The 126,614-nt window shown below is 41.3% G+C and overlaps 7 protein-coding genes across 11 annotated transcripts; 4 read left to right on the top strand and 3 right to left on the bottom strand.

Annotated features, from left to right (window-relative positions):
• The first annotated feature begins 33,651 nt into the window (after positions 1-33,651).
• On the top strand, positions 33,652-48,102 carry efna1a (ephrin-A1a). Of its 2 annotated transcripts, none has more exons than XM_041054175.1 (5): positions 33,652-33,985; positions 44,664-44,959; positions 46,013-46,078; positions 46,195-46,290; positions 46,420-48,102. In XM_041054175.1, the coding sequence occupies exons 1-5, from the start codon at positions 33,888-33,890 to the stop codon at positions 46,542-46,544; spliced, it is 681 nt and encodes a 226-aa protein (XP_040910109.1). In that variant the 5' UTR covers positions 33,652-33,887; the 3' UTR covers positions 46,545-48,102. The 2 variants fall into 2 exon arrangements, with proteins under 2 accessions (XP_040910109.1, XP_040910108.1); XM_041054174.1 differs by having other exon boundaries at positions 46,417-48,102.
• Positions 48,103-53,525: 5,423 nt separating this feature from the next.
• Positions 53,526-54,989, bottom strand: dpm3 (dolichyl-phosphate mannosyltransferase subunit 3, regulatory). Its single transcript, XM_041052591.1, has 2 exons — positions 54,947-54,989; positions 53,526-54,720 (listed from the first exon to the last, which is right to left on the bottom strand). Exon 2 carries the CDS (start codon positions 54,672-54,674, stop codon positions 54,396-54,398), a length of 279 nt encoding a protein of 92 aa, XP_040908525.1. The 5' UTR covers positions 54,675-54,720; positions 54,947-54,989; the 3' UTR covers positions 53,526-54,395.
• Positions 54,990-66,370: 11,381 nt separating this feature from the next.
• Positions 66,371-77,767, bottom strand: trim46b (tripartite motif containing 46b). Of its 4 annotated transcripts, none has more exons than XM_041053413.1 (12): positions 77,675-77,767; positions 74,907-75,168; positions 74,512-74,701; positions 73,861-74,059; positions 72,940-73,086; positions 72,583-72,678; positions 72,022-72,275; positions 70,968-71,089; positions 70,426-70,764; positions 68,632-68,861; positions 67,891-67,958; positions 66,371-67,291 (listed from the first exon to the last, which is right to left on the bottom strand). In XM_041053413.1, exons 1-12 carry the CDS (start codon positions 77,765-77,767, stop codon positions 66,844-66,846), a joined length of 2,448 nt encoding a protein of 815 aa, XP_040909347.1. In that variant the 3' UTR covers positions 66,371-66,843. The 4 variants fall into 4 exon arrangements, with proteins under 4 accessions (XP_040909347.1, XP_040909348.1, XP_040909350.1 ...); XM_041053414.1 differs by having other exon boundaries at positions 74,512-74,665; positions 74,910-75,168; positions 77,675-77,752; XM_041053416.1 differs by lacking the exon at positions 77,675-77,767 and adding an exon at positions 76,809-76,832 and having other exon boundaries at positions 74,512-74,659; positions 74,904-75,168.
• A 2,070-nt stretch (positions 77,768-79,837) lies between these two features.
• s100a10a (S100 calcium binding protein A10a) lies at positions 79,838-81,774 on the top strand. The gene is made up of 3 exons (XM_041054275.1): positions 79,838-79,992; positions 81,231-81,392; positions 81,520-81,774. Exons 1-3 carry the CDS (start codon positions 79,945-79,947, stop codon positions 81,679-81,681), a joined length of 372 nt encoding a protein of 123 aa, XP_040910209.1. The 5' UTR covers positions 79,838-79,944; the 3' UTR covers positions 81,682-81,774.
• A 4,197-nt stretch (positions 81,775-85,971) lies between these two features.
• Positions 85,972-88,338, top strand: LOC121192493 (ictacalcin-like). Its single transcript, XM_041054250.1, has 3 exons — positions 85,972-86,080; positions 87,610-87,755; positions 88,036-88,338. Exons 2-3 carry the CDS (start codon positions 87,618-87,620, stop codon positions 88,177-88,179), a joined length of 282 nt encoding a protein of 93 aa, XP_040910184.1. The 5' UTR covers positions 85,972-86,080; positions 87,610-87,617; the 3' UTR covers positions 88,180-88,338.
• Positions 88,339-89,674: 1,336 nt separating this feature from the next.
• On the top strand, positions 89,675-103,527 carry snx27a (sorting nexin 27a). Its single transcript, XM_041054139.1, has 13 exons — positions 89,675-90,070; positions 92,732-92,957; positions 93,162-93,354; positions 93,774-93,838; positions 94,558-94,662; positions 94,954-95,032; positions 95,340-95,503; positions 96,773-96,862; positions 98,032-98,181; positions 98,414-98,542; positions 98,855-98,914; positions 99,083-99,131; positions 100,222-103,527. Exons 1-13 carry the CDS (start codon positions 89,760-89,762, stop codon positions 100,290-100,292), a joined length of 1,692 nt encoding a protein of 563 aa, XP_040910073.1. The 5' UTR covers positions 89,675-89,759; the 3' UTR covers positions 100,293-103,527.
• Positions 103,528-112,962: 9,435 nt separating this feature from the next.
• chrna11 (cholinergic receptor, nicotinic, alpha 11) lies at positions 112,963-126,077 on the bottom strand. The gene is made up of 10 exons (XM_041054140.1): positions 126,018-126,077; positions 123,820-123,959; positions 123,392-123,436; positions 122,929-123,038; positions 122,758-122,837; positions 120,256-120,423; positions 119,970-120,164; positions 117,260-117,346; positions 115,368-115,477; positions 112,963-113,737 (listed from the first exon to the last, which is right to left on the bottom strand). Exons 1-10 carry the CDS (start codon positions 126,067-126,069, stop codon positions 113,003-113,005), a joined length of 1,722 nt encoding a protein of 573 aa, XP_040910074.1. The 5' UTR covers positions 126,070-126,077; the 3' UTR covers positions 112,963-113,002.
• Positions 126,078-126,614: the final 537 nt, after the last annotated feature.

Genomic DNA, 126,614 nt, shown 5'->3' with positions numbered 1-126,614 from the left:
TGAGTCTCAAAGTAACGCTGCCGCCATTTTGTTAAAAAAAACAACAACAACAAAACAAAACAAAAAATACAAAAAAAAAAAAAAAAAAAAAACCACGTGTGAATGTGCAAATAAAGAGAAGTTCACTTTTTTATATTGTAATACAGGACAACGTAGGCTGGCATTAATCAGATTACAATGTTGTGCTTTTTTTAAATTTACTTTCAAATGTATTTATTTTAACATTAAAATATATTATTTATCTACCTAATTTATTAGTGTGCATTTGTAGGCCTTTGCTCAATAAGCTATTGTGCCATTTTTTAATTCTTTTTTTTAAAACAGTGGAATTTTTACTGCAGCATTTTGCTTGTGTAGATAAATAGTCAGATGTAATTCAGCCTGACGAAATGAGAGGGTTATTGGTTATGACTAGTCAGTAGGGACATACACTCCATAACCCTACTCTCATGTAACAGATACTGCTAACCAGATTATGTTGCTGAAGAGCATGTCATAGCCCAACTGTGAATGCACAGACAGAGCTGATGTTGATGGAAGGGTAGCATTCCTCAAGTGCTGCACTTGCGAAAACAAAGGAGTCTGCATTGTAATGTATATTTATAATACATGCCGGTTATGGAATGTGCGTGCGAGTGCACAAGTGTGTTTGAGTCTGTGTGCGCGCGAGCGCGTGCGCGCGCGTGTGTGTGTGTGTGGCTTTATCTGCTTGCTTTCTTGTGCGCCTGTGCGTGTGTCTGTGCGCGTGTGGGGGTGAGCAAGAGAAAAAAAACATGTGTGCACATTTGTGTGCGTATGTATGTAGAATGTGTTTGTCCGCGCTTTTCAAGTATGTGGCATCTAGAAATTTCGTACCCGTTGAGGAGTCGTTTGTAGGATCTGAATATGCAAGTTCGTATGAGAGAATGTGCTCATCTGTAATGTTAGTTTACGTTACGGGGTTTGGGAGGCGGACAGAAAAGCATTTAATGATGTTGAAGACAACCACAAGAAATGTGTTTACCTTTGACAAGAATGAATTTAAAAAAAAAATGTAAATTGAACCAAGAATGATTAAAAACAATGCCAATTAAAATCTTTTTGCAAATTTACTTTTGTGTGTTTATTTATAAGTGCATAAGTAACTGACGGTACTGTTCCTTTGCAGTTTCTTTCTTCCTCTGCCCTTTCTTTATCTTAACAATGACTCCTTCACCTTCACTCACCCTGCGCTCACTTCTGTTTGTTTTTCTTCAATACTACTTGAAAGGCATGCTCTCCCTCTTTCTCTCACACTCCACTTTTAGACATGTTGGTTGTGAGCAGACATGCAAACAGACAGAAATCGTGCTGCACATACTCTTGGTGTAAAACTATCACCCTTTCTTACATAGCCCATCCTTACAGCACCTCGCTTTGGTGTCACAAACGCTTCTTCTGCCATAAAACATAATGACAACGTGGGGGGGAAAGTCACGGCTCTACATCTCCCACTCTATCCATCTCCCTTCCCCAAAAAAAGAAAAAAAAAAAACACCTGCAAGCCATTCATGTCTCCACAAATCTGTCTCCCTCAGTCTCTCCACGTCGCTCTCCTTTCCCTTTGCCCCTGTCAGCTTCTTTCTAATCTTCGAACGCAGAACAGAAAGAAACTGACAATGGGGAGGGACATGTGTCTCAGATGCACTAATGTCCATGTCAAAAGGGACAGAGGGGGCAGATAAGATTTTGTCTTTGATGTTACACATCAGGCCAGAAATCACATGAGAGAGAAAGAGAAAGAAGTAGAGCAGAGTCTGCTGTCGGTTTGTGGTTTTCACTTTTAGACCTGGTTCAAAATATATTTGGAAGTGTTTGTGTGTGTGTGTGTGTGTGTGTGTGTGTGTGTGTAGAGGACTTGTGCCAAGAAATGTTCAAAGCTGATTTAATGTAATTTATGTGACTGACAATTTACTTGACATAATGTGAGTCGCACTTAACCAAGCAGGTTACAATAACGTGATTGCTTCTATTAATGTCTGTTTCACAGCTGTTTGACTCTGCTGTGAGAGTGCAGCTCCTGATTCTGTCTGACGTTTGTGAATTTAGCTGACAGACTGATAATTGCTGAATATTACAGTATTACAGGTCTTGGCTTACACTCCCTTGCCTACTTATAAGTTTGGACTTGCACATAAACGTTTCAGTGTTTTGACACCGGGGAACAGTGGAAGGGTTTTAGCTTCTGCTCCCAGGCCTGAGCTGACAACTTAAACCATCATTTTGCAGGAAATCGGCCTGCTTCGTTTTTGGCAGCGAGGATGTCTCTGGTTAGTTATGTAAGGGAATTAACACTGTCATATTTACACCTTAAATTCCTGTCTGGAAAAGCTTATGTTTTGCTTGTGACTAAATGAAACATTAATTGATCTGCTTACTATTCAAATGAGAGGATCAGGAGTATTGCCAGTGGATTAGAATTGCCTACCTTTCCCTGAGCTGCTCGTAGAGAGCCTCATGTTTCTACTGTGAAACAGATATCTAACAAGGGCTCTGTCCAGGCTCTAACTAAGGAAGACATTCCATTAGCAAAAGGAGATGACCTCTTCTCTGTTTGGAAGCATATTATCGTTTTCTGAATCATTTACTGTGAGATAAGCCATCTGTAGCATGGGCAGGCCTGTGCCGTCGAGAAGAATTCCCCTGACAAGCTGCACCGTCTGGCCCAAACAATGAAACAGATGCCTCCTCCTCAGAGAACTTGTTATAGCTCAGGACATCAATGAGACAATCACTGAGACGAGTGCTGCCTTCAAGTGTTCCTTGGAAACTCCTATTTCAAGGTTGGGAGTCATAAAAATGAGCTGTGGCTCATTCAAATGCCTCTGGCCAGAAAATGATCTACTAGTCAAAATCTATTTATTTATTTTGCTTTGGTATTTTACTTTTGGAATAATGCACCCCAAGAGAGAAATTTGGCAGATGTTTTTGTCCAGAGCAACTTACCATGCACACGAAATCAGGGGTTGCTCAATTGTGAATAGGAGGCAGGAGTTGAACCACCAACTGCATTACTATTAACCTGAGTAACCTTTTATGCCAGAAGTCATACATGTGTGACAACTTCATATTTAACAGTCAAGATGAATATATCGGTCTCAGCTGTTTACACAAACTGCTTCTCTCTTCACAATCCATTTTCATTGGCGCTCAGCTTGTATTTGTGATATTTATTTGTCTTGAAAAGCTTGCAATCCAGAGTAGCCTGCAGATCCAAGCCTTTTTCCTGCTTGTGTTTGTGCTCATTTTCAGTATATTTTCTCATTTCTCTGCATTGAATAGCTCCCTGTTTTTCTTTGCGTTATCTCTGACCTGTTTGGGAAGCCTTTTTCCACACTCTTTAATGGATTCCGAGAATGTTTTTAACAGCACTTCGAGGTGCCTAAATTAAATGTGCAACCATGCATTTGTTATGTGTATGTGTAATGAGTAAGGTTTCAATTTCATGTTATCTCTTGAGTCAGATGTACTCAGATTTTCTATCCACACTTTAAAGATAAAAACATGGTGGCATGGGAAACATATCTTCCAGGTAACATGCTGGCAGACTGTAGATACAGTATGAGTGTGTCAAATCAAATAGTCTACTTTCCACCCATAGGTGTCGCCAAAGCTTTCTTTCATTCTGGGATTCTGCAGGTGAAGCAAAAGCAGTGATACAGGACATACAGGACATCTGAAAAACATTGTGTATCAAATTTACTAAGTACATTTGCCTATAAGATGAAGATTGAATTCAGAAAAAACAATGATGACAACTCTGAGTTTATTTCTGTGTTACGTGTTCTGTGCAGCCCTGATAGATTGAACTATCTTTGTTCATCTAAGCAGGTCTGAATTATGGGTTAAGCTGCTGAAGTTCAGCAGGACTAAAATTTAATATCTCCCCAAACTCACTCAGTTTAGTGTGACACCATTGTAACCCCTGTTTGATTCATGTTTAATGGTGCCAGTGAGGCAGCTCAGGGATGTTCAGTATTAACAATGACATGATGAATCAGTGAAGAAAGTTAAAGACAAAATAAATCAGGCTTTGTTAAGTCCACCGAAGGTCACTAAGTTCAAAATAAAAATAGCTTAATAGAATATTGTGTCTTATGTAACAGCTGAACGAATCAGCTGACCTACTGTACCAACAATTTCCCTCAACTCTTCAGGATTATATCAGTGCAGGGGAGATGACTGTATTATAATGTCAGCTATTTCTGTTTTACATGGAAATCTCAGTTTATTCTTGTCTTCATCTGTAAATACTGGGAGCAGGTTTGTTTTTTTTGTTTTTTTTGCTCTTTTAATACAGGGCACAGACAGAATGTTCTTTTTACAGTTCACATGTAATTCCGTTAGTCCAAAACAGTTCTGGTTCATCACTCAGGGCTGTACCCAGTACTGAAGGCAATCAGGTCACGTCCTCTGCATTTCCTGTGAGAATTGGGGGTTTTAACAGCCTGCGGTAGTTGTCATTTGACACTTCAAAGTAACATTTGGATATTTTATAAGCTGATTTAAATATATTTTAGACTTTATTTGTTTATTTTTAGAAAAAATAAAAAATAAAAATATGAATAAAGGGTTCATTGTTTGCCCATAGAAAGATCTGCCCACAAACATCTACAAAGCTCATCAATTAACATGTTATTTTTTGTTTAATCCATACAAAAACCAAGCTAAGCTAACTGGCTGCTGGCAGTAGTTTCATATTGATCAGACAGATATGAGATTTGTACCATTTTTAGAGATTCAAACCAGCAACAGTCAAACTCTGTTGACTGTTGGACTCAGCTGGCCTGAAAGAAGCTCTTGTATAAAGTGACTGTGACAGCACTAAGTGAACCCTGATGATCTCAGTTTTGTAGCTGCTGCGCAGTGACCTGTTCACCTGGTCGCAGGTGGTATCTCAGATGCATGTCTCCTGGTCTCAAAGTATCCTAATGGGACCTCTTTAAGTCCTCCCGGGATTTTGGATTTGACTCGACACTCCTCCAGCTTGAGATCACAGTGAGTCAGCTCTCATCCTCTGCAGACAGAAACTGACCCAGGTGGGATTTTGCACTGAGATGAGGTGAGGAGACTTTTTGGGATCCAAAATGACATCATGTAATCCCCTGGGAAATATGATGCCAGCCCCAGCAACAGAGACAATGGGATGGTAGGAGAACATAACGTGATGGTCCACTGGTGACGTAAGCAAGCCATCAAGGCAGGTAGCAAGTGTGACATGTCAGTGTTCACTTTGTAATGTTTCACAGCTGCTGATATGATACATGCAGCACTCAGGGTGAGAAGGATCTGTGGGGTCGGCATCCTGTCTCATTAATAGTCGCTTTTGAGCCGATAATTGGCCCTCACAGCAGTAACCAGCATTAAAATCTAAATGTAAAATCAAAAAGCAAACAATGTAGCTTCTTTGAAACAGGCAGAAACTTGCATTTATTAAATAGTCATAATGGTCCTAAATTAAATGAAAACTTCTAATTTCACAAAGACAGACCACTAATTTAAGGTTTTATGAGGCAGACTTTCTTGGACATGTTGTTAAGAGAGGCAGGAAAATGTGAATGTGCATTTTAATTAGAACAGCGTTAAGCTTCCTAGAGGGCTTTGCTTTTGCGCACATTAATTTGGGCTCTTGCCAATCCTCTCCAGATCAGTTGACTAATGTGTTGACAAGTGGAGGAAAGTTATCGCAGAATATCAAACAGACCACATTTGCCATCTGCAGCAGCCTCTAGTACTAGCAGCAACAGCGTGTGTGTGAAAATGTTTTGAATATTAAAGAGGGCAGGATTTGACTGTAACCCTGGGCTAAAAGAAAAGGAGATAGATGTGAGGTTACAAAAGGACAGAGATTTCATTCCCCTACTTCAGGTCTTCAATATGTATTTACATTTCAAAACATATTAGTGAATTCAAACTCATGTAACCTTTGTATTTTAAATGTAAACCATTCTGCTTTTCCATTTAAAGAGGCTAACACTTCTTATGAATTATAGAAAACACATTTGAACTCTTCTGAAAGCTGCACTGTTCCTTTGCAGAAACTCTGTTAGCCTGTCCTCTCCCATATGAGTATATTAATGGATGTGAGTTTTAAGATGATTCAGCTGCAGCTTCTTCTTGCCTGCATTAGCACAGCCTTCTGTACAGATTCTGTGTGGAGAAAGTCGAAGAAATCATTGAATTTATAATTAAATGGAGAAAAAAAAGGCCTGTGAAAAAGCCTCACCAATTCCCACCATGGGATAGTTTTTCTTTTTAACAACAGCCTTTTTTCTTCCCTCCAGCCTTCACTTGTGAAAAAAAATCTGCCTGTCGGTTCCTTCCTTTCCTTCCTGTGTTTTTTTACTTTGTCACATTTTCTCTAATTTTCTCTTAACATCTCGCCCCGCTCAGCCTCTCATCATTGGTGTCTAATCCTTCTATCATCAGGTTGTATTCCCTCTAACCCCTGTTAACCCTTGTCTTCATTTTAGGCAGTCATACCTTCCCTCCAGTGTCCACACTATTCACCCCCACCCTCCTCCTTTTCCTCTTTCCCTCCAGATTTAGCTGTAATCTCTCATTTCTGGTTGCTACATCTGCACAGCACTCAACAGCTGGGGACCCACTCACACAAACAGGCATGGACCTTGTGTGTGTGTGTGTGTGTGTGTGTGTGTGTGTGTGTGTGTGTGTGTGTGTGTGTGTGTGTGTGTGTGTGTGTGCAGATATGAACATGTGCCCACACTTTGGGCATCTGATCAAGACTTAAGCCCAGGAATAGATGCTTGTCTCGTTGTGACAGTATTTGTGTCAGGATGAATGATTTGGGATGTTGCAGACTGACACAAATAAGTATCAAAGGAAATAGATGTTTAAAATTTACAAGAAAGCTGCAAAGACAGGACACCTTGTCTAGCTTGTAAACAAATTTTTAAAAAGGAACTTCAGTACAAAGAGAACAGGTTTTATTTCGAGGAACTTGGATTTCTCACTTTTGATCTGTGACTATCAATTGTTCTCGTTTAAAGTTCAAAATAGAGGAACTGAAATTGCTTCATAACGCTATCAAAAGACAGATTCTGGAGCTTCTTCTCTCATAGACAACAAAATACCTATACTTTAGATTAAATGCATGTAGTCAAAGAGTTTGATGTTGACATACATACATACATTTTTAAAATAAACTAAGGCCAGCAGTAAAGAAATAATACTGAGTCAACTCATTTGGACTGAAGGATAAACAAGACTACGAGTCTACAGCTACGCTAACAGCTCTGTGTGGGTGTAATTTGGCACAGCAGTGCTTTGAGCTAAATGCTAACACGAGCGTGCTAAAGTACTTACTATGGGTGGGTTAGCATAGTAACATTTGCTAATTAGTACTAAATACGAAGTACAGCTGAGGCTGATGGGAGTGTCATTCGTTTTGAAGATACTTGATCATTAATTAATTATGGACAAATCAAGTTTGACTTGTTGATGGGTCTAGATAGAAGTCAAGTCACCAAAGTTATTACAATTGATCCTCAGGGGACCTTGAATGTCTGTACCAAATTTCATGCCAATAGTTGTTGAGACATTTCACTCAAAACAAACAAATGCCAGCCTTGTGGTGGCACTAGAGGGAAAGTCAAGCACTCACCAAAGTCAGTAGGATTCATCCTCTAGGCATCATGGATGGATCAGTGCCAGATTTTATGGCAATCCATTCCATAGCTGATGAGATATTTCAGTCTAGATCAAAGTGGTGTGCCATCCCTAGAGCCATGCCGCTAGTGTTAAGAAAAAAAAGTACCACTCTGATGTCCAATACAAACATGAGGTTTTACAAGTTCACAAATATGAATTAAACTGCATAAGATCATGTAGCATGGAAATTTCATGGGAGATTTTTGGTTGTATGACACATTAGTTTTGTCATATGCAATTCTGGACATTTCCCCTGCTAAGCTCTACAGACTGATGACGCATCACTGATACGAAGGGGCATTTCATTAAAAGGTAGTGTGTTTCACTTCATCACTACATATATTTTGTACCTTGTGTGAGCATGTGTCAAATCTACTTACTTCAGATGGCTGCTTTGGATGTCACAAGGTATCTTGACTCACTTCCCTCAGGGAATGTTTTCCCAAATGTCATATCGACAAACTAATTTTGCAAATGCCTTTCAGTTTCATGTTTTAGTTTTTTCAGCCTTTGATGCAAAGTCAGACGGACATGTTGTGTGACTAAAAAATATACATTCAAAGTGAAGCACAGAAAGAAGGGAACTGATTTCATAAAAACCTTCACGATTTCTGTGTTTATAAGTAGTCCCTTTTCATCGTGGTTCGCTGACAGCAATGCATTGATTTCAACAGAAAACTATTTCTTATTCTGGAGCACAAATAATGTTCTTATTCTGAAGCCAAATAGCCATTCACAGCACAGAAGACTCATGTGATAGCTACATTACACCAGCAGCCTGCAAAGTGTTAATGGCCACAATGATAGATGAGATGTTAACACAGACTGGTGAAGCATTCAAATGAAGTGAAAGTACAGAGTGACATCTCACTGCAATTACTACGTTCTGACTGATTTTTTTTCTTTATTAATCAGCCATAAAAGTAACAGCCTTTTCATCAGTAAAGTTTTTTTTTTTTACATCAGGTATAAAGTTGGACTGGCAACATCTGTAGATATAGTATTTGCAGAGTTTGCAGCATGTTGCACGTCCTACTTCTAAATGAATTTTTTTTCCCCCAGTCGGCAGCTCGCATTTATGGAAAAACCCTACATGACATGAAACGCAGCATGACTGCTGGTAGGAAGCCAGCAGAGGTCCAGCCATTAACAAGCCGCACCTGTGTCTAATCAAACCCCTGCCTTAACATATCTGTGACTTTCAGTAAACATTGAGGAAGGCAGGGATCGAAATAAAGAACGACTTTTATTTTACACAGTACACATGTAATTCTGTGGCACATGTAGTATGGATAAGCAGAAAATAACCAATAAAATCAACGCTGATATTTAAACAGTCACTCCCCTTGAGCTGACTCCTTAACTGATATCCCACTGATTTACACTTTATGATGTTGGAGCTACTCCAACGTCTTCTTTCAGCAGAAAATGTAACACATTTATGACAATAGAAAGGCTTGGTGTACGGCACATTGATAAAGATGTTGAAGGTCACACTTTTAGTCTTCAGACCCAGCAAACACTGGCCCAAGTAATCAGTTGCGGCAATTAACCCCTAACCCTTCATATAGCTCCATCTGGGCTCACACAACTTATCTCCTAAAATACAACTACTCCCAAAAACTTGTAAATAGATTTTGATGTGCAAAATTACTGGGATTCCCCTTAAATTTGGTGTTTTTAGCTTTGCTTTTGGTCTCCACCAACTCTTGTGGGAAACATCTAGTTCTTTAGCTGCTAAATACTCCACCATATGTTTGCCAGCTTTTTGCAAACTTTGCCCACTATTTAGTGCTGGGCACATGGCATACAGTGGGTTCCTAGAGCTTTTTTTTTTTTTGCTTCTGCAAACAGCTACATGCTGCAGCCAAAAAGTTTTGAGAGCAACAAGACATCCAAATTAGTGACGTTGCGGGCCAGAAAACCAAAACAATGAGCTCAAAGCCGTTACAAAGCGCCACAGGCCTGAGGGAAACTGCATAGTTTGTTAGGATTAGGCAGGGACCTTCTCCTTCCCACCTTATGTTTCTGTTTTGTTTCTCCTTCCTAGTGTGTGTTGTTTGTCAGTGTTTGTATGTTCTGCCTGTTCGTGTGTGTGGGTTACTTGTCTTGGTCTGAACAGAGAGTGGGGGACGTTACATTTTCCCACCAACTCACTTCCACACCTGCTGTGGATCCCGCCATCACTTCACCCTCTTCCTGCAACTATTTAAGACCGGTGCTCCGGTCGGTTGAGTGATAATTTTCCGTGGGTTTATCAATGTGAGCAACCCCTTTTTTTCAAGTCTCTGTTAAATTTGCAATTAACTTGATGGCATTTTCTTTTGTTGTTGTGTAGATTAATGCCACAGACCAGACTTTATGTGTGCTATTCTGTGATCGCATAGTACTTTGAATGCTCTACACACTGATCAACCAGCTTATCAGTAAAACCTGACTGTGGCTTTCTTGGCCTGGTTCCTCTGCTTGGCTGGAGGTCACAGCATGTTTTAGTGTCCATATCCATTTTTATAGCGATTAAAATGGTTTGTAATCCAAATCCTTTCATGGAGCATTGATACAGTTATCAGATTTTTTTTCTCCTTTGCTGTCACTGCTTTTTTTCCCCCTTCTTTTCTCACTTCAGCGATGCTGCTGTGTGACTCTCATATCAAACGAATGTGTAAATGCAAGTCTTTGGATATAAAAAAAAGAGATGGGATTGTAAAAAAAAAAAGTCATGTCTCATGGAATCCTGAAAGGTTGGTTTAAAACTTGATTGATTAATTTCAATAGCATCAACAAGTCAAAGCAATAATTAAACAAATTAGGTAATGGAGGAGACAATACCAGCCTGTGTCTTATGTAACTAGTCTAAATCAAGGCAACACAACCCCTCAACACCTTTGTTTCCTGTCACTTGTGTATGTGTGTTTTTTCCCTTTCACTCACTGAAGACAATTAAGAAGTCTTAAAGCATTAGCAACTTTTTATGCTGAGAAACTGTGATCTCGGAAAGTAATTTTAAAGATTAATTGATGTTAAAATGCTACTTTGCACTTTTAATTAAAGCCCTGGCAGCCTCTAATGGAGTCAACTTTTTTAGTCCCAACATATTTTATTTCATTTTTGTGAAGGATGATAATGATTTTCAAGTATTTCTCATCCATTACGTCTGTGCAATTTAAATAAAAGACCCTTCACAGAAAACATGGGGCTTCCTAGTTCATTTCCCTTTAAATGACCCAGAACAAACCCTGCTCCCGCTGTGGCATCGAGGTCCCAGAATGGGCACGAGAGTCAGTACTGACAGACACTGATGACTTCCAGGCACAACCTCAGTTTATCCCCATACCACTAATGCCGCTATCCCCAGCTACTCCCTATTAACAAGAGTTTGAGAGCAGTTCTTTTTTTTTTTTTAATGGAAACCTAGATGGAGAGAGAGAGAGTGACTGAAAGACCCTAGTTGGCCTTTATCCATAATCAGCAAGCCTATATGAGGGAAGTCCGCAACTGTGACCTCTGCCCAGACATGCTCAGGGCTAAGCCCTCTTAGGCCATCATGATGTGTTATGAAATAGCGCTGATTTCACTGAGTGGTATCAAATGGAGGTAAAACTTTCACACACATCTACAGCATTGTGTGATGCTTTAAATCTATAAATGGAAATTGAAAGAGGAAATGAAGTAGACTCAGGATGGGTAAAAAAGATTGACGTGTGTGTTGTGTCCGTGCCAGTGAGGACTCGTCTCAGTGAGCTGAGTGCAAATGTTTGTGTGCGTGTGTGTGTGTGTGTGTGTGTGTGTGTGTGTGTGGATACATGCTCAAGGCAGTACTTATTCAACAGAATGAAAACAAGTCAGAACATGGTTACATGGTTCACCTGTCCTGGCAGAGCTGTTACACAATCCATGTTCAGTTAAAGGCACATCTCAGTGAAACAGAATAAAAATAACCCTGACTTTCAGCTGATATTCCCTTCTAGTTATTTGCTCTGTTCATTAGTATTGGTAAACTAAAACTGTGTTTACGCTTTGCATAACAATTATGCCTTTTTGACTGGCATTCTGTCATAGATTGTTTTTGGTTCATTTGTTGTTGTTGTTGTTTTTTCATGAAGTGAACTTGTCATTCTTCTTGCCTCCACCCACAGAGGGAGCAGACAATGCCTCCAAGTGGGGTTGTGCTTATTGTGTTTATGAGCGGACTCATTCACATTTAAACGACTCACTGTCGTGGAATTCATGATTTCAGAAATGGAAATTTTCCAATAGCCTCGAGTTAATGACAGATATGGGTGTTTTTAAAAGTGTCAGAGCTCATGGAATATGGCGTTTGTTTAATTTTTTTTAAAACTTTTTTTGTTGTCATTTATATGTTTATTGTTCCCAAACATGGTGTTCCTTAGGTTGGTATTCACAACAACACCAAATTATTTACAATTTTTTAAACAAATTCCCCCATAGATACAGTTTTGTCATAACTGAAACCACGCAGTCACCCAGCAAAATATGAGCTTGGCTTGCTATGTTAAAAATACAGCCTATCAACTATCATTTTGAAGGTAGTAAAACTGTGGGTTCAACTACAAAACAATGTTCTAGACAGCCGGTGGAAGGTCAAAGTCTTGTGAAAAGACATTTCAACAGGATGGAGACTTGCTGTCTGCTTGAATCCAGGTGCTCTGGTTCAGTTGCTTTAGAGATTGGTCATACCAGCTTTTATATAAGGATAACTGTACTACCATTACTGATTATCTAGGGAACAGAGTGAATGTGAGATGCTACCATATTAGCTGTGTCCCAATATCTGCAAGTAGTCACTTCATCACAAAGCTTCTAGCACCACCTATTTCATAATCACGTGTGAATTAATTTTGCTGTGCCACTTTCAAATGTTACTTGGCCTTTACTCTACTCTCTACACGCCTTTGACCTGCTGCTCCAGACAACAGCTTCTGATGCACTGAGATCCCCAATCCATTAATAGCAGATCACCAGCAACAGCAGTACCCACTACCCCACTGGCCACCATGGACACCGATTAATCCTTCACTAATGCGATTTTTCACTGGAACAGTGAAATTTGCCAATAGCAACGAGATGATTTAAATCACCAGACTGGGCTGAGCCCCCCATATCTCCTAAGATGAGCACAGCATTACTGTATGTGCTCTAATGCCTCCTTGAAGCCCATTGGTGGAAATCCAAATGGGGGCACATCATCCGAGATAGTATCCATATGTATCAGCCCACTGAGAGGTCCTGGAGAGGCTACAAAGCGACCATCCAGCTGTTGTGCCAGTTGTGTGGTAAACACAGCAAGGATTAGCCCCTGCTCTTAAGCTAAGAGATAATGATTCAAAATGGCCCAGGGTCAAAGGTCGATTGCATGTGTCCTGTTCTGTGGGCGGCATAATATGCTCACCATATCCTGTTTGTTTTCAGAAATAGACAGACCTCTGGTCGGGGTCGGTACCCGAGCATCCGCCTTCACACCACAAATGCCAGGCTCAGATGGACATTTTGGAAGCACAGAAATGACAAACTAATTTGTACGGTGCAGCTCATATGCACAATCAAGCAGGCACACACACAAAACTCACCTATATATACAATATACTGCACACAATTTGCATCTTTCACCTTGTTATGATGAGAGAGAAAGGCCCTGAGCAACCCCTTGAGCACTCTAAACCTCTGGATAAAGTGTATAATTCACACCAGGTCAGAAGAGGTCTTTACTGGCATAATGGACATTAACGAGTTCTCCAAAGTATATGAGCACAGCTCAGCCCATTAAGGTCAACTAATGAATGTGACCTTAACTCCCCTGAAATATTAAATACTATTGCACAATATGAACAGACCGGAAAGAATAATCACTCGCCGCAGTAGCAGCAGGAGATGTATTTATTGGATGTTTCATGGTAAAATTCCTCTGATCCTGAGCTCAAAGAAATCCTTACAGAGCTGCAATGTGTCTTTAGAGTTCAAAGCAGAGAAGGGCTACAGCCCTCTCTGATGGTGGAAAGCAATGGCAGAGCAAGACATGTCTGCCTGAATGACACACCTTATTTCATAATATTATTTTTGCACAGGACTGAATCATGTTAGAGGATTAAAAGGATAAGGTTCACAAAATGGCAGCGCCATTAACTGACCACATCTTGATAGTATAAAAACAGTACCTGGAGTTAGTACCAGTGCCCTTATCACATTAACACTGAAAACAATTCATTGCAGCCTATTCAGGCTTCCTGTCAAGAACAACGTCATCTCTGCATTGTGAGTTTTAGCAGGAAAACCATTTTGTCAGGTAAACCTCAATCCTTTTTGTCCCAGGTTAAATGCACAAGAAACATTTCATATATATATCACTTTTTTATACTACTCTTATACTCACCATTCAAATGCTCATAGGTCCATACATCAGTAAACAATTACATAACTATTCATGATTTTAACTTTACAGTGCTGCTTCAGTTCAGCCTCGGATTGAACTGTGTTGAATCTCTGTTGCTAGTTCAAACTGTTCATCATTTCATTACATAACTGGGCCCACATAAGCCGAAGCAACCACCTATGATTGTTTCTGTGAGTTTTTCATCTTGTCATTTTCATCAGTGGTGAGGTGCTTCAGTGAGGAAAGCTACTTGTTCAGTGTACTCGAATCAGCTTGAGGATTTGGTGATTTGTTTGTTTACTGAGCGCCTCTAGAATGCTAAGAAGGGTCAAATATCTCTTCCCAAAACTTAAACAACCCCAGCTCAAGGTCCACTTGCTAATTTGTCATCTTCATCAGTGGGCCGAGTTGCCCCACTTGTAATGGTGATTTGTTGACAACATTTGTTGTTTGCTCAGTGGCTATTATGATTTCACTTTGATTTCAGCACTTTGTCCATGTTGCCTTAAAAGTTAAATATCAAAGTTGATTTATGACCATTGGAATTGTAGTTTGACCAAAAAAAAAAAAACACCTATCACTTAGATCCATGTATGTTACAGAAGGATCAAGTGCTATGGTTGAAAGCTCTAGTTCTAATACTTTGGTTTATGACCTAAACCTGCAAAACTAATGACACTCCCTCACTTTTTCAGATGTTTGTTTCCAGACGGTTTACAACACATGGGAATTTACCTCTTCGACAGCAATAACAAATGGAGGCATGGATGAGCTCTTTGTCAACTCTGTCATTTCCAATCACCTTTAACTGAAAAACCTGCTCAACAGACAGGACTTGTCTCACACTCCACTCACACAAACATGTTTCCCTGTACAAACATGTTTCTTTTTAAAGAGTCTCCTACACCCCCGAGGAGACAGTAAGTGAGCATGCATATTCATGATGAGCGCCTGTATTGTCATGTTACAGCGAAAGACAGGAAAGCATGCACCCTCTAACCCTTTCTCGGTTGAATCGCTAAGGGCTTCTACATGCTAGCAAACACAAGTGCATGGCAAAGTGGCGAGAATGCACAGGAGGCCATGCAGAAAGATAGATTTGGACAATAATGGATGCATAGTGCCAGCAGGAGAATGCAGCCTGTTTAAGAATGATAGCTGAAAGCCAAGCCATTTTAGGGGGGCCGATCCATAATACAGAAATCCCAAGGGGCAGCACCTGCCTTCTTATACAGGCAAAAACACACACATTTTTTCCCAAGCGCACACACACAGACAAACACAGTATGCAGGGCCAGTGGAGGCGGTTGCTGTGGTGGTGTGAGGTGCAGAGTGGGGCCCCTCATGGGCTGAGGGTCTTTGTTCCTCTTTCATGGGCTCTGCTTCCCTCTGATGATGGGCCCATTGTCCATGCTTCCAGTGGACCTGCACCATTCAGGCCTGCTGATAAAGCCCCCTTTCACAAAACCAAAGCAGGGGAAGAAGGAGGGAAAGAGGGAGAAAGGGGAGAGAAAGGCAGTGATGGAAGTGTGGAAAGGCAAAGGAGATGGGATGGACAAATTCAGAGAGAAGCAGAGAGGGTTAAAGGTAGGAAAGAAAGGCTTGAGATGGAAAGGAGAGTTCTGGAAGGGTGAGCAAGACTGGTGAGACTTTTAGAAGCTGGACTAAAAAAAACATCAGAGTTAGAAAAAGAAAAGAACAAAAGAATAACTGGATTGAAGTTGAGTATTTCAAGGTGGATGAAAAAAAATGAAAGGTTTCACTCGCTTCCCTCACTGGCTCCTCATCTGCTGATCTGAGATTAGCCATCAGGTGAACAGAAGCTCTTGTCTCTCCAGTTGTTTCCAGGGTTACTAGATCACACACTGTGCAGTCAAAACCAGCACACATCCAGTGTGCATTGCATGACCCTAAATGTTTTTTCCATCACTGCAGGAAAATGAAAACCTCTTGAAAAAAAAAATAGTATTTGATGAGCAAGAGTCTTTTTTTTCTTAACTTTGAGGAAAGCTTTGTGCCATCCTTAATGAGAGCTAACATCACCGCTTGACTCGCAATACTCTTGGCAGCAGTTCAGCAAAACACTGCTTACGTAATTATGCAGATTTATTTATTTATTGTGTGTAACCATGCAACTAAACCAAATATGTCCTTTTTTGCCCAGAAAGGCAGGAAAAGAGGAGGAAGAGAGGGCAAAAAAAAAAAAGTGACCGCTGTCGTTGTCATGCAGAGCCGGAGGGGCTGATGCTGAGAATGTCATACAGAGCTCGGTCATACCAGCAGGGCTTGGCCTTGAGGCAGCCTCTCCCCATTCTCCTCCACAGGATTAGAGGGGTGAGTGGTGAGCACTCATCATGGTCATGCGTTTTCCACCAGCCTGCTACACAAGCGCACACAGGGAAAACGCACACGCAGAAAGCAGTCAAAAGTGGTAAACAGTAGCCAAGTACCACAGGAGGACAGGACATGGATTAGAGCCACAAGTCATGGAAGGACAAGGAAAGAGTGAGGCAGCTGGTCACTTCAGATGGTTAATGATCCAGCCGCCTTTCACTCTGACTAAAAAGCAAGAGACCAGAAATAACAGACTTGAGCTGAGAGAAATATTAAAGCAGATTTGTCCCTAAGATTTAATGAGAACTTTCACCCATCGAGATCGTTCTACCACGAAGTTCATTAATCTGCCCTGAAAACTTATGATCTAAAAATAGTTGCCCTAACGATGAGAACTTGTCAAACTGATTCTGTGTACCATTTTTCTTGACGTGATGCAGCAACTCTTGACGTGATGCACTGCAGCAGAGGTGGTCTCCATAACATAATCTGTACTTAGTCCATCCAGAATGTTCCATGTCAAAGTGCAATAGTGTGAACTGGGGCGTCACGCATTAATGCATATGTCTGGGTATATAAATACACTCTTTATGTAGAATGCAAAATAGGAATGTGGTGGAAGAGTCTTCTGAGAGCAAGCTGGCCTGTGTTGACACATAGGATGAAGATGCCCCTGTAGATACTGTGAAAAATAAATCAAAGTGGTGGTGACTCAGTTTGACAACTCGAGCACTCTCATTTGGACGTTTTAAAGCTTAAATGTAAACCACATCTGTGAGAGAAAACTAACAAATTGCTTTGCAGATCCTCATCAGAGGGAACTCAAAGCAGCCTGGTGCATGATGGCATTTAAGGTCAGAATAAAAAGTGAACTTTCTGAAATGTTAAAAATATTCAGTGATGATTACAAAGCACTGTCAAAAGCCTCTCTGAGGGCACATTAGTAAGCCAAAGCAATGAGCCATTTTAGAGGTGCTGTGTCCATAGAGTTTGAATTTTCATTCTGTCATTTTAATCCAGTGACTGTACCCATTACATGTCTGATATCTCACAGACTCGTGTGTGTGTGTGTGTGTGTGTGTGTGTGTGCAGGGTCATTCAGAGGGCCAGAATAGATTTAACAGGTATCAGGAATAGAGCTGAGTAATTATGTAAGCAAAGAGACCTGCTAAATGAGCATTTGCATAAATCCTTACACAAATAGACATCATCAGAAAAAAAAAAATCCCTGTCGCACACACTCAGATAAAAATACCCTTTTTGTGAATGGAGAGGGGGTTGCAGATCCATAGGTTACGATGGTAATTACAGACGGGCAAGAGGGGGTGACAGGAAGCGTGGAAACTGAGCAGCGAGTAAAGCCACAGGGAGGATATGTTTTTAGAGGAGACATGGATGTGTTCAGGGCCTCCATCTGCACAGCAACAGGCACCGAGACAAAACAACAAGAAGAGAAAACAAGAAATGTGGAGGGAGGAAAGGAAAAAAAAAAGAATATAGAGTGTGAGGGGGAAAAGAGAGAAGCATGGAATAACTCGTGTCTTATGACTTAAATATGTCATCCTGACAGTTGTGGTACTGTGTGGCACTTGGATTTAAATTAAATCATATTCAGCAAATAAGACTAATTCAAAGTATATTTAAATTCCATTAACAAAAGCAGATTCAAGAACGCTAAGCAGAGAGGCAGAAAGATTAGTGTCATTTGAGTAAGGGAGGTATAGGGAGATGGGGGAAGTTAAGGAAGGCGGAGGGAGAGGGACGGAGCAGGAGGGGTAGGTTAAGTACAAATTTGGAGCCACACAAGCCAACCACACGCTGAAAGACTGTAATTTGGATTTTCCCAGAATAGCCAGTAAACGAGGGAGAGAGGAGGGACAGAATAACATAAACTCTTTAGCAGCACGCAACACAACAACACACTCCCCAGGACAGTCATCATATCTCACTCACATATGAGGCGCACACACTGGCAACACACACACTATTATACTTATATGTAGACATACACCCATATGGATAAGCATTGCAAAGTCCATGTACATGTGCTGAAACAAAACAGTGTATTTGTAGATGGTGAAACTCTACGTTCTCTGTTGAAAACTTGTAAGGAATAGTTTTCCTTTTTGCTTTCTTGTCAAGCGTTAGATTAGAAGATCAACACCACTCTCATGTCTGAAATGTCTAAATATGAAGTGACAGCCAGCAGTCACTTAGCTCAGCTTTGCGTAAAAGACTGGAAAAACGTGGAAACACCTGCCCGACTCTGTCACAGGGTAACAAAATCCACCTACCTACCTAATATTAACACATTTGTTCAATCTGTACAAAAACAGCAGTATAAACGTGATAAAACTGATTTGACTCTGAGATCACAAATTAACATTTTTACACTTTAGTTTTTGTACAGATAAAACAAACAACAGACAAGGTGTTACTTAGTGAGCATTAAATATGCTGGTAGGAGATTTTTCTCACCTTTTGGGAGAGTGTAGCTATCTGGTTCCCTGTTTTCAATGTTTATGCTAGCTAAACTATAAAATGTGTAAAACGAAATACATTTTGAACTATTCCTTTAATTTATCTTTATGTTTCTCATCTGCTACTTGGAGTTATCCATGTCACACTTCTCTACTGACCTTCTCTACAGACCTGCCTCAATGGTTCTACACAGTAGAACCTCTGAGAAATTCACGTTTCTGATACATTCTTCAGTTCTTGAATGCTTTTTCTTTACAGACACAAATCTGTCCCAGCAAGCATTCATTTCAATAAGTAACTAATTCTTTTAGTACACCCTAAAACATCTGAAACCAATAATCTCATCAGCAGCAGTAGTGTCACTTCTGATTTATGACTTTTCGTTAAACACTTCTACACAAGCCTGCAAAGTACCTCACAGTGAGTTTTAGATATCCATCTCTGTGGAGCTTGTGTCCTCGTCAAGACACTTTCTGCTGCACGTCAGTTGTGCAGACAATGCACAGACACGCGTGGCTTCCAGCAGCTGCCTATCAAACTTGCAGATAGTTTTAAATATACATGCATTCAGCGTAACTGGACACAGATGTTGTGAAAAAGTCAGCAGGATCTGACATGCTGTCTAAAACACTAACAGCATGGATTGCAGAGAAGTATAAACAAAGTGTCATTCAACACAGAGCACTGAAAAAAAAAAGTTTAAAAATCAGTTCTAATATGTCAGGCCTTTCCATATCTGTTTTACGTGCAGCTTTACTTCATTATCATGTAAGGAGTGGAGTTGATGATAGCACGATTCTGACTGGAAGATAGCTGGTTTCAATTCTGGCCCTGCTCGGAAAATTTTAATGGGGAAGAATATAAACCGATAAAAACTGCTCACTTTAATTTCGGTAACTGCTGCTAAAGTGCCCTTGAGCAAAGTATGATTCCTTAACAGTGGCGTGTTGTGGTCGAAAGAGGCAGTGATCTACTTGAAGCAAGGCAGAAAAACAGCAGCAAGCTTTGCTCACACTGATAAATGGGTAAAACAAAAGCATTATTTTGTATGACTGATTTGGCGTTAGAGTCTGCAGTGTGAATACTTTTAGACTTTTAGATGTTCTTGATTTCACAATGACCCCTCATGGAGGTATATGGACATGCTGTAGTGAGAGGCAAGTGGGAATCGAGTTTATTGAAAAGTACAATAAATAAAAGACAAAAATGAAAGGTAAATAAATAAGCAAACAAACATAAAATGGGGAAAAACATACTTGTGATACTCGTGACATTGATCTACTGTCAAATATAAAGTACATTTCCTGAAACATAGTCACATTAATATCACTTCAGACAGATTAGTTCTCTAAAAATGGCTGAGCAGAAAGATATTTTCTAAAAACAGCCAGTTTTAATTTGTCACTGTAAATGAGGGTCACTTTGCACCTCATCATGCAAATCGTGATCCATTTCCTTGAGTATGAGGTTAACCTAAAATGTAATGTATTCTTGATTGATATCCCCACATTCGTACCATAAATATGATAACCCACATTCATTAAGACAAATACGGGGCTTTCTTATCAGTGTTCACTGTATGTGTTGGCTTCACATACTGGCAAAAATATTTACACAGTCACTGCTGTGCTCTTCCAGGAGTACAACCTTTTATTTATTTTCACCTTGTCTGACTTATTGTGCCTTAACATGTAATCACTAGTTTGGACGGAGAATGAAAACACTGAACAAAAGCTCATGGCAACTGTGGCAATGCCATCAGCCCTCTGCGCAACGTTCTGTTTCAGCAGGTCAAGCGGAAGAAGTAGGTCAGCTGTTGATTTAAACTGGGTCACATTGGCCTATTGCTGATGGCCCTCAGGCCAGCCAATGTGAGTATTAAGTGTACGCTGCCCTCATTAACAAACAATAATTTTCACTCCAGGATTATCACCCTCTGATCCTGCTTGATGACTTAACCTAAGTGTCATTTTGACTGGTAAAACTAAAGACTTGCTCGAGGATGAAAGGAGATTAAGGTTCATTTACATTTTTAGATTTTCGGCATTCGGCATAAGCTCTAGAATCTATCACTAGAATACGTATCAATTCCTAGAATTTGTTTTCATTTCTTTCTTTCTTTCTTTTTTTTAAATCATGGATCATATAGCTTGCGTCAAGAAACACTTTCAATGCACCCCGATATGTGTGTCATTTTTTTTTTTCACCAATTTACATTCAGTGAAATTAGAACTTGCTTGACACTATCTGGATTGTCCTGATATCCTAAATATTTTTTAGAAATGCTAAGACTGTGCGCGAGGATTAGCTGGATATTGCCCCTGCTAACAGTTAAATTTTTTCTCTATAGTGCAGGTTGTTGTTCAGATGTCTTACTTCATTAATTCAACCACTGAGGAAAACCTTCCTTCCTGTGGGATAGTATTCACTTGCTTAAACACATTTGTGATTTTATTGGCTCGGAGTGTGTGTTATTACCACAGTGTTCTTCTTCTCTATGGTTTCTGTAAAAGCAGCCTCGGGAGCTAGTCATTGCCGAGATGAGTCAGCCCATCAGAGAAAACCAGTATCACCACCAGCCATGTGTCATTATATATTCCCTGAACTTCCCTGTCATAGCTCTGTGGCTGCCCTTGATGGTGTTTCCATATTTTGAAAGACATTCAACACATCTGTGATTTTCATCCTTCATTAGGTAAAGCAAATAAAACAAAGGTAAAGCACCAGGGCTAAACCTCAAAGATGAGCCAGAAATGGCTTCACTTGTTTGGTTTGATTTGAGATTGAATTTCTTACCCTCAGTAAACAAGCTGGAGGGCACACTTGACATCAGGGAGGAAAAAAACCTTGGTTGTCATGACAAGTCATGGAGATGGGTTTGATGGCATTGTTTTGCACAACGCGTGGGGCATCATCAGCCAAAACGCTGGCAAGAAAAAACAATATGTGGTTATTTTCTTTCTTCCATTTGGTTCCGAATTTCAATGACGATTGCTCTTTTGCTGTTATGCCACAATCTCCAAGGGGATGAAATGCAGTGGGTAAGTTAGATCATGTGTTGGCTTTCTGTTAGTCATTTAGACAGCATTGTACATTTAATAGGGGTGACATCTACCCAGATTGTTTCTGGGGACACTTTGTTTCCATGAGGGACGCTATTCTCTTCATGCAGATTCGACCACATCATTTTGCTGTCTGTGAATGCAGTGACATTTCCTACTTTAGCTAATACACAAAGTCCCCCATACACAACCAATTATTTCAGTTCCCAAGGTCATTTCATTCTTCAATCCAGAAATAAAGACATTTTTTGGCTAGCCCTGAACCACGCTTGGATGTGAATAAATCATTCTGATAGTGCACACTGACAGTAAGGATCTTTTAGTGGCTTTCATGCAGCTTTGAGCCAAATGCCCAGGCTAATTATACTTGATACAGGGATCTCCTCATCACACATTTCTTTGCTCTTTTAAAAGACGGTGAATAGGGCTTGATGAAAGATTGTTATCGCCAAGCTGAATGTGCTCAGGTGTGTTTGTTCTGCCTGTAAAGGTGCTGCAGGCCATTAACACGCCTATCAAATGTGCTCACATGCAGGCAAAGTAAAATTTAGTCACACGAAATGTGCACACATGTTCATACACATGCCTGTACACACATACACACACTTTGTCCTCATTACTTGAGAACATATGATTTATTATGAACTCTTTTTTCAAAAAAAAAAAAAGGTCATGATTATATCAATAAATATGTTTTTCAGTTTCAAATATCACTTTGGCTGCAAAGGTTGAAAATCTAACCATCATGAAAAACAGAGTTATTCTTGGCAAAAGAGCAAAACACCCCTTTTTTGCTCAAAACAGATTCCAATACTACACTTCCAAACTGTCCTTAAAGGCCATGTGAGTTACTCATGTCCTGGTCCAGTCCCACTGCAATTGATTGTTGGCAGCACTCATACCTCCCAACACTCACACCAAATCAAAATTGACAAATTGACAGATGAATTGAACCAGTTTTTGGAACACTCATTTCCATCGATTTTACTTTGGCTCCCCGCCGCAGGCACTGCTGAGCAATTGGATTAGTGTATTCTGTCATGTCAAGTTTTTAAAGGGTTTAAAGCATAAATCACATCCCGGCATCCAGCGGCGGGGGGATCCTCTGTGGAAAAGCGACAAGGAATTCTAGGAAGAAAAAAGGCTTTTAACTGATTTGATTTCTAAGAAGTCTGGACATGGACCCATTTTGTCCTGACCTATGACTGTATTTAGATAAGTTGGTTTTCAGTCTTTTGTGGTCTTTTGTGTTTAGTATTACACAGTGAATGTTTTGTTTGAACATTTTTAATGTGGTCAGCACTCACACGAGAGACATGTCCAGTGGTGGGTGGATGGGCGTTGTGTGTGAGCATGTGAACTTAGCTGGCCACTACTGTACAATTTGCAAATAGTGAATGAAAATGTCTGCAGTTTTGTGTTTAGGTTTGTCAAAAACGTACAATATGTGTCTCTTCATTTCTAAATGCATGTGTCTCTGCAGTTTAAGAAGTCTTACACATTCTCTCTTTTTTTTTCACTTAAATTTCCATCTGCATGTGTTTGTATATTTGCATTGGGAGAAACCTAGGAAGGGCCAGCGTCTGGACAAACCGGGCTGGCAGACGGATGAACATGCCAAAATGTGACCAAAAGAGAGGAAGGCAACGTTAAAAACAAGGGAGGACAAGAGGAAGAAAAGGCAGAGAGAACTTGGATGGTGGAGAAAGTGGAGAGAGATGGGGCCCCTGACCTGACCACACTGACACACTCGGGTCTCTCTCTCCTTGCCAGCTGTGCATTGTGGTCAACTCGGAGAGGACACACTCGCACACACATATACTTATCTACGCATGCTGGTGATGAGGACATACTTGGCCTCCATGCATGTGTGTGTGTGTTTGAGTGTGTATTTGGATGTGACAGCCTATCCATGCGTGCTAAAGAGAGTGCGAACGCTACCAAAAATCCTACCGTCTGTGTTTGTTTTCCTGCCAGCCTTTGTGTTCACATCCCTGAACCTGTATGCACATCTGTGTGTGTATATGTATATTTACACGTCTGCTGGAGTGTGCTGGTGCTCATTTCCATCTGTTTTTCTTGCTCAGCAGCTCGAGCGGGCAGGATATTGGCATATAGTGTGTCGCCATGTAGCACTCCATCATCCCAGCCTCTTCTCCATGTCTCCACATGTGTGTCACGTCTGCGAACCATTAGCAACGTTGAACACAAACGAAGTAATTAGGAATAAGTGCTCAAAGGTGCAACAGTCAGACCCCGCAGCCCCCCAAAGATCCCTTCCCACAATCCTTTGCCGCATTGCGAGGCCGCCTTTCCCACTGCTGGAGCCCGACTGCTGCCCAACATGCACGTCTCCACAAATAGAAGTGGTGCTGCTAACAGGCAATGTGGGCACCCTGTGTTTTCAGAGCAGGCCCCAGCGAGTGCTGACTGGCCCTCGAAGGGATTATTTTTACCATGTGTGTAGTTCCGCTGGACTGGCAGAGGAGAGAGGAAATGCAACATGGTCAAAGAGTCAAGGAGGGGAAAGTTCCCTCTTAACACAGCAGTTTGTCATGTCTGTGTGTAGCGCACAAGCTCATGTTTATGTGTATCTGTGGGTGTCTATGTGTATATTACACTGTAACCAAATGCGGGTGGGCTTTTACAGTATGGGTGCGCTGTGTTTAGATGAAGAGAACTGTCCATGTGTTTGTTTGTAAGAGTATTGTGTGTGTGTGTTTGTCTTCCCATTTCTAGGAAGCAGGCTTTCCTTGGCAAAGCAGGCAGCCAGCAAATCTGATATAACCTCTGTAACCCCCACCCACCATCACCACCACCTCCACCCTTCCTCACCCTCCAGGAGAGAAACTGGGAATCGATACTCCGCAATCTGAGGGAGTGAGCATGCCAGCATCCGTAAGCTGAGGTTTGGGCAAGGAACATCAGTCAGATACGCACGCACGTGAGCATACAAACAGTTACGCGTAAACACACACACATGCACGCGCACATACTGCACACACATGTTAATGTTTGTATGGACGTGGGGACTTCCCACACGAGCTCATGACATCTTAATTCAGCAGCACCAAGTGCAAAGTGGTATACAGCGGAGGGAAAAACGGAATGGAAAAACTGTATTGCTCCAGCTGAGGTCAGATTTGGAGACAAAACCCTTGTTGAGTGAGCAAAGTAAAAACCTGAAAAATGTGCCTTAATCGCTGTCCTCACTCTGCCCTCCAGCGATACGTGCTCCTGTCCGAGTCAAACAAAGGACGAAGAGGGAAATCAGCACAAACATATTTGCATATGCTCACAGTTTACTCTAGATGGAGTGCAAATGATGTGCGGAAAATTGATCCAAATAATTGTGGTTGCAGTCTAATTAAGATAATGCTATTTTTTCATAGGTTTTAATCAGTTACACATATAAATACATCTTCTTGCTATGCATAGATTTTATGGATAAACACATGTACTCATACACATGTGCACATACACACAAACATAAACACACTGAGGCCACTATAAATTACAGTCATCCCATCTGGGAGCATTAAGAAGCTGTTAATGAATAGGGTGCTGGAGCAGCAGCCACAAGTGGAGCAAGGAGGAGGGAGGAGTGGTGGAGGCAGGGAGGATGGGGGGTGGGTAGCATCTGGGCAGCAGATATGTGTGTAGTCATGTAAAAGAGGTTGCGGTAACAGTGCACATCTTGGGGGAGGAGAGGAATCAAAAGAACTGTTTTGAAGCCAGTGCTCTCTGTGACCTGCCTTGTAGAAAATGCACTGTATGAGTGTATCAAATGAAAATAATACCCATAACTATGATAATTTTTCTCTGTAAAAAATAAAATTCTGTTGAAGGTCGAACAAGAGTGCTCACATTTTAAGCTCAAGCATTTAACATTGTATTACCAAAATCAGAAAAAAACAGCTAACCTCAGTTACCCTAAACATTCCCCATACAACTGCATGGACTCACACAGAAATGGGGTTGCAGGCAAAGGGCAGCTCAACCCCAGACTAATGACTTCACCTTATCTAAGGGAGGTGTCAGAGGAGGTGTGGCAACAGAAGGGCCAGTTATCTTAAGTGACCTTTTAATACCCTCAGCCCTTTCACAATACCTCCACTGGTGGGCGTTCAAAGTGAACACATGGGCAATATACAGAGCAGAAGTGTGCCTCAGAAGGAGACAAAAGACACCACCTGTATGCTAATACATTGTGAGGCTTACAGAGAGGGCAGCGCTGCAGAAGCAGAAGGATGAAGTGTGCCGCTCCTTTGGAGAATGCCCGGGGCTGTAAAATGGAAGTAGAGGCCAAAAATTGATTTTAGCCCCTCTTTTTTCTTATCAAGAAGAAAGGGAAGAAACAAGAAAAATCTGAAGTGTGCCACTTTATGGGGAGAGGGTGCTGTAAAATTGATTTTCTTCTTCTTTAAGGCTGCAAAGGAGAGAGACAATAAGAGCAGTGTGGATGAGTAACTATAGGATGGTGCTGTGGAGAGAAGAAAGGGCATGGGCAGTAAAATTCATTTCCAATCTTTGTGTTAAGTAATGAGAAAGAGGGAGGGTGGCAGAGTGTGCCACTTCAGATGGAAGGCAAGGGGGTGTTTGAGGAGACAGATAGGACCAAAGGCTGTAAAATTCATTTTCCCTTCCTCTCTTTAAGTAATGGGAGAGCAGAAGTCGCTGAAGGTGAGCATGGTGCCTTTGTCAATAAGCAGAGGGAGTGAAAATGGGGCAATAAAATTCATTTCCTCAGTCCTGTTTCCGTATTTTCTTAAGAAAGAGAGGTTTCACTAGCGGAGTGTGCCGTGGCAGAGGGACGCCTGTTCATATGGAAAAAAGGACACCAGGTCAGAGGCTGTAAAAGTCTTTCTTATTGCCTCAAGTAATAAGGTAGTGTGGTAGCATGTGCCTGTTTGAATAGAGGGTGGAGTAATTGCTATTAAGCAGATTTTGAGCATGGCGCACTTGCACAGAGAAAGAGACGACTCCTCCTTTTGCAGCCCAAGACCACACATGCATACTCTTTGCTCATTCATAAACAGACTTATGTAAACAGATCTTCAGTATGCACACAGGCACACCATTCGTGTCAGTTGGATTTACCACTATCTCTTTGCTCCTCCAGACTTTGGAGCAGCAGCTTTTTTTTTTTTCCCACACTATCTTGTTTCAGCTGAAAAGCCCCGAGCCATCTATTTACCACACTGTCTCTCACTGTGTATACATCCAGACCTCTGCACTGCATGTTTTTCACACCATCTATTGCAATGTTTCAGCTGCAAAGCCCTGAACCATCGTCAATTATATAACATTCTATCAATGCGTATTTTTTGTTTTTTTTCATTTTCATAGCAGAGATTTTCAGTAAAACGAGTTGCAAAAAGCAACTTCAGAGTTGGAAAGTTGCATCAATATAACTTCCCATCTGTCAGCAGGAGTCAGCAGCAATGCCAATGTGTCTGTTGAGTGAACGTGCATGTAAAGTATAACCTCTTGTTAGCAATGGTGTCACTTGCTGTTGCTGTCAGTGTGACAGTCAGAATGGCACTATTCTGGGCATGCCAACTGCCAATGTCTCTTCTCTCCCTCAAGGCTCCCCTGGGCCTATCAGTGCTGGGGAAGGACTGGGCACTTCGGACAGATCGCTGCTCTTCAGGGGAAGGCAGAGCATGTCACTACTCATTTCAACATATTTCAGGGGGTAATGAGCAAACGTGGCCCGATTCAGCATCCTTGGGGTTGACAGCATGAGTACATGCTGTTCTCTCTCAAATCTGGTTATGTTGACTATTCTCTGGGATCAGGTGCATCCTGCCTACAGCCACTTCCCCCCAAAAAAACCCTTGTCATTACTATTCCGCTTTCCTTCCACCTATTTCCTCAGGAGAAAGGTGCTCAGCTGGGCCCTGTGAGATTGTTAGAGCTTTCTGTTTAAAATCCCATTGTATATGTGTAATGTGGAGCTGGCTTGTTTACCAAGCGATATGGTTTTGGTTTCCATTTCACTCCAGGCTTGTATATGTAGTAATGATGTAATTGTGCTTCGGTGTAGCGTTGTAATTTAGTGGGCAGTTTATTCACGCTGAGCCCCTGATACTCTCACAGGCTGTTGTGTTGTTGTGTCAAGGAAATGCAGGGGATGGTAAACAGAGCCTCTGGGTGGTCCCCTTTTCTCTGGACTCAGACTCTCTGGACACACTGTAAAGTCTGCTGACAGGAGAAGAGCTCTTTCTTTTCAACACAACCTGCGCTGCTGCTCTCCTCTCCTTTCTGTTCTGTCACTTGTTTGTGACTGCCGGAGTCTATGGAACTGCCCTCATACATATTGAAGGGGCTTTTGAGGAATCCACCAGTGTGCAGCTTTTTCATCCTCCTGTCCCTATTTAAATTTGAGTGTCAGTCTCTCCCTCTTATTCTCTCTGCATCTGTCTGTATCTCTCTAAAAAGTACTTTTGCATTTCACTATTCAATTTCTGTTTTTCTCACTCTCTTCCACCTGCCCACTTCGGCGCAGCCCCCCCCTTTCTCACACCACTTAGCTCCAAATTTTTCTCTGCATACATTTTTTGGCTTTTGTATTGTAGATAAAAAACTCTCAAAGCCTGCCTACCTTAACTCAAACTCCTCTCCATCGTTTTCCTCTCCCCACTCCAAATGTTTATTTCAGTATATTTCTGTCTTTCTCACTCTTTCCTTGCTCAAAAATCTTACCTTTCATGCATCTTTCAAACCTTTTATTTCTGATCGCTCTGCCATTGTTCTTAGACTATCTCTCCTCAGCTCCAAAGTTCTTCTAGTAAATACAGTAACAATAGAACATTTCTGCTTTCCTAATCATATTTTTCCTCACTTCCACTTTATTATTTTGTTCCATCTTTCCAGCCTTACCCTCGTATCCTGCTTCCGTCTTTGTGTTTGCATGTTATGCCTTATCTGAACATCTTATTACATCTTGTGCTTCTCCACTCTCCCTCTGTCCTTGTTTGTTTCCTCTCTATTTCTATCTTTCTCACTCTCTCGCCTGCCCCCTCTTATTCATTTGGCATCCATCCCTCCTTCCGCTTCTCCTCTGCACTCACTTGCGCCTCAAATATATTTATGTTTACACACTAAATTTCTTTTCACCTTTATTTTAAAACTTCCTCCTTCATATCTCCTCCTCGTTATTAAACTTCCTGTAGATTTCTGTCTCACATGTAGATTTTACTCTGCTTCAGACTGAGAGGGATGGAAGAGATGGACTCCCTCTGTTTGTTGCTGTTACCCAGCCTTTCCAAAATGACTGCATTTCCCCAGAGAGGGCACTGTATTGTTCATTTGTTTGTCTGTGAGTCACCTGCAATATCTCAGACACCACTTACCAGATTTTGACAGTCTAAAAGGAAATGATGCATTGCAGCTCTAAAATTTCAATTTACCAAAGGTAGGGAGCCATAACTACAGGTTAGTTAAGGTATCATGTTTGCTAATTACTGGCCGAAAGGTTTCCATGCATCTTTTATCAGTGGAAACAGGTTTTTTTTGTTGTTGTTGCTTTGTGGTATATCCCTCCTTCCCTCTATTTCTCCTGCATCTTTTTACTTTGCATATTGTCCCTCTTAAGTACATCTTTTTTAAGCTCTTCACTCTCATCTCTCACGCCTCCTCACTTTTGCTTTCATTCTTGGTCTTACACTCTTGTTATCTAACATTGTGTTTGCATTTCTCCTCAATCCTCCTCCTCCTCATCCGCCTCCTTCTCAGCTGCTCTTTGTCTCTCAGTTTGGCTTGGATGGTGGATATGCAGGCGTACATATTTGTGTGTCTGTGTGTGTGGGTGCGTCTGAGCGTGTGTGCTTTCCCGAATGTCTAAGCACAGCGACTGCCCGGCTATCAGCAGGGCCCCTCACTGAGATGTCACCTAAATGGTCTTACCTAAACACCAGTCTCTCAGATGACACACTGATCATTGGATACGGCTACGCACAATCAGCCACCTCTTTGTTTACCTCTGATGATTAACCACAGCTAATTAAGAACTGGCACTTACCACTTCATCTCTTTTCTGCAGTGCTAGGGTCTCTCACTGATTACCTTTGCTTTGCTTAAAAATTGCTCCACCTAATCATTAAGTGTGCTTTATATTGCCTCAGGAAAGTCAAAGAAAAATAAACATTTGTACCAGCACAGGCAAAAACAAGACCATGTATGGGCTTGTTCTTCACAAGCCAACTCTTGAGGGAAGGATGGTTATGCAGTCTTTACAGAGTCTCTATTTCATAAGAGGAGGTAGACCTGTGCAATGCTAATTACAGGAAACACCTCACTTCCATTGTTTGCAAAGAAAGAGCTCATAGGTTCAGGAACAACTCCTGCAGAGGAGCCACATTGACTAACAATAGAAGACACAAACCAAGGAGGCCAATGTAGTGAGACACACACTGGACAAGAGCACCGCTGGGCTGCGGGATGCTGTTTGGGGGTGGGAATATGTTGACAGTCTGTCATTAAACCTCTCATTTGTATTCACAGCAATGGCCCCAAACACTTATTTCCTAATGGGCATGTTGGAGGGCAAGAAGGAAGAAAGTGGCAACAAGCTTCAGCAGAAGATAAGAAGGCAACTCAGTGCAGATCTGTTAAAACCTTCTCAGGTTGAGGTGAATTGGAAGCACAAATTAGACATAATCTGAGAGAATGTTAAACAAAATTTAAAATCAGGCAGCAGGTTGTAGGTTGTAGGAACCTCCCTAAACATAAAGTGCGGGTTGCTCCTTAACAGAGGTGATGTTTTTTAATATAAATATATAGTTTTCAAAGATTTTACTGGGAAAAATCCTGTGTTTTGATTTCTCTTTTCGGGATCACAGAAAGTGCAACTCCATGACATCATCTAATTACTCTGGTTGAAATGGTAGAAAAAAACTAATTATGGACAGTCAAGTTCCCATGCCTACATGAAATGGTTTTCCCTATCATTTTCCTATATCTTATTATCATGCCGCAGAACAGGCTCAGTGCAAATTCCGTCAGGATTTGAGGTAAATAGGGTTGTGTTTATGTGTGTTTGTGCGCCTGTATTTGTGTCTATGCAGACGTGCAAGCCAGCAGAGATCTATGCATGTGTGTTTGTGAGTCTGTCTGTCTTTCTGTTGTAAAAAAAAAAAGAGAGAAAAGAAAAGAAAAGAAAAATACATGTATCAGGGCTGGGCTGCAGTTTTGTTCCACTTCATCTTTCTATTTACTCAGTATTCAGTATTTCAGGTTGCTATGAAATTAAAGGTCTACTCATTTGGTTCCTGATAGGGTTTTGACACAAATGTCTGCTGTGTGGTGAAAGCTTCTCCGCAACAATTTTCGATTGCAATGCAAATGACAATTATGTTTGCAGTCCCTCTCACCCTCTTATCTTCCACCGAGCCAGAAAAAAACAATTGGACTCTAAAAAATTGATCCACTGGGATGAGCACTTCATGAATACAAAGCACATTATTTGGGATGACCTGCTTGACTCTGAATAGCACACAATTACCATGTATATGTGCCTTTCTGTATTTGCATTGTTAGATCTGAAATAGTTTGTCAGTTCGGACAGAAATTTTAAATGCAGATTGTACAAACTGTGAATACTCAGAACCACTGAATATAGAATACGTCCTCAGTAATATACAGATGACTCCCATTGAGTTTGGCTCTTTTGCTGCAGAAAGAAAATAACAAAAATAAAAGAGTTTATATAAACTGCTTGGTGAAATGATCATGTGGGTGTCTCATAGAAGTGATTATTCAAAGATGAGGACAAGAGAGCGCCGAGTCAGACCTGGCTTAAGACAAACAGATATTAGTAGATACTTTAATCTCCTTGGAGCACCAGATGAGTGGGAGGAACAACACTGACAGTTAAACTGTCAAATGAACTGTTAATGCGCAATCAACAGTCTACCTGAGAGTTCAATCATCTTCTGAAGTTCTCAAGTCTACCGTGGAAGACTTAACCTTCCAAAGTTTCATGTTACTCTCATGGTTAATTCAGTCTAAATGAAATCTATCTGAGCAAAATAAAAAAAAAAATCAAAAGGTTCATCTAAGAGCTACATAGAGGCTCATATACTGTAAGAATACTCAATTTATTTCACTCTCCTTTTACTGTGGAATAGGATACCTTTCCGATTAAGTGTTACATTGTGGTTACATCAGGAGTGTATCCTGCACTCTCCTTTGCATTCCTTTACTGCTTTCTTAAACATGGACCCAATCCCTGCAGAGTTTATCTGATCACATCCCTGAATCCTATCCATGTCCTGAGGTGCAGTCAACCTTCTGTTCAGTTAGCGGTTTGAATTCACTCTTCACAGTGGTTTCCTTTCTTCTTACTTTACTTTTTGTTTTTGTTGTTTGCTGTGATACCTTTGAAAGCTGTTATGCTGCTAAGCAGGCATAGCAAATAAAGTGGCATGTCAAGCAGAAGCAGGCTTGAAAACCGCCTCTGGCAATATGGCTCACTAGGCTGAACAAGCAGTTCTCTGTCCAGATTATCCATGTCAATGGAACAGAAAATGAGAATCGGGATTTGCAATTCATTTGACAGCATGGAGGCTATCTGCCCCCAGTTGAAGCTACAATCTTTGTATTTGACAATCTTGGTTCTTTACATTTCAGACATGATTCAGCATTAACTTTGAAAATTTCCATGTTAATGTTACAAATGAATACCCTTGGAATAAATGTGAAATTCACATATTCTGATAGTGGCCACTAATGTCTGTGCTCGCACAAAAGAGCCACAGTAAACCTGTAAGAAAAAAAACACCAACTTAAGTGCTAGAAATCACTGTGCAAACACGCCAGATGTTGCCCAACCAGTACTCAGGCAAGGGTGGTGCACTCAAATGATAGATAAGGACTGTGGAGAAAAGCTTTACAGTTTGAACACTCTCAAGGGTGCTAAACTACAGTAAAGTTAAAGTAAAATAAAGTTTTCCAGCTGGAAATGTTTGGATCTCATTTACATTGTATCAGTGAGCTGTTTAATTAAGTCTGTGGGTATTTTTAGGATGTATTTTGTGATGTTTTTGTATGGAACAGGATGTTGTTAGGTGTTTTTGTTAGATCTTTTTGTTCCAACAACAAATAATATTAAAATATGTTACCTGTATAAATGATGAGGGATTTCCTGTTCCACAACACTTGTTTATAACCCACCTGCAAGATAATAACGGCAATTACATATTTGTGGTCGCAGCTATTCTAAAATTATGACCTGCTTCTCTTTCCAGAGGTGTTAATCTGATAGCAAATGTTTTATGAAGCACGGGCTATCATAGGATAACAAGTATATTATAGAATCTGCCAAATGTGTCATTTTTGCTTTGTTAACATAAACCTACCATACAGTATGATGATAGGACTGTAAACACACATGATGTTACCGTAAACAAACACATGTTCAACAAGTGCCTGTGGATATGAAGTAAGCAGAAATCACAGTAAGTATTTTTAAAATGTGCTGTAGACTCGTCTAGACACTGTAGACGCCGGAGATGTAATAATGTGTACAACACGTACACATACATGTACAGTACATACGGAGAAACCTACGGAGCTCGCGTCTCTCGGACAGCCTTCTGATTGGTCTCCTCTGGTACAGGGGCGGGGCTCGCGGGTGTGGGCGTTTCACAAAACCATCCTCCACGCAGCACAAGGTTTCATTGACTACGGATTTGTCGAGTTAACCTGATCTCATTCTGCAGTTTTCATTCCTCTACGAATCTACTCGTTTCTTTTCTTTTCTTTTAGAACCGCTGCGTGCGTTAAGAGTTTATTTGATCGTGCAGTCTCCACGTGCGCGGACGATATCATTTCGGTAAACTTTTTGTTTTGTTTTGTTTTTCTTTTTTTTTTTCGCACAACCTACCTGAGTTGTGTTTCCCCTCTGCACGCCTCCACTCCTCTCCACCATGGATTTGGTTTGGATTGTGGGCTTCGTTGTGAGCGTCTGCGCCTGGTTTGCTTCAGCTGAGCGACACAGTGTCTACTGGAACAGCACGAACCCAAAGTAAGTATCGGTTTTAATTTGAGTTCTCCTATTTTAATTCAGTTCTAATGAACCCACCTTTGCACGCACTTCTTTATTTATCAATGCAAAACCAAGATTGTTTGGCGTCTTAAATATGTATAAACTTTTAACGTAATTCTCAGCGCAGATTAGATATTTATGATCCATATTCTGATGCATTTGAATAGTTGCAACTCATGCATATTCAGCGAGCTTGTTGTGATGAATTTGTGATGGAAGCAACTGGCTGCTGTTGAGATGATAATGCAAGATAGTTGGGAGTCTCTCTCCCTCCCCCTTCCTCCCTTTCTGGACTCGAACCTGTTATTATGGCGCTGTTTGCCTGTAATACTTTGTCTAACCTGTTCAGATTTAATCCGTTTCGCAATCTGTCTACCTGTGCCGCAGGATTAGTTACATCAGGTTATGTCATTTATTTACATTTGCGAATTGACAGTGAGCTAGCGAAACAGCTCATTCTCTGGATTGAAGAGAGTTTCTTCATATGGGTGGGTGGAGGGGTTTCATGGGCAGAGAAACGCGGAGACTTATATTTTTCTGTAGAGCTCAGTTTATCATTTGAAGGAGGCGAGATCAGTGACTACTACTGCATCTCCTTCTGTGGTCTCTGTATGTTATATACAATGTTTTTTCTACATTTTTTCACCAAGTTAATTTATATGTTAAAAGCCCTTGAATTTGTGTTCTTTTAATTTGTCATTTTGGTGCCTTTCTGTCTTCATTCATGAGATTAAATTCTGTGGGGGGTGACTCCAGTTTTTCTCTGGCAAGGGTTATATTTTTTTTGTGTTGATCTTACAGGCCTGAATCACAGTGCAAAGTGTTGAAATATCTGTTGCAATATCCTCCCCATCTGACAGAGAGTCCTAACCTCTGTGTGGAGTGGGAGGTTGCTGTGTCTCCTAAATCAAGAGATATCAGATGGGGTTTACGTGGCTGTCAGGGAGACATAGGGGTGTTCATATTTCAGGTGGTAAGACGAGTAATAATGGTGTATGACAGAGACAGAGGAGGTAACTTGAGATCTGTTCAGTGGGTCACGCTGTGGGAGAGAGATGGATTGCTCAGGGAGGAGAAATTGGAGCTCAAATTGTTAGGGTTAGGGGCCATTCGGCATAAGTGGGGGTCAATTAGAATTATGGTTGATGATGGCTGGGGTGAAATGGCTCGGGGTACGAAAAGGGTTAGGTTTACACACCACAAATGAACTTCTACATGCACCCACACATAAACACACCCGCCGACACACACAAACACACGGACGGGCAAGCACAAACAGAGACTCCTGGCAGACAATCAGTCAATCACAAACCAGGACGCTCAATCACACCAGCTGACGCCATCTAAATCAATCAGTGTTGGGCTCATACTCTCTCTGGTGTGCAAACACATGTCTTGTGTTGGTTTGAAACACCCAGATATCCAAATATTCTCTTGCAACCTACAAACACTACACCGCCCGCCCCCCCCCCCCCCCCCCATCTCCCCTGCGGTTAAAACAACAGCATTTACTGTTCTCAGAAAGGCCATAATTACAGCGGCAAAGCCTTTCACTGAAAATCAGAATGAAGTCAAAGTCCCAGATGGAAAGGCGTTTTGTTGTGTCCCCGCTGTGGAACGACAGTAATCATTCCTGTATATATACTGGTAATCCGTCCTTTTGCACTTGCTATTTTTTCCAGATGACTGTGCTAAATCTCTCCCTTTGGCTACTCTTAATCCTGTATTCGCAGAAAAAGCACAGAGTTTGAGATGTTTTCATTTGGTACTTTTCATCATTCCCAGCAATCTCCTCTCCCCTTTGACCTGTTACTTGATACAGCGTGTTGACGTCCATCTTTTCCTCTCATGAGATGTGTCTTTCCCCCTTTTTTTCCCCTCAGTTTGTTGTTCCACCCCGTTGGTCAGTAAGATGTCGTTAATCAAATTGATTTCAGATTGATCACTTTGGCCTATGTGGTACAGACTCTTTCCTTTTGTCAGTGTGTTTGTTGAGGGATTTAGCAACACACACACACACACACTAGCACATTTACATGCACAGATGCCCTGCTCACCACTAATTTCAGCATGTGTGTCAGCACGCCTTGGGGCCTGCTGACTTCCAAGGTCGTATCTGCCTGTACTTTAACGACTGCTTTGTTTCAGCATGAGCGAAATCTATTCCTGACAGTGTGTGTTTCAGCACTTTCTGACCTTTTACACATTGATGTATTTGTAACCTTTTTGTCTGATTAGCAGCAGCTTAATCACCAGCACAGGTTGATTCCCAGAAAGTGTCTCACCAGTGTGCCCAGTCAGCTTGGGTCCGAGCATGCCTGTGTGTGTACGTGTCTTTTATGAAGGGAGTGTCTATGCTGAAGCTCACTCACATGTGTAACATCACCACGTTAGAGTGACTCACACGCTCTCATACACATTAACCCAGTCATCCACACAGACACACACAATACACACATGTGCCACACAGTTGTGATTGATGTTAACATCGTCCCAGGAGCCCCACAGACTCTACAGCTCCAATGAGAGGCAATAATCTGCTTCTTTCTCACTTTCCCCCTTTTCCCTGCTGACAGAGCATGAGTAGACCACCACCACCACCCCCTCCCCCTCCTTCTCCTCCTCCTCCTCCTCTGCTTTGTACCTGTCTCTCCCTCTCTCCAGCACCTCCCTCCCCCTCTTCTTGGCCAGGTTCCCTTTTCAACTTGGTTCTGTGGTCTCCAGTTCTGTAAATCTGTTAACTATTTCATGGCTCACTCTCTCTCTCTCTTTCTTTCCCTCTCACACACACACGCACATCTGTTTGAGCCACTGTTTATTTTAACATCATCATCATTATCATCACCTTTTCTATTATCATAACACATTTTGAACTAATCTGTTCTAACCCTGGAGTCTTTGATTTGCTGTGCCTTTCTAATGAGTTCTTTGATTTTGATAAAAATCCCAAAACCCTTCCAGATTGTTTTAGCTTACCATTGCCGGCTCAGTGGTTTGATTTAATTGAATATGTTTTTTTGTGCTGTGTTGGCTCAAATGGGGGAGTTATTTAAGGTATGTTTCACCCACATGAAGGATTTTCTTGGTATTTATCCAGTCAGTATGGGCGTTTTTGTGATGCTTCCCATACAAATTGGGTAAGGGTCTTCACAGTGAGCCACAGAAAGAGAATAGTAACTGGTGTGACTGATTGGGGGTCAGAGTTCACTATGTGATGAAGTGGCACGGCCTCTATCAGTCTGTCAGTCATTCTGTCACAGCGGCGGTCCCTGAATACTGGCTGCCACTCAGGCCAGCCCCTCTTCGCACAGCCGTGGCTCTGCCTCTGGGAAACTCTCATTCTTCCCCCTCCTGTCTTTTCGGTCCCCTTCGCTCCTTCACCAGCTTTTATCTCAACTTTACAAGCTGTCCCTTTTCAGTCTATTATTTCCTCACCTCCAATTCTGGCTCTCGGAGTAGGGGGGAAGGAGGGAAGTATGCTAAGAGGTGTGGAATTTTTTTATCGTTCTTGGCACCCATGGCAATCCGTCACAAGGCACTTTGCCCTTTTCTTCACGCTTTTTTTCCTTCTCAGCTCTTTCCCTTAAAGCTTCCTTCTTCTACCTCCCTATGAAAAGCCACTCTAGTCTTCCCAGCAAGCCTGTTTCTTTTTTTTCTCCCCTCTTCCTCATCTTTTCACTTGTCTGTCCATGTATGCTTCTCCCCTCTTGAGTGTCTTGCTGAAACAGTGGAAGTGGTTGAGCCAGTCTGAGAACTCGGGTCATGAAAGGAATTAAATTCAGAAGAAAACAAACGTATGCGTGTAAGAGTAGGTTAACGTGTTTGTTTGCCCTCCATGTGTGTGCGCATGCATGTTTGACAGATGAAAGATAAGACTGGGCAGTCACATCAGCCGATGTGATTAGGTGGACGCAATAGATAAGGGATTTCTGTGATTTCCAAGTAATCTGAACCGAAGCTACGTTCCTTGAAAAAATATCCAGGTTTCCCACTTCACTTCCTAATCCAGCCTTCGCCCTGAACCCACCGCACTCCCTTCCCCTCATTTTGGTGGCATTCTCTTCAGTGGATTCCTAAGTCTATTTCCATAGTTCTCTTGCATCATCTGTCCCCCTCCCCTACACCCACCCTTAATCTGGTCTTGTAATCTGTCTGGTGAATTCAATCTGGGGAAAATACTCTGAGAGATTGTCAAACGGATGGTAATCGCCTCTTATAGGCTCAATGATCATTGAAGTGTGCTGACGTTTCCTGCCTCTCTTACGTCTGTAAGAAGACTTTACCTTGGTGACAAGAGGGGTTTTTTCTCCAAAGCTGATTTTCAGTACTCCTGCTTGTTGCTGTGGTGTCGGAGGCAGGAGGACTCACTTTATTGACTGCACAAGATAGTGAATCAGGCCAAAGGTTTTAACTTCCCGAAGGCTTGTTGGTGTTGCTAAAGTCTACACGCTGTCTCCTGTGTGTTTCTCTGTGAAGTGCTGCACTTCCTGGCTACGTCTTTTCCCGGGAAAACTGCGTATCCTGTCTGCACAATAAACAATACAGTTCTCACACATGAACACACGCAAGACCGTAAAAGTCTGGTCTCAGGGGTTGATTGAATTTCCCAGGCTCGTTTGAGAAATGAATAAGTTTGAACTCTGAGAACAAGTAGATTAGAAGTGATTAATAGCGATTAGTTGGTTTTTTTTTTATGAGGGATGTGTCTCCTGTCAAGCCCTGAGAGTGATTTGGGTTCCTTCTGCCATGCTGTCAGATCTCTGTCTCTATTTGGGATTGTCCTCTGATCAGTGTCACCCCGATCATCCCTGTAGTTTCTCTGTCCCCTGCCCATCCTCATGCCTCTTCCTTATCTTTGCAGCAGACTTCCCCCTGCTCCTTCCTACTCTGCTCCTCCTCTCTGCGCTAGCTGCATCAGTCCCACACAAAAATCATTGAGGAAGAAAAGCTCCATTAGTACACAGATTTCTGATTACGGTACGATTATGAGTTTCTTTCTCATGGTGTGTGAGGGAGAGAGATACAGAGTGTGTGCGTGTGTCCTCCAGACTTGTTTGTCAAGACTTGGTGACATTCAGTGCACCAACAGTGTACGTGTGTTTGGACGAGGGAGAATTAGTCAGATATTATCTCTGAAAATGAACCATTGTGTTTGTTTTGTTGTTTAAATAAGGGTCATTGTGTAACTTTTGTTTTTCACTCGCCTTTTTTTTTGTCCGGTTTGTTGAAAGTCTGGGTTTAGAGTGAAAATATGTCCCCACAGCAAATACTGCTACCCCCTAGAGGTCAGTTATATTAATACTATTTTTTTTACTACCAGATATCTGTAAGCAAGAGCTGCTACTACTACTACTACTACTACTACTACTACTACTACTACTACATTGAGAAATCAATTTAATAACTTTGGCCTGATCTCACATATAGTAAATCCCCCATGGGATTCTTTAATCTACAAGCTTATGCTATGTTTGCAGATAAAGAAACACATAGCATGAAAGTTTTATGTTGTGGAAATCAATCCAGCAAAATTGATTTTCTTGCACAGATTTTCCCTCCTGAGAAATGTGATGTCACTGGTGACCTTTCTGCTCTGGCCCTTATAAGATACAAATGGCTCAGAGGACAGCGTGAGACAGTTGGAAAGAGCATATGTATTCATCTAAGCCTCCTTAGTGCTGTGGAATCAGCCAATTATTTCTCTGCTGGACTTAAAGCTTTGTTATTTTGCTGGGTGGCAAAAGGAGCTCAGTCAGTTCAGCCAGAAATTCTGGCAGAATGACCAGTGATCCGCACAGACAAAGGCTGAGTGACAGACGAGAGAACACTGATTGAGATGGATGACAAAAAGTCACACGGTGCAAAGAATGAAGGTTGGAATATTATGTAAAAAGGGAGGAGCTGAAAGAGTTGGACCATATTTGTTTCTATGACTACCCCAGCATACCCACACCTCATTGTGCTTGGCTCTGCAAACGGTGGGTCAGAAAGTTGCATATTTGGAATACCACCAGGACAGGTTGTGATTGGTTCAGCAAGTCTCGGGTGGGGGTTGGACAGAGTTGACACGAGGATCTGGTTTGCTTATTGAGTGATGAAAGACGGACAGAGAGTGGGAGGGGATGGCTGACACTGATGGATGAATGGATAGACGAATGAAACAAAAAGAGTTTGAGCAATAACAAACAGTCCTGCTTAACTAAGCTGGTGATGCACCTCAGATGTGCTCTAATATGCCACCTCCCTCGTGGTGTCACGTAGTTTTCACAGATTTATCTTGAAAGAAACGTCTCCCTTGTGTCCCACATCTTTCATTATTCTGTTAACACCTCTCACATTCGCCTCTACAACCATAGACACACTTACACCCAGTTATAATCAGTGTGTCTCTTTTTCAACTCCAGAACTCTGGTGTAAAGGAGTAATACCCCTTTACTATGTGAGAACAATTGAGAGAGAAAAAATAAGCTCCACCCTGCTTATCTCACCCCTTGCTCTGCACCCAGGGGCCCGGCCCCTATTCTGGGCCTCGCTGTCCACTCTAAGCCCCTGTATTAAGCAGGGTCTGGTGCTGATGAATGGACCTGAGCTCAACCTCGGCTCAACCCAATAATCCAGGCTTGGACGAGCCGATTAGGTGGTCCCCGCATTCCGGTTCACTCATCTGTGACGTAGGCCAGTCACCTTTTGGCTCATATTAGTGGCATGCGTAAAAACCCGGGAGGAAAATAATCATGTTTATGTGCTTAGGGCAACTGTGTGGGCCTCTGAGAGACAGCACAGGTTAAGTAGACTAGAGCTTCTGTCCTTAGATGCAGTGGACAGATTTTTGTAATTTGTCCTGCAATGGCCTTTATGTACTTTAAAACAGATTTGAATCAATCTTTTTAGGGAGCGATTCCCGTCACAGCACCCGTCTATAGAATTTAAAATGCACAAGGCCACTTCTTGCTGACTGTCGGTGTATAAAATTCTCCGGTGCTGACTTGGCGATTGTCCGACCTTTGATCCACATCGCAGCCTCTTCGCCTCTGAGGTCCAGCATTCCACAGGGCAATAGAGTGCAGAGATGAGAGGGTGATGGATGGATGAAAGGAGAGGGGGTAGAGGTGAAGAAGAAAGCAAAACGCTGGCCAGAGAGATTAAAGAAGAGAGATTAGACTCTTGCTCCTGAAGAGGCTCCAATAAATCAGGAATTCCTTCTCAGCAGAGGAGGAAGAGTGGCTGAGAACAGTCTGTAGTGTATTTTTCACCAGTCGCACACACACATTTGACCACTTGACATTCCCTCTCTGCTATCATTGCTATTCATTATCTACCTTATCACAACTGAAACTCCCAGATTCCACAGAGCTCTACAAACATACCCCGACACAAACAATCACACATTAAAATATCTGGGGCTAAGACAGACACACATGCACACAATCTTCACTGCATATCTGCCATAGCTCCACAAATCATCCTTAACTAGAGAATACAACAACTCCTCCATGCCGTTACTTCTGCTGAGGCCCCAAGTGTCACTGTCATTAAAAGAGAGCATCCTGGAATAAACAATGGGAATAAATCAAGACAGTCTATTGACAGAGAGAGGGAAACAGTCTGCAAGAGGGAAATAACAAGGGACACACACACACAGAGGGCGACGGAAAGAAAGAGGATTTTGTCTGCTAAAGTGAAGGTGGCATGATTTGACTTTGTTAGCTAAACCTTTTCACACAGAGGCCGAAGCCCCCTTTGAAGTGCATTACTCCAATCAGTTAATTAAGCTGATGATGTGGAACGTTTCAATGCTGAGGCGTTAGAGGGGAACAAAAGGCAGCAGGATAATTAAAACTATTTGCCATTAATAAAAGGCGCTAGCCAGCCTCCCCGGGTGTGTATTCAGCCACTGTCCTCTCTGCTAAGTGAGGTATTCCATCAGCGCGGGCACATTGTGAATAGAGACACTGTATGAAACTGTGGCATTGATAAAGCAACTGTAGCACTCGCACAGAAACACTTACTGAGAGAAACTTCAAAAGCCATTCCCAGCTCAAGCCCTTTGACCCCCCCACCCCCACAACCCCCATGCCTATTCATGCCCTCTGCCCCCCCCCACACTCAGCCTAAAGGGGCTGGGAAGTGGGGAGCAGGAGGGCATAATTACCCCCCTCTGGGGCAACTTTAATACCCTTTTTTGTGTTTTAATTGTACCCCCCTTCGACCCCCTTTTGATGAACACATTGGGACCATACCACAACCAGTTTGTAATCAGGGCTTGGGGTGAGGGAGGGATTGGGTGTAGGGAGTTTATTTGTGTGTGTTTTCAGTGTTTGCAGGGGGATGATAACTCTGTCAGGCAAAAGCAGACAACAGTGTTTGTTCAATAGTGTTATCGATTCGACTGGAATTGAAAGTGGCAGGGGGAAAAAACACTTTAGCGCCAATCTGGTAAACAGAGCGTGGCAGGCTAACTGCAGATAAGCACTAAGCTGTCTGGACCATGGCGAAATGATAATTATTGCTCTCTACCCCCCAAAAGTTGGCTGAAGCACACTATTATCAGAGCAGTTAGATGGAAGTTTCATCAGTATACTAAAAAGGTGCTTGTTTTCCAACAGGCCCGTGTTGCTGTTGTAATGGTGTTGCCAGCTAATCTGGTCATCAGTATTGAGGGAATGCAGTCAGGCGGAGAGTGCAAAAGGGACAGGGGGGAGGGAGGCAGAAGGGGGAGCAGGAGTCAGGGCCCGGAGTTTGGAGCCATAGCGTCTGTCCTTTTACCGGGGGTACCAGCGAGACCCCTGGCAACAAACAACAACACCAGCTAACGAGCGACAGGGGCCTGTGCACTTTGATCGTTAGTCACACATATGGACCTTGTCACACACACTCAAAGTCCCCGAATGCTACTTGTTACATTTAGAGGGTTTTATGAGAAAACACCAGCTTTCTCAAAGAAATATCTACTTGAGGACAGAAATGCATTCAGTGGTGAGTTTTTTTTTATGCTAAAGGTGTCAGTTTAGCACCCTAGGCTTAGGCTTTTTCTTCAGAACTAATAACTCTGTGAGGTCTGTAGATCTGATTAAGCAGCCTGTAACTTAACTCACACTGGCTGACTGCTTCTTTTCTGAGCTGCTGAAAGCCTGCCCAACCGTGCATGTATTCATTGCAAAAGCAACAAAACCCTATATTAGACACACATTCTCCTTGTATGTTGTGAAAATATTTAAGTCTGTCAAATTTCATCCATTCTCAGGGAACCCCTGATGATCCAGAACAGTAGGAGATGGTAAACTGATAGGCATCTCTTGGGAGCTCAATACCAGGGGAGGAGGTGTGTGCCTGTGTGTGTGGGTTCAGTGGGTGCAAATAGTAGGTAGCTACTGCTTTAGGTTGTTGATAGATGGGAATTACCGGGAAGTGTGTGTGAGTTTGTGTGTGTTGCTAGCAGCCAGCTCCCGCTCCAGGCCGGTGATAGATGGCTTTGGCTGAGAAGCGAGCATTAGCTGTGAGCCGCCCCTGGAGCAGTCACTCAGTCAGGGGGAAGGGGACAAAGATGAAATACCTTTAGTGACGATTCCCTGGAGGTAAACCCATAATATCTCTGAAAGAAAATCTAGTAGGGGGAAGGAATTATGGACAGTTGGGATAAGGCCAATTTAACCTGCCCCAGGGTTTGCTAAATTGTTTTTAAATAATCCAAACTTTGTCTCTGAACTGTTTATATGTGGACATTTGAAACTGGCTCAGATGCCAAAATGTTTTCTATGAATGCTCTTTGACCCGGGTCTAAGAGGAGAGGGAGGACATTTGGTTTACTTAAAGACCATCGTAAAGAGGGCGGAGAGGGTGGAGGAGTTAAAGGAGGGATGCAGGGAGGAATGGAGGGGAGGCAGACAGTCTGACTGTCTCTCTCTGTATTTGTAATGAGAGGGAGTGTGGTGGGAGACAGTTACAGCCCGTCACCAAACTCATGTTGCATTTGTCTGCCTGTCTCTCTGACACTAATGAATGGGTTAAAACCAATTGTGACCTTTATTTTTAACGTTGTCCCTATCTCCAGTAAACTGAGGTGTGTTCCTGCTTCTTTTGAGGTGAATTTGTCATTATATATTCTGTCTGTCGCTGTGTGTGTGTGTGTGTGTGTGTGTGTATGTGCGTGCGTGCGTGCGTGCGTGCGTGCGTGCGTGCGTGTTTGTAGCCCTGCAGATGTCAATACTCATCTTCTGTCTTGACGGGCTAACCGACTGCTAATGTTTCTCTGTAAACATCATTCAGCTCCTGTGGTACATGGGATCAATGTGCACTCAGTGCTAACTCTCAGCACAGCAGCAAGCAGCAGTAGCTACACTGGCCTCACATTCATCCATATTTATGCACATGTTCTCTGCAGATCATTCTTCCCCTTATAGCGTTTTCCCTCTTCATTGCATTCCAACACACACATTTGTCCTCACACACAAATACCCTCTCTCTATCCTGCTCTCTATCTCTCATTCCCAGACCTCAAAGTCTTTCCTCTGATTTCCCTGTTGTACACTGGCGTGTAGCCGATCAATATATAATCACAGGTTTTGAGGCTTATATTTATTACCACTCCGATGCCATAACCACGGTTATCAGTCTCCTGCCACTTGCGTAACTGTTCTCCTCTACCTCCTCCCCGCAGATTTCTATGGGACGACTATGCTGTGGAGGTAAAGCTCAATGACTACCTGGACATCGTCTGCCCCCATTACCCTGAGGGTGAGGTGCCATTGCTGGATGCCGAGCGATACGTGCTGTACATGGTGGAGCGCGAGGACTACGAATCCTGCAAGCCCCAGTCGTACGACCAGATGCGTTGGGAGTGTGGCCACCCATTTGCCCCTCACGCCCCTGAGAAATTCTCTGAAAAGTTCCAGCGTTTTACTCCATTTACTCTGGGAAAGGAGTTCCGCCAAGGAGAAAGCTACTATTATATCTGTAAGTGTCACTGTAGCTTTCTCTCAGATTTGTGTTTGCCATTCTAGTCTTGTTTTCCAATATTTGCACTAAGAGTCCACAACTAAATGCTAATGTCAGCATGCTAACATGTCAGAATGACAATTTAAATGTGCTAATCTTTCCCAAGTACAACACTAAACACAAAGTGGAGCTCAGGCTCATGGCAATGTCATTAGTTTTGTTGGCTGGTCATAAACCAAAATGTTGAACAAATAAAAATTTTGACCTTATGATAACTGGATGAAAAGTTAAGCCATCACTAAAATTATAACAAGTCATCCTGAGGTGGCCATGAATGTCTGTATCAAATGTCATGGCAATCCATTCAAGCGTTATGGAGACATTTCACTCAAAACCACAAATGTCAACTTCATGGTGGCACTAGAGGAAAAAAGGGGGGATCAGGTGATGACCAAAATCATTACGATTCATAATCTGGAAAATATTGATGTCTGTACAAAGTTTAATGGCGTGTCATCCTATAATTTTGAAATCTTTCAGTCCAGAAGTGTTTAGACTGACTAGTCTGTCGTCATTGCCATCCCTAGAGCCATGCCACCAGTGTGGCTAAACATCTCTGCCTTCATAAGGAAGTCTGACTAGGGTAAAGTTCTGTGGTTTTTGTATGTTTGTGTACAAACCACGATGTGCAGGAGTTTGGAGGCCAGCTCTTTGAAGCTTTACATGGACATAAACTGGGGTGTCAGCTTAGTTTGCCAAGTTTATGCAATACTTACCCTGCTAGAATGGGACCACAAAGAGCAAGCACTGTTGTCACCCTGACCATGGCTGTAATTAGCTAAACGGCAGGACAAGACACACTTTGCCTGGTCACAGATGGCTTCCTAAGGCTTTGTCCCTGCGTCTGCCTGCTGCCAAGTGTGTGTGTGTGTGTGTGTGTGTGCGCGTGCATGCGTGTGTGCATGTGTGAGTCCATGTGTATGCTTATAAGGTGGATTAAAGGGCCAGAGGAGGATAAGTGAATTAGTTAGGATGTTAACGCCTGTGTTGTTTCTTTCCTCTTCCCTGTAGCCAAACCTTTGCACCACCATGGACAAGAGTGCCTCAGGCTTAAGGTGGACGTTGTAGCTGCTGATGGTAAGTTTAACCACCTTCCTGGCTGTAAGGAGAGTAGCACAATCACCTCTAATACTCATGTTAGGCAATTTCAAGACCCAGCCAAAGTAATTGATGGTATTTTTCTTTTCTCTCAGGCTCTCAAGAGCCCAGAGTGGCTAAAGGAGGCACAGGTGGGGCTGGAGTTGGAGCTGGGGGTGGGGTTCACAACCCATCCAACAGACTGCCTGCAGGTATGTTGACCAACCCTGTGTCCTTTCTAATTATCCCTGACCTTAAAGGAATCCAGGTACATTCAGGATTATGTTGGGGTGTAAATATGTGGTACTAATGTGTCTTCTTTATCTCCCATCTTGAAGCAGATGACCCAGTGGTAATGCTGCCAGACGTCCAGAAGAGTGTACGGACAAACTCTGCAGTGGCAGCTACGTCTCTCTCAATCCTCTCATTGCTAGTCCCATTTTCATTACTGTTATTGTTGCACTGAGAGTACATGAAAGAACTGCTGTTGGCAGACGTGTTTTTTTTCAGGGACTACAATGAAGACAGTCCGTGGGGATGAAACCACTGACTCAAAAAGACAGTTTTTCATGCCCAGTGCTGGCCACAGGGAGAGTTTTTTGAAGCTTGGAAAGTACAGATGGACTCGCTTGCACAACATGTGCTGAGTAACTCTGAGCATTCAGGACAAAGTATGCGTGCTTTGTCTAATTTTTCAAAAGGTGACAGTATTTTTTTCTTGGAAAGACCAAGCTCTCCTTGATTTGTATTTTTTGGGGGGGTCTCTCAAAAACTCATGAACCTCTTTGGATGATAACCCTAGGAGAAAATATGAAGAAATGGAAGAGAAACCTAAAGTCAAAGAAGAACAATCAAGAACAAAGAAACCAACTCTGTTTTGAATTATATAGGCATAAATTAAGATGAAATAAATCCGCATTTAATGGAAAAGTAATCTCTTACCTTTTGAGCCAAAGATAAGTCATCTTTCCAACCTGTACACTATTCCACCCTTGAGTATTGTGTACTATTTGTTGTATTGTTATCGTAATGGTATTGAGTGGCATTGATGTCCCAAGTGATTACTCTCTCTAAATGTAGCATTGACAGACACGGGGGCTGTTCTCATCACTACCATTCCTTTGCAAACTCGACCATGTGCTTATATACTGTAGCACTAATACTGCACAGTACAGACACACTGACATACACTCCACGTCAGCGTTGCACACAGACACACACTACGACATCGGACACTCCATTGAACTGCGTTACTTGTACATTCTGTGAAGATAATTTATAACATTTGCAGCTGAGAAGTTTTACTGTATATACCATGTGCTTATGAAAGGAAATGTTGACTGTTGGCTGTGAAGGGGGCTTTTTCTCTCTCTCCTGGTAGAGGTAGTACTTGTGTGAGTGAGAGTAAGTGAATGTGCGTGAGCTAGGGAGCGTTTGATTGAAAGCGAGACAAACTGTTTTTCTGCCAAAAGCAAACACTGAGTTGTTGTGTATATTGCAGAGAGGCTGGACTTCTCTGTTTGTTGGATCTTGCCCCTGTATTGGTTAAACTGTCTGACATGATGGACTGGTATCAAATCATTTTTACTGCAGGATCCACCCCTGTGTGCATCATGGTGCTTTCCTTCTTTTTTCCAACTCTAGGCAGAAAACAAGCAAAGATTTCTAAACACAAAGTAATCAGCTATTTAGACTTTCAGAATAACTGTTAGGCAGTTTTGGATAATATGAAAATGTTATTGTCACCAGTTCACAACAGACAAGACACGGCATCAAAGTGAGTTGCCAAGCACATCTTCACCCGACAGGCTGGCTTGATCAACGAAGCACAACAGTGTATGACTACCATTGAAGTCAGTCTTTTTTTAAATCTGAACTCTTGTTACCTAATTTTGTACATGTGTAAGTAAGAGAAGTGTATAATATGTACATATATATATATAGAAGATTATATAAAGACCTGTTTGATAAATATGCTAAATGTGAACATTTCATGTGAAATAAAAAATGATATTTTTGGAAAACCAGAACAGCTTTCTTGCGATTACTTTTAGACATGCTAACATGGTTGGGCATGATAAGCAATGTTGTTAGCAGGACTTTCACCAAGGTATTAAAACGTATTAAAATTGTCTTCCCTTTCAGGAAACCCAACCCATTTCTCCTTTTGTTTACAATGGGAATATCTCCACAGAGGCGCCAATAACAGAGATAATGGCTCACACACACTAATGTGACAGGAGTTGTACCGAATCAAGGCCAAGGTGGCCAGAGACAGGAAAAGGCTACAATACAGACATAAAGGAAAAAACAAGAAGAGGGCTGTGTTTATTATTGCCATTAAGACTGCCTTTTGGCACGACGACTAAATACACATGTGCAATGCTTCTACTGTCTTAATCTCACCCTTCTGGCAAGCTTCCACCCTGACCTACAGCACCCCCCCCCAACACTCTCAAACACACACCTCCTCTTTCCTTCAACAATGATACTTTGCTCATCTGCAAGTTGCATGACAAGCTATTGTTCTCATCTCTCCTTCTCTTGTCTCTCCCTTCCCAGGGGAGCTTTACAGCCGTGACAGTAAAAACAGCTGTAGCACCAAAAACTGCCACAGCCTCACAACTCCCCAATGTTTTCAAAGGCATGGCCATAAATTAGGGCCAGCAGACAGGCCCCTTAACCGCCCGACCCTAAGAAGAGGCTCCACTGAGTAGGAGCTCGTCAAGACGAGACAATTCTTTTTATTTACTTGCTCGTTCAGCATACCAGCTTGAGTACATATGAAGTGTGAAACCTTTAACGCTGTAGTAAATGTTAAGGGCAGTCAGGAGATAACTAAAGCAAGCACGGAGCACAGATGTGAAGAACATCCAGAGGACAAAATTTGTGCACGCTTAGGAAAAGATAAAAGATATAAAATGTTTGCATACGATTTTAAATCCTTATTTCATAGATAGAAGGAGCGTTTGAATCAAAATCATGTTGAAATGATATTTGAAGATAGACAATGCTCCATGCACAGTATTCACGACTGTTGCTATTACTTTGGAGTCACACCATTCAGTCTTTGAAAAACCAAGAAGACTGATCAACAACACCTGCTGCTTTTTTGATGCTGTCCAACCTCAAACCATCAGGATGCAAATACATATATATGTACAATCTTCAGTATGATAAAAAAATAATTTTAACTCACATTGTGACTATATTTAGATGGTAGCTGGAAATTACCATTACCAGAGTCTGAGGATTGTGGAAATACCAACAAAGCAGCAGTTTTGTTAAAGACATCATCATGTATATTCCTGAAAAACAAATGCTTACCTCTGTCACTCAAAGGTAATGTCAATACATGAGAAACATGAACTGGGGACATAGTAAATCAAACATTTCCCAACAAGCAGAAAAACAGGGCGTTTATCAATTTATCAGCTGTCAGTGTTTAACAGAGCAAGAGTTTAGTTAACAATGTTTAACATTAAAAACTCAGACGATGCTATGAGACACAGCAAGAAAGGTCCATGATTCAGAGCAGGTTTGGCCGGAGCAGCTGGCCTATCTCTGCATCTCTGGACTAAGTCAGGCATCACTATCAGCAGGACACTCCCTTAGCAGGCAGTCCCGGTCTGCTTGCTAGCGTATGTTACTACTCAGAAGAGCCAGGAGTGTCTGCCTTACAGGGCCTCTGGGAGGTTACTTAATGTTATTGTAGCTATTTGTAGCATTTATAAGCTTCCATGCTGCCCTAGAATGGGAACCTGGTGTCCTGTAAGTATCGAAGCAGCTGTTTATGAACAGTGAAAGAACAATAGGCTGACCCATGAGTGACTTTTTCACCTCATTCAGATGATTTTTATGCAGTGATGATGCACTGCGTGTTCGGATTAAATGTCATTTTAATGTAGCGGCATGTTTGGAAGCTCTTTTATTCCCTCTTTGGCCTTAGTGCTTGTGAAAGCTTTAGATGACAGCAGGGTCAGGCAGGGCTGATGGGAAGGAAACACCTTAGTTATACAGTTATACATATACTGGAGCCTCTGGGCCAATCAGGGCGCATTTTGGGTCCCTGCCATTGCCAGCGGTCGGGGTGTGGTCTTCTCTTCCCGAAAAAGTCCTGTCTCACACTCTCAGCCGTCTCCAGTACCAGGGTCATCTGTCTTGTTCCAGCTCATGCTTTCGTTTCCTGTGTGTGTCACGTAGTCACTCTAACTTTTGTATTCATTCTCACTTCCACACTTCTTTTGTTCCTTTATTCATCCATTCTTTCTGTGTCGATCTTCTGATTTGTGCTCATGTCACTCTCTAAACCTGTCATTGTTGTTCACCCTCTCTGTATCTGTATCAAATCTCCATCTCTTTCAGCTCTGGGCCTCGATTACTAACTCCATCTCTCTTTCTGTCCGTCTCTAGATGGGTTTGAGGTTTTGCTGTGAAATGTGTGGGTGGGAAAAAAAAGTATTTTCTGTGCAGAAAAATGATAACCTATCATTTTACAGTCTTGGTTCTCAGCCTGTCGAGATGGATTTGCTCCCAACAGTGTCACTGAGTGTCTCTAGAAATGTTTTTCTACAGTGTCTCAAGGTCTCTATGGGGCCATGCTGCGGGCACAAGCCCGCGGCCTGCCCCTCTCACTGTCTCAATCCCCATTAGGTTTCCTCATTTTTTTTCAGCTCCTCTCCGAGTTCGGCTGACGTCTCTCACCTTGCCATTTTGGAGCAGAAAGTGAAGAATATTCTGTGCACGTTTATTATCTTTCTCGGCCTCACTGTCAAAATCCTCCTTTACTAAAGAAAACAGGCAGAGCAACTATCAAATGCTGAGAAGTGGCTCTCACCCCCCACACCAAAACTAAAGCAAGAGGATTCTGAAGTTATCACTTAAACATGTTACACCACTGAGAGATCTTAGATTACCTTGACACATGAACAAGTGTACAGAACTTACCACTTTGTGTTACAAGAATGAATAAATAATTTAGATAATTCATAACAACAGCTTCATATCTTTAACATGAAACACACCTGAATTTCGATTAGGTTTTGTATTATTATTATTATTATTATCTTTCTTGTTGTTATTTCAGGAAAAATCTATGTGAATTTGCCAAGAAAAGTATGGTAAAGCCATTAGATTTAGGGGCCTCAATCAGCGCATGCGCCGCTGGTTGTGCGTCTCTCTAAGGAGTTCGGCCACAAATTGAGATTTTTATCCAGTTTTATGACACTTTTTATGACACTGGTTTTTGTCTCTGGTTGTTTTACGAATCTGTTTTAATGATTTGAAAAGTATTTAGTCGTCTGCTGCTCGGATTTTAAGTTAAAAAGTTGCTGATGGAGAGAGGACTCGCTGCTAGCATAACCCCTCGTGTTTTTAGCGTGTGGGTTAGCTAGCGTACGGAGACCGCAGACTTGGTGGCATTACCCTGCTAGCTAACAACCGGAACCTGGGGGACCCGCGTCACCGCAGAGCTAACCCATTCCTCTGCCTTCTTCTGACAACTTTACCCCACCGTGCCTTCACTCATCTCTCCATCCAGGTGCGACAGGTAATTCCGCTTCACCCAAATCAAATCCATGAGAGTTATCGTAGCGTTTCTTTGATCTTTGTTTTTACTGAGTCCCCTATTTTTCTTTTACACTGTGATTATTGATGGATTTTGGGTGTGTGCGTGTGTGTGTTGGGGGGGTGCGAGGGGGGGGGGGGGGGGGGGGACTATCTTGACTTACTAAGGCTACGTTCAGACCAATAGGCCCTGAATGAAAGAGCACAGTGCCTTATTATCTCTATAATTTTGACTCACTGAGTATTAAAAAAAAATCATGCATAACCTTTGATCCACACATACAGTATACCTGCAGCACAGCCAAGTAATTTAGCAGAGAATAGAAACATACTTTCAGTTTTCAACTGCCTGTAACTTTTGGCTGAATCCTTTTTAAGGAAAGAACAGAAACGGACCTGGACTGTTGAAGTCACATTACTTCAAACCAACAACAGAGGATAATCAGCTCTCGATTTAGCTTTATTCCTTCCCATCATCTGGCAGCTGAAATGCTCGAGTAACAATTCAAAGGCTGTTGCTGCTGCACTGCTAAAATTATGCACCCCAATAACAGCTCTCAAAGTTGACAACACTGAATCTTTCAAAGGTCCATTGAAATGCAAAGCTACCTCTCTGCAGCTTTCTCACCAGAGGAGCAAACCTCTCACCTCCGAGCCCATAAGAGAATGCAGGGCAGAGATATAAAATTACTATCCAGCCATTATTATGGATTTTGCTCAGTGTTTCAAGTTACTGTACTCTATCAGGTGCATCCTTTCTTATGAATACTGCCACTCAGCCACCAAACAACGGCAGTGTTGGTGTTAATTGTCTCACGTTTGCTGTAAATGAAATGCATGGAGATTTAAATCATTCATCAGTCATTTGTATGTGTGTGTGTTTGGGGGGGGGGGGGGGGGGGGTTAGCTTTCATACATATCCCTGTCTGTGCATCAGATTACACTTACTTACGCTTGCTTGCTGTTATGTAAATGCTTAGTAAATGCCTATGTCTGGGATGAAGCTTATGTGCTGTATGTTTGAAATAAGGGATTAAAAGAAAAAGGCACAAAAAAGCTTGCACTTTCACATGCACATGTACTGTATATGGCCTATAAAAATGTTTGGCCTAATCTGATATATACTTTTGTCTGATAGCCTGCAGAAACAGGGTGAACAGATGGATGTCTTCAAAGTTAGATTTGGGGAGAATGATGACAAAGAAAAGTGATCAACTACTTCACATGTGGCTACGAGTAAGAACATAACTGCCTACAGAGCGAAGCCTTTGGTGTAATTGCCAAAGTAGAAGACTTTCTGGTAAATAACAGGTTGCCTTTCATCCAGTCTGCTCTAGCAACAGCTTGCAGACATTCATGGGGGGTGACGTTGCAAGGCACAATGGGGCTGCAGCCAAATGGCACAACAGGCAGAGCTTGCACCGAGAACAGCCAACTCTTTTGCATTTGTTCTGAAGTTATGGGAGCTTTTGAAAACCCTATAATGATGCCTTTGGCCAGACTATGCTTTGTTTATGCACAGCAGGGACTCACTGAAAATGAGCATAGGCAGCCTTTTAAGGCTCACACAAAAGACCTGCACTTGCCAACATCAGATTACTTCAGAACCCCAAATTAAACTTACATTTTCTGATTGGAACAAAAGAAATGATGTATAATGTATATTTCATGTCATTAACTACAAAATGGGACAAAAGAGATCTGTCTCTTGCACAGAGGGAGGCATTGAGCAGTTGATATAAAGCCCTCAGGCCATGTGGGTTATGCTTGAAGAAGGAATGCATCGTATATGCGAGCACTCATGCTCATACTCGCATACTTTCTGGCCCAATCTGAAGCCCCAACCCACAAACACACACGCATTTGTAGGCAGAAAACCTGATGAAAATAGACTCCATTTTAATTAGGTCCCAGCAATAGCCAAAGGGCACAAGTCTGAAATTGGACAATGGAATGTACACTACTTTACAGATAAAATCTAGTCCATTTCTACTGACAAGAAACAATCTCCAGACACACAAAACAAAGTTCACACTGTGTGGTGCTATTCGAAGCTGACGCAGATTGAAAGCATCTGAACATTCACAGCAGAAACTCTCTTTAGTCAGATTGTTCCAATGTGACCTTTGGATTTCATTTGATCAGCGATGCACAACTAGTAGCAGATGATAATTCAGCATAGCAGGGATATGAACTCTGTATTCAACTGTGTCTGTAGTCTCCAACAAGACAGCACATGTGTGCATTCACTGTTAAGCTTTATTTAATCAGGTTTATATGTGCTAATCAGTATAACCACCTACTACACACTGAGGTGAACAGAATCTGATGTTGCTGAATATAATTGCTTTAGATTGAGGTCTTTAAGTGGTTAGAATGATACACATTTTTTCACAAGGTTCAGTTTTATCTGTTGTCACTTTTGAGTAACCCAGAAATTCACCCATTGGGCCACTCATTTCTCAATTCCTGAAGCACATCTGATCAATATCTAATCTGAAAGACATGCCACTGAATAAAGCGGTATAAAAACAGTCACTGCTGCATGAAGAGTTATTATGACTGATGTTCAGATCAAGTCAGTAGAGAGTCAGTAAAGAGGGTTAGCTCAGTCTCATCCAACACATTTCACACAGGAGACAGGTTTTGTTTTGTTTTGAGTGACTCCAAGTGCCGACAGTGGGTTGTGTAGTGGTGGTCTGCGGATCCGTTCCATTTTTCTCAAAAGTTTCTAAATAGTCCATTTCAAGTTTTACATCTTTAAGCCCCTTTTCCTCAAATCCTCTTTTGCTTCTTTTATCTGTTCCTGCAGCTCCTTCGCTGCCTCCTCACTGTCATTAAAGGTGGCCACCCTGTATCCCACCGTGGCCAGGGAGTAGCAGCCAAATGACACCAGCAGGTACACCGGCATCGGCCAGGCCACCTCTCTGTACGTCTGCGGCAGGCTCAGGTTCAACAGGTCGAAAGTAACCACAGCCCAGACGGCGCCCACCACCGACACACCGAACAACCACTCCAGGAGTTTAGTCATGATGAAAGCTGCCGCGGGGATTTCAGGTGAGCAGCCGGAAGACAACCTGAAAGATAAATGAACGGTTAAAAGCGATGCATTCAATTAGCTTAGCTTTAGCACAGCAAATTAGCACCGTGTTAGCTTTGTTGCTACAGCACAATGGGGCGACAGACAGCAGGTAGGCGACACCACAGTCCAGCGAAAGTAATGTATTCGAATAAATGAATCGGTCGTCTGTAGATAATTTAATTCAGTAATCAGGTTTAGAAGCAATAATCCGACGTGTTTACCTCCTCTCAAACGCCACCTCAGCTCTGCGCACATTAATGGCGTTGCAAACCGCGACGCCTTATGGGAAATGTAGTTGCTGTCGTTCTACCGCAGAAACGCTTACAAAAAAATTAATTATCGGTTAAATTTGTTAGTTTTTGTCATACCATTCGCAAAATACGTTATACACAAGGAAAATCTTGACATTTCCATATTTATCTTTGAGACGCATTGAAAACCAAAAGAATATAACTTTGACTTTTTACGTTTTTACATGTTTTGGTTATTATTTTCATATATTCAAATCCTGCATCATTTGTTTATGTATTCATTTATTTATATTACAAATTTTTATTACAATGTCTGATTTAGATATTTAGAATGCATTTTTATTAAATTCGTCTTTTATTCTATATTTCCTGTATTGTTGTAGTTATCAGCCATTAGAGGGATGGAGAGGAGTGAGAAGACAGTGAAAACGAATTAAAAATGAACTATTGCAGCTACTCGTTTTTCTTATACATCTCAATAAATCTCAATCTTGTTGGTGTCTGTTTTTCATTAAAACACAGGATTAGACTGTCTGATATATTAACAACACCAACAGCCCTGTCAGATAAGAGAGAGAAAACAATTTGTTTCAACTGAGTCTTTAATGAGGCCCCCCAGTCAGACTTGTAACACACATTAGACCACTATTTCTCTGTGTCATCCTCTTAATTAAGAAAAGCCATTTTGAAAATTAGATTAACATTAACACTAGCTGAAAGCTATCTATAAATACTAATGTTATTTGAAAGCGAGGAATCCAACAACAATTTCATTAAGGGCCGCTGAGAGTTCACAGTTGTTAGATCTCCATGTCTCTGTAGGTGCTATGGTGCATGTCTGTGTATTCAGGGCAGTGAACTGTCCAGGTGCAGAGGGCACAGACCTCTCCAGGGTGAAATCAGGAGGAGTGTGAGATATAAACATCATTCACTTAGCTGGAGGGAGGGACACATTAAAGAGCCACTGAGAAATAAACATTATTCCTTGGGGAAAAATGGAGAGTTATTCTGGGGGCGGTGTTGTTTATGTTTGTCTGCACCAGTGTTAGTAGTGTAAGTGACGATCTGTGTGCCTGTGAGCCTGTTTATGCAAGCTGGAAAATAGTCAGGACTTAAGTCTGTTAAAAATGTAAATCTTTAAATCCTGAAATCTACAACTGTCTTTTGTTTTAAAGTTTTGCAGTGTAGTTTGAGAGTGCCTTACCAAGTGCATTAGATTTTCCAAACAAGAAGGTGCAGCACAGCGAGTTGCAACTAATTATTATTTTCATTATTTATTAATTACGTGGAGTATGTTCTATCAAGCATTTGATAATTCTGTAAGTCAGTTCATAACATCTCAGAAAAGAATGAAAGTGCCAATTTCACACGCTCAGTGTTACATCCTCACATTCACAAAAATCCAGAACCCAAAGATATTCAATTTGCAATTATATAAAACAGAGAAAAGCAGAAGATCCTAGCATTTGAGTAGTTATAACAAGTAAATGTTTTGCAAAGGTTTCCAGATAAATTATGAAGTAATCACAATTGTGATCAGTTAATCTTCTGTTGATCCTATAATCCTACCATAACGTAATGCCTCTATAAAAATCTGTCTATACAAAAAGGAATATAGTGGTAACTTTAAAGGTGGGGATTCCAATATATCAAAAAATAATCAGAATTGAATCATAACACTATTTTTTAAATTCATTTTAAAGCAACTTAAAATAGCCTGGACGTACCTACTACACTTAATAAGATGTCGTATGAGACCTATCAGACTGTCAAGGTCAGGTTACTTCATTTTATGAATAGAATAAACTGAATGCAGGTGAGATTACCCACGACATGCGGCTTTATTACATACACCGTTGCATGTGCTGTGTTCTGCCTGTGTTGTATCGGTATGAGCAGCAGTGTGAGCGTGTGTGACACTCAGTGGGAACAGTCGAGCTGGCTTTTCTCAGTATGTTTCCCTGCCAGCTCCTGTTCCGTTCCAGTACTCAGGAAACCTGTGCTCCAGCCGAGAAGGCCTGGCAGACACAACACAACAGCCTGCGAGCAGGAGGGGCATTGAGACAGGGAGAAAGAGAGAGAGACATTGAGACAGAGAAGGAAAAAGAGAGAGAGAAGGACATGCAGAGTGAGACAAGAAAGGAGACAGGGATGTAGGGAACCGGAGTAAGAGGGGGTGAATCAGTGGCAGCAGTTATTTTTGATAAAGAACCAGAAAAGAGGGGCCAGCTGACAGGGCAAGAGGGAGAAAGCTGAGAGGACTAGAAAAAAAAAATACGGGGTGACCAAGTATGTGGACGAAAGAGGAGAGGGCAACAGAGAAAGGAGAGGAGGGAAGGGAGGGAGCAGACAGGGGAGAGAGATTTAGACAAGGGGGTGAAATCGGGGGATTTGCAGGTGCAGCTTGAACAACCAGTGACCTTAATGGTGCGTTAAATCCAGCTGTTGCTTATCCAGACTTTTCTTCAATCCCTCTAACACCTTCAACTGCGCAATAGACTGTGTGCAGCACCTCGGTTCCCACAGCAGTGAATGAGCACAGCAGTGCAGGCAGAGGGAATGAGCGTGTGAGAAGGATTGGCCAAGACAGACCGATGGCAGAAGAGATACTTCATCCTCAAGTGCAGAAATAGGAGTGACTCTGTGACTCCATCCAGAGAGCAAAGATAAGAGGGATAGATAAAACAGGAAAAGTGGTAATGGAGAGTTGTGTTGACTCCATCTCTCTGACTTTGTCAATATTAGTAGAGTGAAAGGTCCAGATAAGAATGTGCGCTACTAAAGAGCTATATAGGGATCAAGATTTGGCTAGATAATTATTGTGTAATATCTCAAGTGTGTGGAGCAAGAACTGGAGTGGCAGAGAAAACCAGACAGAAGGAGAAAGAGAGAGAGAGCGTGTACTGTCAAAACGCTGTTTAAGATAACAATAGAGCTTGCTCTCAAAAACAGGAACCCTCTGTTTCCTGAGCTGGAGACCATAGCTGTGTGTTATGTTGTCATTAGACCTCTGTGTAGAAGTGTTTGGGAAAAGGAAAGAGTGACTTAAGGTGCGTCATCATGTCCAGCTTCCCGGGATATCTCTGGTGGAAGAGTGAGAACTGATGCTTGTCTGGCAGAGGCGAGACTGGCAAAACCAGCCGAACTCTTTCAAGCCCAGGTTTTTACTATGAAATTTTCTGCCTGGAGCGTATCAGCTTAAATCAGCTGAGTCTGGAAGTTAAATGCCAGACCACTCAGCACACTATGAGGTGTAATTCATGTGATGAGGCGACCTGTCAGAACTCTTAGGTCTTGTCAACCTGAGTTTTAAAAAGGCTTTGTTCATTGAGGATGAAGCTCATGTCAGAATTATTCAGGAATTAGCTTCAGTGAATAATTCAGAAGAAATTTTAGAATGTAGCCACAAGAAATTTCACAATCTCCAGCTGTTTTTTATTGAACAGCAACCTGTTTTAACCTCACAGGGTCAACACCAAGGCAGAAATAAAAATAAAACCGACTGATTACACTTGAATAAACATTATGCTATCACACAATGAAATGGCAAAAGGATGTAAAGAAAGCTTTCACTGTGGTATAAAATACCAATATTGTGAAAAAGGAAGAGTTAAGTTAAAGCTAAATTCACATCCAGTGCAAGTTTATCAGATCTGTGACTGCTCACTGTGAAAATGACATAGTATAGTAGCATTTTTCTTTTTCTTTTTTTCATATTGCTGAGAACAAGTGGTCCAGGACTAAAATTAGCCTTTGCATAATTATATGTTCCCCTTTTGCAAAATTAACTATGCAAGATATATCACCGTGTTTGCCGCTGTTAGCACGTCAACACTCGAGACTTGAATGTCTCGAGTCTTTAGGGAGTTAAGTCAGTAAGTCAAGTCTCAAGTGTTGATTTTTATGACTTAAGTCTGACAGTCTCAAACTTTAACTAGTGAGAGTCCAGCAAGTTGGACTTTCACCCAATCAAGGGTTAGGTTTGTGTCAACATCTCTGATGAGAGACCAGTTCTCCATAATCAGTTGTGCTTCCAATTTTAAACGGCGCCTGCCCTTTGCAAATGCATTTTCTGCTTGGACAGACCACGCTGAGTGAAGCTGTGTTGAACTGGTGGATGACTTTCTAAGTTTGAGAAGAGGCTGCTCAGACAGGTGAGGTGACTACGAATCAAAGTTAATGCATCAGGGAGGAGAGCCCAGAGACACATCTCATCAGGGGTCCCAAATTCAAAGTAGGGCTCCTGAAAGTTTTGACACTGATGAGCACTCCGCTCGTAAATATCCTTGAGTCAAGATCATTTAGGGACAGTGAGAGTCTGTACTAAATAGCTGAGATAATAGTTGTGGGACCCCTGTGCTACTTAGGGCCCACTGAATGAAGTCTTGGGCTACACAAGTGGGTGTAAGGTCAGAGTGTGGTCAAGTGTGACCACTCTGAACCATGTGAGAATAGCACTTGTCTTGCCCTGGGTAAAGACACACACCTGTTTCAGCTGCTGCTGTGACGGTGGTGGTGAAAAAGCAGAGGAATGCGCTCCTCCAACACCACCCCCCACCCATCCTCGCTTTCTCCCTCTCCACGCTCTCCATGCTGTCCTAATGAATCTCATCACACGGCCCGTATTTGTCACACTAGTTCTTTGTTTGTTGACCTTTATAAAACGTCATTACTTGTTATCTTCATGAGTTGTGTAATTCTGCCCTATAACACAACTCCCTCAACCGCATCCACAGCCCACAATATGTGTGTGTGTGTCTGATCAAATGCTTCTTGTCAGTGTAACAGCCATTAACAATGAACAACGGGCAGAAGCTTGATGATTTCTCCCTCCTCCGTCTAACTATCCTCTCTTCTCACCCCAGAACACAATGTCCTTTACCATTACCATTATTGACAGTGGAACTAATTGGCACATGGTTATGAAAGTTTCCCCTAGGCCATTTTAAATTGGACTGCACAATTTCCTTCAACGTCTGATAGGCGAGTCCACGCACGGGACCTGAGGAGGTATTGATTATAAATGTATTAATGTGGGTCAGTGCAGTGTGCTCAGCAAGGGGTGGATGACGAAGGGCTACATGTCTAGACTGGAATAAACTGACCTCATCTTGTGTGTACATAATGGATAGTAAGGAGGGGGAAGAGGGGAATTCTGTCCAGTGGTTTGATCTGCTCACTACATCATTTTCTTTTGATAGATCCGTTGCACACAGTTCTTATGGAGAAGTAGCCGCTGTATAGGTGAATTAAATCTGATCGCTAGTTGTATACAGCTGTAAACCGCCAGGAAAATAATGTATCGCTTGCCAATGCCACATTGATTTCAGAGTCGCAAACCTTATCGATTTGTTTCACGGATGTAATGAGGGGGGCTGTGGAGGAAGTGGGACATGCATTTGACAGCCAAATATGCCAAACAGAACATGAAGTTACATACAAAAACACATTAAGTCCAACCGATGGATGCAAGCTTCACCACTTACATGCAATATATTGCCTTTGGTCTCTCATTATATAGAAAATGTCCGTTTTTGTTCCACCAGATTAGGTCCAGCACTCAGGGCTGAGGTCAAGTTGCTTTGCATGATCAGAGAAACCAAATGGGTTCAGTCATCTGGGCACACATCAATACACTGTCAGTTGATTCAACAAACTGATTATATTCCAGTTTGCATTTAAACTAGCTACAGAGTTAAATCACTGTGCATTGTGTCACATATAATCAACAACTCAAAGCTTCAAAGCTGGAGTCACTTGTTTATCTCACCATTACAGATCAGTTCTGGAATTGAAATCACACATAAATGTACTGTAAATTTCTTGATGCTATTGCGATTGTCAATGACTTTATATTGAAAATGCAAAAGGTTTATGGATTTGTGGTGGGCAGTGGGTAATACCCTGAAAGCTGATTGTGGCCACCTTGGGCAGGCGTGGCTGTCTGTCATTGCTAATAAATGAAGTTGATTAGGTGAGACGGCTGCTCTGTGGTCCTGTCTATCTCCTGCTCAAGACACTGGCCATATTGTGCCCCTTCCTCACTCGTTCCACCTCAAGACTGCGACTGCTTGACCTCTCAGAAATCTGACCCTGAGGCTCCTTGCTGCTCCCCCAGGCACCTGCCAACCTTTCACCCCTTCACTGGGTGAGCATCTGGAGGGTGAGGAGGGACAGACAAGGAGGCCAGGGTGGGCTGCTGGGAAATATTGACATGGTAACAGATAGGACTACGGAGACGTCAGACTTCAGAGGGACGTTTAGACTGTTTTTCTCTTGTCACAGATCAAATACCAACTCCCCCTCCCCCACCTCATGTTCTGTGTGCATCTGTTGTTACACGTCTGGCTCTTTTCCTGCCTATTTCTTCCTTTATTTCTGTCTTTTATTTCTTTCCTTAACTGTACACACAGATCTCTCAGGCCATGATGTATGCACAGCTGGTCTTGACAGAGCCGTCCAGGAAACGTGTGGTTTACGGATCCCCTGTTGACATTCTGATTTGACTTGCCTTTCGCTTTTTAGAGACCTGGAATTTTAACTGTGCAGGGGTTACTGAGGTCCGACTCAGCATGTTTGACCATGGTGGAAAACCACTCAAAATATGCTGCATCCTGACTGACTGAGTGGATATGTCACATACTGTGTAAAGCTCAATCAAAAATCCTGGTTTCTAACCACACGTGCAATAGTCCAACACCTGCTTACACCATTTCTTACAAAGAAGTTTCTGTCATTAGTCTCGCTGAGATGCTATTGCACACCTTGGTTTTATGGAAACAATAATGTAGCGGTTGTTAAGTTACAGTCAAGTGTAAAAACATACAGTATATCTGAAGTTACGCCGGCCTTAAAGTTACACCTTAGGGCTAAAAGCTATTTTAATATACTGTAGTTTGCTCCAGTTCACACAGTTGACCCATAACACAGGATTTAAATGGTTTAAACCAGTGAATTGTTCCTTTGGTTTCACAGTGAAAGCACTTCTGAAGGATGAGATATCCACATTCTTGGTTTCAGTCTGTAGGTAAACGTGCAATGACAATTTTCTTGGCCACTTAGGAGCAGCAAAAACAAGTTTTGAACACAATATTGACATATCATTTTTTAATCTGATATGGTGAATTTATTAGTTCAACAGTTGCTTATTTACACATCCATCAGTTATGGAGCAACATTGTCATTCATTCATTTGGATCTGTGTTTCTCGGTACCAGGCAAATTTAAGTTCGGTTCTCACTCTCTTATACCTCTGTTTTTATTCTCTACCAACTCCTGACATGAATATGTAGCTGCTAAAAGCTCTGCTGTGTTCACCAGCTAGTTGCTAACTTTGTCTGTCTGTCTGCCATTAAGTGCTGAGCAGGTTGTGTTTAGTGGCTTTTAGAGCTTTTTCACTGACAACAGCTGCCAAGCTCTATAAACTATAACTCACTATGAAGCTCTAAAAACCCAACGGGAGCTCCAGATTCAGGTGAAAATAAATAATAATTAATTAATTGTTATCACATTGCAATTTAAAACATTGATACTGTACATTGTACATTGAGATTGTACTTGAAATATCGACATAAAGCAGTATTTTGACATTTTGGAAAATATGGTTATTTTCTTTTCAAAAGTTTGTTGAAAAAATCATCACCACTCACAAATCTTAATATGAAAATGAAGCTACTACCAGCAACCAGTTAACATTTAGACAGGAAAATGGGAAACAGCCGGAGAATAATCCAGTACACAACCTCCAATAAAACTTTGGTTTTGGTTTTGGTTTCTTTACGCTTTGATTTTCGTACGGAGATAAAACATGCTATTTAGTGATCTTTAGAGGTGCTGGCTTGCTCGTTGTTTCCCCTTGTTACGGGTCTTTATACAAAGATAAGCTACCTGGCAGCAGGTTGCAGTGTTTTATTTAACGGAGAAACATGAGGGTAGTGTCAGTCTTTTCAATTTACTCTTGGCAGTAAAGCAAATAAGCGTATTTTCAAAAAAGTACAACTAGTGTTTGATGTCACTGGACACTCTAATTGTCAATTTGTGAACTGTATGCAGTTTGACTTATGCAGTAAATTACTTATTCATTGCATAACACTCATTGCATCATTAACCACAGAAAAACAATGTGCAGTACGCAAATCCAGTAGAGTAGGATATCAGTGTAAATGTTAAACTGAATTAGCCCTGTGTCTTCTCTCACAATTGCAGTGCATGAGGTTACAGTATGTGGCCATATGGGCTCTGTGTAGCATTACTGTCACCCCTCATTTATTATAGTGAGGGAAGATGGCCCCGCTATGCCCCTCAAATCCTCTTAGCCAACATTTAGCTGATTGATTTTTTTCCCTTCTACCTCGATTCAGATTATCAACGTGATAAAAGCAGGAAGTTGTATATTATTAATGCTATTCAGTCTCATGGGTGGATGGATGGATGAGAAAGAGAAGCATAAATGTTTCAGCAGTGGCCACGTCTGGAAGAATAATATCAGTGCAACGTTATTGAATTTAAAGGCAGAGCAAACCAAGTAAAGGAAATAAATGATGTGAATGCGATTCAGTCCCTTCAGCAAATAACCTGTTACATATGGAGGAGGAGTGGATTATTAGTGAAATTAGACTTGTCACCTCCTGTGATTGTAATCTAGAAGTTTGTTCTTATGAAGATTAATAATTAATCTGCTTCTCCAATCAAATAAAAGATCCACAGCTTTGAATTGTAGGTAGTAGCTGTCAGACACTGCGCTAACAGCACAAACACATTATATTCATGTATTGTTTTTTGTTTTTTTTTTCCCCATCCCCTTTCTACCTAATTCCTACATTCAGGTCTCCATCACAGAGATCCACAATAATGGTTTCGACTGAGCAAAACAGTATTAAGCAGGATTCCCATTAACAATGTATTCCACTTTAGGCTATGGAGGCCACATAGCGTGGTTAACAAACAAATCAGGTTTTTTGAACATGTGGTTCAGCTTCATTTTGTTTGAGACAGTTGGGTTTGCGTATTCCAACAGAGTCTGTCCTATGTGTTCTCCAGATGGCACCACACACTCCCTCTCACAGATTGTATACAGCTCTGAGATCCCTCATAAGTTCAGATGATTCCCTCTCCCAATCCTCTCCCCTTGAACTATACTAAATGATGATCATGGAGATTATGTATTGGTAATTCCTGCCAGGTCTTTAAAAGAATGCCCATGCTGTGTGCTTAATACTCAGTAGAGGGATTATGCAGACCCCTGCATGTGGTGTTGTGGCTGCATACCTCCAGTCAGACTAAACCCAATCTGTTACAGATTTGGACTAAAGAAGAGAGGTGCAGCAAGCACAAGGGGGTGGGTGGAGTGCTGTGCAGTGCTGTATTCATGCTTTACAGTACATTCCACTTCTTCTATATCATGGGGGATCAGAGCTAAACCTCCCTTTGGAGGCAGTATTTTTATCTGCGTGTATTAGGACGTTAAAAAAGAACCTTGGCTTGTGTCAAGGCTGTGCGCCTTTTTTTTTTTCTTGACTTTTTCTACGTTTTTATTTTCCCTCTGTGGTCGAGGCAAACCCAAATCCCCCTACAGTTTCCCCTTGAATGTGGGTCCAATTAAACACATATGTGGATTTTCATATTGAAACCCATAAAAGGTAAACTACAGCGATTTACATTACATTTACATAAGGAATGCTAAGTACCTACACATGTGAGGTGTTAATATCTCTATCAAAAGCAGATGGTCATCACTATTCATTATTCTCCCTCAAGGTGTTTCATTGAGCAAGAATCTCATAGCCAGGCATGATTTTTGATATGTGTAAAATTTCCCTAAGTGTATTAGGAAAGGCCAAAAACTTCAACATTTGGAGGTATTTGAAGGGTCAGCTGTGTCTGTGTTCTGTTTTAAAGTGCAGTTAGCCAATAGGTGGCGGCCTTGGCACTTTACAGGACTAAACTCTTTGTATTCAGTTTATAAGCCATATAGGATTAAAGGACAAGTATTTTGTGTCTGTTACTATGTGAACTTTGTATTGCATGTAAACAATAAAGTTTGATTTACTGGTAATTTCTGCCCAACCCCTCATACACATAAGTCCATATACATCTAAATAAGAGACCATTTGGCAATGAATACTGGTCTGTGAAGTTCAGAGACTTGGCATGAATCGTCTTTTGCATTTTATGATGGTTGTCCAGATCAGCCAATATGTGTAAAGGTTTGAGTGCTTTAACAGTACATAACAGTATAACAGTAATGTATTCCCATGACTGTCAGTGGCCATATATACATGGTTATAGATTTTAAAAAATATTTTGTCAGTGACACTGAACTGTAATTCTCCCCCTTCTTCATAGTATTATTATTGTGTGGCATCTTTTAAATCAGACACAGTACTTTTCAGGAGAGCAAATTAAAAGAACAGAAAAGTCAGGTGGTATACCCTGCATGAAACATCCATAAAACTAAGAGCTCCATAAAAGCAACTCTGCAACAGTTTTGAGAAGAAATCTGGAAAATGATGGCATTTTTTTCAGCCTCCAGTTTTTAGCAGCGCATTTCAAAATCTGTGTTTGCCAGTTTCTTCTCACAAACCTTTTTTATTTTTTATTTTTTTGAGAAAATGGATCCAATTATTCATCTTACCAAATAAAACATTCAGATCATTACAATAGCTGCAGTGTGTTAAGATGAGACTGGAGATGCCTCTGCTGTTCTTCTATGTCTTGCTGCACCCTAGTGGTGAAACGGCAGTGATGATTCGCCCTCACAGTGAAGCGATTCATTTTGAGCAGTCGGATAAAACTGGATAAAACTGAACAGAAACGACAAAAGGAAACAGAAGGTGTTTTTCATAACTTAAACAGTTTGTATTTATTCAGTGGTTATTTCCTTAATCCATTTTTTTTGCAAACATTCTGCCAGCAGGTGAAGTTTACATAGATTTAATCTGCTAATCGTTTCATAAGAAGCGCTGCTCATTAACTTACAATCAAGCAAGGTTAAAAAAAAAAAATCAAAAGCACTCTTTGTTAGAAAACAAGTTTTTACCATGAGCCAATGAAACTGCTGTTATCAGACCAACCACACACGCACCCATGCGCATAGGGAAGTAAACATACAAACACACGCACACACACACATCAGACTCTTGTATCTGAAATACAAAATAGCAATGCACAAACAGAACTGTGGAAACTAGTGATTAGCTGTGCAGAAGAGGTATAATTAGAGCTTCTAATTACAGTATTGCCTCATTGTTCCTCTCTACCTCTAATTTACCACATTTATATCCCAGAAAAACAATAACTTTGGTTGGGATCATAATGGGTGAATAACTGGAAAGTTTTCACCACCAGCAAAGAAATGTCCTTAACTGTGTGGTTAAACACAAGTTAAGTTACAGATGCAATAAAATATTCAAGACCTTTTTTTTTTTTTTTAACATAATGATATATTTCTATGATCATATTTCTAAGTCAAAAGATATGTTAAGATATGTTAAGCTTTAAGGACGTGAAATGACAGAATAAAAGCTTCTACAGGAAAGACAACACTATTTGGTGATGTGTCTACATTAGCTTTATAAATGTATGCAATATAGCCTGGCTGCAAGTGAAAGCATCAAAGATATAATTACATATTGAGTGCTGGATAAACCAGACACTACTTAAGCAATACGTCTTGCAAAACTGCATATAACAAAAACGTAAGAAACTTAATTACATTGCATATTTGTTGCTATAGAAACATTTTCTCATAGAAAGAAAATTAAATACAAAACAAAATCGCTGAGATGTCTAACTTTTCGCTCTAGCTGAGTAAATACATCACAATTACCAATTACATTCCAAATTTCCATATAACCTCAGATCAGGCATCAGTTGTTATTTAAATTAGAGATGCGAGGCTGAATGGTTACCCTTCTGACTGGAGTCTGATCTGCGTTGCGATTGGCCACCAGCTCCTGCAGCTGCAGAGCCCCTCCACCAATGAAACAGAAAGCTGGACACACAGGGCCAGAGCAATCTACATGACCCTCCCACAGAGGTCGCAGGGAGTGGGCATCATAGAAAGTGACGCGACCCTTCTCAAAGTCAAGGCACACACCGAGCCGGGGCGGCAGCGGGTAGGTTAGGCCTGTGGGTGAAGAGGGGCCGTTGCCATTGGTGATGGGGTCTCGGATACCATTCCCGTGGCTACTGTGGTGGTGGTTGCTATGCTGAGGCAGGTAGATTTTGCCCATTCCCATAGTGAGGAAGCAGAAGGGCGGAGCAGAGTCCAAGGCATCTTCTGCTCCACTGTCATGACCGCTGTCTGGGTCATAGCTGTAGGGAAAGTTCAATCAGGATGAAACTGACTGAGATTGACAGCTTCTACAAAAGAGTTCACAATTTACAATGTTCAGGCTTGGTTTGCTTTTTTCAATAGGTTCAGTCAGGTTTGCGGCCGTATTACTCTTGTACTACTTGGAGTGGCAGAAGCTGGTTGATTGAAATATTTATCCATTACTTTTGGCTTTCTACTCTGACTTCTTTTGCTCACTTTTCAATTAGTTTTCATGCACTCTCAATCACAGCACGTGTGTTACAAATGACTCAGGTTGGTGGGAGCTGTGTCTCCAGCAGTGGTTCTGTCATAGCTGGTAGTTAATTGGTTATTGTAATAATAAATGTGCTGAAGATCAGTTTCAAACCAAATTATTATCCTATTTGCGTCTTTACCTTCCACTTAAACACAAATATGTGTTTATTTTAGACCAAATTATAAATTCAACATTTCAAATTAGCCAAGCTACTCTACAATCTTTTCACGTACTACAGATATAAGAAGTGGCCATACCTGCCTGGGAATGACTGTACTGCTACGTACCGCTGTTTCATCAATTTGTGTTGTTTAATTTCCTTTTCTAATTACGGCAACTCACCGCGGACTTGCCATGTCTTGTGGAAGGTGAAACCACTCCTGCAGTTTGGATTCCAGGCCAACTCCCACCTGTTCAAGAGAGAAAAAAGCAATCAATCTATAATTAACTAAACATTTGTCTTCTAGCAGATTTTCACATAACTGATTGATCTAGTTCTCTCTTTTCTCATCTACAATTATCTGAAGTGACACAGAAATGCAAGCATTTTTAAGAGACAATAGGCCCTTCTCAGGTGATTATTTCCATGCAATTTCATGAAAATTAACAAATCATAAACCATACACCTGTAATCAAATGAACTTTAAATCTTAAATACATATTTTGAAGTGAAATGTTTTAGTATTGTAACAGTGCTGATAATGACTAAATTGTACAGAAAGGAGATTTCTGTATTTTGTGTTTTTCCTCTGAGCTGTGGGGGGCGCTGTTGGAAAACGGTGATGTCATATAGCTCCATGCACCAATCAGGATTTAGATTTACATATTTGATCACACTCACAGTCGCAATGAAACAGATTGTTTTTGCGTTGAACTCGATAAATAATAACCACGGATGTTTTGTACAAATCCTGAACTTTAAGTGATGGTTATTTCTATTTAATGTAATCACCAAAATCTTAATGTCACTGGTGCGGAAATGTTAAGGTCTGATCATGATTCCTCGTACTGAGCAGTTTGCACTAAATGGATGTAATATTCAGTACATAAAGTATGTAGAATGTACTACTGGAATTTACTTGCCTTCACTAAGTAAGACCCAGGCTCTACTGAGCATGCCCAGTAGTGACGTCCCTGTGTAATAGCTACATCCCCAACCAGGAGGTCTGAAGTCAGGTGACAGGAAGTGAGGGCATGGTCAGCAGCCTGCAACAAGGAGAGACCAGGGACACTGCGAGCACAACGCTGCTCTTTACTGACCACCAGGCGGTCAGCATGGAGACCCCAACGAGAGTCCAGGTAGAAGTTAAGCACTGGGAGGGTGGGCACAGCAGAGAAAAGGGTAGGGAGGGAAGAAGACATGAGGGTAAAGAGAAGACAAAGAGACAGGTGTGTTCAGAAATGGCATAGGCCTATAGGAGTTTTAGAAGCAACAGGAGAACTTTGGGAGGCAACAAAGGGAAAGTGTTACAGATTTACAGTCAAAGCAGCAAAGAGAAGAGAGACGAGGAGAGTAATAAAAAATTGAGAGGAGAGACTAAGGGGAGGGGAACAGAGAATAGGCATGCACCTCCTCCCACCAGCACTGCAAGAGAAAAGGACACTGATCCGTACATTGATGACTCAAGGAGTAAAATACAAAAGGTATTGCAAAGAAGCTCTGGCGGAGGGAAGTGCAGATTTTTCAAGAGGAGGTACAATTTACAGAGGAAACATACACAACAGCGGGAAGGATAAACAGCCTCCAGTATAGGGACACAAGAAATTCACCAGTCACTCAACTTCACCATTAAAAAGCCCTGGATCTGAATCCGATCCATCTTGTTAAGCCTCAGGTCTTAACAAACTGCAAACCTCATCATCAGCACTCGGACAGATCTCATTATAGGAGGCGGAGTGGGAGACAGAGGGGTGAGAGCAGGTGTCTAGACGGAACGGAGGATGCATGGGATGACCACAAAGAGAGAAAGGAGAAGAGGAGATAATTATGCTGCATGGGGTACAGAAAGGTGGTCAAGAGGTATGAATGCACTTCTTACGTTCCGTAGGAGGCATGTAGGTTGGCAGCGTGGAAGTAGCGCAGAAGAGGATGACAAGTACAAAGCTGTGAAATGGAAATAATACATGAGAGAAAGATGAGGAAACAAAGAGTAAGAAAGTGAGGATGTGCTGAAAGTGGAGGCAGGTGGGGAAAAAATGGAAAAAGAAGACGGGGATAAAAGAGAATGAATTATTAAGCGTTTCACCATGGTAACCATCCTAATGCTTTTATTGTGACGGATAAATAATTGTAGGTGTGAGGAGATGAATGGCTCCTGGATGACAGCAACTACAGCTTGCTATGTGGATATAATGAGATTTTTTTGTAATACTCTTGTCACTGATTTAAGTGGCTATAAGTCATTAACCAAAAATAGTAGAAAGATTCTTGCATAGTTAGGTGGAAGATATAAAAAGAATGCTTACATATAAATGCAGCACTTTCTGGACACTTTATACAGGTGAGGGATAAACCTCCTGACATTCTCTTTTTTTTTTTAAACATAATCTAATTTTATTGCGACTTTTTAGATCTCATTGTCATAGTTTTGGCAATCCTACCTAATAATATAAATAGGATTGTAATCGCAAAGTTAATTGCTGAGTTGCAAAGTTAACTGTATAAGAATCTTTCCACTATTTTTTATTCTGCCTCTCCTTTGCAAATTAATGTTGTATCTTTATTGCATGTATGACATGTCGTAAGTACATTTTACACCTTGTTAAATCGAGTACTGGAAAACTAGGTCAGAGTTTGGCCTTTCTGTGGTAAATTTAAGGTTAATTTTTGTTTGCTTGTTAATGAGGATGACCGAAAAGTTCTGTGTGTACTCTCACCTGGTGCAGGCGGAGTGTGCAGGTACACCTCCTCGCTGTATTCCCCATAGCCTGCCTTGTTGCAGCCTCTCACTCGCAGCACGTACACGCTGTCCATCTCCAATCTGTCAATCACAGCGCTGCTCCCACTCACTTCATCCAATCTCTGCCAGCCCCAGCGGGCGGCAGCCAATCCTCCTCTGAACCCGCCTCGGGATGCTCCTCCTGGTACCACACCACGACGGCGATACTCGACAGAGAAATGCCAGGCGGGTGCAGAGTCTTGGGGCAGTCGCCAGCACAGAAAGAGCTGGTCGTAGGCCAGGGTGCGCTGGGTGTCAATCACTGGAGCCAAGGGGGCTGTGATAAATTGTTTAAATATGAGTTTTATGAGTAAAATGCTCGAATCTAGAGAAATCTATAAAGTGAGATAAGGAAATCATCAAAAAAGCCCCTGTATTTCTCTACTTGTCTGGCTCTTCACTTTTTTCCTTCCTTATCTTGTTTGCTTACACTATTTCTATCCCCATCCATTGCCTTCACCTCACCACTCCCTTTCTCACCCTGGGTGAAGTTCAACTCTGTCAGGAGTTTGAGTTCTTTGGATACGTCCAGCTGGAAGTGTCTGAAGGATGGATCAGCAGCCAGAGTGAAATGCTGGAGATTCTCAATTGCTTTACTCAACCTGGTGCAGTGAAAAACAGGGAAAGCGGTGTTAAAAGAATAAAGGAGGATGGGTGTTTACATGATGCTTCCATCAAGGTGCATGGGAGGATGAGACAGACTGATGAGGAGGGAGTGGTGCATGATAATTTTTACAAGATAAAGCTGGCAGCGTTCTATATTTTTCTTAGTCCCTTGAAAGGGCCAAAACCAACACTGCATTAGTTAGATTAAGCCCCAATCCCATTAAATTCGCCTAAAGACAGGTTACAAAAATATTGTTTTATTTGTAAAAACTGCAAAGTGCAGTAATTTCTGGAAACAGCTGAGTAATGTAGTGTTTAGCATATGTTGAAAGAAAAAAGAAAAGAAGTTAGTTGTGCATTTCTTAGGGACTGTTTCCAGCTGCGGATGTGGATTTGACTCTAAACAAACTACAGTGCCCATATTCATCGTAATGGAGGAACATGTCTCCCAGGTCATTGTGTGTCCCATTTACACATTTTTAATTGTTTTTGGACAACGGTGGTGGTCTACGGCACACAAAAATAAGCAGTATTAGGTTGGATACGCAGGCAATACTTAAGATCAGTTCAATTATGATTTTGATCTTGTCATGGGATTGTTTAAATTAAGAAAAATGCTAAATATCATTATCATTTAAGAGAGATAATCAAGTTATCCCTCTTAAAGTCCATATAAAATACTTCAATAAATACCGTAAGCAATTACAAACAGTAAAGAGAGGAATACACAAAGAACAATAGCTAATTGAGCAACATTTTTTTTCTCATACAAGCTGGTTTGTTTTCTGCAAAACCTTTAGGTTTGAGTAACACCTGTTAAATATAATAATAAAGGAAAAGAAATGAATAGAAACTAGCCAAGAAAGAGAGAATTTAGGCCTGTTTAATCAAGAATGAGAAGGATGCCAAAGATAAGCAAATGGAAAACCTGTTATGAGTCTGGCGAGCAGCCTGCACAAAGCAGGGCTGGTCTGTTTCTTTCAGCAGCTCCTGGGTAAACGCCATGAGCCCAGCATGTTCCATCAATCCCCGTCTCTCTGACACTTGGGCAGCCAATGCCTCGCCTCGTTTCTGCCGTGCCCCTTCCAGAGCTTGTGTGAGGGAAGCGTGGCGCTCGGCCAGAGTGGCCGTCAGATCCCTGATGCTCTGAGCCAGCTGTTCTCTGGCTGACACACTGTTTACCTGGTGATGAATAACACAGGCGGACAACTTCAAACATCTGAAAACTAACACCCAGCTGATGCAAACTGACAATGCCTGTGAATCAGGTCGATTCATGAGGCTTTTTCTATGAGAAGGCAAACCAAAAATTATAGTGTTTAAAGTACACAAACATTTATTTACGGTGTTATGTAAGAATGTATTCCTATTAGTGTCTGATCATTTTATGAAACAAAAGACAGGAAACTCTGCAGTTTTGGGGGTATTTATCCGCAGACTTATGTTACATCCACGTTTAATATTTTGTCAGCCCTAAAGTATTAATCACCTCGGTCTGAGTGATGGCACTCTCCAGCTGTGTAATCTGAGCCAGAACTGTGTCCTGGTTGGACAGAATGTAGTTCATCTCCTTTGTAATCTTCTCCTGTAAAATAAACAACAAATACACACCAGACAGCTTTACATTAATTCTGCATTTGCCCATTTACTTTTCTGTTCTATATTATTTAACTTGAAATGGTAGAGAAGTAAATTTAAAGAACACTTACTGTTGCGTAAACATCATTTAATTCAAAAATCGAGATACTGACCTTTAAACAGCAATACATGAACCCTTGAATGAGGACCATTAAACAAAACCTTTCAGAGAAAACTCGCTCAGATTGTGTCAGATTCAGAGTCATACCTTCAGGGCTTGGTATGCCTGGGCCACTGGGAGGATTTTGTGTCCAGTGTGGATGCGGCGCAGTTTGCAGAGTGGGCAGAGCAGCCGCTGACAGGACCTACAATAGAACTGCAGTTTCTCCTGGTCATGCTCTGGACAAGTCAGAACCTGAGGAGAAGAGTCAAATCTGAACAAATTTATTTGAAACATATTTTACCTGGGGAGAGAAAGAACAGGGCGGTGTAGCACAGAATTATGGGATGTGTGAGTATTTATCTTCTCCCTTTTGCAAAGGCAGGAAATTTCATAACCAACAGCAGCCAGAGGGTCCCAAAAAACACACAGAAGGAAACCAAAATGTGTTTTTAACTATTATGTTTTCATACATCCAGCCCTTATTGTTGTTACAGCTATGTAATCCAAATGCCTCATAAATGGCAAACACACAGTTGATCCCCCTTAAGATAAATGGCACTGCACCAAGAAAAGCAATCAGACATTTAGCATAACAGCCAAATCACTAGTCTTTAATAATGGAGGTGTTCCTTCCAGATACATCTGATATTTGTGTCTCTTTTGTAAATAAACAATGGTGGATATGTAGGAATGTGACAATATTTACAATTTTGGAATTTTATGACTAGAGTAAATTTAGTTTAATGTTCAAGTTAAAATGCATTTCATAACATGGGCTGATGGGTTTCTCTTATTTGTTGAAGCCCCTTCCTCATTCTTTTTGAAAAACCTGCTCAACAGTTGACTTAACTCATGTTTCTGCATGTCCCCATCTCTAAAACACTGAGACTGCCCTTGTAAAGTCTTTGTGAATTGTGCCTTTTTAGATTGTTCTTTTGTATTGTTTTTGCTGATATGAAGTGATATGTAAATGAAGTTTATCATATCACACATGTAGGTGAAACAGTAAGTGGCTCAATGTCTTACCTTTGGTCTGAAGTTGAGTGTAGGCTGAATATGCTCGTGTTGTGCCCGTGGCGTCCCCCATGGGTGATACAGCTTGAAACACTCGTTACAGAAATTGGCCCTGCAGTCAGCGCAGCCCTTGGTGGCCTCCAGAGCTTGAGGTGGCTTACAAAACTGGCACATAACAGCCACACTGCCCAGACTCACTGTGTGTCTGTACCTGGTGTTGGTGTGGAGGGAAGGCAGCAAGGGTAGGAATAACAGAAATATTGTTTTAACCTTTAGTTATGTGGCTCTGATTAAATGACTGTTTATCAAGAGGGATCTGCCAAACAAATATCAAATGCAAAGTGGTAGTAAAAAGCATAAAATCATTATGAGCAAGAGCAAAATTTAAACAGAGCCAAATGTAAGGGAGTGAAAGCGCCCAGTGTGAGAATGAGACAAACAGTATTGAGTAAGTGATAAAAAGACCACAGAGCTGCTAGTCTGTGGAAACACACAGTCAGCCACAGTAGCCTCATGATGTTGCAGTGCATGTCTGCAGGATTCCTCAACACCTCAGCTGCTTCTGAATTACTACAGTCAGAACTGGATATCTTCCCACACCTTCTGCTTTTCAGGCTAAAGTGTGTGTGTGTGCGTGTGTGTGTGTGTGTGTATGGTGCCTACCTCTCCACTATACGCTCCAAAGTGAGGTTGCGCAGACAGTCAGTGAGACCCTTCTCACCCAACTCCACATCTCGGCCACAGGGGATACAGGGGAACATCATCACCAGGGCTGGGCCCTCCTTACGGCGTCGCCCTGGATATGTCCCATATCCCGGTGACCGAGGCATGGATGGCGAAGGTGGGTGGGGACCTTGAATCAAAAAAGAAAGCAAGTTATGGGACAGGAAAGACTCTCTTCTCCCAACATAAATATTGCAAAATGATCATGGTTTGACAATGAAACTAACGTGATCACATGGTTTCTGTTACTTATTCACTACATGTCAAAAAATTTTCCCCTTGTCTTCCCCCTTAATGGACTGATTTGATACTGCAAATGAAGAGTTATTCCCCACCTGATCGTAGCACACGGTCAATGGGTCGCTGTTCAGCTTTAGGCGTAGGCCTGCGCACCTGACGAGGTGAGCGGGTGTTAGGTGTGGAGGCTGGGGAGTTGGGCTCTGGGGGAAGCTCTGGAGGTGGGTAGCCATTTGCCACTAAGACCTCAGAGGCACACATGAGGCAGATGCTGTGCTGACATGGCAGGACCACGGGCTGTTTGACTATGTCCTTACACACAGGGCAATGAAGCTCATGCTCCAGGCTTTTCATGTTAGACTGTTGGAGGCAAAGAGGTGACATGCTGTTAAAAAAAACTTCACCTCTTACACAAATATAATGCAGAGTATTCACAGTAGTCAAAGGCAGAATTAGTCTGTATTATTAAAACTTTAGGACACTTCAGCCCTACTTGCAGATGTGCTCCTGAGGAGGTACAGTATTGTCGGAAATAGAGATGAACTGAGGAAGAGACAGCCTGTCCCAGGCAGGGGACATAGGGCATCATTCTTCTTAAATATAGATAAAGACCAAGCATTAATTATTCAACCACTGCACAGTGTGCATCCCTTCAATCATAGCCCTGCATATGAACATGAGGTCCTTGGCAGGTAGCCACATGTGTTTTTATGACGCTAGGAGATGCTCCTGTATTTTTCTGTATCTGTTATGTATTTTTTTACTCAGCATTTTAACATGTTGATGTGAATGTGTATTGCACATGCTGCATTGTTATTGCTCCAATTTCTGAAAACATCGAAGACACATGCAGCATTTAAACAATGTAAAGACACTAATGGCCACCATGGTGCTTTATTTCTTGTCACTCAGTGCTAAACCAGCACCTTCAGTCAGAGCTGGGTGGCAAGAGAAAAGCTGCACCTCTGGAGCAGTTAGCATGTCACTGTCCTGCTCAAGGACATGGATTTGACAGAAAAGGACACACTGGTTGTTGCGGAAGCCTGTGACTTCACATCTACAGTCACTGTAACTACAAGGCTTCATAGAGACATTAGATGGTCAAAGACAACTGGTGAAAGATTCTAACCAATTCCATTATAATAATATTAGCATGTGTGATAATTATGCAACTTTTGTGTTCAGTCAGTTTTGTTAGTGCAGCACACGGGGAGTATGTTAAATTTTCACTCACTTTGCCGGTTAGGATGGACCTGCTTTATTTTGCTCCATGGATGCCCTTGACACACAACCAAAACTATTGCAGGGCCAGCAGCAGCACATCTACATCACTGACACTGTGAGTTAACTTCAGAAATCAGGACAAGACAAACTGACTGACTGTGCTGCAATAGGGAGTTTGGATATTTTGTCACTGTGATGTGATGCAGCATCAGGACAGTTTATCACTTCACACAGTAAACCACTGTTGACACCACTGTTTGTGCATGGGGATGCAGAATCAGGAGGGTTAGTATACAGGGGATTATATACAGTAAATTCCAACGTCCACTTGATTTTAAGAAGGCCCAGGACTCCCACAATATTATGCAGCTGCATGGCAAAGCTAACACACACAAGATAATTGATGCAATGCCTTCCCAGTTTCCTCAGTAATATAAAATAATGCCGCAACGGGCACGTTTCCCAGTTGAGACAGAATCAGGCTGCTGCAAAACAAACTGCAAGACCCATATTCAAGCCTTACATTAGATTTACTGGATTATTTAAAACAACCTACTTTCTCTCTCAGTCCACCTCAGCCTTTCTGTGTCATTCTCCAATGTCAACTCCGGCCTAAAGCATGTCGCAATCTCAGGCTATAGCAGTTTCGGTAGACTATAAGCACCACGACAAACTGTGTGTCCGCTGTATCCATCGGAAATGGATAATGCGTACTGCTAATGCTGAGGCCGGCGCGGTGAAGGCGTGAAACGGGCGTTGCGACAGCGCATCCTTACCTTCACCTGGAATCTAGGCGCCATGGCAGTAGACTACGTGCACAGTCCCAGCATCAGGAGAGCGCTGTCTCTTGAAAAGAAGGGAGGGGTTTGTGGCACTATACCTCGCGAGCAACGAGACCCCCCCGCCCCCCCTGCGTGCCCCCCTCTTTGCATGAAAGGATGCTGCTCGTTATGGAGACCTCCAGACCTATATTCAATCCACCATAGTCTATTGTAACCATCAGTTTATATCTTTTAACCCTATAACGGCTGATGCTACAAGCAGAATCCATGCACACCTTTTCTCCCTCGCCTTAGCAGCACCCGAAGGTCCTGCATCTCGTCTCCATGGAAACCTGAGCCATCCAGTGAGCCCCAAAAATGAAACGTGTCGTTTTAGTCTGCACCCACACTGTACTGCTATTTGTTCATTTTATAAACAACCTCGTATCTGTTAAAAATAGAGCATAATTTCACCCAGTTCTAAAGAGGAACTCAGCTCGAGTGCGGTGTACCGATCGATGCATTTTTAGGACCTCCATTAATGTGGGTTACAGCGTCAAGAAAACATAACGGACGTTAAAGCCATTGATTTTTCTACTAGAATTGGGGATAGTCAATATTTTATATCGGTCACATGCAGTGTATTACATTTTTATTCAAAAGACTTCCTTTAGGGTACAGAAAAAAGGCTATAGGGAATAGGCCTATTTTACAGAGGCAGTCCGGAAGGTGAAATATGGAGACCTGCCATACACGCCGCTAGATCGCTTCTCCGTTTAAAAATAATACGGGTTACAGTCTTTATTAAAAAAAATACAAATACACTGATTTATATATAGTATACACACACAGCGACAACACAGAACCAGACACATACTCACACTGATGCGAACCAAAGCTTCCATCGTTGATGTGGCTGTTTTTAAATCCATCTCTGCCATTTTAAGAAAATAGCTATCCCCTTTTTTCATCATCTGGTTATAAATCGCGACGTATCTGGGCCATAGGCCATATGGTACATGTTAATAACTCAAAAATGTGCAACTTTGGTCCTCCTAGATAACACAATTTCGTTTATCGTGTGGTGAATTCTCCGTTTTTTTTAAAATTATTTTTCAAACGCACAATAAAGGTAAAGCTGAAAAGCATCAGCTTCTGGATAAAAGAAAGAAAGAAAGAGAAAGAAAGAAAATAAACGAATAGAGTGATTCCTAGATTTGTCGTTATTGTAAGTGTATATCCACGCTGAAAACTAACAGATGCCTGTAGCTGTATTCCTCATCCAGACATCCCGCCCCCCACCCTTACCATCCCGCACCGGATGCCTTCAAATGATGTGGCACACAGCAGGGTGAAAGCTTGATGTCATTGGAAGGTAAAAGCGATCTGAATACTCAGCGAGCAAATGTGGATCAAGATCGCAGAACAAAAACAACAGTAATGGTTTTTCAGCATCCTCAGAAAATCAGGTACACGGTTTCCCTTACCTACCTGTGACTGTGTTTCACTGCCATGTAGTTTAATCTGTAAATACATCACATCCTCAAGGATGATCGCATAATTTGTTTGTAATGTCTTAATATGCAAATTAACGAAAGCAGTCAAATAAATGCAGTACAATATTTCCTTATAGCTACTTTAAAGCTGCTCTTGAGGACAGTAATTAAATCACCAATCTTTAAATCACCATGTTTTGCTTAGTTAATAGTCACAGTTGTAGTGAACATGTTGATCATAGCCACTTCCAGGCTTGTTAGTTGTGGGGAGTGCAGAGGATCTAAACACATGACCACAACATCAATAACAATAACAACGATAATCATCATGTTAGTGTGTCTAAAAAAAAAGTTATCATAAAAGGAGGAAGAACCAAAATGCAGATAACTGAACTGATCATGAACGGTGAGGCACATGCAACTTTTTTTTTAATAAACTGGGATTTTAATGTTTTCCCAGTATCAGAGCAAGATCAACAAAAATTTTACATATTCAGTGCTCATCTTATCCAGCTGTGTGGGGAACCACGAAGCCACAAGTCTACATCAGCACATTTGGTTACAAATGTACACTGGATATTTTAACTTTCATCAGTTGTAGCTGCAAATTATAACATTTATTATAATGAAATGGTCCAAACTATTTGTTCAAATTAGACTGACTAGACTGAATAGAGTGCAAGGATAGGCTGAGATTTGCACCTCTGAAGTCCAGTACCAACTGTGTAGGGTCCTCCATCCTCCGCATTGTGACCCTGGTCTTGAAGAGGGATTCTGTGTCACAGTCTACTTTTAAGAATGTCACTGTTTTAGTATATTTAGTTTACATTAAGCTCCATTGTTTTACAGTTCTGTTTTATCAAATAAGTAATTAAAACATTAAAAAAAAATAGTACTGTAAGGCTGCAGCCAACTTTCTTTTATAATTGATTGATTGTTTGGAGTATACATTTTCAGAAAATAGTGAAAATGTCTTGTCATCTGACCTGAAATCAATATTCCTAAACATGTGGAGTTCATCATTGCAGAAAAGCAGATTATCAAAGCTCTGGACTACTGGTTGGCTTCTGGCAGCCAATGGAAATAATGAAACTGCCATGCATAGTGGGAGTAAGCAGGGGCCCAAAAACTCATTTTTACCCTGGAACCCACTGGGAGGTTGATCTAGCCATGCAGACCTAGTATTGTGGCACACCAGCAGTGTTAAATGTGACAGAATATCTCACAAGAAGATTTCATTTGGAAGATGATTAATCGATTATTAAGCATATTATAGTTGTATTTTCTCCTCTCCAGCCTATACTTTCCAAATGATTATATTTATTATAATCACTATAATAATAATACAAATTTCTATTGAAGCAGTAAAATATAGGCAATGTGGTGATTGATTGATTGATTGATTGATTGATTTGACAACTATTCTTCTAATCTTATAAGTCAAGCAAAAATTTAAGGTTGTACAAGTACGTTAAAATGTAACGTAAAGTATTATTAATCTTGTGTCACTGTCACCGCCCATCACATTCTGTCCAGCCGCAGCTTACAGTAGATACCATCGAGTCCACCGTCGATAACACAGTTTGACTCACACACTGCACAGCAGCCTGGGCGTCGCCTGACTATAAAATCTCTGCTGCACTTACTCCCAACTTATGAACATTCCCACCTCTCTTCTGCCGACCACGTCCCAGCCCTGCACGGTAAGAACTAACGCTACTTTTCTCGTTGGTGTGATTTTGCCAGGTTTTTCACGGACTCTATAACGCCCGCAGCTACTGTTGTTTGGGTGTGAAAGGGAATGCACTGGATGATTTGCTTTTATCTGCCTCTCTTAGCCTTTCTGAATGGAATGCCCTGTCTGTAGTAATGGTTTAAAACGGAGTCTCGGTCATATAGGGGTTTTTAAAAAAGTTTCTCCGCCCTTAAGAACCACTTTTGATTATTTATTTATTTTAAAGTTGCTGCAAGTTTCACGATTGCCCTAAGTTTTCAGCTCACACTTTGACCATTTTAGGAACACCTCTCTTACTTTTAGTGTTTTTTATAAGGTTCACACAGTAGGTTAATATGGTAATTACTCAGAGAATGCAAACCTTATTTTCTCCAGTTTTATTCTTATTTTCTCCACTGAGTACACTCCTTGTGCCATTATTTACACAGTAGGGTCCATCTACCCAATGGGAAAAGGGTGTGGCTGGACTGTGGGCATGTACATACATGTGCTCTGCTGCTATAGTCTCTCTCTCATTTTCTGCATCAAATTCCACCATTTTGAGTCTTAGTAAATGTGTTTTCCTCATTCAGCTGGAGTTTTCCATTCCCTCTTACACATATAACACCCTACCTCCCTTTCCCGCCCACTCTTCATTTTTAACTGTTGAAACTCAAGGAACAGTGTTTGAGAAGTTTTCAAAATGGTTTCAGTTTTGAGATTGTTCTTTTAAATCATATCAGTTTGTGCAGTGGCTATTCCAGCTGTCTTTTTCTAACAACTTAATAATGGCTCTTCTAACTTCTCGTGAGCATTACTCATCAGTGGGAAGGGCACTGGAGCAAAGAGCAAAGTACCTACAAAGCAATGGAAAAATACTTTTTCTGGGCAGGGTCTTACCTTTATTTCTCTCAAAGATAAATAATCAAGCAGTAAGAAGCAGGAGGTGATAGATTGTTGATAAATCAATCCAACCTTTGTTTTATATTATCAAGTCCTAGTGTTTACTCTGAGAGGATCAGCTCCATGGCTTTTGAACTCCCCCATGCTCCTTACTCATACACATAATCCTTACATGAGGTCATCAGGAAAACAAGTTCCCTTACAAGAGTTATTTTAGAAGTTTAACATCAAGTATCACAGCTAAAACAAGTTTTTATCATTCAGCCTTTTCCATTTTTTAACCATATTCACCAGTTTCTCCTCTTCCCAAATTTTGTTTTTCAGTCTAAAGACACTCCAGCAATCATGCCTTCAGAACTGGAAAATGCCATGGAGTCACTCATCAAGGTGTTCCACCGTTATGCCTCTAAGGAGGGCCAGACCGGCACACTCAACCGTCGAGAGCTCAGAGAGCTGATGGAGAATGAGCTGTCCAACTTCCTTAAGGTGAGAAGGGGATCAACATGTAAAGTGCATAATGATAGTGCCCAAAGCTTTACCTCAGGTGTTCATTATTATATCACTTATCACATACAGTATAACACAGAGTTTTCTTGTTGATGCCCCCCTCCAGTCTCAGAAGGATCCTGCTGCTGTAGACAAGATAATGAAGGATCTGGACACTAACGGTGACGGCCAGGTGGACTTTGAGGAGTTTGTTTCTCTGGTTGTTGGACTTTCCATTGCCTGTGAGCACTGCTATCAGATGCACATGAAGAAGACAGGAAAGAAGTAAAAGATGACAGCAGAAGAGAGGAGAAGAAACCAAAAAGCATTTCAATTTTTGTAAAGATAGTTTTGTCCATTAAATACAATGAAGAATTTCAAAGCTCTTGTGTCTAGTGGGTGTTGTGTGTGTGTGTGTAAGTTACTGCATATCTAGTCTTGTGTGTTAGTCTGTAAGTGATCATACATTTTCTCTCATTTAATATGTCTCTCTGAGTTTTTATACATAAGGGTTGTTTTTAATTTTATAAATATTAAAATGGGACAGAAAGTCCCATATCATAGCTGTTTCCCAGTGAATTTCGTTTTGAGTTAATTTCTCACCCTGGTAAATCTCAGTCCAGATATCATAGTGGACTTGCTCTCTTGACAACTGTACCAGCAACACTCAGTGTGATTTTGTAATTTCCACCTGTATTTTATGGTTCCCTGAGAGTGAAAGGGCAGATAAACCTCTCCCTGTCTGTTTGATAGTCATGCTTATCACTGCTCTGAGGAATCTGCAGAATGTTCTAGTCATGAACACACCTCTCTGTGAAGCTAATGTTGCAACTCTATGTATTGTGGTGCATCCTTGAACAGATAAATTAAGGTGACAGGGTGCTTTATAATTGAATAACGTTTGCAGAATTCTGGTTAGTTTGACTTGGTACTGTGAAGAAATATGGAGGGCCTGAGTCATAGGGTGCAGCAGATCAGCTCACCACTGTTTTTCAACTAAATTCTTTTCATTGTGTTTCATGTCTGGTGAAAGTTCAATACCACCAGAAAGAGGAACAGGATAATCCCCACCCTCTGACTCTCCCTGAACAGAAAATGTGACTCTTTTTTGCTCTAAAATCAAGTCTTTAAGGCAGCACTTCATCTCAGGCTGTGCTGACACTGACAAGCTCCACCAATCAAATGTTTTCATTATGGACGTAACGGATAAGATTATGTGGGTTAGGGTTTAGGCCGTGGGTTTTGGTGGTGGTCTACTAATTCCAGTGAAGTAGGCAATCTGTTCACTGCCTGAGGAAGGCATGCCTAGAAGGCTGAAGTCAGGGAAAAAATGGTCATGAGTCTCTCAAGCCCTGCACACACCTCCCTGGGCAGGGCCTGACTTTGTGGCCTACCAATGTTCATGGTTACAGGGCAAACACTGAAGTTGCTAGGTTGCAAAGCTCTAGCTAAAGTTTGTTTTCACCCCTTAGTTTACACAAGCACCACACCCATGTGACCCACAGCTGAGTTTAGAGCCGGGAATTCCTACTTTGCTGACTGTTTTCTCAATAAGCCTTTTGTGTAACTGATTTCTTTATTATTTTCTTTATTATTTTCTGCTATAAAGAGATCACTGCATTCAGAGAAGTATGAGGTGCACTGGATTCATACAGCGGACGTACTGTACATGCTGCATGTTTATCATGTGGCCTTAAACAATACAATCACCACTCATGAAGGCAAGTTACTTTCTTGGAGCATGAAGCAAGAGAGCAACCATTGATTTGTGACGCCAATCAACAGGCCCAATCTAGTTTCCCCAGTAAGGAGACTTACTAATGCTGAGATCATGACATCTGTTCCCAGCCTTATCAGTTGGAATAATAAATCATCTGGCATCTTCACAGTTTTATTATTTCTCAAGTCAGTCTTCGTGGAGCTGTGTATTGGTGCAAGTTCAAAGATTAGCAAACATTCATCAAGGCATACCTCACCTACCTTGGTCATACACAGACAGAACAGCTCCTCTCAGTGGACAATTTAATCTGTTAAACAATAACACTGATGTTTTAAACAAACAACCCTAAGCGTCTGCTTTGTAGCTGTTGCCGTGTGACATTACTTCAGACTATTGTCATCCTATTATAGCTGATAATGTAGTTTATGTTGAAGTACTTCATGTCTTTTAATTTGTTTCCTCTTTGCTGTTGCTAAGATGTGAGCTAACATGTTGCTAGTTATTTTCACCACTGAAAGGATTTGTCCACACTTTTTTTTACTCCACTTTGCAACAGTAAAACAAACAACAAAGTGCCTTCAAAGTGAGAGTGGGCACAGTCCCAGGTGGCCTAATTTCTCTCTCGGGATCCCATCCTGGACACAAGGCTGCAGATACCACAAGCCTTCTTCACAGAAGACTCTTTAGGTGTAAATATTAAACTTAATGATTGAATTCCATTTAGTTGGAGACTTTTATGGCATGTTATCTTTCACTCCCATCTATTTCTGTCATCTCTTTCCTGTATCTCTCAAATGAAAGCATGAAATTCCCCCCACAAAAATATTCAAAGAAATATTAACAATCCTAACAATATATTTAAAAAAAAAAAAAAAAGAACCTTCTTTTTGATTGGTGGTCAAAACTGTCTGAGGGGTTGTCTTTTGGGAAAGCACACTTGGAAAATCTACTTTCTTTTCAGTGTATGTCTGCTTCACCACTAGATGGCATAAGAGCATAATTGTAATCATAACTTTGGCCATGAATTTGATAAAACCGCTCCAGCTGTTCTGCAAATAGTCACATATGAATCACATCTGGAAACTGATATGGACCATTGTTTCCATGGATACTCTCTCACAAATTTGAGTGAGTAAGATGGGGAAAGAAAACGACATGAAAAAAAAAATATTGACCAATGTTTTCCGGGCTGGGAAAAACTACACTGCAATGTAAAAAAAATATAGCAAATTGTGTTTTCCATTAAAAATTCATCTGTAGAAGACATGGGTGGTGGTGAGCGTGACTTAACTTTTCATCTATAATCTGTACTCTACTGGACTTTGACTGAAGTTGTTAATTAGAGGCCAAAATAATTGTGCCCTGATCAAAGAGAAGAGACAGGAAAAGACCTTTGATAACTAACTCAAAGTCACACAACAGACCACACACACATAGAAATAAACATGCACAGAGAGTTGCCACAGTGCTGATTTTTTTTGGTCTCTGAATTCTGGTCTCTGCAGAATGACTCATGAGCTTCAGGGACATGACTGTGAGTCACAGCCTCCACCACAAAATTGCAAGGAAGAGTGGACCTACTCAAGACCATAACAATCGACGCTCACTGAGTCACTGTGCCTAACGTTTTCATTTTAGAATCGTGCGTATCAAACCATTAAGTAAAAATAGAAAAAAGTCAATTACACACACAAAAACACCAGAAATTAGCCAGTACAACATACAATTAAATGTCCTCTGATACACGAGTGGATAGGAAAGAAATCCACATTTAACTTAAAACATGCATAACTGTTCATTTCTTTGGTCTTTGAATTTGGGAGTAAGTCTTTTGTGAACGACATAGCATCTGAATCCTCACATTTCTCCTAACTTCATCTTTAGAAAAGTCAGAGAAATTATCCAAATTTATTTGGGATTTGTTGCACAGAGCTACTGTATATGACAAATTTGTAAAGTGATGACAAAGAGGTGCAGGTGAAAACCTGGAAAAATTAAATATGATAAAAGACAACTCTTTAAACTTCATGCTTTTTTTTTGCAGATGAAGCTCTAGCATTTGTCTCATGACCCCACCATCCAGAATCTTGAAAAATTAGTGTTTGCAAAGGTCAGTGCTACGGTGTATTACACAAATTGTCGATTTTAGGATTAACAAAAGTGACCTGTAAAACGAGCAGCTGTATTTGACTACGTCATTACAAAAAAAGATTCAGTTCACATAGTAATTGTTGAATTTCTCCTTTCATCAGCTTCCAAAACAAGAGTCTTCAATGTAGAAGAAAAATGTAGAAAAATAAAATGTAGTTTTCCCTGAAATAAAATCATCAGACTATTTATTCAGTAGAATGTAGATAAGGCTGACAAGAAATTTAACAGTAAACATAAAATCTGTAACTCCTCAAATACATCGCATCAAAGAAAGTAAAACACATTTTTAGCGCTGTTACATGACTAAGTTGGCTTTAATTATATTGTAGCTGTAACAAGAATGAAGCGTTTTTGCTTTCAAAAACTCAGCCTTAAAGGCACATCACACTCCTAGTCTTCATATATTCTATATGTCTCACACTCTCTGCACTCATTTCAGATTCTTGAGATCATGACATTAATTTGGTTACTGTAATGAATTATGCAAATTTTCAGCATTTTGAAAATCCTTCCTGAATGCATACATGCATTGTATATCATATCAGACTCCCTAACAACGGTTCATGAGTAATCATCAACTGTTTGTGGGTAATTCTCTAAGCAACAGTACATAAGTCCAGTGTTTCTTAACTTACGAAAACTTGCAGGACATGGAGAGGAGGGGAAGGATTGAATGGCTGAAGATGAAAGGGGCATTATGGAGGGAGGGATAGTGGGTGTGGTGATGTATAAAGCACCCTCTGCATCCATTTCCAGCACCACTACAGCTCCTCCAAGACTGAGTTTCACTCTCTAAGCTCCTTAAATCTCAACCTTGGTGAGTAGAAAATCATAACAATATCATTTTGTTTGTTGTCATTTTATTTACAGTGATCTCTGACTTTAAAAAAAATGCACCAAAACTCTTTTCAAAGGAAAGTTTTTTTGAATGCAATACATTTTGTGTCATTCTAGTCAGTGTTTTGTGTGAGATTGAAAAATAGCACAAAAGTATTCAAGAACTGCAAAGTTACAAGCACTGTGTGTATTTTTGAGCCAACTTCTCTTCATTGCCTGTGAAACTTGCAAAAATGCAACAGACATAGCTCATTTTGCTCCGGTGGCAATTTTTTTTTGCTAACTTTAACCTCAAATGACCTTTAACTGATGTATTGCACATTCAGAAGTGCAGTTACCTTAGATTCTTACTTTTAATTGCAACTAATTGCAAATTAAACATCTGAACAGTGGTAGGGTATTTGTTTTGTGCTGTCTTCCTCCACAATTCCCATCTGTTTACAAGCTCTCCGATGTCACAAGTTCTTCAGCTTACCCCACCCCAGAGAGTGAACAGCATTATTTGAGTCAGAATGCAACCAGAACTCACTCGTGGACTCTGTGTAAAAAACATTTTTCAGAGAGACAGGGTTAAGAGACCAGACATCCGACATCACTACTGGGACTTTAATCAAGTCTTGACCTGCTTTCTTTCAGCTCAGTTACCTGGAGAGATTCAGCTGTTGCCATAACAATGCCCTGTGTCACTCGGCAGAGACGCTGTGTTAGAGACCAGTGACATGGGGAAAAACGAGTGGCTGGGCCCTGGTGGAAACCCAGGGTTTATTTTTATCTTGCTCCATGGAAAACTCAAAGAAAAACACGGGCAGAGACAAAAGCAATGATGTCAACCACTGGTCGATGCTTCAGAAATCTTAATGAATGAAATTTGTATGCATTACTTTATGTTGATATTTTGCTACTACATGCATATGCATAAATTCATACAGCTAATTAAACTGTAGCAGGAGAAATAAGCAAATGGCCAACGCTGGCACAATAGTGAAGCAGACTTATAACTACATGCCAGGTTTTTAAAAGCAATGCTTGACCATAAAATTAAATTAAATTAAATTAAATTAAATTAAAAAAAATAGAACTTCTACCTTAACTGAATAAATCTGTTCTATCCCCATTTTACCAAACAGTCCCTGTACTCCTCTTGCTTTCCGTCCTCTGCAACCACTCCTTCGAGCTCTTGATATAAACGATATCCTTTGTTAGCATTTCAGATTTGACCACAATACCACATGATCCGTTACAATGTGCGTCATTGAAAGCTAACAGACAGACTTAGCCTCTAGATGGAGTCATGGCAGCTTTCAATGAGAACCTAAACTTTGAGCAACTTCTTCAGTCAGTCCATCTGAGGATATGTGACAAATACTAGTCAAACTGACCTGAATCCATGCCATCACAAGTGTAAACTTTCTGATGATAACCAACACATGATGGCAATCAACACAGGGACGAATTGTATGTATCACTGTTCAACTCTTTATTCTTTTTTTTGTTTCTGTCCTCTTGCAGCTGTCATCATGTCAGACGTCCAGCAGGCTATGGCCCTCCTCATCACTGCCTTTGACAAATATTCTGGCAAGGAGGGGGACAGACACACTCTGAGTAAGGCAGAGCTGAAAGAGCTGCTTGAGAATGAATTTGGAGAGCTGCTGGGGGTGAGTGACCTCTGGCCTCTCTCTGTCTCAGTCCTGTACACTCAAATGGAAGCATGACTACACCAGCTTACGTGTAAAGCTTTATATGCTGAGTGGTAAATGCACAAACATTGCAGTATTGCAATATGAAATATATGCATCTGGTTGGACACAAGTCCAGCAACAATTCCTCCCTGTTTTATGATTACTGCAGGTGAAGCTGAGAACTACAACTAATGTCTTAAAATAAAAGGAATCATTTGTATGTCAGAAGTTTGTTAACGTTTTTTCTTACCTGCAGAAAGCCAATGACAAGGCAGCAATAGACCGCATCTTTAAGGACCTGGACACAAACAAGGACAATAGTGTGGACTTCCGTGAGTTTGTCACCCTGGTGTGCTGCCTCACTCAGATGTGCCACGAGTACTTCATCGGCAAGAAATAGGAATCCCAGCGCCACCTTGGGGCCAGCACAGAGAGGTGCCTTTCTGTGAAAGCTGTTCTGATGAAGAAATAAATATTTACTACTGCTTGAAGGCACAAACAAAAAATATACATGTGATTGTAGTGAAAAATGAAATAAACTTCCTTTTTCTTTGAAACACTTGAGTTGTCCACATTGTGTGGTATTACATGTGCCAGTATTGGACAGCTGCACAAACATATCTTGTAACATAACTATGTAACTTTTGAGATAACAAATAACACAAATTTCCTCTTACAACTGAAATGTTAAAATCTTTCTTTCACTGTCTACTCTTGTACAATCAGCTTCTTTCATCAACATTCATTTTTTTGGACTAGTCTAGTTTCCATATTGGTGATGTGTTTTGTCTACTGGGGCAGTGGTAAGCTTAGCCACCAATATTCTTGATGCATGATGATGCATTTTGGCAATAATGAGTAATTATGTGTCTCAAGGACAGGCAAGCAAGCAGTGTTCATTCCAGTCAAATACAGATTGGAGGAGATTTCACAGATTACTTCTCCCTCTCCAATTAAAATTAGCAATCAGCACCTCTATTGCACCACTGCTGGTTCCTGTTATGATGGATTACATAAAATAACATGCCACAAGGCACAATAATATCATTGTTTGGTATCAGTTTTTAACTGTGTCACAAGACAGCAAATCAGCCTGTGACAAAATGAGAAATCGAGAGAAAGACAAAGAGACAGGGGAGAGAGAGAGAGGCAGAAAAACTATTCTAGGGAACCTACTAGAGACACCTCAGTCTATACAGATATTAAATATGTTGCATTATTACTTCTTTAGATGAAAACCCCAATGTCCTCTGAACATTAGAGAGGAACAGAGTCTTTTGTAGCATTAAAAGCTTGCTTTAAAGAGAAACAGCTTATTTCTGTATTGCACCAAAGTTAACAGGTTCATTCACGTTTTCAACTCCTCTGCAGATAGATCATTGTTTAATAACACTTGCTACTCAGTTTGTGTAAAAGAAGGGATGATGTAAAATTAGATTTGAAAACAAGACTGAATGGTAATTTGTAAAACAAAAAAAGAAAAAAGTTTCTGTGTATGTATGTATGTATGTATGTAATGTATGTAAAAATGTATATCTTTAACTGTAATTTCTGTCATCTTACTTTTACTTCCACTACTTTTTGTACTAAGATCAAAACAAAAAAGCTTAAAAACAACCCCCCCCCCCCCCCCCCCCAAAAAAAAACAAAAAAAAAAACAAAGTTGCTTGTAGATATATAAAAAATGTGCTGATAGATTTACAACTTAATACAATCAATAAACCTGTTACTCGTCGTATCACATTAACATATAACGTACACAATGTTAAAGTGATAAGTTAACACTGAGACAGACCACACTTTCGGTGACGCCTCCGGGAGGTCACGTTGTGTGGCCGTGTCTCGTGACGCTTCCTAGGGGCGGGTTATCAACAACAGAGTCAGTCTGTGGAGCTAACGTAACCGAGGGACAGAGCTCGAGTGTTGTTTTGAATTTGCTAGAAGACACCGACAGACGGGGGGGTAGGGTTTGTGAATAAGATGGCGGATGTAGGAGGCGATGAAACTCGGTCGGCTCTCCCTTCGGCATCCCGTAACGGTCCGGTTGTCGGTTCGTCGGCGGGCACCACGGGCCAGAACGCAGCTACGGCAACGTCAGGTCCGCGGGTTGTGAGAATTGTCAAGTCGGAGTCCGGCTACGGGTTCAATGTTCGCGGTCAAGTAAGTGAAGGAGGACAGCTTCGGAGCATCAACGGGGAACTGTACGCTCCTCTTCAGCATGTCAGCGCTGTTTTGCCCGGAGGTGCGGCGGACCGAGCTGGGATAGCCAAGGGTGACCGGATCCTGGAGGTGTAAGTCAGCTTCTATCCGTTCAGTGAAGCCTGGGACTTAGCAAGTCAGGCTAGCTAGCTAGCTATCGGGTTTAGCCCGTGTGGATGTAGCTTCGAGCATGTGTTAACATTAGCCGTCTTCGGTGTATAACGCTACGTCACTTGTGTGTTATGACAACAAAAGTAGTCGTTTCCATACCTGACTAGTTATTTATCCAGTTTACGGGCATTTGTATGTTGCTAAGAAGTCAGGGGTGTAGCTTCACCAAGCTAACGCTAGTGAGTTAACTAGAAGGCTAACCAGCTTACATAAGTTGGACAACAGGCTGTGCATGTTGATTAGCTTTAGCTAGCTAGCGAGCCAGGTAGTCTTGTTTAGCTAGCTTTTTGCGCAGTAACTGCTTCAGCATAGTTGTGAGGGCGAATTTAAATGACAGCTTTGTTGACATTGCATTGTCATATTCATAATAGTGGATGTGTGTATTTTGACTCTGACCAAAGACAGTGGATGGCGGTGTTGTCACTCGGATTCAACATCATATGGTGTTAGTGTGCGCTTCTTGTCTTGAAGAGAGACCTCTTGACAGGCTAGCCTGAATAGCTATGCCATAGCTATAGCTATGCTGTTTACATGGGACAATTTTGAATGCTGTGCGTTGTTTTTGTCCTTTATCGCTATCATTGTCCTGGAATGGTTTTGATAAACATGGCTGCATCCTGGAGACATCTTGAAGACGTGTTTTTTTGTTTTTGTTTTGTTTTTCTAATTTGATCAAACTCTCTGTCATGCCAGAAAAGTCGGGGGCGAGTGAGCTGTCAGTCTCTCCCTAAAAGAGTCCTAGATGAAAATAACTTGCTTGTTCAAAGTTTATTCTAATCTTTAACTTTTAGCAGATGTGTAACAGTAATTTTAAATAGAAATAATGTCCCTAATAGAGCTATTTTCAAAGTGTGAAAGGAGTTGCATGTTAATGTTAAATAACTATGTACAATTCACACAGTTATGTTACTTAGAAGTCTCAGTGTATTTGTGGCCCAGTATAAGCCTTAAAGTCGGGATCTGAGTGAAAACATGTTGTACATGTTGTGAGCCTGACCATGGGCTAAACTTAGAAAAAGGGAGAACAGAAACAGAAAACAAGGAACCGTGACCATACTTCTAGCTGCTGAGGCATTGTAAAGGTTTTACCTAACCTGTTCATTCTCAGTTTTAACAGCTAAAGCGCTCTCTAGTCACATGACAGGCCCAGTTCTTATCATGTGACTAGTTAACCAGCTGAACCTCAAAGTAATCATCTGGTTAAGTATGTCATATGTCAGCATTTTACTTCAAAGTTGTTTGAACAAGGAAAGGGAACCGCCTGTTTCATTTGTGATAACCATCTACCGTGTAGTATTTCTTGGATGACTCTTTTTGAGTGTAGTTTGTGTAGAGCGTCAGATATTTTCTAGTCAACTTAAAATAACAAAGAGAACGAAGAACTGCTTGGTGTGCTCTTTACAGGAGGAAGTAGTGTAGAGGTTCTTTAAAGTTTCACCTTAGTGGTAAGCTGATCAATCAGTTGGCTGTAACAGTAGTGTTGAGACAAAAACACCTCCCTTTAACTTCATCTTTTTGCACACTCCACACCCCCAATTTTGTTTTGAAGTTCAGTAACTAAGAAGACTGCGGTCATGTCAAACTGTATTCCCACAATACAGCCAGCTCTTCTCATCACCTTTTGTTTATATTGTTTTTCACTACCCACTCTTGTCCCATTTGCCTATCTATGTTACTACACAAATATACACAGTAATGGAGACATGGCATATAGTGTGCAGACCTATGCTTGTGCTCTTGCTCGCTCCCTCCTCACTCCCTCATGTGTCTGTCCTGCTGTTTCTCATTGGAAGATTAGCAGAGACACCTGATGCTGGTGCCATCTGGCTTTGGCAAAGCCAAGAAGGGAGGTGTCTCGCAGCACCAAAGGAAAGGGAGACTTTAGAGCTGACCTGGTTACTCTGCATGTCCAACATTGTGTTTATCAGTGGAGGACAAAATATGAGACGTTAGCACATTATAATAGGCCAATGCACAGGAAACATATTTGCAGTGTTTTTAAAAAATGTTTAATCATGTGTTGCAGATCTGTGATTAAAATGCCATCATTGTTATTATTATTATTATTTTTAGGGATCCACATATCTGAATCAATTGCCAATGCTGCTTTTATTAAGTAGAACTGTTATCAACTACCACATTAATTTCAGTTTCCTTATCAGCAGTTATAAAATTTCCACTAGCGGTTGCATTCAGTCAAATCAGGCCAACGACTCAGTTTTTAGTGCCACAGCCTGGCCTCAGGTTACCTTACATAAAACTGATTACTCGCTGGATTTAAATGTGGGGAAATGAGGGCACCAGTATCAGCTATCAGCCATTTGATATCGGGAGATACCCCAAGTTGAAATATTTAAAAAAAATTGTATTATTATATGCGCTTCACAAATTTCACACCATATTAGCATGGTAAATGTCCAGTCAGGCCCTGCTGTGGTCAGTGCTGAATGCTTGGTCTGTTCACAGATCATCTGTTATGTTGAAATTTTAATTCATCATGTGAAAAACAGTGGGGAAGATGTTTTAAAACTCCTAGCTCACTTTCTTTTCTTTATATTTCTCTTGCTCTCACTTTCCTCCAGTAATGGGGTGAGCGTGGAAGGTGCCACCCACAAGCAGGTAGTTGACCTGATCCGTGCAGGGGAGAAGGAGCTGGTCCTGGCTGTGCTCTCTGTTCCACCTCAGGAGGCTGACGGACTGGAGGGAGGAGAGGATGTTCAACCAAACTATGACTATAGTGACAAGCAGGCCGTGCCCATTTCCATTCCCACATACAAACACGTAGAGCAGCACTCAGAGAGATTTGTGGTGAGTGGTAATTTGACACATTAGCTTAGATTTTTTGTTCTTGAAATAGCCTCTTGTGGCTGCCCTTATAGGCGGGAAATTTGCATATTTGTAAATAGAAAATGTCTTTCCTGTGAAATTCTAAAAAAAATTAACTATTGCATACAAACTTTTCATCCTGTCAATCCTCTCTAATGCCTTTCTGTTTTATTTCACCAACCAAAGGTGTACAATGTGTACATGTCAGGTAGACAACTGTGCTCAAAGCGCTATCGAGAGTTTGCCATCCTGCATCAGAATCTAAAGAGGGAGTTTTCCAACTTCAACTTCCCGAAGCTTCCTGGAAAATGGCCCTTCTCCCTCTCCGAACAGCAGCTGGATGCTCGTCGTAGAGGCCTGGAGGAATATCTTGAGCGAGGTAGGCTGATTTGGAAAGGTCACCCGTGTAAATAATAACCTGCTTGTGTGTTGATCTTCGGCATGGGCAAAGACAAGACTTTTCTGTTAGCAATCCATTTGTAATTTGAGAAGAATTGCAGCTCTATTGTAAAAGGCTGAAGTCTAAGTACGTGTATTTAGACCCAACAAAATCCACAATTAATACAATACAAAATACAAAAAAGAGGAATTATTTAGTGTATACATGCAGAAATCATTTTGTTAGAATAGAAAATAGGCCAAGCACTGACTTTGGTCAGATTTTCACTTTACATGGAAAATACTGTAAATCTGAACACATCATACAAGCACAGTTACATTTAGCAGTCCTCTGTGTATTATTTTGGGACCCCAACCCTCAACCTGTTTCTCTCCATCCTTGTCTGGTTTTGTGTCTAGTTTGCTCTGTGCGGGTGATTGGTGAGAGTGACATCATGCAGGAGTTTCTCTCTGAATCAGATGAGGTAGGCATCCCGTTTACTGTTGTTCTGATACTGACTGTACTAGATTAGGATGTATCTCTTTCTATGTGATGTTTGATTCTGAGCTTTGCAAAGTTGTAGCTTCAAGTGATGAAACTTTTTCTGCAAATCTTTCAAAAGTTTCTATGGTGTACAACTTGCACAGCACTGCAGGACAGTACAGCTGTTTATTACCCTATCTGATGTGCCTTTCCCAGTTGAGTCAGGTTTAGTTTTTCATTTTAGAAGTTCTCGTAGGTGGCATGAGGGCTATTCCATGTATGAATTTGAGCCTTTTCAAGAGAATCTTAAGGAATTTAATTAATTTGTGAATGTATTTATTTAATCACCTCTGGTCTGTGGCTGTGGGGTTTCATTACTTGAAAGTAGCTGGTTGGCAGTCCTGTCTGCCAGCCTGAAAATCAGTCAGATAGTTAATTGCATTGCTGTACCAGTGTTTTGAGAAATTACAATAGCAAAACAAAAACAATTCTGCACTCAAAAAACACACTTTGGAGGATTTGGGCGTCTTACCGATAGTAGTTCTGCTTTTATTATGTATTGTTTTTTTGTGGATGTTTTTCTTTCTGATGTTCCTGATGTACTTATCCGTGATTCACAACAAGCACGTACATACACTCTCATACAGCAGGCCTTTGTGAATGCACACGAGTTAACACAGCTCTACAGCTGTTTTCATTATGTTTTGCTTTACTGTGCAGAACTACAATGGAGTGACAGATGTTGAACTGCGGATAGCCCTGCCAGATAAGACCACCATTTCTGTCAGAGTTCGCAAGAACAGTACAACAGACCAGGTGTACCAGGTAAGATCACATGACATCTGTTGGAATTATGCCGTGATACAGCTACATTGAACGGGTTATTACCCCTTTGTTCAAACAGCTGTATTAATTGTGTGAATTATAACACTGAGGATTGCAAAGTAAAATCATGTCTGTGATTAATGATATTCTGTAGGTGTAAAACACATGTTTATACAGAAAGTAAGAACGAATGCAGGCAGATTTCATTAAAGACAAACTTTCATGTCATAGTGTAAAAGAAATTCTCAATGTTTTTCTTACATAACTGACTCTGTAATGCTCTTCCTGTAGGCGTTAGTGATGAAGGTTGGAATGGACAGTATTATGGCAAGCTACTTTGCCCTTTTTGAGGTCATCAACCACTCCTTTGGTAAGAACTCTGTGTATTTGATGGTTCTGAGTGTTTCACAGGGAAATTTAGCTGAATTTTTAACCCACTCCCATGTGTTTAAGTTAACTTTATTGCATAGCCCCTAGCTTTCTAAATAAAGACCTGTATCATCCCTCTGGTGTGTTTAATTCATTGGGCCTAGGGGTCTGTGCGCAGTTTTGGGCAGCAAGGGCAGGTAATTTGGTACAGGCTATAATGAATTATATTTTTAATGACTAAACAGACACCCCCACCCCCGTTCTTCATCCCCCTCACTTTTTAAAAAAATTTTTTTTATTTGTTGCAGTACGGAAGCTGGCGCCTAATGAATTTCCCCATAAGCTTTATGTGCAGAACTACACGTCGGCAGTGCCGGGGACTTGCTTGGCGCTCCGCAAATGGTTGTTCAGCTTCCAGGAGGAGGAGTTACTCAGAGACAACCCACTGGCGCTGCACTACTGCTTTCACCAGGTAATAATAATAATTATATCCCACTTGCCATGAACCTAAGGGAACCCTGCACAAAAACTGATCTTCTCTTTTCTCAAGGAGTTGATATACTCCTTTCTGGGGATCAAATGTCATAATTTTTAGTATTTTGACATAATTAGAGAAATTTACTGTATTGTTGTACTCAGCAATTCACTAAATGCTGGTCTCAGAATCTTCCAAAGCTCCGTATAGTTAATGTCTACAGTTAAAAATCTGCTTTTACTGTCTATTTTCATATATCCATAGTCAGTGTAAAAGGTTCACTCATCCAGGATCAGGGTATGCCTGTGAGGCTGTCCAGCCTTCCTAGACAATGAACACAATATGACTGTATTTTATCTAATGACGACAAAATTGATGGACCAAAGATATAACAACTTCAAAGTTGTCTTCTGTAAGGCCAATTTCCCAACATGCTTTGACATGACAACAAGCAAAGCCTGGCTCAGTGGTAGTTGAATTCTTTCCAGTTAGGAGTGTGTCAGCAAATATTTATGTAATTTAACTGTTTTTTTTTTGTGTGTGTGAGAGCCATGGACACAGAGGTTTTAACAATACCTGCAACTGACATTCTAACTAAAATCAAATCCTAGTTAAAATATGAAGCTACTACCTGGAAGTCACATCACAGATGACATCCTGAGTCTGAAACAAATAGCTGAGAGCTTTGAAATGCCACCACTTGTTCACTTAATCAGGAAACAAGAGAGCCATGATAGTCTACAAGCCAGTGAAACTCTTTGACGTTTTTTGAAGCATAGTGCAAGTGTGAACTAGATAAAATAATCCTCTAATGCAAATGCACTAAAAATAGCCATAGCACAAGCAGCAGCCTACAGGCTGTCCGAAGACCAATAAAGGTCACTACCTGAAGCATTTTAGGCATGTGAGGTTCAGCGGTGTCCTATTAAGATAATTTCTGTTGGAAAAGTCAGCACGTCAGCACTTGCACTCATTTTTTTTTCTATTTTTCTCTTTATTGTATTCACCATTTAGTACATATGCATGTGGACAGAATGGATATACTAACATACAAAGGTTAAGTAAAACATCAACAACCTGTTTAAAGTGTACACAGGAATGTTATTGCTGTAACTGATTGAACTCAGTTTCTTGAGGCAGAATGTCTTATCCTCTAAATGTTTTAATGGACAATTATTTTTGTTCTGTGACCTTAAACGATAAATGGTGTTGTATCTCTTCATGCCACCCTTACCCCCCCATTCATCCCACCCCTCGTCTGTCCAGGCATTGGATGATGTGAAGAAGGGATTCATAAAAACAGAGGACAAATCCTACCAGCTGCAGAAACTGGCAGAGCAGCGCAAGATGGCCACGGTCAGTCCCACAAACCAGTCTTTGTTTGGGGAGGGGATTGGGATGACTGCACTTTTTGCCTGCTGACCAGAGCCATCACCAAAACATTACCAAGTAAAAATGGACTGAAAAGTAAAGAGACCCTTTCACACGTTAGAATACATCCTTGTATGGTGCAAACAGAGATAAAGCCACTGAGTTTATATTGATGCTTGTAGAACATTAAGTGAAAGTGTGAGAGCTTTTGTCTGTAAACTCTAACTACATTCAAAACTATGTAGCCACTGGCAGAGCAGCAGCATTTCCAAGCTTTTAAAGCGCAACCTTAAATAATTGAAAGCAACACTCATTTACATGTACTTCAGTGAGCTGATTGATGATGAAGTCCAAATTTGCACAAAAAGTCAGAATTTGCATGAAAAAGACACAGGGCAGTGAATGTAGTGGTATCGCAACGTAGTGGAATGAAAGGAAGGATTATTACTCATAGCAGTAAATAGTAGTTGAAGTAATTCTTTCAGATTCAGAGTCAAACTGAACATTACTGCTTTCCTTTTTGTATTATAAACTGAAATGTTAAGCCAGTTAAGCCGGTTTTCACAGCTTAACAGTTGCTTTTTGTAAATTTAAACACAGAGCATGTTTCTCATAAACTGAAGCAATATTTACAGTGGCCCCTAAGGACAAAGCACACACAAAAGTAAAAGCGCAAACATTCAGGGAAATTAATACGAAAACACATACAAACAGGGAAAACACATGCAACAGGAAGCACTACACCGGACGTGTTCTGGGATGCTAGGGGTAGTGTTGGGCTCAATTTTGATTAACTGCAGCATTATAGATACCTTTCCCTGCCCATCAGATGTTATATGCCTAATCTAACTTATCCCTTTATAAAGTTTGGATGTTTCTTTAGGTGAGAATATAACCATTTAGATTTCAAATATGTGGTCAGTTTATCCAAATAATCCTTTGGTAGTTTACCACCAGTGTACAACTTCTGGTTGCAAGTGTCTTCGTATTTATTTACCTGAATGTTTATGCTTTCAGTCTTGTATATTGTAGTGTAGTTGGGAGTAGGCAGGAACTCTGGTCACAGCCCAAACTCCTAACTCGGGTTTTAGAGTAATTGAAACTTGGAACCTTGACCTTGTTTACTGATAGTAATAGTGATTTTTGTCTGTTAGTACCTGAGCCTGTTGCGGACATGTGAGGGCTACAATGAGGTGGCGTTCCCCCACTGCTCCTGTGACTCCAGGAGGAAGGGACACGTCATCACAGCTATCAGCATCCATCACTTCAAGCTGCACGCTTGCACTGAGGATGGCACGCTGGAAGTAAGTGTTCGCCTGCTCTAGTTCGTGAAAAAGTGTAGAAATACATTAATTAATATTATGATTGTTTCATGGATATACAGTTTTTGTTTCTACTTGCATAATAAAATCAAAGCATTCCTAAATTTTCCTGAACAGATTTCCCAAATACTGAATTGTGAATCAAACCACTGCTAAGCTAAACATTTATACTATGTATGCACAATGCTTACCTGCTGTCAACTCTCTTCTTCAGAACCAGGTGATAGCTTTTGAGTGGGGGGAGATGCAGCGCTGGGACACTGATGAGGAGGGGATGGCTTTCTGCTTCGAGTATGCCAGAGGAGAGAAGAAACCTCGCTGGGTCAAGATTTTCACTCCATACGTGAGTGTACATTCACCTGCACAGCTGTGTGACATGTTTGTCAGGCATTTTATTGTATTTGTGTATTGACTGTCTTGGAATTTGCAGTTTTTCTGCGAATGATTTTGTTAATTTTAAAAGAACAAGCTGCAAGTAATAAGTGTATGATTATACAGTCACCACACTTTCCTTTATATGTAATCAAAGCAGAGGTAGGAAGAAGCAAAGACAACTGATTTAAAAAATAAAACGCAACTTGTCCCAGTGACTTTGCAGGCTGATTGTTGGGTACTGGAAAGCTAAAGAACAATTCTGTTTGCTTTTTACTCCCAGTTTAACTACATGCACGAGTGCTTTGAGCGGGTCTTTTGTGAGCTGAAGTGGAGGAAACAGGTAAGGACCACTCCTTTCCTCTTTTATTCTGGGAAGCACATGACTCCATGCCAAGTTTGAAATTCTAAACTTAACTCATCATTACAGTCTTTCTTTGGACATACAATAAGCCACTTTGCTCAGGTCTTTGTTTAAAATTTACTGACTTATTGATTTCTTTGCTGTCAGGTTGAGGAAGAGGCATCTGACAAAGACAACAAGAACTGCAGCAACAGTGGTAAACAAGTGTTTTTTATGTATTTATTTGTCCAAAGGACAAACATATTGTGTTATGAAAAAACAATATTTTTCATAAATAAAAATATTTATTTATGAAAAAACCCCAATATTTTTCATAACACAATTGATTAAACAAAGGACTGGTTCTGAAGGGTAAGGTTAGGTTTTATCTAGGGCAAATCACAAAGAAATATGTATTCAGATGTGGTACTGAGTGGTACTTTGAATGACGGTACCCATCAAGCACTATGAATTATGCAGAAATTCCCTTTCTGGCAAAAACTAAAAGGGCACGGACAGGGAGAGGATTTCAAGTACAATATGCTACCTTATTTAATTTCTGTTTTAAAGGTAAAAATACTGTATGCATGAACACTTTACTAGTTTATCAGTAACTCCATTTCAGTGACATTAAATTATACTTGACCCTAGAAGAGGTGCATTCAGATACACTTCTATTGTTTTATCTCTTTTCTCCAGCTGCTATTGCATTATAAGGAACTGAACAAAGTGAAGGGGAAACTGCAGTAGAGAAATTTTATAGACAATTCGCTAGAGTTTCACAATGCACTTAACGGCTTAGGAAAGAGTAAATTCTCCACCATTGCTACCAGGTTGCTGAAAGGTGACATATCCTGGTGGGTCTGTGAACAAAGTGAAAAAAGTATTCAGAGTAGATTCATGTGAAGACATGTGACTTGCTGTCAGAGCCATTACAGGGAAGTTGAAACTATTTGCGCGATGTGAGACAGAACAAGACGAGCAAAACAAGTATGTTGTAGTGCAACCACAAAGTACATCTGTCTCTGTTCTTGTAACCTTTAGATTTACATTGAACAGAGACAGATAGATAACAGCTGAGGACTGAAAAGCCAGGAAGGCTGAAGAAATCAGAAATATCCAGATATAAAGCCAGGGTGATGGCATGCTACAGAGGGACCATAGAATTCATGTAACTGTGCCCAGTGGCACTGTTGCTGAGATACACTGACATCTGTGTTGTGGCACCATTTTCATTAGTCACATGATGTTCGGAAAAAAAAGCCCATCATTCAGGCTTGTTGCCCTGAACCGTCTCTCTGTTCCAGAGTTTCTGCCTCCTCTGGAGACACAGCAGAAGGGATGGCGCCACCTAGGGGGGGAGATTGCAACTTCCTAAAACCATTGGTCATCACTCGAACTAGAACTGGTCCACTTGCATCATCACAGCCACCCCAGAGAGCGCCCATCAACAAACACAGAACTGAGTGACAGACTGAGGCGATCCATGCCCCGAAAAACAAACTGGAAGTGACCAATTTGGGAAATTGGAATAGTCACACTTAAGCAAACCCAGGGATACACACAGCAAGAAGAGCAATGAAGGAAAATAAACAAAAGCCAACTTTCATGTCATTTACTAGATTTTCATAGTGTGTCTGTTGATTTCCTCCATACATCTGCCCTGTGATGTGGGCAGGGCACGAGCAATTTCTCGCCACTGGTTGAGATGTAACACATATCTACAGTGTGTGACTGGTCAGGGTTACCACAGCGCTGCAGCACCATTTGCGCAAATGGAGCACCTCGATGAAACGCCACTTGACGAGGGAGCTGACATCTGGGGTGAGATCCCGACGGTCGGGTCCCCAACACGATCGCGCGCCCTCAGCGTGGCCCTCGTCGGCTGAACTGAGCTATGACGACGAAGATGAAAACAAGAAGAGAGGGATGCAGAAAAACTGAGGTTTTTATTTCTCTCAGTTAGTGATAAAGAAAGCAAAATCATGCTTTACACTGATGCTGGACATTAACACAAAAATTAGGTTTTCTATCTGTGAGGTCAGGAGTATTCTGTCTGTCAGATAACATAGGCAGCACAAATGTAACTAACTGAAAATGGACAAGAGGGGACATTCACAATTATGTGTATGTTTAACAGTCTTACTTCCGATAAAATATAGATTAATATAAGAGCTAAAATAATTGGTTTATTGATCTAACACAATGAAATACTAACTGATTTGCATTCATGCTGTTCTTACTAATCTCCATTTACCACAGTGTCTTCTGGCCTAACCCACGCTACTTCAAAACGACTTCTGTTGGCAGTCAGCCATTAATGTCAGTATGGATATTTATTCCCCTCGCAGGTGTTTTATTGTGGTGATTTTGCAGAGCTTGGAAGTTGAGAGGAAGAGGCGTTCTCATTCTCAGGTCTGTGCAGGAGTGATCTCTGGAACAAAGGGTTGGTGGGCCAAAGCTTTGACATATTTGCGTTGCATGTTCTACAGAGGGATTGACCAACAGATGGTGAATGTTAGGATAGGGCAGGAGGTTTTTGATTGTTATATCTGTTGAGCTGCAGTTTTCTGAACAGGCAGCAGGGAGCAGCAGAGTGTAAGACAGATTTAGTTGTAGGTTTTGAAGAAATGGGAATCTTCTCAGAGCTTCTTAAAGAGTGATCCCTCGGGCTCTGTAACTCACCCAAAAGTATCCCGCTCTGCAGTTTGTCCATTAACCACGTCAGGAGGACAGATGGTGTGTGTGTGTGTGTGTGTGTGTGTGTGTGTGTGTTGTACAGAGCGTAGGTGGTGCATGAAGTTGTGTGACTGCAACCACAGGCATCAGCATGCAATGCAGGCATCTGTCTGCCTCTTACTGCTCTGAAATTGATACAGTATTAGTTGTGTGCATACACATGACGTGATTATACACCACTTTTACGACTTACACAGATTTTTTTATATGTTAAAACAGGTTTATTTGTCTTTTTTTCTGTTTTCTCTCTGTAGACGTTCAGTTTAAAACATTTTGTCTCACTTTAAGTGTGCAGAAAATAGCATCTGAATGCAGACAACGTGCGTAAACAAACCGATTTCACCTGAATGCGATAGTTTTGTCTGTCCCACTAAGGGCTAGTAGTTTGTCTCGGCCGATTCATAACTGACTCATTCTTGTCCTTCAGTCGCCTTCTGGCAGGAACGTAAACCTGAAACTGAGAGTGATGTTTGTTTTTAATTCACCCTGACATAAGGAGTTGGTTTAAGTTTCAAGAATTGTTTTTTTACAGTTAAGCTTAGCTTTCAGTTCAATAAAATGTGTATTTCATGCCTAGGTTTAGTCATAATCTTCTCTCAGTCAGTTGCCTTCGAGCAGGCTCATGTGTGTGCATGTGTGCTGTGTGTGTCCTCTGTGTTTATCATTGACATTGCTGATAAGCTTTAAGGCTCTGATTGGATGTGTCTGATGAGCTGTCGGTGTGAGAGCCAGCAAATGAAGATGGGGTTTTGTGTCTGTACGACAGCGAAGACGCCAGACAGATGGAGACAAATAGGAGGCGTCTGCCATTGTCTAGCTAACATTCAGAACCACACACATTCTTTTTCTAGCATAACACACAAATACACACACATCCCTATCTCCCTGCTACTGTGTTTGTGATTTGACAAAATTGTTAAGTGCAACATCACATGCTCTTTTGTTATTCCTGCTGTTGCCTCTGAGGACAGGCATCGGTTATACAACAACCAATAGCAATATACACCACATTGTAGTATTTTGTGTGTTTAACACACACACACACACGAGATAGCTGGATTGAAAAAGAAACTGCAATGTGCAGATTGCTGGATGGTCATTTTGACAGCCAAAGTAATAGCCAATTTAGAGATGGATGACATAAGAATTAAAGCTGTTCAACCATGATGTTTTTTTTTTCTTTGTAAGCTGTAGAGGGAGAGGCAGATAGAGGTTGTGCGATTGTGTGTGTTGGCTCGTCTGTCCTCTGCTCTTATTCTCTCCAGGTTGGTCTCCCATCATCACAGGGGGATGTGGTTGCCGTGGCAGCACCACGTTGGCTCAACACGCTCAGTGCAGCCTCTGTTCCTTTTATTCCTGTCAGCCAACTGACTCACTCCTCCCAATAATGTATTCAAAGCAGTGTTTTTTACTGTTTGATGTTTGTTCTACGTCCCTGTGGCTTGTGCTGCTGTGAATAAGCTTTTAGAGAGCTGCTGTTTTTTTTTTTTTTTATATTTTTGTGTTTCGGTTAGTCTCGTCTGCGCCAGGTGCCATCTCACGCTCGGTGTCAGTCACTGGCAGGTGTGCATACTGTCATTTGTCGTCTGTTTCTGGCAACAGTGAGATAAATGTCATAGTAGCAGTGTTTAGGTGAAAGCAGAGAGATGCCAGGAATGTTAAGAAGCATGTCTTTGTATGGCTGGCCCGTCTTTGATAGTTTTTGTTCGTCAGTGTGCACTGTGCTGTGGGCCACCTGTGTTCGTGTTTGAGATGCAGAGTTTGGAAGTGAATGATTATTTACGAAAAGGGGAATGCATTTCACATAGGACTTCACAGATAAAAAGAATGTTGGATGGTACAACAAACATGGTGGCAATAGAATAGATAATTAACTGATCCACATGATACTGAGAAAGTTTGTGTTCGTCGTGAGCGCCACTGAAATGCTCAACTAAATGATGCAGTTGCTATAGTAACACATCAGTTTTCTGAGTCTCATTTTACCAGATCAGCCCTGGTTTCCATAACGTCATTCAGTGGCAGGTATTGTGTAAGATCTTTACTGTTGGTTCAGCTTCTACAGCATTTCACATGCTCACACTCCAGTGTTGGAAGTGGTGTTTAGGATGAGGTTGAGTCTATTTCCTTTGACACTGTTGGTTCGGTGAGCCACTGCGTTTGTCTCATCATCATTTAGTGTAGTCTTGATGTCCGTCGACCTCTGGAACACACGTCTGGCTTGGAGGGCATTAGCAGCTGGCTTTTACATTTCAGCTGACGTGTCTTACTTATGACTAACATGAAGGGTGGATGTAAGTGCTGTTTATAAAGTGTTAACCGTTGTGTAATTATTTTCTGTTCATTGCTTTGAAACACAGGGCTTTTCCATGACAAGTAGGCAGCGACGTTAATTAAAAACCTAAGTCTTGTTTGTCTGTCTTCAGCATAACCTGTAAATAGCTGTTTTAAAAAGAAAAAAGATAATATCCTTTGGACAAAATGCACTCTTGTTTCTCCAACTCAAAACTTTTATTTATTTAAGCAGAAATTATAAAGATTGGGGAAATTATAGTGTACAACGCGGGAGCCACCTTCGATCATTAATTTTGTGCGTGGGGAGCGGCTGTATGGAGGATTAGCTAACCACACAATGAAACAAGCTGTTTAAAAGAAAAGCAGTGTTGCATTTACTAAGAATCATCAATTAACACCTGATGCAGAACTAGGCTACACAATGGAGAGTTTTATATCTAAAAAAAACCACACACAAAGGTTTACTAACCAATTTAAGAGAAAGGACAAAAAGGTTTGAAAATGTTGTGTAGAGTAATAAATTGTAACAATATTTTAAATAAAGTTATATATTGGGAAAAAATGCCAGTCTTCATTTATTTACTCTTTCCAGGTCATAAAATGGGCTCATTTTCTTTATGTGGGCAGTAATCTGAATCCGCTTCCAGTAGGATTTTTACCAGCTGTTAAATGATAAAGCACTCAGGTCGTGTCTATCAATGTATGGATTCTCATCCTGTCCGGTGAGACCTGGCCAATGTCAAGACTGTAAAGACATAGAGAGATAGAGCTACAGCAGTGCTCGTCTGGGACCAATTAACTTCTTGAAGGAAAACGACAAGTGCACCTGATAAGGTTTTAATGTCTTTAAATTCGAATTGGCCAAAATGTCACAGCCATGCTGAATATATTGCTTTAATGAGAGTTGCTTTTGTGAGCTGCCAAGCAAGGTGATGGCAGAGTCTAATTCATACACTGTCTTCTGTCTCAATGTTTACCTTAACCGCTTCCCCTTTTGCAGAGATAAGTCCTGTAATTTGTGCGTGGGTGGGAGGCCGGCCTTTATGCAAATGCAGTTCATATTGAGTCGCTGGTGGTCTAAATCTTAAGAGCAAAATTGTTTGGCACCGTATAACTGAGTTAAGGGCCTTAAGCTGATTTGACAGTGATTTTTGTTTTTCTCAACACTTCTAACTTCACTTCACAGCCTGCTGGATGAGAAGTGAAGGAGGCCTGATCATGACAAAGAGCAAATGTGACAGTTTGCTGGCAGCAAACATTTTGGTATCCCTTATCCCCATTTCCTGACAATAGCTTAAGGAGAACTGAGATCAATAGAAAAGTATGATGTCACCACTTTTTCGTTTCTTTGACACCAAAGAAACGAACCAAAGAAAGATTGTACTTGTGGCTTGATTTGTAGATATCTAATTTACGAATGGCTGTGCTTTGGTACGGTGATTGTCTTCATTGTTTATTGTCCAGTCTCTTTTTAAAACTTCACATTTCCTGCCTGCAAACAGGAAAGGGAGAAGTGCTGTACAGTACATAACAGGCCCCATGGCAGGGAGCACAGTTGCTAATAAAAGGTCTGTAGGCACATTATTCTAGCAGAGGAACAGGCACAGTGACATTTTGATGGTCACATGCTGCACAGATTTTTATGTTGCTCACTGTGCTCAACAGGAACTGTTGCAGTCTGTGTGGGGACACTGAGGTGAGGCATTATTCAGACCAAAAATACTGGGCCTCTTAATGCACCCTGTGGAACCAAGCCCATAAAATGTTGTGTGCATTGGCACTGCTGACGTGAAAATACTCATCTCATTAGATCGGTCTCACGTTGGTGCTATATGCTGACATCAGGCTGCCACCACAACTTCACCACCTGCCCTCACTTTTCTGTTTTATGTCCAAATCAGAAAGTAGGTAGAATTTAAGCTCTGCAGTGTTAATACTCATTATCTGTCAGTTTGACTCTATAAACCGATACTGTCATCTTATATGCTTAGTACTTCTGAAATGCTTTGATAGCTGCTAATGCTGCCTGTAGCCAGCATTAGCAGCTATCAAAGTTATTTAACAATCATTATCACAGTCAAAGTTATTCACAGCAACCTACAACCGCCCGTTGCATAGTGTGACATGTAGTAGGGAGAAGGAGAAAGTGAACCCTCTTGTTGTCTGAACAGTCAGCTGATTTTAACTGTCAGGTTGGAATAACGTCCTCAGACCCACAGAGTGGCTGCTTACCCACTGGTCACACCTGAGGGAAAATGTGTTAAGTCCACTTACTGTCCACTTGTGTTGAGGCTTCAGTGAAAACCATGTGGGAGCCTCTCCAATGTGCCATTCTCAGTTTTACACTCCGGCAGCTGTGGTGGTCTTTTTTTTCCCCTGTTGGGCTTCTTCTTTGTCTGTCTTTTCTTGCGTGTTTATCGGTGGATAAACACGCAAGAAAAGACAAGTAAATTGCTTTTTTGTGTCTGTTCCTTGTCTGCCTCTCAGAATAAAAGGGTGAATCTGAAATGTCAAGTAACAAAAAAACTTGTAGAGTTATGTAATGTGTACTTAAAAGGCATAACAGGTTTCAAATCAAGACACCCAACACCCTTCATGCATAGAAGCTCTGGATTATCCCTGTTTGTTTTTTCCTCATTTTTAGTAAACCCATTTGAGTTGCACTGAATTGCAACATTCTCCAGAGAGGGGAAGCTAAAGATGGGCTATAAATATGTCCTGCAAACTTCGGTTGTGTATCATGAGATTTAAATGCAATTTCATGCTTAATATTGCTTAAAAACACTTTTTGGTGGATTTAGTTGCAGGTTTTTGACATGATTTACTGTGGCTCTGTAATATTTAGGGAAACAACAGCTGTCTTTATCAGGCTGATCCATTACATGGCATTAAAGCACATGTAACAGCTGAGCTGACATGGCATTTCTGCACTCATTCTGGTTCCACCAGTGGACTTTGGCACTTTTTAATAAGATGAGTCCTAGTTCATTATTCGCAGTGTAAGTGGCATTCATAAAACTTCATTGATTCCCTCAGGTTGGACATTGAGTAAAATTCCTTATTAACTAAGAATTTATGCCCTTGCCAATTCTTGTATGTTTTGTAGGTCACTGAGTAGAAATCTGTTGAATGGAGACTCATGACTGAAGTTATTTATAGCTTTCCTTTGTTGTGTTGGATGCATTTTATTCCGATAAGCTGAGTAAGAAATCAGACCTCGGTCAGCTGATTACCTGATTATAACATGCCAGTGCTGCAGAGACCAACCAGCCACCCTCGACTTATTGTTTGAGAGGCCTGTGTTCCTCAGGGCGGACACCTTGTGTCCACTTAACCTTGTGACCACGGCGGCCTGGGTTGGTTAAACGGCAGTCTGTAAAGTGAATGAATGTGGCTTGGCAGGATTAATCAAGCCTAACGACACATCTGTAGGTAGGCTCACTGGGAGGAGTGAGCATCAATCACCTTCTGGAGCATCTCTCTCTCTCTCTCTCTCTCTCTCTCTCTCTCTCTCTCTCTCTCTCTCTCTCTCTCTGCTTCTTGTCAGCTGTATCGACCAGTGCTTTGGGCCCTGGGTAATTAAAAGGCATTGATCTGCCTCAGCCGCAAGATGTTGGGATGTGATCATGCAGCACAGCACACTGGGACTCTTGGAGATAACAGGTGTGCATGCACATGGGTGGGTGCATCTGGATGTGTTTAAACATTGCACATGTATGTAACTAGTGTGCTGTTTAATGCATGTTATGAATTTATGTGTTTTCATGCGGAGTGTGTTTGCCTCATCTGATATTTTTCCCTGGTGTGTTTAGTCTTTTTGTTGTTGACTTGTATGTTTCTTTGTGGTTCATTTGTATGCTTTGCAGTGGCTGCATCTTTTTAGCTTACATATCGCCACCCCATTTACACAGTCATGGAGCTGTGAGAGGCCTAATGTGCCTCCAGTGAGGTTCAGTGGAATTACCCATCTGGTAAAAATATCTGAGGCCTTGGAGAAAGCTTTTGGTTGGCGTTCTCTTATTAAATGAGAATTGGGTGGAGAGAAAAAAAAAACAACAACTGATTGATTCTGTGCATACGCAAACCCTAGGACTCATCTTTCCCACAGACACACACACACACACACACACACACACACACAGTCTTCACACTCGTTCTCTGTCCTCTTTTATTCCATCTGAGTGAACACAGTAAATCTAAGTGCTGCTAGATTGCTAGCGCTGCACATTTTTCGACCTCAGAGAGAAAGAGAGTAAGCCCGTCACAGAGGGAGCCTTGCCTTGGCTGAATGAGGACCAGCACACTACTATAAATACACCCCTCACTGTTTACTCAGTCTGACACACTGACTGAGTGACACGGTGAAGGCCACACGCCAACACACATGCCCCACGCTTGATGGACAGATGGTTGCATGAAAATATGTCTCTAATTTCTGTTTATTTCTGTAGTATATATTTTCCCTTGTGGTGTGATATATAGCAGTGGCCTTTCATTTGATGTCTGTGACTGAGTTATGCTTGTCTGAGCACCCATCTCCCCTGCCTCTGTCTCTCATAAATCCGATGAATTACCCAGTGTGCCCCCTCTTTCCCCCATTAACCCTCCCCTCCTCTTCCTCCCAACCCACCCCCACCCCCTTCTCTCTTTCCTGAACGAGTGATCAATTAAGGCGCTGTCCAGCTCTCACTGCGCGTCAGCACTTTCTCCCCTCCTCTTATCCCCCTCGCTTTGTCATTTTTCTCTTCATTTTGGGTGTCGGGCCAGCCACTGTCAACACAGAGAAATAGGGAGCAAAGCAGACCAAAGGTGGTAGAAAAAAAAGAGAGAATCCTTTATTTCCAGGATGAGAAATGCTCTGTACAGATGTGAGTGTTTAGGTGTCAGTATGTGCTGGAAGGAGAACATCCTTCTGCAAACCCCCTGGCAGGAAGTTTACTTTCCGCCTGCTAAGAGACTTGACTTTAGAGAGGAAGAGAGAGAGACAGAAGATGAAGAGAGGTGTGGAGAGAAGGTATTTGTACAACTGTCTCTACACTCTGTTGAGCTGTTCACAGTGAGAGAATGTGTGTGTGTGTATAGCCACTAGAGACAGACAGTGCAGGTCAGGAATGGAGTAAACATTTTTTGTAAAATCAAATGTTAATGGATATCTTAAAAGATAAGGCTGCTATATTTTTCTTATTGTCATCAAATCCCATGAAAATACCATCACGTACTTTACACTGTGTGAGGACGCAAGAAATGAAAACAGCCAACTGCTGGAGAAATTTTTACATTTACTGACCGAAGGTCAGGGGCTGTGAGGGCTGCTTTAACACCTGGGCCAGGTCTTACTGTGCAATAAAATTAAAGATGGTGTCATTAGGCAGCCATGGCTAAGATTAGCATTAACATAGATTAAAAAAAAATGTGTTTACCTTTATTAATAACTGAGTTAATGCATAACCCAATGACCATGACAGTGTTCGAAAACCTGGATGGGGCAGTGAGACCACAGTGGCCTGGTTACATTTTGCATTAAGAAGTTGCATTTAGAGCAGATTGTGGAGGGCTTCAGGGAGCACATCTGCACAGACAGATGTGTGCAGACGAGAGCATCAATAACTACTGCGCTGCCTAGCAACATAGCATGTTATCTGCATTTGTCGACTGTAGCCACGGTGGAGTTTGTTGTTTAAACATCTCTGCCTTTTCTGCTGCTTTATTTTGCTGTTAATTCTATAAGAAGTGGCAGGTTATTTAATTTATGTAACTTAATGTCTATGGACACCAGCCCATGGTGTCCAGGTGTTTCTGTTATTTTGTCCACCCCATTAATACCAGTGACGGTAGGCCAAATAACAGAAACTTCTCTCTGTAAAATGCAATACAGCTCAACAGCTACACAGTACCACAAATTATCATACAGTTGAATCAACAACTCTCTAAAACAATTTGAATAAAAACTAAACAATATCATGTAGGAGGATTTATTGCAGGACTGCTTTATTAGACTGCTTTAGTTATAGCTTAGGATATTTGTAATGATCAGGCTGCGAAGTGCCTGACTGGAATTTATTGCTTGCTTTCGGTGCAGTTCTCACCTGGGAATGGTGCATATGCATTGAAATACCAATATATATATACGCTTGGTAGCCTTCTAATTGATGTTTTTTTAATTTAATACTTTTATCATATATTATTAACATATAACATTTTTTACCCCAAACAATACTTCTCTCTTCAATAAATGTAACACAATAACATTTACTCAGAGTATATTTTAACTAACTTACTTTTATCTCAGTACATTATTTCACAAGTAATTTTGCTTCTACTTGATTAAAAATTCTTTTGAAGTAACAGTTTTCCAATAGTCTTTCTACGCCTGTGTTTGAGTAATGTTTCATCAAAACTACAGTGCCCAACTGTTTTAGGAAGTGACATTGGCTTTTTATAGGAATAAAATGAAACTATATAATTTGACCTGTTTTTAAGGGTTACCTCTTTCTTACAAACAAATAGGACTGTGTGCTTCACAGAGTGCAAGTGCTGAGGATGTAATGTGTTGTAGGTTTAGGTCTTTTAATGGGAATTGTTGACAGTAAAAAAGAAAAAAAAATATTCCAGCTTTATCGTTCAAAAGGGTTGTTTCTGAGAAATATCTCCTACTATGGTCAGACAAAATGAGGAATGAGTTCTTTATTTCTCTGCTTCCAGTTTGCATGTATGGTTGAAGAATGAGCTGTAAAACGGTTAACCTCACAGGTTTCAGTCACTCAGATGCAGGGAAACAAACTTTATCCAGGGTTTAATACTAAACAGAATGTGAAGGACGTGGGCTCTGTATGTGAACGACACAACTACTATTTATACTTTTACAGTACTATTAATACTGTTTTCACAAATACAGAAAAATCCTCAAGTTGCATATCTATCTATAATTATAATTAGTGGCTGTGTACCGTGGCTGTATCCATATGTAAACTAATATTAGAAGAAGCGAATGCAGCACCATCTTGGATATGATTGCCTGTGCTGAAATGTACAGAGAACAGTTGTTAATGATATACCTGCAGCTGGATTTCTGATGCTTCTAGCTATTTTCAATGACTCATCTTTCTCTTATAATCTTGTGCTGTGTGCGTAATCATTCCCTCATTCACTATTCCCTGTGTAAGAGACACTCAGTAGTTTACTCTGTATAGAACAGGAGAATGAGATTTCAGAAACGCACGAATCGTCGTTTTGCGTCACCAACAATAGATCTAGATTTACACTATGGTACTTTCCACATAAATGTGACATATTGCAATATGGGATTGTTGCTAATTGCACTGTGGAAATTTAATATAAATTCCGCACAGAGAGTCCAGAAACACTGCACTTTAAGGTAAAAACTGACACTTTTGGACACAGCATTGGTAAGAACAGAAGGAATAAATTGGAAGTTTGACATAATCTTAATTCTCTGTTAATTCTAAAGCGCTTATGTGTAATGCAACTTGTTCTTTGGTCAGGCCTGACAGTCATCCTTTGGAAAACATCAACATTTAATAACTACTTGAACCCACTGACATCCGATGAACTGTGCTAAGCTAAGCAAGGCTAACCTAACATTCAACATACATTCAAAGTGCTAGCAGAGAGACAAAAGAGTCATTAATGGCTGCCTGACTCTTGGTCAGTAAAAGAAAAAAGTTCTTCAAAGACCAGTTAATTTAAGACATAGCCATTGACGATCTATGACTGAAGGTCGTAGTTTAAATTTAAACCTTTTAAATCACCACTTTATTAAAGGGAGTCAATGTCATGAAAATACAGGTCTATTAAAATCTCATCTCTCATTTTAGATCAATGTGAAATCACTCATGAAGCCGTTAACCCCCTGAAGGGACCTGACAGAATTTTGATGGGATGTTACCTCTCCATATTAATTTCAGTATTTTGAATGATTTTAACCCTATTTGTGCCTCTCTTGTTCTTTTAAAGACCTGAACTCCCATTTCAGCTGTTAAACCTTTAATATGAAATCCAGTGCGAGCTGTTGGTCTATTAGGACCCTGCCAGATACAGTTAGGTAACTGCTTCATGAGTTATTATTGGTTCCGGCCTCACTGCGGTGCAGCTACTGTCCACTGCCTTGTTAATGACCAGTTAATTCAGTTTCCCAGTCTTGATAAGCGCTGCAAACTGTGCCCGCTGCAGAGGAGCTTTTGATCTCTGCTGATTGCTGCAGATTGGCAATCTTCTCGAAGAGATAAGACCTTGGAAATTTTAAAGTGGTGTGCGAGCAAAGAGGGGACTTCATCTTTTAAAAGCTTATTAGTCTTAAAGATTATCCAAGGTCTTCCAATTTGACGGTCATTAGATAGATGTGATTGAATAATAGATGAGATCCTCTTCTGTTCCTCTCTGCTGCAGCGTTCCTGAACTTCGGTCCACTTTTGTATACCCGAGCATCAAGCTGCTTACTGTGTCTAACTCTGGCAATGTCACGAGGGTGAAGTCTCGTTTCTTCACGCCCTCCCTTTGTTGTCTGTTCTTGTAAAAGTCTCTCCTCTCCCCACCCTCTCCTCACATCACTTTAAACGATGCAGTCTTCTCTCAACATGTGGGAGTGAAGGGCTGTCTTCCCTCCTCGAGAAAATAAAACAGCCAGATGTCTGTATTATTTATCTGTCCCTATCTCTCTGCCTGTCTCTTTTCCCTTCTCACTCTCTCAGTCTCTTCCTGGCTTTAAGAGCTGGCGTACTTGAGGTTGCACTGGACTGATATTTTCTCTTTCTTTTTCCCTTTCTCTTCTTTCCCTTAATTTTTATGGGAAAGTCTTTCGCTTAAGCACAATCCATTTCACCTTGTCAAGAATCTGATAAAGCACCCTGCTCACCCTAATCTCATTTTAACTTCACTCTGTATCCCCTTCCTCATCTGTTTTCTTCTTATATTTCAGCCTACAGTCCGCTGGAAATTGTGTTTCCCTGGATCCAGGCCCACTCAATCCTTCATCCTATATTTAATTTCCCTCATCCATTCCTTCACACGTCTCCTCCTCTTTTTTTCCCTTTGCTTTCAAACGAAGTCCTTAGAAATAGCGTCCACAAAGTTGGGAGCAGACATGAGGATAGAAATGGTGCATATGATGTTGAAAACGCTGAACGCCACCAGGCAAAGGCGGTCGATTACAGCGCCTGCAAATTTCCACTGGTCAGCCACGCTTTCAGCCTCGTCCTGCTCCCGGAAACGGTCTGCCATGTAACGCACCTCCTCCAGGATAGCCTGTAATTGGGGGTCTCCTATCCCCGCAGTCGAGCACCCTCCAACTCCGGGTCCACCTCCAAAGCCCCCACCACTGGAGACAGTGCTAGGACAGCCTACAGTGTCCATATTAGGGGTAGGAGGTGGTGGGGAGCTGCAGAACTGAGATGGCAGGTGCGGAGGCGGACTTCCTGCTACTCGTGGAGGCCCCACTGAAATATTATTCCTCTGGACAGTCTCTGAAAGCACTGAAGGGTCCTCCATGCTCTGGAAGCCCATGTAAAGGAGGTTGCCGTTGTTGTTAGCGCTGGACTGGGCGTGGAGGTGAGGGTGTCCCGCATGGAGGGGCCCTGTTTGGAGAGGAGCCAGGTTCTGCGGATGCAGCGGATGGAGGGTGGGGTCTGGAGGGTTGGGGATGCTCCCGCTCTGGGAGCCAGAGGAGCAACGGCGCAAATGGGGGGCACAGGGGGGCCGCTCTGGGTCATCATTCTCTCCTGGCCGCTTCATACGCAAGAACCATGCCACCCACTGCAGCAAGACGAGTTGCACCTGTGGAGATAAATGAAGAAATGTAGAGATGAGAGTGGAAGATAGGAAGTAGCAGAGTAAGAGAGCACAAAAGCATATGAGGAAGCAAAAGAAAATATGAGACAGCTGTAAAGCAGTGAGATCCACTGTCACATAACACCACTTAATCTGGGCTAATAGCCTCATTTGTCGCAGACTGGCATTGGTGGTGTTTCCAACATTGTGTTTTGTTTCAAAATTCAGCAGCACTTCTGCTAGCAGAAGTATGGGATCCTCACCAGGGACGCCCAGTTAAAGTGCCTGAGGCAAAGAAGATTTTTTATCTTTAACTGTATTCCCAGCAGACACGATTCTTACTACAAAGGCAGCTTTAAATTCAGACTGTGGAATTATTGAGATTGACTGTCAGATTAGTGTTTCATGACTGTAATGAGCTGAGCAAGAGTGTTTCCGTAAACTGAAGCATTAGGATAAAAAGTGGCTGCTCGCACATTGGTACAAATTTAAACCTTGCACTGCTCTCCTGGTTTGCTCTCCTCTTCCACTGTCTCCCTGTTTCCTCTTTCCTGTTCTCTCCTTGTTTCCTGTTCTCTCCTTGTCTCGTCTCCTCTGCTTCTTTGGACACAAACTACATGTCCCCTAAAAGGGCATATTGGCCCAACAGCATCCAGATGGGTGTCTGGCATCTAATGAGAAGCTAATGTCCAGATGACTGCTCAATTAGTCTCCACCGAGTGTGTTTACGGGCCAGGTAACAGTCCCTGTTGTTGCTGCTGTTTTTGTCCGGACTGCAATTATGAACTGTGCTGGTTCGATGCCCTCATCTGAACCACATCAATTAGTTTGTTAATTGGCCATCGGACTGTCTCAACAGGCCATTCATCAACACAACGTCCTTGCACTGTGTCGATACGCAGCATCTGCACTCTCACAAAACCCAGCTATTTGTCCATACTGCATACCGATTAATGAAGAACAGTCAATTTTTCTTTTCAGTCCAAACATAAGTCGCTAAGTAACTAAATCTTAAATAATTCCATCCTATGTTTTATCTGTTGATTAATATTAAGAAAATGTCCCCATTTGTGAAGAACAGGCTTTACAGCAGTGATTCCCTTAACCTATTCCAAATGACTTTTATATTTCATGCCATTATTATTACAGACCATTTTTCCTCATTTCGCATTTTGGATATGTTCGCATTACAACAAAACTTTTGTAAAAAGTCTTGATGCATTTTTAGCATTAAACAGAAGGCAAGAAAAAATAAGGAAAGGGAATGAGTCAAATCAAATCCGCCCACATATCCACAGTGCTTTGAAATGCACTCCAGCTGAAGTCTGTGGCAAAGCATTTGATGAACACACTCAGGCAGACTGACACTGCCGGATGAGTCACAGCAGAGGAAGTCAGAGAATAAAAGCAGAAAGGAAACTGACAGAGGAGCACAGGTAGCGCCAACAGATGGATGAAATGTTATTGAAAATGGCAGAGGAGAGGAGCGATACTAATGCGGAAATTAAGATTAATAGGAGGATTGTATCATATCTGAAACAGGGAGACCAGCCGTTTACAAGATTTAACTAGCTGCAAAGCACAACGTATGTAACTGACAGCACATTTGAGGTTATGATGACGAGTGTGAGCTCACCCATTTTGGCATGTTTCCTCCATTTGGATCATGGTGATGATACTGCAGAACCACCACTGTGGCAATGACTGACATCCCAACAATGATCATTATACTGGCAAAGTACTGACCTGGGAGGAGTAGAGTATCGAATTGTGTTATATTCCATTTTTAAGTCACTTTAAACTCACTGTAATTTCTTACCGGCCTATTGGCAACCACAGTGGCAACAGCAGGTTCTGATTTGACACACAGACCAATAAAAGCCAGACTATCATAAAAACACACTTTCAGGTTATTCACCCAAATCCTCTGAAAATCTAAGTGTAGTTCATGTAATACTTTAGGTCTGCTTCAAGCACTGCGAGGTCAGCGAAATGAGCTCCTTTGGATTATTGCATAGAAATATGTTCACAAGATTCTCAAGAATTTGTAAGGATTAGTTTTTCTCAGTCGCTTCTTATTCAAGGTGAACATATTCTTTCTCTTCATGCCAACCTGAGAGCAGCTACCAGCACAACTGCCAACTGCCTAAAGACTAGATATGCATCAGAGCAGTTATTCTTAACTAAAAGAAAATGCTGAAAGCAACACTCTGATGGTTATGACTCTGCCTTTTTTTTCTCAAATTTTTATTGACCAGGATTTGTGTCTTTAGGCGAACATGGCCTTGCATCTGTCTCTGGCTATATCTTAGATCACTACACATAATTTCCACCAGTATGTCTGCAGTCAATTTAGCCAATTAAATTTTATGGCTAATATAATAAATCCTGTTTTGTTTCTTGGGGGGAGGGGGCAGGGTGGCATTTTCTGCCACTTTGTAACGCTTGATAGTATTTTGTAATTGCGATTGTGTATTTTTGACCTTTACTTTGTGTTTACCCTTTTGAATTGATAGATGGGTGTGGTCCACCACTTTGGTTCAGACTGAATTATCCCCAGAGGATGAATGCAAGCAACTGTGGTGATCCTCTGTCTTTTCATTTAGCACCATCATCTGGTCAAAAATTTTAATGAGGCCAATTTGGTTTATGGTCAAATACCTGCAAAACTAATGATATTCTCATCAGCCTCAGCTGTCATTCATGTTTAGTGCTAATTAGCAAATGTTAGCTCGCTAGCAGGTTAATAAAAGATGGTGAACATGGTAAACATGCTAAACACTGGCTTTTCAACATTGTCATTGCGTGCATGTTTGCTTACTGACATTAGCATTTAGCTCAAAGCACCACTTAAGTACAGCCTCACAGGGCTGCTGCTGTGGCTGTACACCCTTAGTTTTGTTTATATAAATAAATCTGACTTGACTTTAAGCAAGTGGTTCTCAGCCTTTCTGAGTCACAACCCCCCAGAATAATGGTATTGGTGTAGGTGTTTTTTGTTGCCTTCCATGGCTTTTTCCCTCCCCTTGACCCGCCGGAACAGCACGCTCACCCTCACACTCAATAAAATCTATTCTAAGACAAATTATATCACTGGTACATGTGCTGTAATGTAAAAAATAAAAAATAAAAAAAGAACATTCCTCAGTTCAAAATATATATATATATTTTTGTTTTTTTTTTAGTGTTATTTTATTTATTCTCCACAACAATCTAGCGACCCCTGGAAATGATCTTGGGACCCCCAGGTTGAGAACCACTGCTTTAAAATACCAGAGCGAAACCACAAGCTTGTTCCCGATGAAACCACAAAAAATTACTACAGAAGAAATTAACACTGGAGACCAAACATTGATTGTCACGTCAGATGGAAACTTCATGCAGCCTTTCTAATGAGTAAAACATCTTCATTTCATATGGACAATGACTAAATGTTGTTATATCAATAGGTTTTAATTGGGTGTTATGAGCTCAGTTAATGATCATGTGAACCACTCGAGAAAATGCAAACATCTGTTTGTTACATACCTATAAGAGGGACGGAATCAGATGTGGCTGGCATGATCTCCGCGACCAGCAACATGAAAACAGTAAGAGACAGCAAGACAGTGATACCTGTATAGATAGATAGATAGATAGATAGATAGATATGAGAACTTCGTGCTGTAAATACATTTCGTTACTCAATCAATAGTGTGGTTTAGTCTCCTCCCCTGAGTCACGGTGCTTTCTTGTAAGAAACTGCATTAGCGTGTTGGGTATTTTGATAAATGATCACAGTCAGGACGAGATCAGGTTCGATTTATGTAAATGACCAGCTAATGCTCAAACAGTGAATTACTTTTTGACATTCTGTACCTCAACAGCAAAAAGCACTTCCGTACAGTAAATAGCCATTTTTTAACTTGTCCAAACTCAATGTACCTGCGTGCTTGTGAACACACATTCCTGCACTGAAACTCATCTCTGTCTTCATTTATCTACTTCCACTTCTGCTATCTGTCTCACTTCTCCAACAGGCAGAATTTAGGGAGTGCTTTGCTGGCATAAATGTCCCCGTTCAGAAGCATTCAATTAAACTCCTAGGCCGAGAGATAAAATATGAATGCCCTTTAAGGATATTTAGAAAATTAAAAAAGCTTCTTTTATGTTGCCTTTTTTTCTCTGCAATGACACTTGTTCTTTTTAAAAGCATGGCACTCTAACCCCATAGGCCTTGCCACGCGGCCCTCGTGTCTCCTCTATCAAGCGGAGTGACAGAGTATGTTCCTGGAAGGCTGTGTGTAAGCTCTCTCCCCCTAATCAATTCATTAGCCTTAATTACATCAATAGGTTAACTGGCCGTGTGTGAAAGGGTTGGCTTTTTTTTTTCAGTAGAGAAATGCTGCGTAATGCATCCTGTATTGACGTTACTGATGCTTTGACAATGCTGTCCCTGCCTCCCCCTGAGTTCCCTCCCTCTCAGACATGAGTCAAATAGTATTTACAAGAAAAGCAAAAGCATTTATCTTAATTTTTTTGGTACATTCTGTGGGTGATCAGACTGGTACGAAGCCAATGCAGTGATGTAATGTCAGAAAGAGGCAGCTAATGATCATTATTGATTAATCTGCTGACTATGTTCTCAAAGCACCGATTAATTCTTTGTCTATAAAATAGTGAAAAATAGTGGCCAAATATAATTTCATGGAGCCCAAAAATTGCTTCCTTTGTGTGACCCACAACCCATTTTTTCATTTATTTGGATATAAAAAATCTTCACATTTGAGATGCTGGAAAAAGAGAATGTTTGGCCTTTCTTGCTTTAAAAAGCGACTAATCAGTTATCACTTTTCTGATAAACCCCTATTTGAATAATTACCTTATCTATTCAGCTCCAGTCAGAAAGGTTAGATAATCTAGAGTCCTTATTATTCTGGTGAGGTGAACATCACTCATCTCTAAACAGGTCAACACAGATAATAAAAGTTATTTGCAGCTGTGTGTTTGAGGTACTGCTTCCCTTCTCTCTGTCTTTCTTTCCCTCTTCCAGCCTATTATCGTGTGATTTGGTTGTCTCCCACCTTTTCCTCCTCATCATTCCTCCCTCTGTCTTTTGTGCTGTCCTCTCACATCCTCTTCGAATTCTCCTCCTGTCTATGTTCCCCTTGCGCTACCTTCCCACATCCATCTATCTCTGTTGCTCGTCCTCGCATTTTTCATCTTTCTATTTCATCCTGTAATCCCTCTCCTGTCTCAGCACCACACCCTCTTCCTTTGCCTCTTTTATGCCTCCCCATAGTCTTCAGTGCTGCTCCTTCTTGTCTTACTTTTTTGCCTTTATACTGGGAAGGTTTGCTTGTTGGGAGCGTTCTGTCTGAGGCAGTACTGCTACATACTTGAACATTCATACCTAAGAACATGGGATTAGCTCATGGGCACTTCACGGGTAGGTTGCGTGTTGAGAGAAGAGAGTGTGGTTGTAGGTTTCCCTGCTGTTCCAAGATGTGAAACTTAAAGAATCAAAAAAAAAAAAAAAAAAAAAAAAAAAAGTTGCACTGCTCTCCACCAGTATACCATGCTTTATGCACCTTATTGTTTTAAGCCAGTCCAATAATGTGACTTATACTATAGCTCACCTCATAAAAAGCAACATTATCATGCAGATGAATAAATACAGAATAAATACTGTATTTACTCAGACTGGATACAGAAATTTACAAGGCACATATGAACATTAAACACAAAATATAGAGGCTCATAACTATACATACTTGTTTATTGTCATTTATATTTCTCTTGTAAATTTCTTTATCCGTTAAAGGTGCCCTGGTGAGTTTTCATGTAAACAAAGTTTCTGTTTACAGTCACTGTTACTCACTAAAATGTATTGTGTTTATACTTGAGGTCTGAAAAACAGTGCTGAATGCTTTTCCTTTCTCATAAAACTCTTTTGGAAAAGAATCTCCACAGAGTAAAATATGATATTAGGGGAAAAGATTGTTTTTATGTTTAAAAATGATGATACCACGCTGATGAAGGAAAGATTAACAAGAACATTGTTCCGCGTTTTATTTTTGATGGACTTGAATTGAAGCTCACACCGGTCTGCACCTTGCTGTGTACGTGTTCTCAAAGTTAGAAACCAATATCTTAAATGAACAAGCCCACTTTTCCCACTTCTGCCGTCCTTTTGCCTCGCTGCAGCTGCATTTTCTGCAGCTATTTCATGTCTGATAGCTGTTTTTGATCCACTCACCCAGTGAGATCTTCTCCCCAGAGTCAGCTGGCAGCACAAAGATGAGCAGAGTCATAGAAGAAAGCAGCACACAGGGGATGAGGAGGTTCAGGGCGTAGTAGAGTGTTCGCCGGCGTATCGTTATAACAAATGTCACATCGGGGTAGGGCTCCTTACAGCAATCGTAGAAAACCTCATTTCTGCTGCCAGGAACTCCTGGAAGAAAAGGGACGGAGAGAAATTGACTCTTGCTCTACAACTAGATGTTTTTGATGAGGATGAAATGCAAAGGCTTCGCTCTACTCACCCATTAGGTCCCACTCTCCATTGGGCATGTAGCCTGAAATGTCAGCATCATTCATTTGTAGGTCCAGCAGCCAGCCATCGTACGTCCAAGAGCCGAACTTCAGTTCACATTTCTGGATGTCGAAAGGAAACCAGCGAACATCCACGTTGCAGGTGCTCATAAAGATTCCTGAGGACAAGACAAAATAAGACAGAGGGACAGAATGCTGAGAGTCAAAGCTCCACAATCAATTGACTAAACGACAATATCGACCTCTGCAGTTTCCTGTACAGAGGTGACAGGAGAAAGATGTATCGGAGGACAACTTGTGTTGTGCAGAAAGTCTGTCCTGAATATCAAGCTGCTTGTCAGAAAGAATCATTTATTCATTTCTTTCATATCTTGCCAGCTCTAAAGACTAAATTATTAACTCAACCACCTAATATTTTTTATATAGAAACAGTAAGGAAAATGCTGCACCACAACCAAGAGTGCACACTGCAACAGGATTGTTATTAACATTGTACAGGTCTACAGTGAGTTTTGAAATTAAGTTTAGAGGCCAGAGAAGTGAAAGCAAGGACTAGATTAGAAACAACCTCCCATCAAAGAAATGCTTATAAAAAAAAACAAAAAAAAAAACAAAACTTGGCAGCAGTCACTCACAAGGCTCTGCCTGCTCACACAGGTGTTAGCTAAGCCTCGGCGATAGACGGAAACATCAACAGTGACACTGAAAAAATGAGATTGTGCACAGTGCCCTAATCAGATTACCGCTTTTATTATGCAAAATAAATGCACTCACAAGCATACGCATAGGCACATGCAAGCACAAAATCATGAAGACACACTCGCACGCTGGTATCCACCCCCGAAAACAAAGAATCGCAATGATCCTCGCAGTGGTCGCTGGCAAACTCCAGCCCTTAAAGTAATTACAGAAATAAATGAATCAAGCCTGTTTAGACGTTCAGACGCACACACTGAACCAAAATGCCAATGAAGCCTTACAGATCTCAAAGGCATTCATTATGAGGCTGCCGACATGCAAATCAGCCCTCAGCTGGAATGAAAGCAGAGATTGGAGAAGAGTAAGGAGGTTAGCAGGTTGAATGCTGGTTTCGAAGCAGAGGTTGATCACAAAAATGACACCAAATTAAGTAGCGGCTACAAATTTCCCTGTTCTATAAAATTTAGTTATTAGCATCGACTTCTTGCCTCTGCTTCATGAGGATGATGTCTTTATAATTACTCCCATTATGAGCTCCTGAGAGAGTAACACCTAAATTACACTGATCAGGTAAAAGTAGATTTTTGAAAACGGCTTCTCACAGATATCCAGTAACCTCGAAACAAGACACTCTCAAACAAGACACCCAGATTTTATTTCTGCAGCTTGGAACAGTCTCACTCTCTCTCACAGGACATGCAGCTCCCAAAATAAAACTCATCATTCTAAAAAATCCCTTTGCAAAGAGGCATTACAAGGCCCAGAGACAAGATTACCTTCTTGCAAAAGTCACCTAACACAGATATCAGCTAAAACCTGTTACACCTTATCTCCTGTTATAACATTAAACCCAAACATAACAGCAGAACACCTTTACCAGCAGCAACGAGAGGTATTCTGCAAATGATGGTGTGCAGCAGACACGTGAGATAGTACGCTGCTAAATTATTTACCATGTGTCAAGCTCCTGCTCCATGCCTGCCACCCACAGACCTGTTGCCTTTTGTTTACTGACAACAACCAGCCCAAAAACACCTCAGGACTTGCATCAAAGCTTGTGTGAGGGAGTCAAAAAAAAAGTCAGTTTTCTGCCCATTCTTTTCCTTTTCCTCCTCTTTTTCCTTGTTTTTTCCCATTTACTCCATCTCCCCTGCTCCCTCTCTGATTTGCTCCTCATCAAGTTTTGTGGTAAAATCTCTCCTCTTCTCATTGTACCAAAGCAGAGCGCTATCTTTTCATTCTTCCCCTAATTGGCTCTCATCCAAATCACAGCATTAAGGAGCTGTATTTACATTCAGCAGGAGCCTATTAATAAACATGGACCACTGAATAGAATTGATAGGGTGGCTTTCTGAGCTCACAATCCTTGACGTTTCAACTCAACCCCCCCTCCCTCCAAACACCGGGGATTCAGTCTCAGCCCGCTGTAATCTGGTGTATAAAGAAATGGCTGAGAAAATACAAAGTAAAGACCTGTGGAAACCCAGGGGAGCCGTTACTTTCACAAGCTTTCACAGGTCTTGCATTTGAGTTAAGACAGGAAGCAGAGGAAGCGAGTGTCTCCTATTTATAGGTGTTACTCGCAGCACTGGGAATCTGTAACCAGTGAGTAACCAGGGATGTTGTTTAAAACTAATCAAATATTAATATCAAGTGTACAAACAGGGGAGACAGGCGGAAATTGCAGAATGAGATGCCACCGTTGCACCGTTGGGAGAAGAAGAAGTGATGTAATGGGAGAAAGGGATGATGATAGTGAGAACATGAATGGAAAAAAAAGAGGAGAGGCTCACCTGGAGGCAGATACTCAGCGTAGCCACTGGAGTTCACCAGAACATTGGTCTTGAAGGTAGAGTCAAAGTCGTCATCTGCACTGAGGAAGGACAGGAGAGGGAGTGACACTATTTGTTATTTGTTATAATGTGTGTGTGACATGTGTTTGTAGGTGTGTATCCATGTTTTACCTGTTGTAGAGGAGGATGTCTGGCGTCCAGACCTGATCTGTGGTGAAGCGGAGGTTTTTGACACCGGGATGTTCGGTCTGGTTCCACTGGAGGTAGTGGTCAAACCAACTCTTAAACACACAAACACAAATTCAATCTGAGTGAACTACAGGCAATCTACTTTATCCCTGCCTTAATCCCCTCTGTATTTCAGTTTAGATGTAATATAAATAAATCATAGATATCAATCATATGATTCAGGCAAAATACTGCTTTTATATATTTCTTTGATGTGCAAAAATGTGAAATATTTCTGAAAAACAACCCCAAATCCATCTACATTTTGGAGACTTCATCATGGGATTCACAGTGTGAGTCATTACTCTTCACTAGTTTGTGTAAAAACATAAAATATCACCTAAGCCCATAATAACATCAACTTCATTATCACCTCAAACATTCAAAGAATCTCAGGGGTCCTTACCATCCGTAGCCACATGTTAGAGGTTAACACCTGGTTCTTCTCATCCTGCAAAACATTAAAACATTTTTAGCTTCTTTTCTTAGAAATAATTTTCTCTGTGAATCACAAGTCAGAGAGTAAAATACCCCATAGAAATGTAACTTTTTCACCTCCAAATCCCCACATATTTTATTTAAAAGGCCTATCGTTATCACCTTTACTATATCATCAATATTACAGTTTCTGCTATAAACAAACAGAATGCTCAACAAGCTACTGAATTATTGTTTGAATTTTCTTTTTTTTCAGGCTAATCTCCATGTTAATTCTCAAAATAAGACCAGGGGTTGCCAGTGCTTATTGTTCCCTGAGAAAAAAAAAAGATTAATTCATCACACAGATTAAAAACATGATACATCTGTATTTTAGAAATATGTTTTCACACCTACCACGTCCATGATCTGTATCAAACTGAGGGAGAACACAACGGTGAGAGGGTGGGAGTCGTTTCCCACCGGCCGCTCCATCCGGTTGTAGTCCTTCAGGAGATTCTTCAGCAGGTTTCTTTGGTGAGGACCCTGCAGCGACACTGGAGAGGCCGACAAATATGAGAGAATTTAAATCTGACAAAATCTGTGCCTGGGACGGCCAGACACACTTCGAAGACATAACAAAATCTCTGTACGCCAAAATTTCATTCACCTCTAACGGTAGATTAAGTCTGTGTTCCTGTGACGTGAATAAAAATTACACCAATCTTTAAAGAAAACCTCCAACAAAAACCTCACTAGGGAATCAAATGAGACATTTGGATAGGAGTACAGACAGACGGGGACAGATACTGAAAATAGGAAAAGAAAAAAAAGCGTGTTGCTGATCAAATCAGAAGATTTAGCCCTCAGGAACTGAACTTCTTTATCTATAAATACATCCAGAAGAACAAGGCTGAAAAGAAAAGAGACAGAGGAAAGGGAGAGAGACTGGAAATTTAATGATGAAATTAGCAGAAATAAAAATGGATCTTTTATCATTAGTCACACTTATCTTGACTTTTATGGTTTAAGCTTTGCAAATGAAATATGGAGGAGAGGTCCAGCCCCTTTGTCAGACAGAAATATGTAACATTAATACTGAAAATACAGACGGAAAATGACAAACAGGAGAAAAAATCAGAGGGTGCGTGAGGAGTGCAGCGTAAACCAAACCTAATTAGAAACGGTGAGAAACCTTATCAGAGCATAATTGGCAATAATGAATGTATAATTACGTTAGTCTGAAAAGCTCTAAGGTAATACAATTCAGTGTTGAATAAAGATATTCATACGCCCTCAAAACAAAGAATGGACTTAAAGGTAAATTGTACTGTGAACCGCCAAAGTGCAGTTTAAAGCATGTTGTGTATCTGTAGCTTCCTCTATGTTTCCTGTCCCATTTTAACACAGCAAGCAAGTTTTATCCAAAATGATTTCTCGGTGCAACAGTGCAGCAATTAAAAATTGGTGTCTTGGTTTGGAAATTTCACAGTCTGGTGTTATATAACCTCAACAAAGTGCTGGAAAAGGAGGCACAGAAGTAGATGCTGTATTTGGGACATTGCTGAACAGTACAGAAACATTTTTTGTTTCAGATTTTGAAGCTATTTAAGGAACTGTTTAAGCGGACTATTAGGTTTCAAAGGGTTCTAGACTAGGTTTAAGTCCCACTGGAGCCATGGCTGGAGCAGAGGGGTACATGTACTCAGGGTATTGTAAAGTGATTTCATTAGAAGCAGCCAGCCAAACACGTACGTAATGTTAAAGTGATGGTAAAGCCCTGGATGTTTTTGTGAATCTAGTGCCTGCAGAAATTCAGTCTGCAGAAATATAGTCTGAAACTTTTGTCCTATTGTCTTTTTTGGCTGTGCTTTTTGGCCTAAAGGCTCCTTTTGAAAACAAACAAGCTGTGAAGCATTTCACTGTTGGTACTTCTGTCTGTAAGGAAAGTTCAGCCGCTCTCCTCTCAGCTCTGTCACCCACTGTCAGCCTTTACATTCAGCTATGACTTCTGCTACTCGGAGCCCCGTCAGCTGGGCTGCAGCAACACGTCCACGACACAACAGGGAGGTAAGATGGAAGAGCAGTTCTATATGTGCAATTCGACTGATCTGTGACCTTTTTTGGGGGGGTATGATCCCATGATGTGCACACAGACGTGGGCAGAAGGGGGCTGGTGGAATGAGGAAAGAGAAACGATGATATCTCATGACTGCTGCTTCAGATTCTTTTACACGCTGTTTCTGTCATCTGCCTTGCTACACAGACTAGATGTCAGTCTGCCTGTTAAAACATCTCATGCAGAGGCATCCAACCCTTAGGTCCACACAGGATGTGTATGCAGAAAAATAAGAACATCGAGATGAAAATCCCACACATGTAAACAAGTAAGCAAACAGGTGAGTCTGATTCTCACTTTTCTTTTTCAGGAGACTTTTTTTTTTTTTTTTTTTTACTTTAAGATCTTATTCCAGTGTATACTTCACAGACCAAGCATCAAATCCACTGACTCCTGATTCTTGATTTCCTATAAAATCACACTTTGAGACTAAAGCTGCTGCAATCTGCTTTCTGAAAACAGAGTGGAAGAGAGAGAGAGAGGCGGACAGACTCACCGTGGATCAAAGCAGAGAATCCAGAGAGGAGCAGAGCCACCGAGTGCCACATCCTTGTAGTGAGGAGCAGGAGAAAAGAGGAGCCAGAAGAGGTGAATCTCCGGATGTTGGTGGTGAAGGAGGAGAAGGAGAAGGAGGAGGAGGGTAGGGAGGAGAGGCAAGGAGAGGAGAGGGAGGACAGACTCAGGAAGCTGCTGGAAATCCCCCGGTCTGCATCCAGTCAGCATCAGAGGGAAGGAGTGTGAGTGTGTGCTGGAAGAGAGGGAGCGCAGGAGGAGGAGGAGGAGAAGGAGGAGGAGATGGTCCCTGTGAGCTCTCTCTCTCTCTCTCTCTCTCTCTCTCTCTCTCTCTCTCTCTCTCTCTCTCTCTCCCTCTGCCTCCCTGCTTCCTTGTCTCTCTGGGAGGTGGGACTAAAATGGAGAGCAGAAGAGAGAAAAATGTCAGTGATTGGGGTGAATGGGCTGAAGATAGAGCAGGAGGTGGAGGAAGGAGAGGTTTTAATTGGTCTGTTGCTGTGAGTTAACCTTATTAAACACAAAAAAAACAGATGAGACACACTATTTTAAATGATCTTTATGCTAATGGAGAATTAATTGA

This window comes from Toxotes jaculatrix, chromosome 13 (assembly GCF_017976425.1).
Source record: "Toxotes jaculatrix isolate fToxJac2 chromosome 13, fToxJac2.pri, whole genome shotgun sequence".
Classification (NCBI taxonomy): domain Eukaryota; kingdom Metazoa; phylum Chordata; class Actinopteri; family Toxotidae; genus Toxotes; species Toxotes jaculatrix.
The sequence above is the reverse complement of the archived record's forward strand: the minus strand, read 5'-3'. Positions and strand labels throughout refer to the sequence as shown.

Bases quoted from the DNA above. Each gene is read 5' to 3' on its own strand.
- efna1a (XM_041054174.1), top strand. From the start codon at position 33,888: ATGGATTTGGTTTGGATTGTGGGCTTCGTTGTGAGCGTCTGCGCCTGG. The intron at 33,986-44,663 runs GTAAGTATCGGT...TCCTCCCCGCAG, and splicing joins TGGAACAGCACGAACCCAAA to ATTTCTATGGGACGACTATG. The intron at 44,960-46,012 runs GTAAGTGTCACT...TCTTCCCTGTAG, and splicing joins AGAAAGCTACTATTATATCT to CCAAACCTTTGCACCACCAT.
- dpm3 (XM_041052591.1), bottom strand. From the start codon at position 54,674: ATGACTAAACTCCTGGAGTGGTTGTTCGGTGTGTCGGTGGTGGGCGCC.
- trim46b (XM_041053413.1), bottom strand. From the start codon at position 77,767: ATGATGAAAAAAGGGGATAGCTATTTTCTTAAAATGGCAGAGATGGAT. The intron at 72,679-72,939 runs GTATGACTCTGA...TTTATTTTACAG, and splicing joins AGGCATACCAAGCCCTGAAG to GAGAAGATTACAAAGGAGAT. The intron at 67,959-68,631 runs GCAAGTAAATTC...TCTCTTGAACAG, and splicing joins CTGGGTCTTACTTAGTGAAG to GTGGGAGTTGGCCTGGAATC.
- s100a10a (XM_041054275.1), top strand. From the start codon at position 79,945: ATGAACATTCCCACCTCTCTTCTGCCGACCACGTCCCAGCCCTGCACG. The intron at 79,993-81,230 runs GTAAGAACTAAC...TTTGTTTTTCAG, and splicing joins CCACGTCCCAGCCCTGCACG to TCTAAAGACACTCCAGCAAT. The intron at 81,393-81,519 runs GTGAGAAGGGGA...GCCCCCCTCCAG, and splicing joins AGCTGTCCAACTTCCTTAAG to TCTCAGAAGGATCCTGCTGC.
- LOC121192493 (XM_041054250.1), top strand. From the start codon at position 87,618: ATGTCAGACGTCCAGCAGGCTATGGCCCTCCTCATCACTGCCTTTGAC. The intron at 87,756-88,035 runs GTGAGTGACCTC...TCTTACCTGCAG, and splicing joins AATTTGGAGAGCTGCTGGGG to AAAGCCAATGACAAGGCAGC.
- snx27a (XM_041054139.1), top strand. From the start codon at position 89,760: ATGGCGGATGTAGGAGGCGATGAAACTCGGTCGGCTCTCCCTTCGGCA. The intron at 94,663-94,953 runs GTAAGATCACAT...CTCTTCCTGTAG, and splicing joins CAACAGACCAGGTGTACCAG to GCGTTAGTGATGAAGGTTGG. The intron at 95,033-95,339 runs GTAAGAACTCTG...TATTTGTTGCAG, and splicing joins GGTCATCAACCACTCCTTTG to TACGGAAGCTGGCGCCTAAT.
- chrna11 (XM_041054140.1), bottom strand. From the start codon at position 126,069: ATGTGGCACTCGGTGGCTCTGCTCCTCTCTGGATTCTCTGCTTTGATC. The intron at 123,437-123,819 runs GTAGGTGTGAAA...AATGTTTTGCAG, and splicing joins TGATACAGATCATGGACGTG to GATGAGAAGAACCAGGTGTT. The intron at 122,838-122,928 runs GTAAAACATGGA...GTCCTTCCTCAG, and splicing joins GACATCCTCCTCTACAACAG to TGCAGATGACGACTTTGACT.